Source organism: Cibotium barometz, chromosome 43 (assembly GCF_041138505.1).
Source record: "Cibotium barometz isolate CiBa-2024 chromosome 43, ASM4113850v1, whole genome shotgun sequence".
In the NCBI taxonomy this organism is placed as follows: Eukaryota; Viridiplantae; Streptophyta; class Polypodiopsida; order Cyatheales; family Cibotiaceae; genus Cibotium; species Cibotium barometz.
The window spans coordinates 21,670,274-21,797,368 of NC_141088.1; the positions used below are offsets into that span (position 1 = coordinate 21,670,274).

A 127,095-nucleotide genomic window follows, 5' to 3' on the forward strand; every position below is an offset into this window, starting at 1 on the left:
GGGTTGAAGGTGTAGATGCTTTATCGGAGTCGGTCGTTGTTTGACGCAGATGGCAGGTCATTGTGTAGAGGGGTTTTCGTGAAAGAGACTTGTAACTTTTTACATTCAGCATCATAGAAATCCATTAAAGTTGGATCCTCTTCCTTGCAGTATGGTATTGTCAACTTTGTGTCATTGATTATCATGATGACCCTATCATTGGCAAAGCACAGTGGTGCTTGGGTAGCAATAGTCCATTTACGCCCCAAGATCAAATCTGCTTCCAACACATACTCAACCACAAAAAACTTGCAAGTAAGGGGGTTGGTTTCAATATACATTTTATGTTCAAAAAGTACCCCAACCATGGCATGTTCAAGTCTTGTGTAAAGGGAATTCTTTCATGATGATCCGTGAGTGTTGGCCTAACAAATCCCATAACCCGAGGATCATAAGATTGTGTTCTCATGTTGGATAAAGTTGTGCTTGAGCTATGGTGATTTTATTGGAAAGTTCCAATCAAACCAGAATCCTAGGGATCTTTTCAATAAGATATGTTGGAAGTTCCATCTCCTCCAAGGTCTCTTCCTCCCCTTTAATAGAAATTATGCAATGCCTTGCAAAGGGAGTGTTCAAGGTGACTATTTGCATGGATTCATCAATTGAATACAATGAGTCACGTATCCAAGTTCCACCAAGGATGATATCATACTCAAGGGGATGTAGGGTAACATGGAATGTAGATTCCACATCTCCACCAATTTTTTGAGTAGCATAGCTAAGGTAACCCCAGGAACTTCAATGTTTTGTCCATTGGCTCCTCTTGCAAGACCATTGTCTATAGGGATGAGCTTAGATTGTCCCAATGACACCTAAGTGTCTATTGTCATGTGATGTTATGACTAGCTCGAGGGCTAATCAATGCGCATTTATGTTTAACATCATTGCCTGTAGCGAAATCTAACCATATCATGATAGAATCTTAAAGAGGAACCATGGATGTTTCAGTTTGTGTTTTAGCTTTAGATCCTGTTTCTGTTTTATATTTCCATTCACTTTCATCCTCTGTTTGGCTCTCAACTTTTTCAAGAGTACCCAATGTGTACAATGGCACACTTTGTCCTCTGATAATTCTAACGGAGTCACAGTCCTATTTTATGTAGCTCTCTGTTTGGAAACTTGTAGCTCTCTGTTTGGAAACTTGTGAATCCTCACAGTCCTATTTTATGTAGCTCTCTGTTTGGAAACTTGTGAATCCTCACAGTCCTATTTTATGTAGCTCTTTATGTCTTGGTATAACTCATGTTTAGCCTTTAAAGGTGCAAGTGCTAATGCTATGCTGGCTTCACCCCATGAGAGGGCCTTGGTGAAAATGTTAGCTACCTGCTTCTTTGTGCTGACATACAGGAGATTACCATCTCCTGCCAAGGCCTTCTCTCTGATGAAGTTATAATGGGCCTCTACATGTTTGGTATGCATATGAAACACTAGCCAACTGTATGCTACTAAGATTATAATAATAGATGACAACCTGTCTGTCCACATCCAGCCCTAAATCTCCAAGTGGCTTACGTAACCAAGCTACATCACATGCCATCGCAAACATGTGAGGTAGCTGCCATCGTAGCACCCCTGTACTCTAGCTCTATACTTGATAAGGCAATCGTCGGTTGCTTCTTGCTACTCCATGTAATAGCACCACTCCCAAAGGAAAACATAAACCCACTAGTATATCTTCTATTCAAGATGCTGCTAGCCTATGCAACTGTATATACCAGCCTTATAGAAAAAACCATAATCCACTTTGTACCTCACATAGCATAGTGTGTGCCTCACACTATCCAAATTCAGCTTCCGAGAAACTTGCATAAATTGACTCTCCAACCTAACTATATAGTTCATGTCTAGCCTAGTGATTGTCATGTAGATTAAGGTACCCATTATCTTCTTGTACATAGTGGCATTCTCCAAAATCTCGCCTGTATTTTCACTCAGTTTTTGCGATTCTAATCCAATGGTACAAAAATGGTCTTATAGCTAGCCATACTATATTTGGATAATGTCTAATGCATATTGTCTCTAATAGCCATATGACCTTAGGCGTCCTAATGACCTCAATGCCAAGAAAGTATATCAGCTCACCCAAATTCTTCATGTCAAACTTCTTCTTGAAGAGACCCTTTACATTCTCAACTTCCTTTTCATTGTTACCCCCAACAATCAATTCATCTATATAGATGGTGATGACCATAATCCCCTTATCACTCTTTTGCATATAGAGTGAATGATTAGCTTCTGCCATATGAAAGCTAATGGTGATAAGATACTGTGCAATCTTATCATGCCATGCTCTTGGTGCCTACTTCAAGCCATACAAGGCTTTATGTAATCTTCACACAAAATCTATGTGGCTCAAATCCTCATAACCAAGTTGTTGTTCCAAATATACTTCTTCTTATAATTCACCATACAAGTGTTATGGGTAAGAGGAAACTCAATGCATTCACCTTTGGAAAGAGCAATAGAACACAACTGTCATAGGATACTTACCAATGCTTCAAACTTGTGTCCCTTGAGGTCTCCAAGCTCACTTGAGAAGCTCCAATCCTCCAAGCTCCACCTCCATGTTGTTACTGTAGAGTCGCTCATTCACACCACCACACAAGGCAATCACTCTCTCTCACTCCTCAATACAAGCATACAACATACAAGTATAGAGAAAGCACAAGTGCTAGAATGCTCTCTCTCAATCTCTCTCTCAAGACAAAAGCAAGAACTCTCATAGCACAAAGGAAGATTGTTTCCATTCATTATGAGAAAATGTCTTATATATAATTGGCCCTTATTCACACTTTTGTGCTCAAAACTTACTGAACTAAGGCCTTGGGTGGCCAATATCTCATAATGTATAACTTTTATAGTGCCTTTGCATGACACTTATTAATGTCCTTAAATGGAGGAGCATATTTGTTAATCCAAAATGGGATTAACATCCCCCCTACCTGATGTAGGTTCTATCCTCAAAACCTGTTACCGAGGTCAAAAGACCTGGTCACCGAACTCATGAGTGACGATAGAAGTCCTGGTGCAACTGAAGCTTTTTCAGGGTTCTTCTGAATGCAGCGTGTGATCTCCAGTGTCGACCATATCCTCGAATGTGACATGCATATATGATGGTAGACACCTTAGGCGATGATAGTATAACATCATGCCTCTGTCACTTGGTCCTTGATTCATGTCAAACTACAGCTGATCATAGCACCATATCCATCATATCTTTCTTTGGGTTGATCTATCATGACCACAAGCAGTTTTAAGAATCGAACATTGGCTACAATTGTCGGGTCCAGATTACGGCACCATGCATGTATCCAATTCAGCATTTGCTTTCTTTGCTCTCCTATATCTGTAAATGTTGCTGGCATCATAAATACGGGGAAGTTATAGTAGACATGTGAATCCCTTTGCTTTGCCTCTTGAAACTCCAATGGTGTCCACCTTCTCTTCAGTGGCATGTACAAAGGGTCTACTCTCTGTGTTGGTGGTGCACACATATATTGATGGTTGTATTCTGGAATGGAAAGGTACTCTTTCCTTCAATCCGGCTGTACCAAAATCCTCTAGTTTGGGGTTGGCATCATCTCTGATAATCACTGTATAACCCCCCCTTGTGTGGACTAGATTAGCCTTTCTCCACCTTTGAAAGTAGTAACTGATCATAAATGTAACTTTGAGGACAAGGTTCCCCGTTTCTAGTTCCTTTTATTTTAAGTTATTGTCAAACCAACGTTTTCTTCGTAGTTTTTTGACCATAAGTCTATGTGAAGCAATTAGTTTGGTTTCATCAAGCTTCTCTAAATCTATTAGCCTTTCAGCTAATGCATTCTCCGTTAAATGTTCTTGCAATACAATTCTCAAGCTTGGAACTAGGTACTCCATATAGGCATTACTGCTTCAACACCATAAGCTAGACGGAAGGGAGTAGACGAAAAGGAGTATATCCCATCGCTACCTTATATGATGTTTGATATGCCCATAAGACTACTGTTAGCTTATGTTCCCAATCCGTTTGACTTGCTTCCAATGTTTTTGTTAAGATAGCACACAAAATCTTGTTTGTAGTCTCCGCTTGACCACTAGCCTATGGATAATATGGTGATGATCACTTATGGTGGACTACAAGGAATCCAACAACAAGTAAGTGATCAATCACCTCATTAATGAAATGTGAACCGCAATCACTGACTAACTCGAATCTTGAAATGATTTTCTCATATAAGAACTTAGCTGTTGTTCGTGCATCAGCTCGCTTAGAGGCTTTGGCTTCTAAACATTTTGTGAAATAGTCTGTGGGCCACAATCATATATAGCGGGCTTGTGGTGGTGGATGAGCAACTGGACTAATAGGTCCAACAAAATCAATTCCTCATTTCTGAAAGGTTGTCTTACAATAACAGGGGTGAGTGGCATCTTGTCTCTTTGTTGCAGGATAGCAAATCGCTGACATTCTTCTCATCTTTTGATAAACTCTATGGCGTCCTTGAACAATGTAGGCCACCGTAGTTCTACTTGAAGCACCTTGCAAGCCGTAATCTCTCCAGCAAAATGTCCTCCGGCTACCCCTGAGAATGTGCTTCATCCAATATCGTGATGAACTCATCTTTCCTCATGCATCTTCTTAGGACATTATCCTTGCTTAGCTTATATAGTTCTCCCGCAATTAATTGATAAGGTGCAGCAAGCTTAACAAGCCGTCACATTTTATCTTTGTTCAAGGGTCTTTCTTTTGCGAAAAACCATAAGCTAGATAATCGATATTTCCTCGCTCAATTCAGGCACCATGTCCAATTTGAATAAACAAGCATCAGGGAGGTCATCATCAACACCCATGCCAGTTCTCCATTTGGAATTCTCGACATATGATCGGCCAACACATGTTGTGTCCCCTTTCTCCTTGTAACCATGAAGTCAAATTCCAATAGTAACAACAACCAACGTGTGGTTCTTCCCATGGTGCAAGGCTTGTTCACCAAGTATAATAAGGCCTGATGGTCCACAAAGAACACAAATTTGTTGGCCAATAGGTAATGTCGATACTTCTTGACTGCATAGACCATGGCCAACCCTTCTCACCCTGTGGTAGTATAATTCACCTCTGCATCATTTAATTGGCGCATTTAATTGGCGACTAGCAAAGCAGATTGGGTAGTCCAATTTGAACTCACCAAGCTTTGCCAATACGTACCCAATAGCAAAGTTCGATGCATCGATATGCACATGGTGACAACCAATCCGTATGTTCTATCTCATAGATGAAGTCCACAACAATGAGTCTATCGATTTCCTCCTTTACAATTTTTACCTATTTAGGATTCATCTGGTATAGTTTTTGCCTAGTTGGTCTTGATCCGTCCATGATGGGGATCGTATGTTGCACCACCTCAAGTGGTTTATCCTTCATCTCTTTGTAGTTCCAGGCGAAACAATCCTTAAACTCTTTAAGGAGAGCGACAAGCTTTTTTTCTTCACCCTTGGGGATATAAACAGGTTTGGTTTCCTCCCTTGGTTTTGCAATATCAACTTCCTTAACTTCAACTTGGCCATCATATGATGTGGATAACCCATCTTCCTTAACCCTTTTTGCCATCAGTTGGACCACCTTTCATTCGTCAATTGTGTAGGTTTTGAAATGGTCTGGTGCTACTGAAAGCAAGTCTAGTTTATCCTCATTCTCACTTTTTATTTTAGCCATAACTTTCCTGGCCTCTCGCTAAACTTTTGCCAAAGGTTTATTTCATTTTTGGTGCCCAGCTTTTGTATAAGCTTAGGCGGTTTCGGTTCTCGAAGAATGACTTCCTCCCTTATGTTTTCATTTTTAGTGCCCAACTTTTGTATAAGCTTAGGCGGTTTCGGTTCTCGAAGAATGACTTCCTCCCTTATGTTTTCCTTCAAGGGATATCTTACTCAATTCCTCACCCTAATCCTTAGAAAACTCATCGTGTATCTTAGTAGCTTCAAGGTATCTTAGCCATTGGGCATCCATGGGTTTTTCTTCATAGTAGGGATTTTCGTAAGCGATATATCATTTTTGCTTTCACCATCGTCTAAGGCATTGGGCGGGCACTGGTATGGCCTTATGATCCAGTCCCTTCTATACTAGAGACCTCCTCTTCTAATTCCTCATCAATGGTTTGCCAATTGACCATACAGATAGAGGTAGTGGGAGCAGTTCCAGATTCCACATATTGGGTTCCTCGGGGTTGCATCACATCTATGGTAGCTAGCACATGCATCCAATTTTCATTGAAATCTGGAAGAGGAAGTGATGCATACATTTTTGTTTCCTCTTCCTCTTTAGAAATTTCCACCATGGGCTGGCATATTTGTACGGATGTAGTCCACTTGGTTTTGTGACCAAATCATTACTGAATAGTTGCCCTTCCATGGGGTGTGCTCTCCATGTTCTTGGATCTATCTTTAGAATTTGCGTATCCCTGCAAACATACACATGGTCTAATGCCCAATCATGCACCAGTTTGGATTCCCTCATGAAGGGTCTCCCCAATATTATGTCATATGAGTCTGGTTTGTAGGGAAACGTAAAGAGTTTGAGTCTCACATTCTCTAAAAGCCCAATGGGCCTTGAAGGTGTTCCGTCTGCCATTTTAACAATAAGATCTACTCTTTTCAAATCGGGTTTTTCCCAATTTTTCCAACATCATTTTGTGATGATGCTACTCCCTGTCCCACCATCCAGGATAGCCAATGCATGGTATCTGATGATGAATTGGGATCATAGCATTAGTGTCATCGCTTTCATAATAATGCCCCAATTGATTAACCGGTATCTTGACAACTCTCATTATTCTTTCCCTTGTGTGTTTTAAGGTTCTTTCTGCCATAGGTGATAGAACATCCTCTATAGTGTCGGTTGGCCTTAGTCCGCCCTCTACCCATTCCTTTATGTCTGCCCATAATGTTGGTGAATTGCGTAGCAGTTGTCCCAATGGCATTTGCATAGAAATAGACAGTATAGCCGGCGAGGCTGCCTATGTCTCTGGGTTCTCTGGCAATTGAGAGTTCCTTCCATGTGTGCATCTCATATCCATCCCTAGGGAATGAATGGATGGATTCATCATGTGCATCTTTCTCAAACATTCTTGACATCGTGTTTCCTTGAGATCCCTCTTCCGTCTCTTATGGAATTGGAGTAGGTATGTCCAATTCCCTTTCCCTTGTTGGTTCGTTTCTTGGATACATTGTATCTCTGACCCGGTTAGCCCGTAACTTGGCTTTGTGAAGTCGTTGACACTCTTTCACTAGGGCCCTCATGCTGGCTTCTTTGAGATTCCTTCTCCTCTTCAGTATTTAGGTACTCACTGACTCCTTTAGGAGTTGATGGTCTTTCCCCTTACATCTCTTGGTCAGTCTCATTTGGTTTGACCGCTTGATTCCTCTCTTCTCTTGATTAAGTGGCCGATGTCGATCGTATCTTCTTTAGATCCATCTTGAATTGCCACTTTTTTCACCCTCCTTCTCTTGCTAGTTTTGGAGGTGGTTGCATCTATTGGGTTCTTCCCTTTGTTCCCCAATTGGGCTTGGGCTTGTGTCAAGACATTGAGTGGCATGATGTTTCCAGGTTGCACACTTATGGTCTGAACGATGGCCAAGGTAGGAGTGGAAGTTAAACCACTTACGCGGTATGGACAATCTTTGATCAAATGATCAATCCCACATTTAGTACAAGTAAGTACTGGCATGTCATTGGGGGGTGCAGTGAATTGATGAGGTTGGTGCCTATGAACCACATTCTTGTTTGTACATTCAGTGATTTAATGCGGTCCACCACAACCAAAACATTGTAGGAGTCCTCTCCTCATATTTGAGTTTATTTCCTTACCCTTCCACTGTACCGTGGTTTGAAACACAGGTACTGGTGTGTTATTCTGTAAGACATAAAATTCTAGTGCAATCTCCACAGCTTCCTCATAGTACTCACCAACTAATTTCTACTTCATGCACCATATCCATATCTTCTGATGGCTCTTCAATCAATACTTGGTTGATTTTAGCCTGTGGTGGTTGTGGTGGTAGAATAGTTGGTGGAAGAGGTAAAGTGTCATGTACCTGAAACATCACCCTATGTAAATAGGAAGAGTTTGGTTGTCCTGCAAACCAGTAGCAGTGATTGGTGCTGGTAAGGCCAATGAAGCTCTAAGTGTCGACAAGTGTGCTCCTATTTGGAACCTTGGATATCTGCACATGGAGGTGTCATGATTCCCTAATTTTACACAGTGCACACAATAGAGTAATGGCCTTGGTCTTAACTGTGGGCATTCGGTGGTAGTGTGATTCAATCTGCACATAGAGCACCACACCAATTCTCTATGAGGGTAAAGATGGGTATGCCCATGCCCAAATGATTCTCTTCCATCCTTTACCTTCAATTTTTCTAGTATTGCATTACTGAGTTCACATCCACAGTCATGTTCCTTACTTGCTTACTCTGAGTTCCAATCTCTTGTGGTGACTCGAAACTCGCGAAGTCGTTGTTGTCGACGAAGATATTTTGACATCTTCTGGTTGTTTCAATATATTGTCTTCATATTCAATTGCCAATTTACAACATGCATCCAGAGTAGCCGGTCGAGCTAATACCAGATAATCATGCATCTTGTGGTCTCAGACTCCTCTTTAGAAGCAAGGCAATAATAACTGATCATCAGTTAGCCTCTACCGTAGTTTGCACCTTGAATTCAAGTGCTTTAACTGAGACACATAGTCTCGCATATCGACTCTATTTCTTTTTGTTTGATGTTATGCACCTGTGCTACACGACTCCATTTGTCTCACCACTTCTGACAAAGCTTGGCACAAACACATTCTTGAGCCACGTGAAATTAACCTTATCTTTGGGTTTGAGGATTCGGAACCATTGATGCACCTTTCCTTCTAGGGTCAGTGAGAAAGCATGAATCATGGTTACATCACTTACTGGTTCCACAGGTTTCGCATGTAGACTCAAAGATCTCTACATGTTAAATTGGATCCCCATCCCTAGAGAATTTTTGAATGAGCTTTAAAATGATATGTGGCTTCATTTGAGAGGGTCGGGATTCTAGAGCAGTGCCTAGTTCCCTGACTATTCCTCGGCCCATTTCCACAGGCATATTTAATAAATCCGTCCTTGTGGACACATTAAGATCTATGGTTGGATCCGCCCTTGGTTTTTGATGAGGAGCTACTCCCCCCCTACCTAGACCACGTCCTCTTCCTACGTTGGCTCTTCTAGGCATTTCTAGCCTACAGGACGGTCCGGCCACTTCATTATGGAATGGCTCGTCATTAGTCACCTTCGTACACCTTTGTAGAATTAAGAGCTCCATGTCTTGTAATAAGAACGTGGGATGATTGATCATCTGCTCGATATCCTTCTTGGTGTACATGCGGTCTTCCACTTCACCCGTTTCTCTTGGTAGATTATCCCCTTCATCTAGGGTTACAAACTCTTCTCCTCCACTCTTGGCTCTTCATTAATGGGTTCTAAGTAAATTTCTCCCTCACTCCTGCCCATGACTATTTTCGGCTCCTTGCCACATGATTGAAGTACGTTCACACTTCCCATCTCCTTTTGTTCGGCTCTCACCCTTCAAGTATCGAGCTCTTGTTTCCTTAAGCTTAGCTCTCGTAAGCTGTCGTTCTTCTTCAATCCTTTTCAGATCTAATTCTACTTCCTCTGAGGTGGGGAAGAATACTTGATTTGTCCTGGCTGCTGCGCTTTCCATGTCTCTTCTCATTTGAGGGGTGCTAGTGTTTGATAACCTCGAATTTGAAGGTTGAATAGGTACTTCGTGCCTTGGACCAAGTCTAGCACTAGTTGATGGACCCGTGCCCACAAATTGCGCCTCTTCATCATTGCTGGTTTGGAGACCAAAAAAATCCCCGAGCTATATCAATGATACCGCTGGATCTGGTAGGGGAGGGTGGTTTCTCCTCTTCCCCAAACCCAGAGTATCACAGCCCTTCTCTCCCTTCTTCCATGGATTCTTCACTACTAGTCTCGACGGTGGTTAGATTCCTTAAGACACTCAATAGCTTACTAAGTGGCCTGAACCCACACTCTTTTGATAGGAAGATCCTGGGTGATTTGATGCACTATCGTCAGGAGTGAGGTCGTCTTCGATGGGCTTTCCAGACCTTAAGTGCATGTGAATATGATTTGATAAGCTATTTTGCTACCCTAATTAAATTCTGGTAAGATACTTTCAACTTGTTTTCTGAGGCCATGAGATTGCAAAGAACAGTTCACGGCGTGAAATGTCAAAAAAATGTTCACGTTGTGAATAATTTTCTGCACTTTCATGTGTTCAAAATTTTTGCTTCGGACTTAGAAATCCATGTTACCTTGTTATAATTTTTACTCATCTCAAGAACTTCCTTAACCTTAATCCGACAATACCAAGTTCGTGAGTTAGATTTGATTAAGGCGTGAAACTACATAAGTAATTCACGTCGTGAAGTGAAAACGATTCACGTCATGAAGTGAAAATAGTTCACGCCTGAAATGCAAATGGTTCACGTCGTGCAATGCTTTGAATTAGTTCACATCGTGAATGTTTTCTCTGCTAATTCATGATTCTTAATTTTGATAGACCCGTGGTGTCAAAGGTGTCAGGATAAGGCTACCTATTTTTAGCAAGGTAATCTCGTGAATTGCGGCGCGATGATGCCGAGAGCATTTCATGCCGTGAAGTTGTAGAAAACATTTCACGTCGTGAAATGGTCTCCTATAGTTTCACATGGAAAATTCCCACAACAAAGGTATTTCCCTGGCAGCGGCGCCAAAAATGCTATGGGCTACCACACCTCCAAGAGGGAACTCAATGCATTCACCTTTAGAAAGACAAATAGAATACAACTGTTGTAGGGTACTTACTAATGCTTCAAACTTGTGTCCCTTAAGATCTCCAAGCTCACTTGAGAAGCTCCATTCCTCCAAGCTCCACCTCCACGTTGTCATCGTAGAGTTGCTCACACCACCATACAAGGCAATCACTCTCTCTCTCTCCTCAATACAAGCATGCAATATACAAGTATAGAGAAGGCACAAGTGCTAGAATGCTCTCTCTCAATCTCTATCTAGACAAAAGCAAGAACTCTCATAGCACAAAGGGGGATTGTGTCCATTCATTTATAAGAAAATGCCTTATATAAAATTGGCCCTTATTCACACTTGGGCGCCCAAAACTTACTTAACTAAGGCCTTAGGTAGCCAATATCTCATAATGTACAACTTTTATAGTGCCTTTGCATGACACTTATTAATATCCTCAAATAGAGAAGCATATTTGTTAATCCAAAATGGGATTAACAAACAACAAGAATGCATTCTTTACATTCATCTAAATGCAAAACCTAACCTTTTGATGTAGCCAATAAAATAATAGCTCTCCAATGATGTTGTCATTGTTTTTCCCATCTTATGTTTCAGTCTAGTAACATGAAATAGAGGATGCACTCTGAATCCTTCAGGTAAAGTTACCTTGTAAGTTACACTTTTAATTTTTTAAAGTATTGTATAAGGACCACAATACCTTGGACTTAAGCTTTGGAACTTTTTCACTCTTTAAAGTTTTTGACTTTTCAAAAACTTTTACATAGACTTAATCACCTTCCTCAAAATTAATTGGTCTTCTTTTATCTTTCTCATAACTAATAGAACGATCCTGCGCTCTTTTAACATTGCTTCTTACAACGTTTAACGTGTCTTGCCATGTCTTTGAAAAAGTCTTCCACACTCTGCAATTTTTCTTTTTGTAACCCAATAGCTATGGGTGCTCTAGGTTGAAATCCATACATTAGCATCATGAATGGACTAAAACCGGTAGCAGAATGTTTAGCACTATTATAAGCAAATTCTAATAATGGAAGATACTCATCACAATTGTTTTGCTTATGATTAACATATGCTCAAAGCATATCTTCTAGGACTTGATTAATCCTTTTTGTTTGTCCATCGCTTTGTGGATGTTTAGACATACTCGTACTAAGTTTGGTGTCCAACTTTTTAAAAACTTCTTTCCAAAAATGGCTTGTAATTTTTGTATCTCAGTCGGCTACTATATCTACTGTGGCAATCCATACAATCTGTATAGATGGTGGATAAACATCCTAGCCAATTTTGGTGTTTCTACTTCTTTTTTAGTTGATATAAATTGTACCAACTTGGTTAACCTATCCACTGCTACCTACACTAAATCATGTCCTCTACTTATTTAGAGTATTCCTACTATGAAATCCATAGAAATACTTTCCCACTTACCCTTAAGTATTTGTGGTGGTTGTAATATTCCACGTACTTTTAGGTGCTCAGCTTTAATTGACTTGGCACTTAGGGCATTTTATAACATAATTTTGGACGTCCTTCTTTAAACAACCTGCCGAATAAAATTGTCTTTTAACAAGTGCATAGGTCTTAGAAATTCCCGAGTGCCCCCCGCAGTTAGATTGTCATGACATTCTAGTAAAATATTCTCATGAATATTTTCTTCTTTAGGTACACAAATGCGACCTTTATATATCAAGTACCCATTATCGATGGAAAAAAATTCTAATAATCTTTTTCACTTATTGACCCTTCTTTAAGTGATTCCTTTAAACCACAAGCTTTTTTAACTGACATCCTTTTATCACTAGCAGCCAATAGCTGCATTTTCTTTACTCTCTATTTGAGAGTTATCTTTTTTAATCAAGTAATTCCAAACTACTTGATAGCTAGGATCATTAGCACATTTTTCTTTTAGGTGAGCACTTTTTAGTTGAGTAAAACTCAACTCATTTATCATGGGTGCTTGACTTAGAGCATTTGCCACCATGACATTAAATTTTCCTTTTCTATATCTGATTTGAAAATCAATCTCTTGTAGGATTAGCCTTCCTACCTTTTAATTCCTTTTGAGTACTTAACCATTTAAGACTTTCATGGTCAGGCATTTCTTCAAAATTGACACCATACAAATAATGATGCCACTTTTTAAGAGCACGCATAATTGCAAATAGTTCTTTTACATAAATTGAATAGTTACTTTGAGATTTGTCCAACTTTTTACTTTCGAATGCAACTGGGCTTCCCTTTTGCAATAATACTTCTCCTACATCAAAATTACTAGCATCTGTTTCCAATACAAATGGTTCATTTGGATCCACTATTTGCAAAATAGGAGCAGTAGCTATTGCTACTTTTTCAAAACTAGCTTGTTGATCATGAGTCCAACTAAATTTTTTTCCTTTTCCTTTAAGCCGATTCGTCATTGGAACAGCTATCTTAGATAAATTCCTTATAAACTTTTGATAGAACCCTGCAAGTCCTAAAAAGGTTTGTAACTCATCTATATTAGATGGGACCTTCCATCTCAATATAGCTTCAACTTTATCAAGATCCATACAAATCCTTTCCTGGACACTATTTGTCCAAGATATTGCACTTCTTTTTTGAAGAATTCATGTTGCGATGTCAAGGTCAAAGTGAGCTAGCACTCATTATGTGTCTTAGTGACCATTCCACATTTACACCCATTGACATGCTTGGTAGTTGATGCGAGATGGATCTTCACCAGTTATTCTATAGCTAGACTACCTCTACCTAGTCCAACTACGTTACGGCATACTTATCTTGCTATCTCACCTATTTAGCGTGTTCACATTATGGACTACTTGTACATAGTACTCTAGTACTTATGTTGGTTTCACTTATGTTTTGGAGCCTTCTTTTGAGAGTAAGAAGAAGAAGAAGATTTCAGCCTTCCATCTTTGTGTGTGTGTGTGTGTGTGTGTGTGTGTTATCCATCATTTGTGAGTGTGTGTGTGCGCTTGCAAGAGTTCAAGCTCTCTCTTCTTCCCCAATCTTTTTAGTGATGTCATTGTGCCTAGATAAGATATGGTTGAGACCATTGTGACCCCAGCAAGACGCATGGATGCATGGATTGGTGTTGGATTGGCTACAAGGTAGGATGGACTACTTAGGTCTATGTACATAAGTACATGTGGCAAAATGATGTGTGTGAAAAGGGTTAAATATATATCAAAGACTTGCAAGGGTCTATTTGTAAGTGAAAGCTGATGTTTTTTAGTGTTCTGTGTTTTTTTTTTATTTTCAAGTTTACAATCATTCTCGAGTATATGTGTATGTACATTTTATAGAAGGTCCTATGTTACATATATACAATGGGGTTTTAAGGTGTTGGCTTATTGTGTGGCCTCATTGGGCAAAGCCAGAGAATCACTTATCCATCCAGAATGAAAGCTTGGATGTTACTAGCATCAGCTTTGTTGGCATGCTTGATTGAACTTTGTCTTTCCAATTCTAACTAGTGAGTTAGTGTTATGGTGTGGCACATGTGGGTGCTATAGGATTCTTAGCGAGTTAGTGTTATGGTGTGGCACACGTGGGTGTTATCAGATCCTTGGTAGTCCTTCTAAGCCTTGGGGGTTTGCTCAACCATGCTAAGAGAGCATATGTGCAACTCTCTTTGGGGCTTGGCAACATGGGTGCCTCCTTTTTTATGGAAATAGGGCTAGATATGGATCCTTTTTTGTGGAAACAAGGCTAGATAGGGCCACTACATATGCACAAGGAACTGCTTCTTATTTCTTGGTGTCCATGGACTCTTTCAACTTCTCTAAAGGTGGTGTCAATACATGAGTTGAGGTGGAAGCCACTACTCTTCATTCCTTAATCTTTGGACCGAGGCACATCTTTGGGTTTCTTCTCCATCTTTGGTTTAGCTTTTGATTGCATGGTTATAGAGGCTTGTGGTGCTACAATTTTTCTTGACTTTAGAAACCTTGTGCTTCTAGAAGCTTGGTTGGAACCTATTGGATGTTGATAGCTTCTGGATATCATCATCCACAAAGGGCATGGTAACCATCTCATGGGGAAGCTTGAGTGTTACTATTCTTTTCTACCAACAATTGATTATATAATCAATTGTTGCTACAATCCATCCCCTCTTGAGTATGATACTATTTTTCATAATACCTTGGGAGTTAAATAAAACTTACAAGATATATGTTTAATCCCAATGTAAATTTTAGCTTCAGCACAACTAACAATCATGGATCAAGAATTGTTCACCGCGGTGATGGTAGCTACAGTAGATGTGGTGCAAGGGGTGCATGGCCTAACGAGGTACACATCTCCCAAGGTAAAACTTTATGGCTAGAGCCCCAACTACCATCACCGTAGTGATGGTAGTTGCAGTAGATGTGGTGCAAGGGGTGCATGGCCTAACGAGGTCCACATCTCCCAAGGTAAAACTTTGTGGCTAGAGCCCCAATGTTAAACAAGGTGGGCCACACAGCTAGGTGTTTTTTCTAGGGAAATTCTAGATCAAGGTGAGGCAGTTGCACCACTTGTTCTATTTCAAATGCATCAAACACAAATAGGAATGTGATTTCAACACCATCTAATCGTGTAAACCTTGTCCCAAGCTTTTGTGAAACTTGTTTTCATGAATCTGATCCTCAAAGCTGACAAGCTTTGATAGCTCCAAGAGGGGCTTATGTTCTTGGTCTTCATCTTCACCATCCAACATCTTGTTACAAGCTCTATAGATATCAATTGACGTGATGCGAGCTTTGCATTGTGCATGTTATCGTCTGAAGCAGTTCAACCAATTGTCTCAGACTTATTGGCGAGCATGTCTCAACCCATGGGATGGTAAGAATGTCTCGACCCATGACATGAGTCTTCCATGTCTTTTAGTATGTGCACATGATGCCCACATGATGCTTGCATAACCACCTGCATGTGTGTCCCCTAAAAAAATATTCTCCCATGCTTTTTTATTTAATTAATAAAAACCTCTTAAAGTTTATTTTTCCTTTTGTTTATAATGGGCCCTTACCTTAATTTTTCTAATTTGTAAAGTTTTGAAAAATCAATTATGTGGTCACGAAGTCCCATGGTTGTATGTCCACATGGTCAAGCCGCCCTACGTGGGGAGAGCTAGCCAAGGCTAAAGGCCCATGGCCTAAAGGGCAACGCCCTAGGCCAGCCATGGCCCTGGCCACACAAGGGTGCTCTCGTCTCCTAGCTCGAGGCGCACATAGGCCCCTGCCCTCTCCTCGGAATGGGCATGTAGGACAAGGAACCTCAATGTTTTCTATGTTAAGAACTCACCAAACGATGTCAGATGCCACAATGTTTCAAACATTTGTTGTCAATCTTGAGTTGGGCTTATCTTAAGCTAACCATGGCCAAGAAGCTCAACAATAACTATAGTTATGGTAATCAGGACATGTTTCTTTTGCTATACCATTAGGGAAAAGCATTCCACAAAACACCTAATAGCAAGCATAGATAGTGCAAGACGAAGTCCACTATCCATAAGAGGAGCCGCTTCTTCACCCATGAAACCAAGTTCTAATTCCTCTTTCTTCGGATGAGGAACGTGGAACACATGGAAGGGTAAAGTGTTGAGAATCATGGATCAAGCTCTCCTAATGATAAGACATCAACCTAATCATTATTAATCCTACACTAACACATCACTAATCTAAGGTGGATAGAAATGAAGAAAACTCATAATGAGTGTGTACTAATTAAGATGCACTCAAGTACAATTAGTCACCAAGATGAATTAGCGTAGATACATCAAGAGACTTGAGATAAGTGCAAGTGATATGTTTCCTTGCTTGAAATGGCCCCCTTTTATATGAGGTGAGTACACGTTGGCTTCTCTTGCTCATGTAGGATAACTTTGACTAGGTGACTTCACACTCTAGCAGCACTCATTTCGACACCCCCCTTGATGCTAGATTGGGTATAATTTTTAGGCATTCCATTCCTCTATTTAATCACTCCCTTTTGTGCACTTTGGCACCACTTTCTCAACACCCCCCTTGGTGCCAAATCTTTGGGCTACTCAAGGTGGTTAGATGTCGGTTAATTACAAAATGATTTTGACTTTTTACTTTCTACATTCCCTTGTGTACTATGAGCAACTTTGACCCATGTGCTACTTTGGAACTTCCCTCCTTAATGTTACCTTGGCTCTAAGTGAGGGATAGATTTATAGCTTGGGTACATCATCGGTCCCAGAGGTTGGTTACAAGTACTTTTTATAGGAAGTAGAATTTTCTTAACAACAAATTTTTGTTTAAGAGATGGGTAGTGAGAGGATTTTTGCTTGCATGCTCATTTGGCCACTTACAACATATTTGAGATTTTATTTTTGATGATGGGATGGCCAACACTTTTGGCTTGCATTGATTTTCTGAAGTCTATGAAAATTTTATTTTTGTTTGATGAGTTTGGTGTTGATCTTGCTAATGATTGCCACGATGAACATGTGCAAAAACTTTGTTTGATGATGATGATGCATATGGCGACATGCTGATGGCGGTCTTCAGACGATGTAGATGATAACATGTTGATGATGTCTTCAATGGTGTCCATGATGATGATGAACCGTGCCTTGCTTGATGATTTTTATGTAAAAATGAGATGCCTATGTGAACAACCTCTTAGAAAGGTAAGGTTTATTAAACATTAGAATTATTATTATTATTATTATTATTTAATTACTTAACCTTATCTTGAAGCGACGACCACCACAGCGACGATGATGGCATTGTGGGCTATGGATGTTCTTCTCTCTCTGCTCACACGGCAGTCACCTGTTGATCTTCACTTCTTGCCCCACAGGGTTGATTACGATGTTGCTTTCTCCCCCTTTCTTCGTTGATTTCTTGCTCGTTGACTTTGCTATATGAACTGCTGCTTGTCTCTGGTGCCCGTCAGCTTTGTTACTACTACTTCTCCTTCTGTTGTTATCTTGGTGAGAATAGTTATGCGATCTTTTCTTTCCTCCTCTCAACTATATTGGTCTTGTGAGCTGTGCAAGATGTTTGCTACGCGCATCGCTTTGACATGCTACCTATGGGTATTGATATCACCAATTGTTTGCTACGAGTACTGTGCCACCAAAGCCACCACTACTGTGTGTGAACTCAAGTGCCTTCTCTTGCGCTACTATGTGCAAAGGAGATGCTATTAGTGCACTTGTTCATGCTTTCCTGTGAGACAGTCTCAATGATTAGTATGAGCTGTGCATCCATAGCCTTCTATTCTTCCTTTTTCTTTGTGAGCATAGCTATCTCCTCCTCCTTATCTTCTTGCAACTAAAGCGCTTGTGCCTTTGCTTATCGGCGGCTATGTTGCTTGTCTCTTTGAAATTCTCTCTCACTAATGTTCCAATAGAGATAAGTAAAATGAACAAATCTGAAATAGAAAGCACTTAAGGAAGCTCTCTAATCTCAATGTGTGAGACCTAATTGAATGAGAAGAACCCCTAATGTTGCATGATGGAGTATCCATATGACTTCTTAATCACTTCTTAATTATGCATGAAAAAATGAGAAGTATTAATCTTTCTAAACCTAATCTTTTGCTAATGAGCTAAACCTAAACTAGGAAAGCTAGACCTAAGCTCTGATACCATGTTTAGAATCATGGATCAAGCTCTGATACCATGTTTAGAATCGTGGATCAAGCTCTCCTAATGATAAGACATTGACCTAATCATCTAAGAGGTTGTCTAAGTGGTTAGTGGACCTGCAAGAGTTCCACCTTGGCTGACATTTTAACATACAGACAGAATTGGATAGAAATGAAGAAAACTCATAATGAGTGTGTGCTAATTAAGATGCACTCAAATGTTGGCTTCTCTTGCTCATGTGGAATAACTTGGTGTATATGTGCACGTATAGATATTTACACCTACATGTGCAATGTGTGCATGTGCATGCGTGTGTATGTGCATACATTTGTGAGAGTGTGTGTGTGTGTGTGTGTGTGTGTGCACATGCGATTGTTTTAATTTTATGTTGTTTCTAGTTTTGTTTGGATTTTTTAAACCATTCTTGGTAGATGTATCTATATGATTGGTGGGGGTTATCATATAATATATATACAACAATGGTTACAGCTTACTATGTGGTCTTAATGAACGAAGGCAAAGAACCACTTACCCATCCATGATGAAAGCTTAGAGGCCGCCATCACTAGCTTAATTGGTATGCTTGTTTAAACAACTAGCATGTTGATGTTATGGTGTAGTGCATGAGTGTTGTGGGTCCATGGTAATCCCTTTAGGCCTTGGGGTTGCTGGGGGGTGGTGCCAAGTGAGTGTGTGCATATGGCTGTTTTAGGGTTTTGGCATTAGGTTTGGCTCTTTTATCATTTGAACTCATGGGGATACAAGCATGTGTATGTAAGCTTTGGGCTCGAGTTATTTGGTCAGTTCATAGTGTGAACCCAACTATATGAGTTAGCACTATTATCAAGCATAATCTCACCAACCGTGCCCATGGCATAAGTACAAAATCTATCATCCAGGCAGGTCATCAATGTTTGCACCACTAGTTGAGCTTAATATCTTAACACTCCCCCTCGAGCTCAGTTCCACACATTGTACTCCAAGTAAGCTCCTAAACTTGTGGAGCTTCTTTGTACCAAGTGTCTTCGTGAAGATGTTAGCCACACGATTTTCTGTGCTGACATATACCAAATCTACATCACTTGCTAGAACCTTCTCCCTCACAAAGTGATAATGCACCTTAATGTGTTTCATGTTGGGGGGCAGGGTATATTGGGTAATATATAGTATGCCAACACTCCAATAGTTGCATGGCAAAACCTAGTGAGGATGTTCCAGACAAACACAATGGCAAGAAAGTTGTAGCTAAATAAGAGTTGCATACATTGGGGAAGAAGAGCATGTCTATCAATAATTATATGCTAAAGATCAAGGGTATTGTTGAATCCCTTGGATCTATTAATGTCTCAGTGGAAGACGATGACTTCATGAGCATATATTTGAATGGGCTTTGCAAAGAACACAACCCATTCAAGACCTCTATTGCGATAAGAGAGAATGATCCCAACTTTCGGGATTTGATGTATATGTTAAATCATAGAAGAGAAGTCTTTGGGTAAAGACTCTTCCTCCCAAAGCAAGAACACTTCAGAATAAGCCTTACTCAAATTCAGGTAGAGGTAGAGGTCACGGTCAAGGCCAAGGTGGTGGCCGTTTTGGAAATCAGAATTATGGACACTAGAGCAGTCTAATGATTCATAACAGCACACAAATAGGTGGAAGAGACCAATCTCAAGGCAGAGGGAGCCAAATAGGCTGAGGCAATTGGCAAAGATAATAATCAAGATCAGGTTCAAACGATTACTTTTATTGTAGCAGCCAAGTCAATTTACCAAAATGTCGCAAGAAGCAAAGTGACATAAAAAGTGGCTAGTTGGTTGCAAAACAATTATGCATCTTCAAGCAAGTAGGCTGAAGTTAGATGTAAGAAATTGTTTGTTATAAAGAACATGTTGAATTCAGTGACTATAGATATATTCACAATGATGACGATGTATGGTATGTGGATTTCAGAGCCTCTAATCACATAACTTGCCATGGTGGGTGATTTAGAGATGGCAAAAATTATAAAAAAATAGATTATGTAGAGACAGGGGATGACATGGCTCATCCTATTGCTCACATTGGGAATGTGCCATTAGCTATGCAGGATGGCAAGATAAGGTACTAGACTGATATACTTCATGTACCTTGAGTAGGGTTTGTAGGTACGCTTTAACCCTGAGGGATACTATATTGAGGACTTCAAAAGCAAATGTCATTTGGTTTCAAAGGAAAAAAGAGTGGCTAGCATAGGTATTTTATCATTTTTAACATTTTGTTGCTTTGGTTGAAAATAAAACTGGCTTTAAAAGTCACTCTCTCCACTTAGACAAGGGGGGGGGGGGGAGAATATATGTCCAATACACTCCAATATTTTTTGGCACAAAAATGCATTAAACATCAATGTACAACTCCTTATACACCACAAAAAATGGTGTTGTTGAGAGACATAACAAGACTCTCATGGAAATAGTTAGATGTATGGTTAAAGGTCAGCAGGTTCCACACAAGTTTTAGATGGAAGTAGTTCTTTGTGCTACCTATGTGATGAACATGAGCCCCAACAAAGTACTCCTTATATGAGGCCTTATTCAATCAAAAACCTAAGGTTGAACACATGGGTTTTTGGTTATTTGTTGGCATAAGTGCCAATTTAAAGTAGAATTAAGCTTGATAATAAGGCAGTGAAATGCATTTTTATTGGTTATAGTGCTGAGCCAAGGTTATCATCTCTACAATATCTTGTCACTAAGAAGATTATTGTCAATACTAGGGATGTCATTTTTGTAGAGGATTGTGTATCTGATGATGGAATTCAATAAGCATGCATGTGTCAATTCTCTTGACATGTTTGATGGGTCGTTACCTCTGTCAGTTTTTGTTTATTCAATAGATTTTGCCTACCAATCCTTGTTTATTGCAAAGGGGGGAATGCTCAAGCAAGGAATTGATGCACCAACTTTATATTAGCTAGAAGATGTAGTAAATGCTGAAAGATCAATAATCAATGAATCTAGGGTTATGCCCAGATGGGTTCCAAGCACATGGCAAGATAGTAAATTGTATGTTCCTTTGTAAAACTAGATCCGATGCTCGAACCAATTCTTTAGCAGATATTATTGAGTGTGTATTTCTTAGTTCTCTATACGATTTAGATAAACTTGAGACATTTGAAGAGGCTTAAGAAGATCTAAAATTAGGTAAAAGCCACGCAAGATGAAATTCTTTACAGTCAAAAAAATGGTACTTGAAATCTAGTAGATCTACCACTTGGTAAGAAAGCTATTTGTACTAAGTGGGTTTTCAAAGTCAAGAGAAAGGTAGATGGATTAGTTGATAGATTCAAGGTCATACTTGATGCAAAAGGTTATGCTCAATAGAAAGAGATTGATTATGATGAAACTTTTGCTCCCACTTCCCACATGATCACTATTTGTTATTCCTTGGTAGTAGTCCATCATGATTGGAAAGTGTACCAGTTGGAGATCAAAACAACATTTTTGAATGGTGACTTTATAAGAGGAAGTTTATGTCACTCAACCGACTCTACTGATCAAGAATAGAAGGTATGGAAGCTTTATATAGCTTGAAATAAGCTCTCAGAGGGTACTAAAAGATTCTTACCTATTTGACTGGACATAGATTTCAAAATAGTCCTACAATAAAAGTTAATTTATATGTAAAAAAGCACTGGCAAGATTTGCTTGTTATCATGCTCTGTGTCAATAACATGCTAGTGTGACAGGCACCAATGAGGATTTCATTATAGCCTTCAAGATTGACCTTGCCTCAAATTTTGAGATGTTAGATCTTGGTCTTTTGCACTACTATTTGGGTATGCAATTTCTACAGCAAGATGAGCAATCAAAGTACATCAAGGCACTACTTCTTAAGAGGTTCAATATGAAAGTTGTAAACTTATCTCTACGCCAATGAAACCTTGTGTAAATCTTAGTCTATAGAAGCTATTGCATGCCTAATCTATTTGTGTAACTCATGGCGAAAGATCCAATATGATGTGTCACAACTTTCCAAATTAATGCATTGCCCCAACCATTAGGCATTGGTAGACAATTAAACGTATTTTTCGATACTTAGACTAAAAATAGATAATAATATATTATTTTTTAAATTTGACAAGGTAATGGTATACTAAATATAAGACAATAGTTTTTTAAAATCTGAAGTAAATCATTATCGCAAGGGTGATGGTGATAAATCTTTATTTCAAGCTAGGTAAGATACATTAGCAATTTATCAAATAAAAATAATAAATTATTTTTAAAATTAGAAAACAATTACTTTTGGTGATTTTTATGAAGGATAGAATTTTGGGCCAGTATAAGTGGCCATTCACACACCTAAGTATGCGTATTTTATAACGTGTATACTTACGAATGACGTTGCTCTAAGTGCCTGTCTGTAATACCATTCTATAGCGGAGTGTACTTACATGTAAAATTATCTTTTGATTCTCTGCTTTCTCAAGAATTCACTTAACTCATTGAAAAAATACTCTACTCTATAATCCAATCTTAGATATTTAATGTGCATACGTTATTCCTTCTTGACCAAAGCGTTAAATCTTTGAAATTAAGCAACAGTTCACTTTTCTTCTTCATGAAATAAACCCACACTTTCCTAGTATGATCATTAATGAATGTAACACAATACCTACAACTTGCAATTATAGCAATCTTGGTCAATAATCTTGCACTGACATGCTTTTCATGCAAGAAAGCTTGTTTGGTATGCTTTTACCAAGCTGGCATGCTTATACTTTATGCATATCATCAACCTTAAATTTTGATAAACTTATAATATTTGGGATCTGACATAACCAATGCACTTGTACCAAATGTCAATATCTACAATAACACTGTCCCATCATGCGCGTAGCCATTGGTTGTTTTGACCTCATGCATATTAACATCCAAAGTAACATCCTGCCATTTCTATTACCCTTTGTAACCAAATAGCATTGATTTTTAAAGTCTTCCATAAAATATCCTTGAGTATTGAACCTCACTTTTACAGACCTTGCTCAACCATGCCCAACAGGAACCAAGTGCTTTAATGATTGAAACATGAAGTACATCTGCCAAGTACTTTATTTTGCCATGCTACATAGATAATTGCACTTTACCAACATGTGCAATGAGGTGTGAAATATCATTAGCTATTTTTACATAACCTAATTTTTCCATTTTTTGTATCTCTAAATCACTTACCATGACTGGTCATGTGGTTAGAGGTGCAAGAATCCACATACAAAATATTTTCAGATTCTAATACGTCTTCGATCGTGGAACTCAGCATATACTGCATCACAAACAACTACTCACTTCTGTCATCACTCTGTTTACTTGATGATGTATAGTTGCCATACTGCAACTTTTCACTTTTGATATAGCTGTCCTTTGCTATGTGTCCTGGTTCACCATAGTAATAGCCTCTATGCTATTTGCATTTTGATTTCTTTGCTTCAATCATCTCAGCCCCTCTGGCTCTCCCTGCCTCTAGAGTGACATGTTCCATAGTAATCGCACTCTATGCTATTTGCATTTTGATTTCTTTACTTCAACCATTTGAGCCCCTCTGGCTCTCCCTACCTCTAGAGTAACATGTTCCATCTCTATCAAATATATTTTCTTGTTGTTATTGTTGCTTCTGGTTTTGATTTCCAAACCAACTACACCGCCTCGTCCTCTAGATGACAACATGCCTCTACCTCTACCTATATCTAAGTAGAAAGCATGTTCTTTTGTATTTCCAGAGGAAAAATCTTCCCCAATATTCATCTCTTAAGGAGATAAATTAATTCCTGAAAATCAAAAAAATTCTCTCGAACTCTAATGGAAGACTAAAACCGAGTATATTCTTTTCTAAGACCATTCAACGTCACGGGCATTATGTCATCATCATCTACTGTGGTGATCCATTAGAAGCAAGGGCATCTGTAAGTCCTTCCATTACTATGTAATCATTTATACTTAATTTTTCTTTGATCACATTGTGCAGCTCTTGCTTAAGCTACATCTTCTGAGCTTGGGTGTTAGCGATGTATATCTTCACCAAGCCCCCTTAAGCATTTATGCATCCTATATATGCACAATCGTAGAATCTATCACAATGACATACATAATTAATATAGCACCTTTTGGCTCTTTCATGCCATGCTTTATATTCTTGCACTTACTATGAGCGGTAGGATTTTTTTCACCAATATTTGGCTCCTTTTCATCACCTGTGTTGAACTTCCAATATCCATTTCCCATAAGAAAGTTTGTCACCCTTGAGGACCTCTATTATATAGGAGAGCTCTCGAGTGACTCTTAACTCTCCATTTCCAAAGTAACTCTTGTCTGCTGACACTAACCTCAACCCAAGGTTAGGCCTAACCCTAGTCCCACTAAAGCATGCTCCCATGCTCCTATGCCCACATGTCTAGGGTGGGTTAACTTCCACACTTGTAAGTTATTCTTGTCCAGCTTCTCACTCATAATAAGTGACAAGCTAAAAGACATCTTTACTTGTAGTAACTTACTAAACAGTGCTTGAAAAAAATATTTCACTTACAGCAAATCTATAATCTTCAATAGCAGTATTGTGTATAATGTCATTGTGTGTGAACCAGTCACATAAACATACATCCACCAACACCGTAACACTTAGATTCTCTGCACACATTGTCTTACAACCTAATTTTTGTTGTAAAAAGATCAGGTAATAAAGTTAACTACACATAATATGGTCTTCTTCCTTCACACGCAAGAGGATGCTTCAATCTGAGATAGTGACTTCTTTGTCTGCTTGCAACACCTTCAGTAGCTCCCATAGCTATCGAAGATGTTCCTCCAAAATCAAAGAGAAAAAGAGACGAAAATACCCCTACCCATGTATCGCTTACTTGCTTGCCTTGCTCATGTCTCTTTCTTACCTCCTTAGCTCTCATACCATAAAGAGAATGTAGAGAGAGGGAGAGCTTGAGTTCCTTATAAACAAACACACATAAGAGAGACCAAGACACACGAGAAAGATGGATGGCTAAATTTTCTTCTATCTTCTTTTCTTCTTTACAACCATAAACTAAAGAGATAAGAGTACATACTATATGCCAAAGTACTCTCCTATGATAACATACAATGGCCGGTCCAAGTGTAAACATGACTATATGAGTTGGCGCTAAAAATATGTCACTCTAGTAATCCAAATATGGTTGTCACACAACTTGTCATCCACTGGCGACGTATCAACCATAATCTCACCAAACGTGCTAGTGGATATAAGTATGAAATCTATCACCCAAATGGGTCATCAATGTGCGCAACACTAGTTGAGCTCGATATCTCAACAAAAAATACACATGAATCGCCTTGAAACACACAAAATATAGTTAACAAAGTTAACTGCACACGACAGGGTCTTCATTCTTCACCCACGAGGATACCTCAATCTAAGACAGTGACTTCCACATTTGCTTGTAGCTCTCATAACTACCTAAAGGTGCTACTCTAAAGTCAAAGAGAGAAAGGTATGAAAATATCCTTTCCCATGTACCACTTTCTTGCTTGCGTCTTGCTTGAGCTCTTTATACAAGCAAGGGATTTGGTACCATGAGAAGAATGCAAAGGAGCGGATGAGCTTGAGCTTCTTGCAGCAAACACACACACAAGAGTAGACAAGTACATAAGAGACATGGAAGCCTCAATTTTCTTCTCTTCTCTTATCTTCCGTACAATCATAACATAAAGAGATAAGAGTACATACTAAAAGGGAAAGTACTCTCCTACTATAACTTAACAAAGGTCAATCCATAGTGTGAACATGAGCTGGCCTATAACTATGCTATAACTCTAATACACCAAAGTGGATGTCACACAACCTATAAACCAATGGCGGCATATTATACATAATCTTACCAACCATGCTAAAGTGTGGAAGCTATCACCCAAGCAGGTCATCAATGCCTACACCATGAGTTGAGCTTGATATCTAAACCAGGCTCCCTCTGCCCACCCACACATACACACCACAAACATCCCAAGACAATTGATCTATCAAGGTAATTACTTTGGAAACACTTGACACCCCCTATGATACAATAAAGATACGCATTATAAATCAGTAATGTAGAAGTTGCATGTTCCACGAAAGAGAGACCATCCACATATATCATCAAATGCTAGTGGGAAGAGATCGACCCCTAGGTAGATGTATCTACTAAAGCTCACTTGGACTTGTACCCTGAATAGCACAAACAATCTCTCAAGAATGCGAAGATTTGGAAATAATTCATAGGAGCACCAAGAGAGCTGAGTGTTGATGGAATGTTTGTCACTTTGTTGTGGGTGGTCATGGAGCGACCACCGCTAACTAAATGAAGGTGATAGAAGCAGAAATCACAAGTACAAACATTGGAGACAGAGTCTGTATTCCCAGGATAACATTTGTGCCTTCTATGCTTCAATTACCGTTTGACATGAGAATGAGGCAATTTCCTGTCAGGTTAGCTTTTGGTATATCAATAAATAAGTCCCAAGAACAAACATTGAGTGTATTGGGACTTTATCTGACCATGCAAGTATTCACACATGGACAACTGTACGTCGCTATGTCACGTGTTAGATCATCCAATGCAGTGAAAGTGTGTGTAAAGCATATTGTGGAATATAAAAGTGGCACAACAGGTTCAAATGAACTCTTCACAACCAATGTTGTCTACAAGGAGGTTTTGCAAATGGCATGTCGAAGAATTTAAATGTAAATGGGAGTTTGCAAATGTAAGAGACTACATTTATACCTATCTTTGTGCAATGAAGGAAGCATTTGATTAAAGAATGTTTCTGAAGATGTGCAAGTGCAGTCTTTGTTTGCTTTTGGATTGCTTTTATATACAGTGTCCTTATATTGTGTGTGTATATACATACATACATACATACATACATACATACATACATACATACATACATACATACATACATATATATATATATATATATATATATATATATATATATATATATATATATATAGATAGATAGAGAGAGAGAGAGAGAGAGAGAGAGAGAGAGAGAGAGAGAGAGAGAGAGAGAGAGAGAGAGAGAGAGAGAGTTATATTTGATAGCAGGGATATATTGCTTAGGATAGATGTGGCAAGGAGATCATTTTCGTTCGTTTATGGTGATGGACAAGATATTGAAGGTAAATGTTTTAGACGTTTGCTATAATTTAGGTATTATTATTTTCAAGATTTAGGTATTTTATATATATATATATATATATATATATATATATATATATATATATATAGAGAGAGAGAGAGAGAGAGAGAGAGAGAGAGAGAGAGAGAGAGAGAGAGAGAGTTATATTTGATAGCAGGGATATATTGCTTAGGATAGATGTGGCAAGGAGATCATTTTCGTTCGTTTATGGTGATGGACAAGATATTGAAGGTAAATGTTTTAGACGTTTGCTATAATTTAGGTATTATAATATTCATGGCTGAATTGTAGACCCTCCATTTTGGGAAGGCCAAGCAACGGCTTCTCTAATTATCGAACTGTTAGAGAGCACTGGTGTTTTACGGTATATATACAAACTTTCTTTTTATGTAGCTTTTGTGTTTTGTTTGATTAATTTATATTTTTATGGAAACATTCATTTGCAGGGAATATATTTTTATGGAAACATTCATTTGCAGCGAATATCTTTACTTTTTAGAACCCAGATTATTGTTGGGTTTGTATGGTCGCTCGAGATAGTTTACGACGAGAATTTTGGGCTCCTAGGAATTTACAATCTACGATTGTGAAAGGTTGCATATCAACTTCACGTACGTGTAATGTTTGTGGATTATGAAAAGCCTGATAAGTTAGATTTTCGGTGCATAGGCACTGGACAATACGATTGTGAAAGGTTGCATATCAACTTCACGTACGTGTAATGTTTGTGGATTATGAAAAGCCTGATAAGTTAGATTTTCGGTGCATAGGCACTGGACAATACAGAATTTTTTGATTTGCTGTTTATAAGCCTATTCAAAATGCCGTTCACCTCAAATATTGATCCACCAAATGAGTTTTGTAAGCTTTTATCCTTATGCAACTTTTTTCTACGAGAGTTATATTTTCAATGCTAATATTTTATATGGCATACATTTTTCCAGATGGAGGCACGAGATATAGGCTACCAAGGAGAGATAATCTAGTTGTCCGAAGATTGTTTTGAGGTTGTGTTCATGTGTGTTAAGATACTCATCATTTTAATGGGTTTGTAATGCTAGAAGCTTCTATATGGATATATATGGCAATCACAATGTTTTTGTATATTAGTTTGGCAAGTTGAGGGCGATGTATACATATATGTATGAGTGTGACCAATATCTATGGATATTATGGGTGCGTGGGCATACACAGACACATATTTACATGTGTGTATGTGACATGCACACATACATTCATAGGCGCACACACACTTACACATATCTTCCAGTTGTGGCATGTATGGTTTTAATGGATTTCACGTACATGTACTCATACATACATGTACATACATACGTACATCTTTATGCGTGTTTGTGTGTAACTCGATGTGCCTAGCTTCTAAAAGGAAAGGAAGGGTGATTTTACACATATTTCTTTTGCATGTACCTAAATGCAAAATGCTTCTTGCCCATCGGAGACGGTTCGTGACACTAGTATAAAGAAGAGATAGAGATATAGAGATGTAGGAGTGACATGTGGCATGCCCAAGCTTGATCCAAAGCTTGTGAACCAAACCTAGGAGAAAATGCCCATGGCACTAAAATTTAATATATGGCATAGTGCATTTGCTAAGTTGCGTTTGTGAGTCTCTATGGTCGCGTTTTTCTACCCCTCTTTCTCATTGCACCTCTTAATTCTCTTTAAAATTCTTTTGACATGTGCCCCTTTTACCCCCTCCTTCATCCTCCTTTCTCTGTTCTCTTCCCCTTCTACATTGATCCCTCATGCTGGCCCCTTCCTGTTTGCGACCCTCCTTGCACCGACCTAGTAACGCCATAGCCGTAGCCAGTCCTCTTCACTCTTGGATCTCACACAGAAATCCATTTTATCGATCGGACCCAAATCAGGTATACTGTGCGTTTGATCCTGCATCAGATAGGGTTTTTGATGGTTCTGCGGATCACATAGTTAGGGGAAGAAGAAGAGGACGAGGAGAGTGCCATGGCGGGGCTACTGCAGCAGCAGCAGGAGTAGGCGAGAAGGCGAGAGGGGGGTTGTGCAAGGGCGGCCAGGTCTTTTATGGAAACTCGGAGCCGTAAGCGGGCGGAGGCCACAGGACAAAGGCCATCGCCCAACAACAACAACAACAACAGCAAAAGGGCTCGCCTTTCCGCCCCCCTCCCTCGCCCCCCCCTCCCCACCTGCAACCGACTACAGCCCATCGCCACTGTCTCCCGCTCCCAAGAGGTAAGCATGGATTCTCCCCCCCTCCCTTTTTCATCTTCTGCTTCCAAAACTGTGAAAAAAGAACTTGATAAAGACGACGATCAAGGCCGCAAACCCTCCTCCAGAATGGATAGAGAGAAGGAGACCGACAAAGGCAAGGAGAAAGAGCAGCGTGGTGGTGACCGAGAGAGACTGGCACCTGTCAGTGATGATGACCATAATGATGTAGAGGGCAACAGTAGCCTGCAGCATAATCTGGCCTCTGCCAGCAGTGCCCTCCATGGGCTCCTTAGGAAGCTTGGAGCAGGCCTGGATGATCTCCTCCCATCATCTAGCCCTCATCAGAGCAGCAAGCTTAAGAAAATCTTGTCCGGTTTGAGGGCAGATGGTGAAGAGGGGCGACAACTTGAGGCGCTCTCGCAGCTTTGCGAATTGCTCTCCATTGGAACGGAAGAATCCCTCAGTAGCTTCTCTGTTGATTCATTTGTACCAGTCCTGGTGGGCCTCTTAAACCACGAGTTCAACCCTGACATGATGCTACTAGCAGCACGGGCGCTTACACACCTTTGCGATGTGCTGCCGTCCTCATGTGCGGCTGTTGTACACTATGGTGCTGTGCCGTGCCTTTGTGCCCGCCTCCTGACTATTGAGTACATTGATCTGGCTGAGCAGGTATGAATAACCCTATGATAGTATATCCTGGTAGCTGATTGCCTGATGCTCATCTAAATCATGCTTTTCTAATGTCTTTGCAAGCTCTTTTATCAACAATTGCTCAGTTTTGATTAATAAATGTTTCTTTTCCTATTATAGTCTCTTCAAGCTCTTGATAAAATATCGCACGAGCATCCTACGGCGTGCCTACGAGCAGGAGCATTGCTTGCGGTTTTATCTTATCTTGACTTTTTCTCCACTGGAGTTCAGGTATAGAGCAAAGACACTAGCGTCGGCATTGCATGAAAAACACATTACAGAAAGGTTTGTTTGTTCCAATGCTTACATGCAGTACATGCCTTTTATTATGGAACTTTCATAGAGAGTTGCTGTCTCCACTGCGGCAAACATCTGCCGGCAATTGCCCTCGGATGCATCTGATTTTGTGATGGAGGCAGTCCCCATATTGACAAACCTTCTTCAGTACCAGGACTCGAAGGTGAGCTAAGGGATTTGCAGGTGGTATCAGCAATGCTTTATAACATGGCATATCCTTGAACATATTTTGTGATTTGGAACAGGTGGTCGAGCATGCATCAGTCTGTTTAACTCGCATAGCAGAGTCGTTTGCCTCCTCTTCAGAAAAGCTGGATATGCTCTGCTCGCATGGTCTGATTCCGCAAGCAGTACGCCTCGTCTCCGTGAGCACTTCCAGTGGTGGCATGGTCTCACAAACTTCTCTCAGCAGTTCAACATACACGGTATGTGACCACATACTCTTGAAACCTAATTAGATGAGAACTTTTGGTGGTCGTGTTTTTGGGTCGCTGTTTCCTCAGGGCTTCACTGATTCAGAAAAACAACTGTAGGGCTTGATACGACTGTTATCCACATGTGCAAGTGGTTCAGCAGTTGCTGCGGAGAGTCTTTTACTACTGAACATCAGCAGCATTCTTAAGGACATCCTGGCAGGATCTGGATTGGTTTCTAGCATTTCCATCTCACCTTCTTCTGTAAACAGGCCTCCAGAACAGGTAACTTAAAACTCCCTGGTCTTCAAGTTTCATCCTCTTCATAGGTCTTTATGGCTCTGCATTGCTCTATGCTGTTAAAAAATAACATGAGAAGTGTCCGTCTATTATAATCTTTTCTCTTAGTATGTCTCTATGTCTTTCCATGCCATTCAAATAGAGGCCTACACATCTTTCAATGACTCAGCGGAAAGGATCAGGTTTCTCTCATAATAAGCGAGTAGAATCTCATTGCACCATATGGCATGCTCCTTCAACTCTATGTAGTGCATATCACACTCCAATGCAAATGGGGGAGTGGCATCCTGCCATCTCTCCAAGTAGGAGCTCTCAACTAAAATCAAAGTTGGGCACAACATACATGGGAGATGAGGAGGAGGATGTGACATGGGGAAGCTGCAGATATGCCTATGTTTATTGGGGTTTCCCTTTTTGGAGTTGCCCTGTGCCTGCTGGGCTGGACAGGTGACTTTCATGCTGCTCTTAGGTCAAGTCCAGTTGCACTGCCAAGACATTTTTGGAACCACGCCTCTTATCAGCTCAAAGGTCATCCTTCAAGCCACGCACAAACTTCGAGTTGTTCTTGTCATCTACAACAAGAGTGCTACATCTCGAATTGGGCTGAGACCAGTGTTAATTTTGGGTTGGACGACCCAAGGTTAAGGTTAAGATGGTCCTGATCAGCTAGGCTGAGGGTTAAAAAGCTAAATCAAGATTAGGGTTAGGGGTATGCCAGGCATAGCTTTCTGGGGATGTCAGGTATGGCTGAGTTTGCCTTGCATCTCCGGAGGTTTGACAGAAACTCAATACGAAGGGCTTTGTGTGAATATATATGCTCTTATGTGTGTGTGTGGGGAGTGCGTGTGTGAGAGCATATCTTGATACAAAGTTCTACACCCACTATCGAACACTGATGACGTTAGTGGGAATGTCGTAGTATCTAGTCCATACTATGCATAATGGAGCTGATAGTTATATAGTCTTGTGTGTTGACTACCATGAGTATATAACATGTACATTCCTAACAGGTGAATTTGGGCATGTTCTTGGATTCATCTAGGTATGTGTATATATATGGCTTTCATAGGACCTTGCTGGTGTAATGTGGATGAGGTTTGGATTAGCTGTGGGTCAGGTTGAAAGTAGACCGGTGGCTAAAAAGGGAAATAAGCCCAAGTATAGGGTTGCAAAAATGATGGAGAGTTTGTGTGTAGAGAAGATGTCGATTCAGCTTGGAGAGAGGGAGGAAGAAGTCGGTGCATGCTCACCTAAGTGCCCACATCCACCCTTGCCTCTCGGGGAGGTCACCTCCCACTTACTGGGTGCCCATCCCACACTTCATGGCCACCAAGGTGCCCACCGGGTTGGTCCTTGGGCACTTTAATAAATTGTTCACCATAATTTTAATAAATTAAAACAAACTTTTGGGGCTTGTTTACATGCCACAAAGCATGTCACATTACAGGGCATTCACATAGTTCACAAGTAGGCATCCTAGGCCTGTGAACTAGACATTGGCAGCCACACGAAAATAGTTCACGTAAAACCAGCTTCAAACATGTGTGCATGTGCAACCTTGTTATGAACGAATCTCATGGTCATGGAACATGTAAAGCACTAGCATTTTTGGCACATTTCTCGCTCATCGGGAAGCATGGAATTGGGATCTTGGACACACGGATTATTACACTTTCCACGAAATGGGTACAAAAATTGGGATCCAGACACTCAGATCCACACATCGTTCTCAATATAGGTGGCATGAAGGTTGCTTGCCTTGCCCACCCCACCCCCTAGTAAAATGGCACGAGACATGAGAGAATCATTTGGGTGGCCAACTGGTGACATCCCCCTGGCTTCTAAATAGTCGTTTCCAACTAATAAAACATCGAGGTATACTTGAAGAAGTTGTGGATAGTTGGCAAAGTATTTTTCATCAATCCACTTTGCATGAGTATCAATAGGAAGACAGTTTTTGAATTTCACAAGGTATTGCTTGGAAAGCTTGTCGCCACCTAGCTTTCTCTTGTGAAATACTATCCTCTAGTTGAAGTATCTCTTCAAGCTCATCAATCTCTGGTGCTCTTCTGTGATAGGCTCTTGGGGATGTGGCCCCATGTACTTTCGCCAAATAAACTCACATGAAATGCATTGTGAATTCTCTAATTATTTGGTAATGTATACCTAAAAACAACTTCATTGATATGCTTGATCACCTTGAAGGGTCCATAATATTTGGTAGAAAGCTTATGGCATGCTCTCTCTTTCCTTGGCCTCTTGCGATGTCTTGCTTTCTCAAATTTTAGGAATACCCAATCATTCTTTTTAATGTCCATTTGCCTTCTATGCTTGTTGGCAACCTTTTTATGCTTACCTTCAGGCCTAGCAATGGCTGTCTGCACCTGTGCAAAGGCAACCGTAAGATCTCGAACATACACATCGGCATCAAATATCTCATCCTTGGTGCAGAGGATGGATGGCAAGATCACCTTGCCATAGACAATCTCAAACGGGGCCTTTCTAGTGGATGTGTGTACCGTGTTGTTGTAGGCAAACTCTACAATCAGTAGATACTTCTCCCATGCAGTCTTTTGATCTGCAACATAGCACTTGAGAAGATCTAACACAACTGAATTTGTAGCCTCAGTTTGGCTATCCGTTTGCAGGTAATAAGCCGATGAAAAATCCAATTTAGTACCCTCGTATCGAAGAGAGCTCTTCAAAAAAGGCTCGTAGTCTTGGGATCTCTATCCCCCACAATGGACTTCGGCATACCACGATGCTTAAACACTTGTGCAAGAAAGACCTTTACCATATGCTTGGGTTTAATGGTTTTCTTGACCGGCAGGAAATGGATTTGCTTGCTAAACTTGTCCACAATTGTCTATATAGCATCGTATTGATTCCTTGGCAAATCCATTATGAAGTCCGTAGTTATACTTTACCATGGTTGCGAGGAATAGGCAATGGTTGAAGCAAACCTAAAGCCTTTTGTCTATCAAATTTTACCCTAGACTTTGGTGGTTTGTTTTCCTTGTGAAATTAGCCCAAAGAAGGTAATGTTTCCAAATGTTTAAAGCATGAATTATAGCCAATAACTCTCTCTCATAAATGCCCAAAGAAATCTTGGCATCTTGCAAATGATGGCTCTTATAAGCTACGTCGTGTCCCTTTTGATTGAGGATAGTCCCAATACAATTTCCACATGCATCGCACTGCACACTAAAAAGTTTCCGGAATTATCAATGCCGATCCACTTATGGTAGCGTCCTTGAGATGGAAGAATGCATCCCTCTCATCTATTGTCTATTTGAACATTGCTTTCTTCTTTGTTAGCTCATGAAATGGCGAGGCGATCCAAGCAAAATGCCTTCTGAAATGCCAATATAGTATGAGCATAAACCAAGAAAGCACCACAATTCATGTATGGAAGTCAACTCTGGCCAAATACGAATTGCATCTACCTTGGTGGGATCCATCCTCATGCCATCTTTATATTCAATGTGTCCTAAGTAGTTTATCTCTGAAAGGAAGAACTCTCTTTTTGGCGTTTATGTAGGCATATGCTCACTTATGGTAGTGCTATGTGTGAACAAGGCTTAATCAAGGGCACTTTTTTCCATGTGGTTTTTTCCCTTGGACATCAAGTGTGAAAGGACACATAATTTTTTGTACTTCTATATTATATGGATGTGGCACACATGCAAGGGTTGACTTGCATTTTGTGGATACCACACTTTTGGCTCTCTCTCTCTCTCTCTCTCTCTCTCATTTCTCTGTGTGAGCTTCTCTACCCTGTACCTAACCCTAATGTGCAGGTTTGTGTGTGTGAGTGTGTGAGTCCAACAACCAATATTTAAGATCAGAGCTGGGAGCTGGCCCTGGAATAGTGCCTGTGGAGAATCTGCAGCAAACCCCACGAAAACCGTCCATTTCTGAGCTCTGGGGCGTTCACTGGTTTTCATCGCCCTGCTGTCGCCGCTGCCGCCCAGCTCCGCCGCCGCCTGTCCTCTGCTCGCTGTCATCGCCCAGCCGCGCTGACGTTTTTATTGCCCAGCGATCCACCGGCGCCCAGCCCAGTTGGCGCAGTCACTGCACAGAAGCCCGTCGCCGCCCAGCCCGGTCGGTTGCAATAGTGCGCAGGTCTCCGCCTCCGCCAGCTCTCCTGCGCGTCCTATGTTCCGTCGCCGCCGTCGGGCCCCTGGCGCCGCCCCGCCTCGTCAGCTGTGTGCACCCGTCTGCAGCTCTGCAGACCTCCTCGACACCTCCAGCTCTGCAGACCTCCGCCTGGCTGCCACGTGCATGCTGCAGCTCCAAGTGGTGCTTGAGCCTCGTATGGTGCTCTGTGCTCTGTGCTCCTCGACAATAGCTGCAGGCCTCTCGACTGTGTGCTCCACGCCCAGAACCTGCATCCTCACACGTGCTGCCAAAGGTATTCTTCCTGCACATTTTCTTCCAAATACAAATACAGATTTTGCAGCCATTCCAGTGCAGGTCATATGCAGATTTTGCAGACACTTCTATGCAATTCAAATTCAAAGGAAAATTACAGGTGCAATTTGGGGGATTTCTCAATTTAAGGCAAAATTGAAAATTGCAATTTGGGGGTTTTCAAAATGGAGGTCAAAATCAGCAAATTGAACCTCTTTCATTTGCAAAAATTTGGGGCTTTTGTGAAAATTGGCCAATTAGATGCACATTGAAGCGATTGGAGTGCATAAAAATTGGGGAGTTTCAGATTGAAGCATGTAATTGGGCATTACAGCTGCGATTTGTCGCGTATGTATACACATTGTGTGTAATTGGACAATTTGGTGTAGGTTTACACTTGCTTTAGTTTGCAGGCATACATTTGCACAGGACATTTGGTTGCCTGGCAGTGCACATTGGTGCTTGGTTTGCTTGCAAGTATATTTTGTTGACATGGCACAGTATGCTACAGGTGTATTTGGTGTGCTCACCGAGGAGGACAAGCTGGATGGATCTAACTACTCCCTCTGGAGTTTCATGATCCGTAATTTGCTGGTAGCCAAAGGCTTTGGGGCATCGTGTGTGGTGATGCACACGCCCACTTACCATACAGCCAGCCACGCCTCAAAGGGGAGGTGCTCAAAGAGCTCCTGATGTAGAACCTGCTCCCACACAAGAGCGCAGAAGAGATGGGACTCTAGAGATGCACAGGCCATGTCATTGATAGCCCTTTCAGTGAAAAGGACTATTATTCCGCACATTCATTCTTGCAAGACATCGAAGCTTGCATGGGACACATTGGAAGCAATGTATCAGGTACGCAACGAGGCAAGAGTTGCCTACTTGAAGAGGCAATTGGATCTTCTTTCTATGGATGAGGGTGACTCCATGGCAGATCATCTCACCAGAGTGAAAGATTTGCAGGAACAATTGCTCAACATTGATGAGGTTATCCCAGACATACAGTTGGTCACCAACACTCTTCATTCTTTACTGCCTTCCTACTTGGGCTTTCACACCTCTCTCAACCTCTCAATGAGAGGAGGTGCTGATCCCATCACTTTTGAAGAGCTCGTGGGTTTACTCTTGTAGGAAGAGCAAACAAGAGCAAACTTATCGAGCAACCGTGGTGGAGACAAGGCATTTACAGCCAAGGATAAGGGTAAAGCAAAGAGCTTTAGGCATGGGGGACAACAGTCTAGCAAGGCTGGTCATGGACAGCCCTCTTCTGGTGGTGAAAAGTCTGACAAAGGGGATGCAAACAAGCCCAAAAAGAAGGGAAAATGTCACTACTGCCATAAGCCTGGACACTACATCAGTGAATGTAGGAAGCGGATTGCAAAAGAGAAAAGGAAAGAAGCAAGCAATGCAGTAGCAGACTCTTCTGATGACAAAGCACAACAATCAGCTAATGTAATCCAGGAAGAGCACTTTTTTGGTCACATGCACTAGTGACACACCAAGTGCTTCAGACAGTGATATGTCTTGCATTGCATCTGACAGACAGAATGCATCATGGTATTTTGATAGTGTTGATTCAAGCCACATCACTTCATGCAAAGATGTATTTCAGCACTTGGTTTATGCTTCAAATGGTCGCACTGTATCATGTGCAGATCATACCACATATCCAGTAAAGGGAATTAGTAATGTTATATTTATTGCAGCCAATGGTGCCAATATATGTATGAAAAATGTATTGTATGTTCCAGGGATAAAGAAAAATCTACTCTCCGTCTCAGCCATAAACGACCAAGGTTTAAAGGTTGAATTTGAAGACGGGAAGTGTTTGGTAAAAGACCCATCAAAGGGTTATGAAATAGTCACTTCTGGAACACGATACAAAGGCTTGTATAAGCTGGACAGCTATGACAAGCGCACTTATGATGTAAATACAGTGGCTGCCCACACTCCTGCTATGCATGATGCAGAGCTATGGCATGCTCGTTTTGGGCATGTAAATTTTCAAAGTTTGATGCTTTTGCAGAAGCATCATATGGTTGATAATATGCTGCCTCTTGAGTCTCCACCAAGACATGTATGTGGGGTGTATTTTGGGAAAGATGCAACGAAAACCATTCCCCAAAGATGGAGCTGTTAGAGCTAAAAGTAAATTACAGCTCATACATAGTGATGTATGTGGTCCAATGCGGACACCATCCATAGGGGGGCATCTTTACTTAGTCACATTCATTGATGACTACTCTAGGTTTGCTTGGGCTTACCCCTTGAAAGCGAAAGCAGATGTGTTTACATGCTTTCGACACTTTGTAGCAATGGCTGAAAATATGTGTGGATGTAAAGTCCAAACACTCCGCTCAGATAGAGGTGGAGAATACATGTCAAATGCATTCAAGGATTATATGCTTCAAAAGGGCATCAAACACCAATGTACTGTGCCTTTTACATCGCAGCAGAATGGTGTAGCTGAAAGGAAAAATAGATCTCTCATGGAGATGGCAAGATGCATGGTGAAAGCACAAAAGTTGCCTCACAAATTTTGGATGGAAGCTATAATGTGTGCAACTCATGTGTTGAACAGGTGTCCAACAAAAGCTTTGAAAACCATAACACCATTTGAGGCTTGGTATAGCCGAAAGCCAACAGTGGATTATATGCGTACATTTGGGTGTTTGGCATTTGGATTATATGCACAACTCCGAACAAAGCTAGATGACAATGCAATTAAATGCATTTTTGTGGACTACAGCAATGAGAGCAAAGGATACCGTCTTTATAATCCAACTACACGAAGGATTTTTGTCAGTAGAGATGTGGTATTTGCTGAAAATTCAGAACAGCCCATGTACAGCTTGTATAAAAGCAATGATGTAGGCATACAGGACATGTTTGATGCACTTTTACCCATTGCAATTAGGCGGGATTCAGATCAGCCAGGCCCAACACAAGAAAATCCTCATGTAGAACATGTGGAACAACCAGCCATTCAGCCCCCTTCTATGGAAGAAGTGGAAGATCTTGTCAGGGAAGAGCACACAGCCATAGACACAGCCAAGTCAGTGCCAAGATGGTTGCTGAAAACTTTGCAAGAAAGCAAACTTACAGCTCCACAGGTAGACAAGGGCTAGTTCCAGCCATGCTTTGAATATACGTCGTGGGGAGTCTGCATTAGCAATGGGTGGTCTCTTTGATTCAGAAGAGCCTTCTTCTTATGAAGAAGCACATGAGAATGAGCATTGGTCGCAAGCTATGCAAGCTGAAATTTCTTCTATCATGAAGAACAATACATGGGATCTTGTGGAATTGCCTGAAGGCAAGCATGTCATTGGAACAAAGTGGGTGTACAAAGTCAAAAGAAAGTCTGATGGTACTATTGATAGGTACAAAGCAAGACTTGTGGCTAAAGGCTACTCCCAGAAAAAAGGAATAGATTATGAAGAGACTTTTGCTCCTACTTCGAGAATGGCCACAATAAGATCAATGATTGCATTGGTTGCACATAAAGGATGGAAAGTGCATCAATTGGACATCAAAACTGCATTCTTAAATGGGGATTTACAGGAGAAAGTATATGTCATGGCCCTGTGAAAATGGAACAGCACAAGTGTGGGCATGGTGGTTGCAGAGTCAGAATATTGAATGATTCACATGGGGGGTGCCCGGACAGAGTTAATGATGTGTGGACATCCCTAGGTGTGAAGGGGGGGAACTAGAACATTAAACTTTTAATGTTTATTAAAGTTTCCCCTAGGCCTTAGTGGCCCCTAGGGACTTTTAAAGTTTGGGGCCCTAGGATTATTATGGGGAGGAGGCCACTCCACTTTTGGAGTGTGTGCTTCTCTCTCCTCTCCTTCTCTCTAGCTTTTGGGAAAAAGAGTCGTGGAGCAAACTTGCTTGCTCTCATGCGTGGAAAAGCAGGAAGAGGAAGAGTCGATTGAGAAGGTGTGCTGTTGTTGATTTCTGTGTGCAAACCAGCCGTACAGCACTGTACGGACAGGCTGTTGCAGGTACATGTTTTGGTACAGGCGGCGCACAGGAACTGCTGCGTGTACATGTGCTGCTGCAGGCGGCTGTAGCAGGCGACTGTCACAGAGGCTGCTGGTTCATGTACAGGTCGTACAGTACTGTACGACTGCCGTACAGTGTACGGACAGGACTGACACAGGCTGCGCTGGACAGGTTTTGGACAGACTGACTGCGCAGGTTCAGGCGAGTACAGGTGCTGGCTGCAGGCGGCGTTTGCAAGGACAACTCCTGGCACGTATCCCGAGGTAGTACAGACGGGTACGGGGCTATTTTTCAAGACTGTACAATCAAAGACAACATAGAAGTGGACACAAGGAGGAGGGTACAGACAAGTACGTACATGCGTGTGAAGTAGGGTTGTGGAAACAAGTGCCTGCAAGTTCAGATTGGTACCGTTGCTTCCTCCAGTGCAAATACACGGGCTGATTTTGGTAAGCTCCGCATCTGTTCATCTATCTCTCTCTCTACTGCTTGATGTCTATTGCAGATTGGAGTTATCTAGCCCCTTGTGAGAGGAGGGGTATGGCAGATTGACAAGGGTTGAGACAGAGTTTGGACAGTACATGTATGTATGAGTTGAGATGTTGAATCATGTACTTGAGTTATGCCAGATGTATGCTCATGGCTGCCCTGCTTAGTGGTCTTGGCTGATCAGAGGGAGGCACAGTGTGTTATTTTGAGACACAGATCTGTGTGCATAGATCCTCTGTGCTAAGAGGTATTGTGGGCAATCAGATTGGACATACAGGTGTAATCTCTTGGTTGATTTTTGTTGTACTCAGCCATTCATATTTTTTTTGGAATTGAATAAAGAAATACCGCAAGGGGCGCCAAGCTTTGGGGCCAACAGGTGTCGCCTTGTTTTCAGATTTTTTGGCACTCTAGCCCCAATCTTTTCTGTTTTCATATCTAGACTACAAGTGGACGGGTGACTGCTAGTCTACCGCACTCGGGTTTCTATCAGAGGCCGGTTTCAAGGTTCCGTTGTTGCCGGGACCAATCATCAACTTTCTGAAGGGGGTGAGCTCGTGGTTGCTTTGAAGAAAGCCATCGCTGAAAATTCAGCAAACATGTCTGATACAAAGGATGAGTACTTCTATCATGAAGAGGAAGAGCAAGAGACTTCTCCTGAGAGAGAGGTATCTGAGGATATTCATGCAGGAGAACAGGCTGCAGATGTTGAGCCTTATGAGGATGTAACAGAGCCAGAAGATGTGCTTGGTAAAGAGGATGATGATGCTCGGTTCAAAGATCGCTTGGCTAGTGTTATGGATGTATTTACTTAATTGGCCAGCTTTGAGGACCGTGCATGATGTACGCAGTTTTCTAGGATTGTGTTCCTATTACAGGTGATACATACGGCACTTTGCTGAAATTGCTTCGCCTCTTCATGCTTTGACGAAGAAGGCAACTCCGTTTAGATGGGCTGATCGGGAAATTACAGCATTCAAAAAGCTCAAAGAAAAGCTTACTTCGGATCCACTATTGGAGTTACCGGACCTCCGAAAGGCTTTTGTTGTCTAGTGTGATGCATGTGGAAGTAGCATTGGTGCAGTTCTCATGCAAGAGGGACATGTCATAGCCTATGAGAGTAGAGTTCTGCAAGATGCTGAGAAGCATTTACAGGTTTATGAGAAAGAGATGTTGGCTGTAATTCACGCTCTTTCTACATGGAAACATTACTTGCTTGGGGTTGATTTCACTGTGCAGACAGATCATCAGACCTTGCGTTATTTCCTCACGCAAACTAAGCTTTCAGAGAAGCATATGCGTTGGGCAAACTTTTTGTCAATGTTTCACTTTGAGATTGTGCATGTGGAAGGCAAAAAGAATGTAGTGGCAGATGCTTTGTCACGCAAGCCACAGGTCTCTGCAGTTTCACTTGCTTATCATCATGAGCTTGATGAAATGAAAGACCAGTATGCCCATGATGAGGACTTTGAAAGGTTATATGATCAGATGTCTGAGGGTCAGCGGCATGAGCACTATACTCTCAGAGATGGGTTTTTATTGATGCATGGCAGACTGTGTGTTACCAGGCCATTGCGACTCAAGGTTATGATTGAAAGTCATGCTCCACCGTATGCAGGTCATAGAGGTATTGACGCCACGGTCAAAGCAGTGGAGACTTTCTTTTATTGGCCAACCTTGAGAAGAGATGTTGATGCCTTTGTGAGGCAATGCATCGTATGTCAGAAGGTAAAGTTTGACCGTCTAAAGACACCAGGGTTATTACAGCCTTTACCTATTCCAGATAGACCTTGGGAGAGCATTGCCATGGATTTTATATTTGATCTTCCACGGACACAAACGGGAAATGATGGCATCTGGACTATCATATGCAGGTTCAGTAAGCAGGCTCATTTCATTCCCGTGCGTAAGACGATCAAAGTGGATCATATGGTGAAGTTGTTCATGGCGAACGTCTTCAAGTATCATGGTTTGCCTACGTCTATCATTAGTGACCGTGATCCACGAATGACGAGTTTGTTCTGGAGAGGGTTGTTTGACAACATGGGTACAACTCTCAAGTTTTCATCGTCATTTCATCCACAGACAGATGGTCAGTCAGAAGAGGCTAACTCTACAGTGTTGGATCTTCTCAAGTGTTACGTGTCAGAGCACAAGCAACAATGGGAAAAGTATCTTGCTTTGGTGGAGTTTGCATATAACAACATTGTACATACCTCGACAGGCAAGGCGCCTTTTGAGATTGTGGAAGAAGGTACCACCCATTTTGCATACAAAGGATAAGATCTTTGAGGCTGATCAGTATGTGGAAAGTTTGGATGAAGCTTATCGGAGAGTTAAGTTGGCCCTCCAGAAAACTCAGCAGAAGCAAAAGAAAGCCGCAGACCGTCTCACAGACGTGATTTACAGTTTGCATTGGGTGATTGGGTTCTTTTGCGCTTTGAAAAGGCTAGACTCAAGAAGATGAAGGGTAAAGAGCGCTTATTCCCTAAGTTGAGCATGCGATATTATGGGCCTTTTCAGGTTTTGGAAAAGATTGGTGAGGTAACCTATCGTTTGAAGTTACCAGATCACTGGAGGATTCACAATGCTTTTCACGTGAGTCTCCTTAGACCTTTCCGTGGGGACGTGCCTGAGGATGTATCAGATGAGGCTCAGCCGGAAGTTGAGGAACTTGATGAGGTTCTGATTCCAGAGCAGATACTGGCACATAAAGAAAGGAAGGTACGAGGTAAAGTTTCCTGTCGCTATCTTGTGAAGTTCAAGAACTATTCACCGATGGATGCGAAGTGGATGGAGGAAGGTGACTTAACAGATTCACCTCAGGTTTCGCAGCTTTATCTCGATGCCTTTGAGTTAGAGCCGACTCTTGTTGTGGCTCATTCAGGTTCAGCAGAGCATGGGTCTGGAGCATTACCTGATGCTCAAGAGGGGGGTAGCACCTCCACTCCCTTGATACAGATAGGCTCAGATGACATCTAGAGGTCGCTTGGTGCAGTTTTTAATCTCACCCGAAGGTACTGAGGCTGACATTACATCTGTTTATGGGACTTCTATGATGTATGTGTACTAGTCACATCGAATTTTGTGGATATGTATGGTTCACAGTGGTATACAACTTGGACTATTACTACGCCATTGGTTTGCAGTGAGTGATGTTACATGTGCATGGCTTAGAGAGATTGGGACGCTGATCTTGCCATACTGTATATTTCACTTTGGATATTTTGCCGCATCACCAGAATGCAATCGAGGACGCTTGCCATTTTTCAAGAGGGGGGTATGTCATGGCTTTGTGAAAATGGAACAGCACAAGTGTGGGCATGGTGGTTGCAGAGTCAGAATATTGAATGATTCACATGGGGGGTGCCCGGACAGAGTTAATGATGTGTGGACATCCCTAGGTGTGAAGGGGGGGAACTAGAACATTAAACTTTTAATGTTTATTAAAGTTTCCCCTAGGCCTTAGTGGCCCCTAGGGACTTTTAAAGTTTGGGGCCCTAGGATTATTATGACTCCACTTTTGGAGTGTGTGCTTCTCTCTCCTCTCCCTCTCTCTAGCTTTTGGGAAAAAGAGTCGTGGAGCAAACTTGCTTGCTCTCATGCGTGGAAAAGCAGGAAGAGGAAGAGTCGATTGAGAAGGTGTGCTGTTGCTGATTTCTGTGTGCAAACCAACCGTATAGCACTGTACGGACAGGCTGTTGCAGGTACATGTTCTGGTACAGGCGGCGCACAGGAACTGCTGCGTGTTCATCTGCTGCTGCAGGCGGCTGTAGCAGCAGACTGTCACAGAGGCTGCTGGTTCAGGTACAGGTCGTACAGTATTGTACGACTGCCGTACAGTGTACGGACAGGACTGACACAGGCTGCGCTGGACAGGTTCTGGACAGACTGACTGCGCAAGTTCAGACGAGTACAGGTGCTGGCTGCAGGCGGCGTTTGCAAGGACAACTCTTGGCACGTATCCCGAGGTAGTACAGACGGGTACGGGGCTGTTTTTCAGGACTGTACAATTAAAGACAGCATAGAAGTGGACACAAGGGAGAGGGTACAGACAAGTACGTACATGCGTGTGAAGTAGGGTTGTGGAAACAAGTGCCTGCAAGTTCAGATTGGTACCGTTGCTTCCTCCAGTGCAAATACACGGGCTGATTTTGGTAAGCTCCGCATCTGTTCATCTATCTCTTTCTCTACTGCTTGATGTCTGTTGCAGATTGGAGTTATCTGGCCCCTTGTGAGAGGAGGGGTATGGCAGATTGACAAGGGTTGAGACAGAGTTTGGACAGTACATGTATGTATGAGCTGAGATGTTGAATCATGTACTTGAGTTATGCCAGATGTATGCTCATGGCTGCCCTGCTTAGTGGTCTTGGCTGATCAGAGGGAGGCACAGTGTGTTATTTTGAGACAGATCTGTGTGCATAGATCCTCTGTGCTAAGAGGTATTGTGGGCAATCAGATTGGACATACAGGTGTAATCTCTTGGCTGATTTTTGTTGTACTCAGCCATTCATATTTTTTTTGGAATTGAATAAAGAAATACCGCAAGGGGCGCCAAGCTTTGGGGCCAACAGGTGTCGCCTTGTTTTCAGATTTGGGCACTCTAGCCCCAATCTTTTCTATTTTCATATCTAGACTACAAGTGGACGGGTGACTGCTAGTCTACCGCACTCTGGTTTCTATCAGAGGCCGGTTTCAGTATATGTAAATCAGCCCATTGGTTTCGTAGTTCCTGGTGAGGAACATAAAGTATGCAGGTTACACAAAGCATGGGTTAAAGCAAGCTCCAACAGCGTGGTATGATAAGATACATGCTCATCTAACCAGCCAAGGTTATGAGAATAGTGCAGCTGAAAGCACATTGTATGTGAAGAAAACCGATGCCGATATTCTCATAGTCATCTTGTATGTAGATGATATGCTCATTACAGGTACCAGCAAAGCACAAATTTCATATTTGAAAGCTGATTTGAAAGCTGAATTTGATATGTCAGATTTGGGGCCTTTACACTACTATCTCGGCATACAGTTTTATGCATACAGATGATGGCATTGTTATGCAGCAAACTAAGTACATAAAAAGTTTGCTAAAAAGGTTTCACATGGATGAATGTAAGCCCATTTCTACTCCGGTAGAACCAGGTGTACGGCTTACTATGCATGATATTGGAGAACCTTTTGAGGCCGGCATTTACAGCCAGGCAGTGGGATGCCTCATTTACTTGTGTAACACGAGGCCAGACATATCTTTTGGGGTGTCTTTGTTGAGCAAATTCATGCACAGCCCAGGCACAAAGCATTGGCAAGCAGTCAAACGCATTTTTCGTTATCTTAAGGGTACCCTAGATCTTGGTTTGTTCTATCTCGGGGGGGGCAGTAAAACCGGTCTATGGACACATAAAGCGGTAATTCATTCACAAATAACCTGGACTTACTCAGACACACAATCACAGAATCCTCGCTCCCTCGCTCAACAACACATTGGCCCCGAAGTCCGGCGCCCCTTGCGGTATTTCTTTATTGTTAAAAGGTTGGAAATTACAAAGCACAAGTGCAACAAAGCACTCTACTTGCATCAGCTGAGTTTTACAAATTCTGGGAGAAATTTGCCAGCATAACTGCACTAAAACTGTTCCATAACATCTCAGAATGAGTCCCAACTGACAGGCTCACTTCCATAGGCATCAGACTACCCAATGGAGTCCAAAACATTACAATTCAGCTTGCTGTAATTTTCTGCACAGACCTGTTTTCAGCTCTGTTTTCAGCCCAAAATAACCCTTGTACTGTCCTGGAGGACTTTAGCAAAGTCCTACTGCATTTTGGCATCAATCGGGCAACATAACAGCCCAAAAACAGCACTTAAACAGTGCTGAAACAGCATTGTATTGAAGAGGTTATTACCCTCTTCCGTCCCTGCTTTGGTGTAGGAACTAACTACACCGGTTCCTGTTCAAGGAGGCAACTAGCCTTTGCATAAAAGCATGAAATTCACACAACTGTACCTGATTTTATCTGATGAGAGCATTTCCATAGTCTGCAAGAGAGAGAAAGAGAGAGAGAGGCTGTGGGGAGCAAGCTCAACCCTCAATTCATGAGTTGTAGGGCAAGGGAGTGCACCACAAATGCTGGTTTTCCTGCAACAAAACCACACGATGGCTGCAAATGAGTCTCCTTTTTCCAAATTCCCACGCTTCCCTCTTCTCTATGAGGAAAATGCACCAAAATTTGACGCTTGGCACATTTTTAAGCCTTTTCCACATGCAATCTTCCAGGCTAAAAATCTCCTGACTGATTCACATTCTCACAACAGTCCTTTGTCAGCTTTTGGTCCCCTTGACATTCCGCCAAACTGACGCGAGCACTTTTCAATTCCGACACTGCCAAAAATAAGCTGACCATCTTTGACCACTATGGTCACTTCAGAATTTGCTTAGAATTCAAGATACATTCACATTTCGGTGGTGGCCACTTACTAGTGTAAACCGGCCTATACCCTCATTCAGTGGCCATGTCCTGGACACTGTCATTCATCTTTTAGTGCAGTTCTCAGGCTTAGCCAACCACTGGTCCAAAGTCCCACTGGCTGACCCATTCTGACATTGCAATGGCCCAAGCCCTTCCAAGAGATCCCGGGGGAAAACAACAGCAACCAAAGAGAAAGAAAAGAAAACTATATATTTATAAAGAAATGTAAATAAAGAAAACAACTGCAAAAAGTTTCACCTCCTGGTGACATACCTCCCTCTTGAAAGAAGCAAGCGACCTCGATTGCAAGTCCACATGCAAACGGATAACACAGGACGATCACAAGATTCCCCAGGTGATTAGTGTCATCGCATGTATCTCCTGCCAACGGATGACACGGGGCGATGATAGGAATTCCCCACTACCATTTGTGCCATCGCAGGTTCAAGCCTTTCAAATACATGTTTCTGGATGCAACACAGGGCGATAGCATATATCTTGTACTATTAGTGTCACAACATGTAAATCATTCATTTGAAGCGTAACAGATACAGTTTCAAAGCACTGAAAGTTCATTCATTGATTAAGTCATTGACAACAAACGTCAAAACTGTACATTGCCAAACATATAATACAAATGTACAGGTCATTCAGAATTTAGGTTCAAAAAGCAGAAATAACTGGGACAGACTCTCCTTTCAGCTTCACATCCAGAACATGAGTCTTGTCCCTATGTACAATTGTGATTTTCCTGTTGAAAGCATCCAACACTGCATGTTTCCTATGACACCATGGAATTCCCAATAGGACATCACATCCTTCCAAGGGCATGATAAGAAACTCCTCTGTGTCGACATAACTCTGTATATGCATGTGAAGTTTGCCAAGTATGGGAGTGACAGGAACTGAATGCCCAGGGCATGCCAAATCAGCCTGTCCAACTGGTCCCATCTCTTCAGCACGAATTCCTAACTTGGCTGCCAATGCTGGTGAAATAAAGTTGGCTCGAGCACCAGGGTCAAAGAAAATCAGCACTGTAGCATCTCTGATTTTACCCCATGCTCTGCACAATTCTGTCGCATCATCACATGGCTGGTCACCAACCATGTCAGGTATCAATCCTGCACTCGGCATTGTCTTCTTCTTGGGTGGCCCTTGTTTATCCTCCGCATCTTTTGGTGGCTGTTGTGGACATTTTGCAGCCATATGCCCTTTCTGTTCACAGATGAAACATTTCCTAGCTTGCATCAATGCCTTTCTCTCTTCAAATGACTTGCCATATAGTGGCCTCTTCTGTCCTTTGTCTTGAGGTTCCTTCTTCACTGTGCTCTTAAAGCCACGTGAACCTCCCTGTAGCAATGCATTAGCCATGTTTGCATTCTCAATGAGCTGAATCATATTAGAAACATTGGTCTTAATGCAATAATTCCTGATTTCTTTGGGCAAACCACAGCAATACTTCTCTATTTGCTCTGACAATGGCACTGTCCTGTAGGAAGTTACTGGCAAGAGTGCATCCCAAAACTTCTTATTATACTCTTCCAAATTTACACAGTTGGCTGCATCAAGTTTGTGCCATGCTGTCATAACATCCACTTCAAAAGTATTTGTAAGCCAGGCAAAAGAGAACTGCTGCTTAAACTGAACCCATGTAGCAGGTGCTTGTCCTTGCATCAGCAGTGAGGTCCACCACTGCAATGCATTACCTTTTAAGAAAGTAGCAGCCTTCCGCACCTTAGAAGACTCTGTAAAGTTACCCCCAGTATATGCTGCATCAAACTGCTGAATGAAAGTCAGCGCTTTCAATTTGTCCCGCATCCCACTGAAAGTCTCAAACTTTATTGCTTGACCTCCTTCTTTATAATCCGTTTGCACCTTTTCTGCATCAGTCCTTACTGCTCTTTGTCCACTAGGTTGAGAAAATTCAGCCACACTGACAGGTGCTGCGGGCCCCAAAATTGGACTAATATAAGTTTGAAATCCGGGCTGCACACCTATATTGGCATAAAGAGGGTTCACAGCTTCCATAGGCATCATTCCTGGTGACCCTCTTGACATCAGTTCTAGCAAAACTGTAGGCGGCCTAGCCATGGCCTGGAAAACAGACCCACCACCAAAATAGCCAGGCTGGGAAGCAACGAATTGAGGAATGGTCGGCATGACCCTTTGCACATTACTGCCCTGGCCATTAAATGCCTGTACCTGTGCTTGGGTAACATGTTGCACTGGATCAGCTAGTATGACAGGTGCGTGCTCAACATGCTCTACCCTCATTTGCAACTGTTCTTGTGCCCTCTCTACTGCATGCTGGGATGCTTCAGCCTGGGAATCCCCTGTACGTGACTGCAAAAATTTCTTCATTCTGGGATTCTTAACTAGCTGCTGAAAAGTTCCAAGCATGCTAAGAAGCTGTGCCTGAAACAAATCCTCCTGTTCCTGTTCTTCCTCTAACAAGGCTGGTTGTACTACTGGCTCCGTCCGAGCAGAGGCTGACACCTGGGCACCTGTCTCTATACGCTGTCTGCGAGTAGAAGAGGAACTCTCTTCGGCAGGGAGCTTGCCTTTCCCTTTGTCTGTCATACTGTCAACTGAAAGTTTAAGGGAACCTGTATCCAAAGAAAGAGACCATACTCTTTCTCACCTGTAATCAGTTGTACCTCACTATGTGTGTCTCCTGTTCACCCAATCCAATCCGTGTCCGGGCTCTTGCAGAAAAGAGGACCCAATCCCGGCAATGGAACCATAAAACCGGTCTATGGACACATAAAGCGGTAATTCATTCACAAATAACCTGGACTTACTCAGACACACAATCACAGAATCCTCGCTCCCTCGCTCAACAACACATTGGCCCCGAAGTCCGGCGCCCCTTGCGGTATTTCTTTATTGTTAAAAGGTTGTAAATAACAAAGCACAAGTGCAACAAAGCACTCTACTTGCATCAACTGAGTTTTACAAATTCTGGGAGAAATTTGCCAGCATAACTGCACTAAAACTGTTCCATAACATCTCAGAATGAGTCCCAACTGACAGGCTCACTTCCATAGGCATCAGACTACTCCAATGGAGTCCAAAACATCACAATTCAGCTTGCTGTAGTGCACCACAAATGCTGGTTTTCCTGCAACAAAACCACACGATGGCTGCAAATGAGTCTCCTTTTTCCAAATTCCCACGCTTCCCTCTTCTCTATGAGGAAAATGCACCAAAATTTGACGCTTGGCACATTTTTAAGCCTTTTCCACATGCAATCTTCCAGGCTAAAAATCTCCTGACTGATTCACATTCTCACAACAGTCCTTTGTCAGCTTTTGGTCCCCTTGACATTCCGCCAAACTGACGCGAACACTTTTCAATTCCGACACTGCCAAAAATAGCAGTTTCCTAGATTTTAGGGATGATGTCATCTGCATTCCTTCTGGTCTCCTGACCATCTTTGACCACTATGGTCACTTCAGAATTTGCTTAGAATTCAAGATACATTCACATTTCGGTGGCGGCTACTTACTAGTGTAAACCGGCCTATACTCTCATTCAGTGGCCATGTCCTGGACACTGTCATTCATCTTTCAGTGCAGTTCTCAGGCTTAGCCAACCACTGGTCCAAAGTCCCACTGGCTGACCCATTCTGACATTGCAATGGCCCAAGCCCTTCCAAGAGATCCCGGGGAAAACAACAGCAACCAAAGAGAAAGAAAAGAAAACTATATATTTATAAAGAAATGTAAATAAAGAAAACAACTGCAAAAAGTTTCACCTCCTGGTGACAGGCAGCTTGCAGCTTTATGCATACCGTGATTCAGATTGGGCTGGTGATTATGATACCAGGCAATCCACCAGTGGGAATTGTTTTTTTCTTGGCAGTTCATGCATATCTTGGTTGAGTAAAAAGCAACCCATTGTTGCTACATCTACTTGTGAGGCTGAGTACAGGGCAGTCTTTACAGCTACAATAGATTGCGTATGGTTGAGGAGACTATTGGCTGATCTTCGTGAGTGTCAGTAGACACCGACCACCATTCTCACTAATAGCCAGAGTGCTATGGCCGTGGCACGAAATCCAGTATTTCATGCACGTACCAAGCACATAGAGATTCATTATCACTATGTCACAGAGAGGCTACATGCAGGGGAGATGAGTTTATCTTATTGCCCTACACAAGATAATGTTGCAGATCTATTCACAAAGACTTTACCTCAAGAAAAGTTTGAAGCTTTCCGCAAAGCTTTGGGCTTACTCTCATACAGAGAGTGATCTGCTACCTTGTACAGGTTCACACTTCCACTACAGGGGGGATTTGTAGGCATATGCTCACTTATGGTAGTGCTATGTGTGAACAGGGCTTAACCAAGGGCACTTTTTCCCATGTGGTTTTTCCCCTTGGACATCAAGTGTGAAAGGACACTTATAATATTTTGTACTTCTATATTATATGGATGTGGCACACATGCAAGGGTTGACTTGCATTTTGTGGATACCACACTTTTGGCTCTCTCTCTCTCTCTCTCTCATTTTTGTGTGTGAGCTTCTCTACCCTGCACCTAACCCTAATGTGCAGGTTTGTGTGTGTGTGAGTGTGTGAGTCCAACACCCAACAGTTTATAAAGAGCTTATGCAAGCTTTCTAAAAATGATCGCTAATGAGCCTTTTGCTCTTGTCCACTCTTGGAGAATACCAATATATTTTTAAACATGCCTATGAAGTTTCGATGCTCTTGGAAAATGCGATCCATCATTCAGTCGAATGTTGCCGGGGCATTTGTGAGACCAAACGGTATAATCAACTACTCATAAAGTCCAAATGTTGTACGGAACATCGTTTTATGTACATCTTGTGGTATCACATGTACTTCGTGATACCTACTCTTCAAATCTATGCGGCTAAAACATGTCTACCCATCAAGCTTATCAAGAATGTCATCCATGCGTGGAATCAGAAAATGATCTCGATAGTAAGCTTGTTCAATTCTCGATAATCAACATACATACGGAATGCCCCATCCTCCTTTTGTACGTGAGTACAGGAGAGCAAAATGTCATGTGCTCACACATGTACATGCTTCTCACAGAGGCTAACCCCAAGGAGGCAACAAGATAAAGAAGAGAAGATCAGAACAGAACCAGATTTTTGGAGCATTTTCTGTGGAGTATCTTGTGGAGGGACACATCATTGTGTGAATTATTTGTCCAGGAGCTGGCCGACCAGCAGTCCAGTCCATGGGATATTCTCCAACCTATAAAAGGCAAGTTTGCTCATTGTTTTAATCATTCAGCCCCTTGTTGGCTGGGTCATAGAACTAGGAGTTTGTTTAGGTATTTTACTACCTTTTCAAGGCAGTCCATGGCTGCAAGGATTTATGTACCTTTTTGTACCATATGAATATACTGAATTTTCAGCCATCTCTCTCTCTCTCTACTTTCTCTTCTGTCTGCGTTTTTGCATCAGCATGTTCTAAGTGGTGTTTAGGGCTGAAAGAAGACTCTCGGAGCTTCCGCATGTAACATTGGTATCAGAGCATCAGGCTCAGCAAGGCTAAATCCTGATTCAGTCCCATATGAAGGTGTACAGGTCCAAGGTACAGGAAAGTGCACAGGTACGAAGCCCAAGGCAAGGAACACAGGACCGAGAAGAGCTCCCAAGAGGTTGGTTGGTGGTGTTCCACATAGCCCAAAGGGGACATGTGTGATTTCTGTTAATGGCATCCATTTCTGCCTCCATTACAAGCCGCCACTTAGGAATTTGCAAGGCCTCCTTTGGTGTAGAAGGCTCCACATGATGCATGAAGGAAGTCATCAATGCAAAATTAATTGTAAGCATGCCAACACTCAGGGGTTGTAATCTGGCAGATCTCAATCCGGATAAAGCAATCCCAGGCTAATAAATGGTTGGAGAAGGGACTTGAGAATCCCACAATGTAGAGTGAAGCCACCGCAGAGGGACAGAGGTACTCGATAGAGGCGGAGGAGAGGTAAGAACCAATGGTAGAAGGAAGGCGAGGACTTCTCGGAGACATTTGCTCCCACCGCCAGGTATACCACCATTCGCACTATTCTCGCCATTCTTGCTCACTTCTCTTGGCCCATCTTTCAGATGGATGTCAAGTCCGTCTTCTCAACAGGGATCTTCAGGAGGAAATATATGTTGAACAACCTCCTTAGCTTCATTCGCGACGATCTTGAGGACCATGTCTATCTTCTGCGGAAAGCTCTTTATGGCTTTAAACAGGCTTCGAGGGCATGGTACCAAAAGATTGATGCTTTTTTTTTTCTCTCATTCCTTTGAGAGAACTCCTACGGACAGTAACCTTTACGTTTTGATAGAGGAGGATCACATTGTGATTATCATTTTGTAGGTCGATGATCTCATTCTCACCGGATCCGATCCCGACCGCATTATTATGATTATGGATCTTCCGAGTCATATCTTTGAGATGACCAATCTTGGTCTACCTCACTACTTCCTTTCTTGACATGGAGGTCTGGCAGTGCCCACAAGTGATATTTCTCTCTCAACAAAAGTAAGCTTCTCAGATTTTGGAGAGGTTTGGTATGAAGGACTGTCGCTCTTTATCTTGCCCTATGGACCCAAATTAGAAGTTTAGTAAAAACGATGACTCTTCACCCTACCATGATCCTACTTAATACAGAGAGCTTGTCGGCTCGCTTATTTATCTCACTATTACTAGGCTTGATCTTGCTTACAACGTTAGTATCCTAAGTCAGTTTCTTTCAGCACCACATACTTCTCATTGGGAGGCTGCTCAGATATATATAGGACACCTTGACACATGGGATTGCATATTGCTCTAGTCTTGATTTGGTTGGATATTCATATTCTGATTCGGCAGGTGTTCTAGATACCCGGAGGTCTACTATGGGCTATTGTTACTTACTTGGTACTAGACTCATTTCTTGGCAAATGAAGAAGCAACCTATAGTTGCCGGTTTTTCCACGATAGAAGCAGAGTATCATACTTACTTTGAAACAATCAAAGAGCTTTTGTGGCTTCATCAGTTGCTTGATCATCTTCATGTCCCTCCTCCGATGCCTACCGTTGTCTACTCCGATAATCAGAGTGCCATGGCTCTTGCATGGAACCCTGTCTTCCACTCAAAGTCCAAGCACATTGTTGTTCATTATCATATGGTTCGTGACTACTTGGCGCTCGGTACTTGAACACTGGAGTACTGTCCTACTAGGGTCAATGTGGCAGACATCTTCCCCAAGGCGCTTTCCTAACCAACTTTGGATCACTTACTTCCACGCGCCGGTATCGGTCCTCTTCCGTGGAGCTGAAGAGGAGGTGTTGGAGGGATCATCTCCACTGTTCTGGGTGCACTTTGGAGGACCTTCCCGAGCCTGGGAAATTTTTCCATATTTTTTGGGATTTTTTTTCACATTTGGCACCTTTTTTTGGCATGTTCTATTTTATACCCCAATCGATGTGCTTTATGTTGGCTGATTGGGCTCTCTAGGTGCGATTTAAGCATGGGCTTTGCCCTTAGTTGTATCCATAGTAACAAAAAAACCTGTTTCTAGCTCTCGAAACCTCGAAACTTCGAAATGGTTTTTAAAAACCTCGAAACCTCTGGAGTATGGAAGTTTCGCCCAAATTTTAGGTTTTGTTTTTTTTTTCCTCCTTGATTTTTTTGGGGATTTTTTTAGTTTTGTTTTTTTCAATATCCTCCTCATCACCTTCCTTCCCTCTTCTTCTCTTGAAATCCCTAACTGTTTGGTCTACCAAAACCCTTCCGCTTACCTTGGAGTTAATGGGCTTTGTTTAGCTTACATCACGACTTTAAATGCTTGTGTGATAGCTAGCTTTCTTGAAGTATTTGTCCTTCAATTCACAATGTTCCTTATGGTGCATTATGATTAAATAAACACAGTTGATAAATCCATGAATCGAATTGAGCAATTTAGTCTTGATTTTTTTTCTCTCTCTCTCTCTCTCAAAAGAAGGAGATCGCAACTCCGGCAAGAGTTACAAGAGGGTGGAAGCAACCAAGTCACTAATCGAACTCTAGGCTAAGGAAGGAGATCGACATCGCCTCCAATTGGGTGGAAGTGGTCAAGGAGGATCTCCAAATGGGTAGAGGTGTCAAAGAAGCAAAAACTGTCCCAACCCCTTCAAAACGCAATTGTGATGGCTATCTTTGAAGAATAATATCAGAGGCGAGTCGCTGGCCTCCCCGCTAAATACTCCCCAAGGAAGGTGGAGAGACCTTGTGCCTCCGTTTCTCTTCTTCTCCTCTCTTCTTTCCCCTTTTTCTTCCTTCAATGTCTTAAATCTTTCCCAATTTCTACCTTTTCTTCTTCAATTTCTTAAGAGTCCTTGATTGAACCACTTGTGACATCTAATCAAGCAAAATTGCCATAATGCCTCACCAAAATAAGGATGGTTCCTTGAGATGTGTGAGAAGAGACCCATTGTTCATCATTACACTATGTTTTTAGATGGCTACTAAAGTATTTATACTTTATGAAATTATAGATTTTTCGAAACCTCGCGGTTTCTTAGCCGAGAGACGGAACCTTTCGAAACAAAACCCCAAAAACCTCGAAACGTTTCTTGTGACTATGGTTGTATCATCTCATTTTTTGCATATTCTGGGATCTTGGCTGCATCTACGGTGTGACTTGTGCTGCCTACTTGAGCTTTGTAACCACCTTTTGGTATATATGATCTTCCTTTAGTTCTTCAGTTCTCTTTCATTGTTTGGCACTTTGTTATGGGCAGGAAAGCTTGGTGGAGGATTTTGGAGCCTATTGGCGAGTGCATGACGGGGTTGTGACCTGTCGGTTGCAGCAAGTGGACATGGACTTGTCCAGGACTTGGTTGACAGCAGGTCGGCCAGGCCATTGGGATTCCCAAGGCATTCCCAAGGCCAATATAAAGCACTTTTTGCTCATTGCTTGACTCATTTAGCCTCCCATGGGTTGATTCATAGATTAGACATTAGATTAGGTGTTTCCACCTTTTGATGGGGCATACAAAGGCTAGCCATGATTTGTACACCTTTTTGTACTATAGAATATACTGAAACTAGAGGAATTGAGAGCCAGGAGGAGACCTAGACAGACTGGATATAGAGCACCCCGACTCCGTCACCGAGAGATAGCAGCTATCCGAATGAGACACCAGATGGAGACACAGGAGAGGCTAGCTCGCTTTCATTCAGACTCAGGGTACATGTTCATGCCATTCACAGCCTCAGCATCGGCGATGTATGATATCTTATATCCCTCTTATGGCACTGGATGGAGTTAGACATAGATCTGCATAGCATGCTTGTACTACCCCTTCAGCATATAGAGATGCATCTTGCCTTAGCACTCCATCCACATCCCCACCCCCCTTATATTGTTTGTATATGGGCTCCACCGATCCATGATGATTCACAGTTGTATCCAGACACATGCACACTTTTTCTTTTGTTTATTTTCTTCCGATGACCGGAAGAACACAGTTGTATTATTATTATTATTTTGCCTCATAGGCCGACTTTGGCCTCTCGTAGACGTTAATATATCTTTCTTTCTTCTTTCTTTCTTTCTCTCTCTCTCTCTTGCTTGCGTTTTGCATCAAGTTGTTCCAGGATGGTGTTTAGGGTTGAAAGAAGACTCCTAGAGCTTCCGCATGTGACATTGGTATCAAAGCATCAGGTCGAGTAAGGCTAAACACTGATTCAGTCCGAGATGAAGGGGCACAGTCCAAGGAAAGGAACACAAGATATGGATGAAGTTCCGAGGAGGTTGGTTGGTGGAACTCGTATGCAAGCTCTTTTTCCATAGCCTTAAGGGTTGAACTTACTCGCATGCATGCTCTTCTTTATGCACAACAAGAAGAATTGAAGCTCTACCGTGAGAATCCATTGCTACATAATCGTTTGAAGGCCAAGAAAGCTTAATCTTTTATGTGGCAATGATTGCTCAAGAGTTAAACATGCAATCAAGGGATGCAACACGTGCATACTTGGCTCGTATCGAGGATGCCTATGCAGAAAAGGCAACCATTCCACATTTCTTGGTACAGGAACTTATGTCTAAGAGGATGAATCCTCATGTTATTAGAGAGGAACCATTGGTGACTTCCCACCATGTAGGTGTACCTTATGGCGCCTGCGAAAGATGCAATGTTTATTGCAGTGGTCAAAATGTATGTCAAATGCCATTGCCAACTAAAAATGTGCATAGACAACATATGCAATATGGGCTGCAATTTTCTGTTGTTGCAAGTATTCCGCGAATCTCTCATGTTACTCATGCTCTCGAGTGTGCTCGTGAGGGAGAAGCTATGGGTGAAAATGCACCAATGTGTGTTGAGGGGCTAGCCATGCCTCATGCTCACAGGGCACATGTATTTATGCCTAATGCATTACCTTTTGTTCCTAAAGTGATGCTAGTCATAGGGTTGTCGCAATGGACATACATGCAGGAAAACATGTTGAGATGCAAGCTAATGCATCAAAGTCTTGTGACTTCAAAGCTGGAGTCAAATCTGTGAAGTTGGATGCATATCATGAGGAATATGATGCATCAAAGACACTTGCTTTTTATTGCCCAGTTTGGTATTGCTTTTAGTGATGAGGATTTCATTGAGAAATCCATGATCCGGCATGTAAGCATGTTTATGAAAGGCACTGCTGCCCATTGGTGGCTCACGGAGAAGCTCTCACCAAATCCTATTAGATCATGGGAAGAGTTCAAGGAGAGATTCTATGCCCATTTTTTGCCTCCCAATGCGTTGAATGAGATAATGGTGAAGTGGGATTGGGTCAAGCAGAATGAGGGGGAAACGGTGAATGCATATGTACGAAAGTTTTGGAAAGTGCTTTTGGAGGTGTCTCCATTTGTGCATGTCATAGAGGCGGAAAGGAAGAGAAGGTTTCAATCGAGATTGCAACCCGTGTACAAAGTGGGACTACAAATGTATCTTGGTCACACCTTACACCGACTAATCGTAGCCGGCACTGCCGCAGAGCAATTGGAACTCAAGTTGAGGCGATCCAATAAGGCTAAACCCTCATTTCAAGGCAAAGAGAGGGCTGTCCAAAACCTGCAAAATAATGGACAGCCACCTAAAAAGGACCAAAACCAAGATAAAAATGGTCCAAAGGCTGAAAATCAGTCTACCAAGCAGCGTCCCTTTCAAGTGAGAGACTACGGTCTCACTCCGGAGCAGAAAAAGCAATATATGAGCAAGGAAAAATGCTTTACTTGTGGTAGCAGTGAGCATATTGCAAATGCATGCCCAAACAAGAAAAAGTGTGATAATGCGAATGCATCAAAGCCGAATGTGCATCTCCGGAGGTTTTACTGAAACTGAGCACGAAGAGCTTTGTGTGAATATATGCTCTTATGTGTGTGTGTGTGTGTGTGTGTGTGGAGTGCGTGTGTGAGGCATATCTTGATACAGAGTTCTACACCCACTATTGGGCTCCGATGACGTTTTGGGGATATCGTAGTATCTAGTCCATACTATGCATAATGGAGTTGATAGATATATAGTCTTGTGGGTTGACTACCATGAGTATATAATATGCACGTTCCTAAAAGGTGAATTTGGGCATGTTCCCGGATTCATCTAGGTATATATATATATATATATGGTTCCGCATATGCAGGGCAACAGTTCACATGATAGCAAAGACAGGATTGTATGTAAAGCTTGGGGACAACTCAAGGATCAGCACGATTTGTTCATGTTTCATGATTGTGTAATTGAGAACTTCATATCTACAGAGGTGGTAGCTGCTTTTGGTATTGAAGTGGAGGACATGGGTCCTCAAATTGAAGCAGGGGCTGCCTTTGTTGGTAGAGAAGTGCAGGTTATGCCTATTATTGGTAAGTTGCGCATATACATTCAAGGCTATGTGGATCATGAGGACTTTCCTGTAGAGCCTTTGAATGGTCGTGATGTATTACTTAGAAAGCCTTGGCACACACGCATTGATCTGCGCAAGGCTTACAAGACTAACAGGCTGGGATCACCTTCATGCATAAATGCCTAGAGCATGTGATTGATGCTGGTGCAGAGGGTGATACCATTTTCCTTGTATCTCATGTATAAATTAAGAAAGTAATGAAAAAGAGTGTTTTTGCGTACTTGATTTTTGTACGGGATCATGATGAAGAAAATAATGTGCATGTAAACACTGTTAGTAATGATAGGTTGAAATTCTTGCAAGAGTACAATGATTTTTTTGTTGATGAGTTACCAAATGAGTTGCTCCCCGTACGACCGGAAGATCATCGCATTGATCTTGTGCCGGGTAGCTCACCACCTAATAGGTTAGCCTATTGGGTAAGTGCATCCCAAAAAGAGGAAATCATGATGCAGGTAAATGAGCTTCTCGAGAAGGGTTTGGTTCAGCTAAGCTATTCCTCATATTGTTCACCTGTCCTCTTGGTTCAAAAGAAGGATGGATCTTTTCGTATGTGTGTGGATTATAGAGCTTTGAATAAGCTCACAATTAAAAATCGGTTTCCGATTCCACGCATAGACGACATCCTTGACAAATTGGATAGATCAGCATGTTAGCATATATCATCTCTTGTTGGTTACTTTTCTGGTGTTTATGGGGGGCATTTCTATGCTCATGCATTTCCCATATTTTCTCCCATTTTTCTCATATTTTTTCCTATTTTATGGGCCTTTGATGTGGGTTGCCCACCCATTTTATGGAGTATTTCACCTATTTTTCAGGTCGTGTAGGCCACTAGGAGGTAGTTGGTCAGCCCATGATGGCGTATATATATGGGCTGCCCTCTTCCTCATTTTATTGTCATTCCTTGATCATTCTTGGTGAGCACCTTCAGCCCTCTGCCTACAGAGTCCACTCCTCACCTACGGACTGGTTGTATCCACTCTTTTCTTGAGATTAGTGCATCAACGCTTTGCTGTCTTCTCTCATCTCTCTCTTGGAGCTTCAGCGTTTTTGTCATTCGTCTATATCTTTCTGTTGCCCTCCGACATGGTATCAGAGCTCAGAGATGTCTAGACTTGGAATCGCTGATTGGAGGCTGATTTTTGCGTTTTCATGCAATCTTGGTGGCTGTCCTCAGTGGTTCATACCTGCGTTTTCTTCTTCGGAGGGGCAAATCTGCGTTTTCTGTGTTTTTTTTCTCCTCTCCACTCTCTTTCTTTCTCGCCCACCCTCCCTACAATTGTAGAGAGTAGCTCTTGGGCTGTTTTGGTGGCTGCGTTTTTCAGAGAAGGAACATCATGGCTCTCATCCGACCTCGGGTTGTTCAGATACCCACTCTTCCGACTTTTCCCTCAAATGCCAAGTTGGTGGATTATGATCTTTTGGAGTGCATCACTCGGTCGGTCGGTCCTCTTGCCCAACCCGGACACCGCAGAGGATGAGGATACGAGGATGCCCCTACGCACGAAGCTGCTATATGGGATTGGCTTAATGCCGTGCTCGGTCATTCATTCTACTGAACTCTCAACCCTCAATCATCGCACGGGATACCCATGCACATATTGCTTGGAAGAGATTGTCCAACATCTATGACCGGAAGACACCCATGAAGAGAGTTTCCTTGGAGCTTCAAATGTCGAAGCTGTCACCCATTGATTCTACTTCTATGTGGAATTACATTAACAAACTGAAGTCGTTGCGATCTAAGTTTTCTGGGTGCGGAAAGGAGATTTCCTATGAGGATATGGCCATCCAGCTACTTGCTCAGTTGCCCCTGAAATATGAGAGTTTCTATTCTTCACTTCTTACCTCAAGACGAACGGAAACCATTACCTGGGATGAGTTGGTACCTATGGTCCTTGTTGGTCATGACCACTCCCGGCTAGTTCAGGTGTGAACACAGCTTACTGACGGGTACTTTTTCCCTGTGACTGGACATAGGTTTTTTCCCCGTGTGAACATACTTATGTGTGTTGGGCACTTTGCCCTAGGCCTTTTAGTACTCACTTGTACTTTTATTTTCATATCATTATTGAGTACAACTTTTCCAGCACTCTTGAGCTTCACTTGTTTTCTCTCTTGCAGTTGTGTGTGTGTAGGCTTCTCCCCCCATACCCAACTGGTATGAGAGCCTGTCAGTTAGGGTTTCCCCTATTGCCCTCTGCTCCTTGCCTAGAGCTCGCCTGAAGCCACTGCCCGTACAGGTGACCGCCGTACTACGCCCACCTTGTGTACCTGCCTATATTGCGCCGTCGACTGCTGTTGCTCCGTACACTCTGTTGCCGACTTGTACTGAGCCGGTGTGAACTCACACACCTGTAATTCATACTCCTCCTTGTTATATGCACACACACTAACGACAAACAAGAAAACAAAGTGTACACACACACGCGCACACTATGAAAAGCATTCATTATTTGTATCTAAAAAGATATAGTATAACATCAAAATATCATGTTCATAAAATCTCTAACTCTACAACTACGATCCTTAGATTGGAAATATATACACTGTTGATGAGCTTGAACACTCCAAGACCACTAAGCCACCACTGAGGAGCCCATATGTCTCACACCTAGTATTGATGTTGTGAATAGCCATACTGAGTCAGTTCTAACAACCTTATCACTTCCGAGGCATGAACGCTTGGACCAACCAACACACCAAAGTTTTTACAGCAACTGTCACTTGAATCAGTTCGCTGCGCCGCTTGTGCCGATATACCTGCGCTGCTTGTGCCTCTGCCGTCGCCTTGCACCTACGCTTGTGCCTCATATCTACGCCGCCGCCGATTGCACTAGCCACCCTTGCTTCACCCGACTGTGTCAGATGTGCCACGCCGGTACTCGCCGCCTTTGCTTTGCCTGATTGTACCAGCTACATCGTACAGCTGCCACCGCCACTTGTTGACTTCCCGAATGCCCTGTGCCAGCTGTGCCCAATGCAAACTCAGTAATTTTCTTACTGATTTTTTCTGCAATTTTTCAAAGATTCAAAAATTGCTAGAAAATTAGCAAATTAATTGCATTATTTTTGGGGCTTTTTACAATTGAGCCTGCAATTGCAAAATTGGCACACATTGGCATTGACTTCAGCAGATTTGGTGCATAATTTCACTAGAAATTTGGTGCATAATTGCACACATTGGCATTGACTTCAGCAGATTTGGTGCATAATTGCACTAGAAATTTGGGGATTTTGCAAAAATTGACTCGATTTTGCAAAAATTGCCACTATTTGCAGGCAATTTTGGGTATTACAGGCACATTTGGTTGGCATTGGAGCATTTCCCCCAAATTTTTTCGGAATTACAGCATTACTGCTTGTTTGAACACACTTGTGACCACCATGTCTGGGAATACTGGTGATTTATTTGGTATGCTTTCCGTTGAGGATAAGTTGGATGGCACCAACTATCCTATGTGGGCATACATGATGAAACATGTACTTGTTGCAAAGAATTTGTGGGTTTATGTATTAGGGGCTGATGTCAGGCCCATTGCTCCTGCACGAGCAGCAAGTACTTCAGGAACCATGGATGTAGGTGATGATGTATCTTTAGGTGGTGCTACATCTTCTGCACCTTTGCCACCCACTCCAGAACAGCTCAGATGGGATGCCAAGGATGCTCAGGCACATGCTTTGATTGCCCTCTCATGTAGAAGGCAAGTTATACCGCACATTCGTTCATGCACCTCTTCTAAGGGTGCATGGGATGTACTTGCTTCTTTGTATCAGGTTCGCAATGAGGCCCGTGTTGCCTATCTTCGCAAGAAGATTGAGTCTGAGCATATGGATGAGGGTGACTCAATGGACAAGTTCCTTACCCGCATCAAGGATTTGCGAGAGCAGCTCATCAATATTGATGAGGTCATTCCAGATGGTTCACTTGTATCTACAGTGCTTCAGGGTTTGCCAGAATCCTATCAGGGTTTTGCTACTACTCTTCGTTGTTGGGGTAAAGGCGTTATGCCCACCCTTATAGTGTGTACAAGCCCATAAGTTATAGTACATAGTACACTTAGTACTTTTAATGTACTAAGTGCACTATGTGTACTAGTGCAATATACATGTGTGATAGGGGAGTCACACACTCATGCCTCATGAGTTGACTTATCCCCACAACTCTCTCTCTCTCTCTCTCCCTTGCTTCTCTGTGTATGTCTCCCATGAATGAACTCTAACCCTAATTCTGTTTTCTCCCCATCAACTGGTATCAGAGCCCTTCAGGTCCCTCCCTCTTCTCCTTGATGATTTCTGCTTCCATCAACTGCTGGTCGTCTGCTTCCATCAACTGGTTACGTGGAGCAACCAAGGCGTGTGAGGCGTGTCAGATACGTAAGGCAGCATAACGAAGAGGAGCCAGTCGAACTCAGGCTAATCGGCTGCAAAGCGCATTAGCACTGGAGCCAAGCGAGCGAAGAAGATAGGCGAACGTCGAGCGTGGAGCACTGGCGGCGAAGGCTTTAGCCAACAACCGCTGGTCACCTAGCGAAACCACGCGAAGCGAAGGCGTTGGCGCTGGGCGTAGAAGGCACTAGGCGAAGGCCCTGCAGCGTGGCAAAAGTGTAGCGCGTAAGTGCGCTAGGCGAGCGAAGCGGGCCAGCTCTACACGGCGCAGGCAATCACGAAGCGCACAGCCGCCAGGCGAATACGTCAGGCGGGCGTTGAGCCATTGGCGAAGGCAGCAGCCCTAGGCGACCTGTAGCGTGGCTGAGGCAGCACACGTCCATACTCAGGCGGACACGGAGGCTGGTGAGCGAGTAGAACGAGCAGCGATCACCATGTCTAAGGCAAGACGAATCGCTTCTCTCTGTGCTGGGGACACAGAGACTGTTTGGGCCACCTGAAAACGCTCGCTTAGACTGGCACCAATACAATCTCAGAAGAAAGCACCAGCATTAGAAGTGCCCCCCCCCCACCTGCACAGAAGCCTGACGAGCAGCAGCATCAACAGCAAAATCGACGCCCTCCTTTCCTGCAACAAAAATCAGAAATTACAAGGTATTTGCCTCAATTTTTTTGGGATTTGCAATTGAGCAAGTACAATCAACAATTGAGCAGGTACAGGTGCCCAATTGCTCAATTTTTGAGCAAAATTGGCAAAATTGGGTGACATTGGTCACAATCAGGATAAATTTGCAGGAAATTGGTCAAATCAGGATCAATTTGCAAGAAATTGGATGTCGAAATTTGGGGCTTTTGATGTAATTGTGCAATTAAGCACTCATACATGCTGTATGATGTGAAAAATCGCACATTTGGGCAAAATTGCAGCAAATTGCAGTGCAAATCAAGGGGCTTTTGTGCCGATTTGGTTGATTTGCATGCAGGCAATCGCATTTGATGCTGTGGATAATGTGTTGATGCCTTACAAGCACTCAATGTGCCTGTAAATCAAGGGGCTTTCATGTATTGGATGTATATGTGGCCAGGGGGAAGCATCGTGAACACTCTGGATGCCTTCATGTGCGTCAATGTACCATGTATGATCAGAAATTGATCTCAAATCAAGGGGCTTTTCAAGTTTGTATGCTTGTTGAGCTTGGCAAAGCAGCAGGCAAGACATTTATGCCTTGAATCCTCAAAAATCAGCTTGCAGTCAAGGGGCTTTTGCCCAATTTCTGTTCGGGACTGTTTTATGCAGTGTACAGGACTGTAAAAGTCTGATTTTCACTCATTTGGACAGCCAGGAGAGCATTTATTGCTATTGTACCTGCTGGTACAGATTTGGCACAGCTTTGTGCATGTTTTGGCATGGCTGTACACTGTTTTGAGTGACCAAAAGGTTCAATTTCAGCTGCTGAACTTGCCGGTACAGGTTTGGTACATCATTGGTGAGCACTTGGTACTGCTGTACAGTACTTTGGAAGGGCAAAAGAGCACATTTGAGGTGCTGTCCAAAATCTGCAGCAACCAGATTTTGGTGTTTTCATCACATAAAGTGGGAGAAAAGTTGCATTCTTGCTTCCGCAGTGGGAGATAAAGCTTGGGAGAACATTTGTGAGCACTTTGTGTGCTTTGGGTGCAGTGTTTGCACATCTTTTGGTGCAGTGTTTGCACATTTGCAGGGAGTCAGGCATTGACAGGTTGCATATCGCTATGGCAACCACAGGTGAGAGCTCTTCATTGCTTCACATCAAGAAGCTTGAAGGCTCGCAGAATTATGATATTTGGCAAACCCAGTGCTACAATGTGTTGCTCCAGAAAAAGCAGCACAAGCCTATCAAAGAAAGGGGTGTGATGCCCGCTTCTCTTACAGCTGAAGAGTGGGAAGATATGGATGAGCTGGCAAGATCTACTATCATGTTGTCTGTGTCAGACTCATTACTTTTCAGCATTCGTGAAGAGAAGACAGCTTGGGGAATGTGGCAGAGATTGCAGGACTTGTATGCCCAACAAAGTGCCTCAAGCAAAGTGTATTGGTTGAAGAAACTCATAGGTCTTCAGATCTAGGAAGGGGCGTCTATGACAGCCCATCTCAATGAGTTTAATGGTATTGTCAGTCAAGTTATAAATCAAAAGTTGGCAATGGACGATGAGTTCAAAGCCACTTTTTTGTTATGCACTTTGCCAGAGAGTTGGGACACATTCAGGACAGCCACGAGCAATTCGAATGCTATGCTGTCATATGCAGATGTTGAGGGTGCTCTTCTTCAAGAAGAGATGAACAGGAAAAACAACTCTGTTGGAAAGTCCAATGCAATGAATGCACGTGGGAGATCCCAGCAAAGGGGGAAAAGCCAAGAAAGGGGAAGGAGCAAGTCTCGCTCCAAAAAGGATTTGGAATGCCATTATTGTGGCAAGAAGGGACACATCAAAAAGCAATGCTACAAATGGAAAAATGATCAAAAGGAAAAGGGAAAAGGCAAAGACAAAGAGAAGGATGAAGCCAAAGATGTAAAGCCAAAGGGCAAAAGTGGAGTCAAGATCGAAGAAATCAATGTGTCACATGCAGGTGGCAGTGAGGATGAGGTCCTCTTTACGTCTTCACTTGATGCCCATTCACTTCTTACAGGTGGTCATGGTATGCACTCATGGATCATTGATTCAGGTGCCTCCTTTCATGTCACAGGTTGCAGAGACTTGTTTGTCAGGTACACTGCTGGCAATGAAGGAGTGGTTTATTTGGGTGATAACCATGCATGCAAGATACTTGGCAGAGGTGATGTGAGGCTTGTATTTTCAGATGGCTCACAGCTTATGCTCCATGATGTCAGGCATGTGCCTGAGATCAAGAAGAATCTGCTTTCTACTGGACAGCTTGATGATGCTGATTATGTTACCACATTTGGTAGTGGAAAGTGGAAAATTAGTAAGGGCTCACTGGTTGTTGCCAGAGGCTCTAAGGTGGACACTCTTTATTTCATGCATGCAGGTGTTTGTCACCATGCTAATGTAAATGCAACCGAGCTGCCGGAAATCTCTATGTGGCATAGCCGGTTGGGACACATGAGTGTCAAGGGAATGGAGCAATTGTCTCGTTTGGGTTACTTGCCTTCTCTAAAGTTTTCAAGTTTTCAGTTTTGTGAGCATTGTATATATGGCAGGCAACTGCAGTGCCCCCACAAGAAAGCTCTTGGACAGAAAGATGCTCAGTTAGAGCTTGTGCATACAGATGTATGTGAGATGCCTCAGCTTTCTTTGGGAGGGGCAAAATATTTTGTGTCTTTTATTGATGATGCCACACGCAAGGTGTGGGTCTATCCTCTTCGTTTGAAGAGTGATACATTCTCAGTGTTTCAGAAGTTTGTTGCTCTTGTTGAGAATCAAACTGGCAAAACACTGAAGGCTTTGCGTTCCGACAATGGTGGAGAGTATATGTCCAAACAGTTTCAGGACTTTTGTGATGCTAAAGGCATCAAGAGGGAGCTCTCTACTCCTTATGATCCTCCACAAAACGGGACAGCAGAGAGGATGAACAGGACCATACAGGAGAAGGTCCGTTCTATGTTGTCACATGCTGCATTACCTCATGGTTTTTGGGCTGAAGCTGTTATGACAGCCGTTCACCTTATAAACAGGTCACCTAACACGAGGCTTGGTGGAAAAGTGCCAGAAGAAGTATGGACAGGGAAGCCTCCGTCATACAAGCACTTGAGAGTGTTTGGTTGCGTTGCGTACGTGCACATACGCAGGGAAATACGCACCAAACTTGATCCTAAGTCTCATAAATGCATATTCCTAGGATATGGTGACAGAGGTGAAATGGGGTATAGACTTTGGGATCCCATGAATAGAAAGATCATACGCAGCAATGATGTCATTTTTGATGAAACATGCATGTATAAGGAGCCTGCAAGGCAACAGGAGCCTGGCAGAGTCATCTTTGATGATGATGGACATCATGGACAACAACAAAGGGCTGTAAATCAGCCATTACAGCAGGAAAACCAGCCCTTAAATGGTGCTGAAAATGGTCCAAATGGACAGCCAGAGATGGCAGAAGATATCCCTATGGATATACCACAGTTGGAGGAGATACCGGGCATGATTTTTCAGCCTTATGGCATGGAACAGGAGCCACCAATGGGTGATATGCAAGCTGGACAGCAACCTGCAAATGATGGTCATTGGGTACGGAGGTCCACTAGACCCTCCAGAGTCCCTGACAGGTTTGTTCCAGGGGTTGACTATTTGATGCTTACTGACTGTGGGGAGCCCTCATGTTATAAAGAGGCTTTACAGAGGGCAGACAAGGCTCTTTGGGAGCGTGCCATGAAGTCAGAGATGGATTCTCTGCATAAAAATGGAACTTGGAAGTTGGTGCATTTGCCTGCAGGCAAGAAGGTTTTGCCATGCAAGTGGGTATACAGGCTCAAAGTTGCATCAGATGCAAAGCCAAGATACAAAGCCAGGTTAGTGGCTAAGGGCTTTAAGCAGGAATATGGTGTGGACTTTGATGAGATCTTCTCTCCAGTGGTCAAAATGACCACACTTAGAGCTGTGTTAGCTTTGGTTGCGCATGATGATCTGGACTTGATTCAGATGGATGTGAAAACTGCTTTTCTTCACGGTGATCTCCATGAGGAGATATATATGCAGCAGCCAGAGGGTTATGCAGTAAGTGGAAAGGAGAAGCTTGTATGCAAGCTGAAAAAGAGTCTTTATGGGCTCAAACAGGCACCAAGAGAATGGTATCATAAATTTGATACATTCATGAAATCACAGAAATTCAGGAGAAGTGACATAGATCACTGCTTGTACACCAAGAAAGCTTTGGATGGCAGTCTCTTGATTCTCATTTTGTATGTTGATGATATGTTGATTGCCGGGAAATCTCGTAAAGAGATGGATGCCTTGAAGCAGAGGCTGCATGAAACCTTTGATATGAAGGATTTGGGTGATGCAAATCACATCTTGGGTATGCGGATACTTCGGGACAGAAATCAGCATGTGTTGTATTTGTCTCAGAAGGAATACATTGGCAAAGTCTTGCAGAGGTTCAATATGGACGGGGGGAAGAAAGCTAGTACTCCTTTGCCTCCATATGTGAAACTCAGTGCTATGGACAGCCCACAGTCAGATAGAGACAGGGCTGATATGGCCAAAATTCCGTATGCTTCAGCTTGTGGCAGTCTCATGTATGCCATGGTTGCTACTAGGCCGGACATTGCATTTGCAGTGGGAGTGGTTTCTAGATACATGGCCAACCCTGGCAAGAAGCATTGGGAAGCAGTGAAAGGTGTCATGAGATACCTGAAGGGCACACAGGATTTGTGCATTTGCTTTGGCAAACAGGATGCATTAGTGCATGGTTACACGGATTCGGATTATGCCGGTCATCCAGATAACCGGAAGTCTACTACCGGTTATGTATTTACATTCACAGGAGGTGCTGTGTCATGGATATCCAGGATGCAGAAGTGCACAGCCTTATCTACTACAGAGGCCGAGTATATTGCAGCCACAGAGGCTTGCAAGGAGGCATTATGGCTATCTCGGTTAGTGGTTGATTTGGGCTATACAGGGGATATTCCATTGTTGCATTGTGACAGTCAGAGTGCCATTCAGTTGGCAAAGAACCCTGTCTTTCATGCAAAGACGAAGCATGTGGATGTGAAGTATCACTTCATCAGAGAGGTGATAGAGAACAAGCAAATTCAGCTTGTTAAGATTCACACGGATGACAACCCGGCTGATCTGTTGACAAAGAGTTTGCCTCCGGAGCGGTTTGCTCATTGCAGACACTTGATGGGCATTGGATGAGGCCATTTTCAGCCTTGATATGGCCTTGTATATTATCATGTACATGCTGATTTTTTTTCTCCTTCATTTAAGGGCACTTTGCCTTTAAGTGGGAGGTTGTTGGGGTAAAGGCGTTATGCCCACCCTTATAGTGTGTACAAGCCCATAAGTTATAGTACATAGTACACTTAGTACTTTTAATGTACTAAGTGCACTATGTGTACTAGTGCAATATACATGTGTGATAGGGGAGTCACACACTCATGCCTCATGAGTTGACTTATCCCCACAACTCTCTCTCTCTCTCTCTCTCCCTTGCTTCTCTGTGTATGTCTCCCATGAATGAACTCTAACCCTAATTCTGTTTTCTCCCCATCATTCGTCTACTCATGAAGGATAATCCAAACTTATATACCTTTGATGAGTTGGTGACTCTCTTACTGCAGGAGGAGCAGTCTCGTTCTAATAGGACCACTATGCTTTCTGCTGATCAAGCATTTGGTGCCTTTGATCGAAAACAAAGGTAAATCTGGGGCTTCATCTAGTGGTAAACCTAAGGGCAAACCAGCCCATTCAGATTCTACCTCGTCTAAAGACGGTGACAACAAGAAAAAGAAGAGATGCGACTATTGTAGAAAACTTGGCCATCTTATTGAGGAATGTAGAAAGCGCATTGAAAGTGAAAAGAAAAAGAAGCAGCAAGGTTTGGTTGCTATTGTGGACACTAAAGAAGAGGCAAACTTTGCTCACGAGGGATATGCATTAGTGGTTACATGCAGTTTGCTTGCTTCTTGTATGTCTATCTCAGCTGGAGATTGATACTTTGACAGTGGTGCTTCTAAGCACATCACTTCTTGCAGAGATCTCTTTGCCAATTTGCAGGATTCACCTCCAGGTGGCATAGTTATGTGTGCCAATGATGCCTCTTACTCCATTAAAGGCATTGGCAATGTGGAGCTAACAGCATGTGATGGGGATAGCTTTCTTTATATGTACTAGGCATTAAGAAGAATCTCATTTCTGTTTCAGCCCTTGCATTATCTGGGTTTAAGGTTCAGACTTCAGTTTTCTGATCATTGTTGCTCAGGACAGCAGAGAGTCAGCTTCTCTTTTATGCAGTGGCTTGTATAAGCTTGATATGTATGACAAGAGTACTTATTCTCATGATGCTATGATTGCCTCCACATCTCGTGTGATGAGTGACACCGAGTTATGGCATGCTCAGTTTGGTCACTTGAACTTCCCATCTCTTGTACGCTTGCAGAAGCAAGTATGGTGCATGAGCTTCCTCCTATGCAGGTTCCCTTCAAGCATGTATGTGAGGGATGCATCCTTGGAAAGATGCACAGGAATTCCTTTCCTAAAGATGGGGCTATGAGGGCTGTCCGACCATTATAGCTTGTTCATAGTGATCTTTGTGGCCCCATGAGGGCTCCATCTTTTGGAGGACACTTGTACTTCATCACGTTCATTGATGACTACACTCGGTTTTGTTGGGTGTATGGTTTAAAAATGAAGTCAGGTGCCTTTGCAGCTTTCAGAGACTTCCGTCCCATGGCTGAAAATGCTTGCGGACACAAGCTTGTCACATTGCGTGCAGATCGAGGGGGGGAATATTTGTCAAATGAGTTCACAGCTTACATGCAGTTACATGGTATTTCTCATCAGTGTACTACCCCCTATACTCCTCAGCAAAATGGAGTTGCAGAGAGACGTAATCGTACACTCATGGAGATGGCACGTTGCATGCTCAAAAGCAAGGATCTACCCAGTAAGTTTTGGTTGAGGCGGTTATGTGTGCCAATTATGTGCTTAACCGTTGCCCCATTAAAGCCTTGAAATCTAAGACTGCCTATGAAGCATGGAATGGCAAGATTCCAGTGGTGACTCATATGAGAGTCTTTGGGTGTTTGGCATATATGCATGTGCCCACACAACAAAGACACAAGCTTGATGCAAAGGCAATCAAATGCATTTTCATTGGTTATAGTACTGAGAGTAAAGGATACAGACTCTATGTGCCTAATACAGGCAAGATCATTGTGTCAAGAGATGTTATCTTTGACGAATATGCATCTCAATCACTTGTCTCATGTACCAAACAGCCGTCTATTGGGCCGGAAGATGTCTTTGATACTTTGGTACCTTTATTCAATTCAAATGTGGACAATGTAGAGCCAGTTTCAGCTCATTTACAGCCACCTATGCCTGCTGAAAACCAGCAAATTCAGCAGCTGAACTTGCCCCAAATTGATCCTGAAATGCCTCAGATTGATCAAGATACCTTGGGTGATGCATTGGCAGAGGAAGATGCAGATACTAGGAAGTAAAAAATTGTTCCTAGATGGCTGGTTGACACTTTGCATGATAGCAAATAGTCTACATTTATGCTAGGTCGTTCACGTGCTGCTTCTCGCCATGCATCTTCACATTATGTGGATACAGCTCTTGTTTCCACCGCTTGTAATGAGGAACCCATTTCTCATGTTGATGCATTGGAGGATGACCATTGGGTCGGATGGGGGTGAAAATGTTTTAGTGGGTCCATGGGGCTGGGTCCCCTCCAATTTGCGTTCGGAGTTAGACTCCATTGACAAAAACGGTTCTTGGGAGTTATGTGACTTGCCCCCGGGTTTTCAAACTTAAGCGTAAACCTGATGGTTCAGTTGATCGCCATAAGGCTCGCTTGGTTGCCAAAGGGTATGCCCAACGTGAGGGCATTGACTATGAGGAGACCTTTGCTCCCACTTCACGTATGACTACCATACGTACTGTTATTGCATTGGCTGCCCACAAGCAGTGGCATGTACATCAGCTGGATGTTAAAACTGCTTTTTTGAATGGCGATTTGCAGGAGGAAGTTTATAAAGTATGCCGTTTACATAAAGCATTGTATGGTCTTAAACAGGCCCCTCGTGCTTGGTACCACAAAATTCATACATACTTGACTGTCGAAGGGTTTCAAAATAGTTCAGCTGAGAGTACACTCTATGTACGCCACATTGGGAACAATGTTCTCATCCTTATTCTTTATGTGGATGGCATGCTCGTCACTGGCCCTGAAGAGGGTGATATTTCAGCTTTTAAAGCTGATTTGCTGCATGCATTTGATGTCACAGACATGGCGCATTTACATTACTATTTGGGCATACAGTTTATACCTCATGAGGGTGGTATGATGTTATCTCAGTGGAGATATGTTGAGCAGCTCCTTGAGCGTTTTCACATGACAGATTATAAACTTGTTTCTACTCCTATGGAATCAGGTCTAAAAACTATCACTTGAGCATGCTGGTGAGCCTTTTGATGTTGCCACCTATCAGCAAGCTGTGGGATATGCCTTATTTACTTATGCTCTACTCGTTTGGACATACAGTATGCTGTTTCCCAGTTGAGCAGATTCATACATTGTTCGAGCACTATGCATTGGCAAGCGTGTAAGCGTGTCTTTCGCTATCTCCAAGGCACTGCAAAGTTTGCCTTGTTTTATGGCAGTTCTTCTACACTATGCTTGCTTGCATTTACAGATAGTGATTGGGCAAGTTGCTATGACACGCAAGTGTCAACCAGTGGTAACTGTTTTCTTCTTGGTGACTCATGCATCTCATGACTCAGTAAGAAGCAGCCTACAGTGGCCACTTCTAGTTGTGATGTTGAATACAGGGCAGCCTTTATAGCTACTGTGGAATGTGTTTGGCTACGACGCCTTCTAGCCAATCTTGGTGTTGGACAGCAGTCTCCTACCACCATTTACACTGACAGTCAGAGTGCTTCGGCAGTTGCACGAAACCCAGTATTTCATACCCGCACAAAGCATATTGAGGTTCACTATCACTATGTTAGGGAAAGGCTCCATGCAAGAGAGATTGACTTGGCTTATGTATCTACACATGCCAATATAGCAGATGGGTTTACAAATCGGCTTTCGAGGGAAAAGTTTGAAGCTTTCTGCGCAGCTTTAAGCTTACAGCCTCTTCCAGGGTAGTCTGCCACACCCTATCCCCGTTCACACCATTCACTTGAGGGGGGTTTGTTGGTCATGACCACTCCCGGCTAGTTCAGGTGTGAACACAGCTTACTCACGGGCACTTTTTCCCTGTGACTGGACACAGGTTTTTTCCCCGTGTGAACACACTTATGTGTGTTGGGCACTTTGTCCTAGGCCTTTTAGTACTCACTTGTACTTTTATTTTCATATCATTATTGAGTACATCTTTTCCAGCACTCTTGAGCTTCACTCGTTTTCTCTCTCTTGCAGCTGTGTGTGTGTGTGTGTGTGTGTCTGTGTGTAGGCTTCTCCCCCCATACCCAACAGTCCTTGATCAGGAGAGTAGATTTAGGGATTCTTCTTCAAACAAAGGTACCCAAGCTTTTATTGGACAGAGAGGGGGACAGCCTAACAGAGGCAAAGGTGGAGTACCTCCTTCTAAGGATTCTAAGGACTCCAAAGATACCAAGGATGCAAAGCCGAAGGGGTCTTTAACTTGTTATTCTTTTGGTAACTAGAAGGTTTGTGATTATTGTTCCAAATAGGAGCAGTTATGGCGACAATGCTGGAGTCGCATGTGGAATTTGGAAGGGAAGTCGGCAAATTCATCCGCCAAAGTTGTGGAGTCGTCAGCTTTCGTCACCTTGATTGATCTCGAGTCTGATACTCCTCCTCTTGTGGTTGAGCAAGTTCTTCCTTCTTGTTCCCACTCTCCTCAGTGGATTTTGGATAGCGGTGCCACACTATACATGACTTATCGCAAGGATTGGCTTGATGAACTGAAGCAATGCCGTGACAGAGTTGCTATTGGAGATAACTCTACTATCCCCATTCATGGCGAAGGGACAATGCCCCTCATTCCGGAGCAGCTGGTGGATGGATTACTAGCTGTTGGTACACGTGAGAGCCCTTGTCACTCTTGCCTCAAAGGGAAACAACATTGGGAGGCCTTTTCAAAGAAGGCTACATGGCGAGCTACGGCACCTCCATGCAGATTTGTGCGGCCCGATGCGCACTCCATCTCTTGGTTCTGCCAGTTATGTTTTTCTCTTGGTTGATGATTTTAGTCGGTATACATGGGCCTATTTTCTCAAGTCCAAAGATGAAACTTTCGACAGATTCCAAACATGGAGAACCTTGGTGGAGAAACAGTCGAGACACACTGTCTTGACATTTCGAGCCGACAATGTCGACGAGTTTACTTCTCGTCAATTTACCAGTATTGTGAGCTACATGGCATTCAAAGGGAGTTGGCCAACACAGGTACTCCTTCAGAGAACGACATAGTGGAGCGGAAGAACCGAACGGTGATTGAGATGGCTCAGACTATGTTGGAATGTTTTAGTCTTTCTCAAAAACTTTGGGAGGAGGCAGTTACTACTGTTGTTTATATTCTTAATCGGTCCCCTTCTACTACTATTCCAAGACAGACTCCTTCAGGCCTACCTCGGTAGAAAACCCATAGTTTCTCATTTTTCGGGTTTTTGGGTCTGATGCATTTGTTCATGTACTTGATGGTGACAGGGGGAAGCTGGATGCTACGTCCTAGCATCATATTTTGGTTGGTTACAGCTTAGAATCTAAAGGTTATCGGCTCTACAATCCTGCAACCACAAAGATCATCGTTAGTAAAGATGTGGTGGTTGATGAGAATTCATCTTCCGTTGCAGAGGGGGCTTCTTCATCTTCAGGGGCTGATTCGACTTAGCCTCTCCTTAGTTCCTCATCGGACCCTCCAGTTCCTCTTCCTCGACTTGTGTCAAATCCCCATAGGATCTCCTTGTAGAACGGTCCTGGTTTGAGACTCAAAACCTGCAAACAAACAAATAAACAAGAAGGGGGTGCAGGCCTGACTCACCTCCCAACCATGACAGCAGTGGGCAAGCTTACAGTCTTGGCTGTCCCCACCAAGCCACGAGCTGAGCTAACTAGGTTGACGTACCGACCAATCTCCACCTCGCGACGTCCCATACTGCCACGAAGCTACCCTCGCGGGCCTCGAGATTGTTGCCGGCCTCGACTGCGTAAAGCAGGTGCACGTCTGCACTAGATCTAGCCTCCAGACCATAGAGCTCTCACAAATCACGCGAGACTATATATAACTAATGACTAACCTTGGCCACCCTTTTATAGGCTCTTGGCTGGTCATTGGGCTTCCACACTTGGGCGCCCGCCCGTCCATACTTGGATGCCCGCCCGTTAGTCTATCCCTAACTTAGCTCGCCAATCAGCTTGCCTAGCTCCAAGCTTTTCCAAACCTCGAAGCTAGTCTTGTGTGCGTGTAGCACACGGTAGATACACACTGTGCACATGACATACTCCCCTTCCTCTAAGAGCTCACTCCTAAGCTCACTAAAAAGCTAGGGTAATCTCTCTGAAGAGTAGTCAATGTCTCCTATGTAGCGTCCTCCTCAACACGATTCTTCCACTTGATGTTGTATTCCGTGATAAGCGTATTACGCAATCTTCTTTCACGAAATCCAAGAATCCTTTCAGGTTCGTGTGGAGCAAATGTCATGTCCTTGACATCTATGATTTCTTGAGGAGTAACTAACTGGTCTGTTCCACCCAGTACTTCCGTAAGTCTACTGACATGAAATACAGGATGAACTTTCACGTGAGAAGACAAATCTAGTTCATATGCAACTGAACCAATCCTTCGTGTAATACGAAATGGTCCACAGTATCTAGGGGATAATTTCGGAGATCGACCTGTCCGTAAAGTCTCGGAATCTTTCGGAACTCTCAAATACACCATCGTTCCTTTAGAGAACTCCCTGGGTGAACGATGTCTATTAGAAAAAAATCTGTCTCGGTCTTGAGCACTTCTAATAGATTCCTTTACAACTTGTAACATTTCTTGCATATCTTGTAAAAAATTACGTGCTGCATCATGCTCAAGTCTTGAGAATCCTACTGTAACAGGTGATCTAGGTTGAAAACCATACATAAGCATGAAAGGACTAAAACCTGTACTCGCGAAGCATATCCTCCAAAATCTGATTTACTCTTTCTGTCTGGCCATCAGATTGAGAATGATCTGAGGAACTCAAATTCAAAGTTGTTTTCAACTTCTCAAAAACAAGCTTCCAAAAATCACTCGCAAACTTAGAGTCCCTATCACTGACTATGTCCTGCGGTAACCCGTACAGTCTAAACAATTGCTCGATAAACTGCCCTGCTAATTGCATAGCTGTAATAGTCTTCCGGATCGGTAAAAAACTAGCCATTTTTGTCAAGCGATCTACCACAACCCAAATAGAATCGTGGCCTTGATGTGTTCTTGGCAATCTGGTAATAAAATCCATGGAAATACTTTCCCATTTATTACGTGGGATTTGCAAAGGATGCAACAATCCAGCCTGTCTAAAGCGTTTAGCTTTATTTGCTTGACAAATTTGACACTGGAGAACATAATCTTCTACATATCCTTTCATCTTTGCCCAATAAAAAGTGTGTTTCACTAATGATAGTGTCCTGTGTACCCCAGGGTGTCCAGCAGAAGGGGTGTCGTGACACTCCTTGTGAATCTTGGACCTAATGTGCGGGATCTGTGGTACACAATTATTGTCATTACGGAATAGTAAACCATTCCGAATCATCCACTGGCCTCCTACAGCGTGAATGGTAGGTTGTTCAGTCATCGAGTCTTGGTCAATCAATGAGCTCCTGTCTTGGATCTTCTGCCAAAATGGACCAAAATAACTATCAGTCCTGCAAAGCCCTCTCAATGACCCAAATAAGTCAGTAGAAATCACGGTGAACGACAAAGTATTCACCTCTCTAATTCGACTAAGCGCATCTGTGACACTATTCATGGACCTTTCCGATAACAGATCTCAAAATCAAAATCTTGCATTAACTCAGCCCAACGAGCTTTCCTTCCTCTCAAATCATCCGCATCACACACATACTTGATTGACTGATGATCAGTCAATACCACAAACTTGGAGCCATATAAATAATGTTTCCAAACCTTGAGAGCATGAATCACAGCATAAAGCTCCTTCTCAAGGGTTGGCCAACGAGATTGAGTGTCGTCTAGCTTTTTATTTTCAAAAGCAACAGGTCTACCATCTTGAAATAGAGTAGCCCTGATGGCATAGTCACTGGCATCAGTTGAGAACATAAGGCCGACTAGGATCGGGTAATGCTAAGATAGGTGTTTCCTTGACTTTATCTTTCAAAAGTCTGAAGGCCATATCCAAATCGTTATTCCAAGTGATAGGCTGATTTGACTTACGTCCATAATCTTTCAACAAGTTGGTCATCAGTAGTGTGAGCTGAGAGTACTCCCGGATAGATTTCTGAAGAAAAACAACAAAACCGAGAAAAGAACGAAGTTGTTTCACTGTTCGCGGTATAGGCCAGTCCAGAACCTTCTGAACTCGGTCATAGTCAATGCTCAATCTATCTCTAGTGATCTTGTGTCCCAAGTAGATGATGTCTCTCATAAAAAACTCACATTTACTTAATTTAGCATATAGTCGATTCTGTCTTAAAATAGATAAGACAATCGTGAGGTGTCCTCAAGAGTACGACTATATCAAAATATCATCCAGGAATACCACCACAAATTTTCCCAAATGTTCACGAAAAAGATCGTTCATCATTTGCTGGAAAGTGGCTGGAGCATTGGTTAACCCAAAAAGTAATACGAGAAACTCGTAATGGCCATACCTAGTCCGAAAGGCGGTTCTTTCGACATGCCTTTCATGAATACGTATCTGGGGATAGCCAGTACGTAAATCTATCTTCGTGAAATATTTCGCTCTTGCTAACCGGTCAATCAGGTCATTGATCTAGGGAGAGGATAACGGTTCTTAATGGTCAGCTTGTTCAATCTCTTGTAATCTATACACATTCTCCAGGTGTTGTCCTTCTTTCTTCTAAGTAACACAGGTGCACTCCAAGGTGATTTACTTGGACGGATCTGGCCCATTCTCAAATAATCTTCGAGTTGTTTAGCCAACTCATCTTCCTAAGCTTGGCTCATCATGTAAGGTGGAATACTGACAGGATGAGCACCAGGGATCAAGTCAATACGATGATTTACTGCCCTTTAAGGTGGTAAACCCGATGGCAGTTCCTTAGGAAATACATCTCGAAACGAGTCAAGTATCTTTTGTAATTCTTTGCTTTCAAACACACTTAATTCATTGACATCCATGGAAGGTATGAGAAATGAAGAAAGTGGAATCAATACACAATGGAAAGCGGTATACAAAGAAGAACTATTTCCAAAATCAACTGTATTTACAAGAGGTCCCTGAGAGGGATGCATACAATCACCTAAAATACTATACTGGGTGTTCCCATGCTGAAAAGAAAAATATGACTAGACCAATCTATCTGGACTTGAAGAGTCTTAAACCACTCAATTCCTAATAACAAGTCTACATTTTCTAGATGCATAACATAGCATTCCAGAGTATCTTTGTAGTCCTGAATCCGGATTGGTAGCATCTCCACCTTTCGATCCCATACTTGCCTTCTCGGAGGTAGGCGTACCTCATAGGTATGATCGCTGGGTGTCGTATCAAGACTAAATTTCTGCACAAGTTTGTAGTTAACAAAATTGTGTGAGCTGCCAGGGTCTAGAAGAATGTGGATTCTATGGCCATTTGCTTCTCCATAAACTCGGAGAAGATCATGTAAGCCAAAAACTTTAGAGTTGAACAAACAATCAGAACATGCACCAGGGTGAGAAAGTGTAGTAACCGACGTACCTGTCAAAGACAACTGGTTAGTTGCCTTCGGCTTGGGTCCTGTGTTGGTCTTTGCACCCTTTTACTTCGGGCACTTGTTACGCATGTATTCTTTTTTTTCGCAGATAAAACAACGGCCCTCTTTCTTGAGCTTTAAAGCCTTAAGGAGTCGTTTCTTCTTCGCTGGAGTCGAACTTGGATTCTTCGAAGGTTGGTTCGAAGACTTTCCTTCTGTCGTATTAGCCATAGGTGCGGAGAACTTTCTTTTATGCTTGTTCCCCTGCTCGGTTAGACTTGGAAGAGACCATTGTATCATCATAGATATGAGCTGAATGAATGGCCTCGTCCAATGTTTTGCATTTGTTATTTTTAACGTGTAAACGGTATGAGTCTGGTAAACCAGCTACGAAGAACCCCAAAAGAGTAGTGGGATCCATCTTTGTAGCTTTCATTTGCAAGTCCCTAAACTTCTGGAGGTAGACCTCATAAGTGAGGTACTGCGAGGTCATGGTCAAAGCTGTAAACCGAGCAACAACATCATAATCATCCTCTTTCTTGAGGAATTTCTTCTTGAAGACGTCTTCAAATTGTGCCCAAGTTGTTGGCTTAGGGTTGAGTTCCTTCCACCAAAGCAAAGCTTTGCCTGAGAGGAAACCTGCTGCTAACTGGATCTTTTTTCCATCATCATATGGATGAAACTAAAAATGGACCTACCACTTATGTAGCCAAGTGTCCACGATCTCCTTGGTACGCTGCTTTTGCTCACCCCCGAACTGTTCCAGAGTAATGTTGGAGCCTAAAGCAGAGGCCAAGGTATCCATACCCGAAATAGTAGATAGGGTAGTGGTCAAGAGAGAGATGGAGTTTTGCAAAGCTTGCATCTGGGCAGCGATTTGTGTCTGACGTTCCGAAGAAGAAGCTTCGAGAGCTACTTTGAACTCTTGGAAATCAGATTTTGATACATAATCGTCAAAAAGATCGACATCGGTATCCTCCGTAGCCGGCAAGCTTTCGCGTTCGACAAGGGGCTCCAACTCTGATTCTTGGGTTGACATCGTGAAGAGGGCAAGTAAAGAGAAATTTTGATCTTTGCACAATAAAAGTGCTAGAGTACTTGAGAGCTTGAAAACTTGAGAGATGTGTGGCAAGAAGCCCACTTACGGGGTTTATATAACCTTCCCCAAAAGCAACTTGAGCTTTTGCTTTGGTGTTTATATATATATATATATATATATATATATATATATATATATATATATATATATATATATATATATATATATATATATATATATATATATATTGTGCTTTCCTAAAAAAAACACACCTTTAAACCTTAGAGGGGTCTTTAAACTTTTTTTTAAATAAAAAAGTTTAATAATAATAAAAAAGAAATAGCCCAAATTGGCGTTTCAATGCTTTTTTGGTTTTTTTTTCTTTTTCCTCTTGGATTTATCGCTGCCGGCCCGCGTTGCTGCCGTCATCCACCTGGTTGCCTTCGCCAGCTTTCCTGCCGATGCCGCCTATGCTCAGGTATGCGTGGCTGTCTGCTGCCGTCGTCGACTGTGGCTGCCGGTGCTTTCGCTTCAGCCTGCGCCTGCGCCAGCTTCGCGTAGGCCTAGCCACAAGCCGGCGTAGGCCTGGCCACAAGTCGGCGTAGGCCTAGGCGCTTGCCAGCCTGGCCTAGGCGCCTGCCTATCTAGGCTTGGGCGCCTGCTGGCTTGGCCTAGGCGCCTGCCTACGTAGGCCTGGCCTTCTTCATGCGTGCGCCTTCAACAGCATACGACCAGCACGCGACTGCCCTCCAACAGCACACGACCAGCACGCGACCACATCTCATGCTTTCTCTCTCGTTCAAACAAAAAACGAATATGCTTTTTTGTTTTTTTTTTCTGTTTTCTCTCACGACTTGTTCATGCGACTGCACAAACATCTTCAGCCTTCTTCTTGCAAAGCAAACAACCCTACCATCTACCTACACTCTCATCACGGGTTTCTTTGATGGAAAAAGCAACATACTATCTGAAAAAACAGCAGCATGCATAACAAAACAACAAGCTTCTTGAACACATACCTTTCTTCGACCTCATCTTCTCTACCTACCGACTTGCTCGTTCACGAGGCACGCTCTGATACCACTCTCAAATCCCCATAGGATCTCCTTGTAGAATGCTCCTGGTTTGAGACTTGAAACCTGCAAACAAAGAAATAAACAAGAAGGGGGTGGAGGCTTGACTCACCTCCCAACCATGACAGCCATGGGCAAGCCCACAGTCTTGGCTGTCCCCACCGAGCCACGAGCTGAGTTAACTAGGCTGACGTACCGACCAATCTCCACCTTGCGACGTCCCATACCGCCACGAAGCTACCCTCGAGGGCCTCGAGATTGTTGCCAGCCTCGGTTGCGTAAAGCAGGTGCACGTCTGCACTAGATCCAAGCTCCAGACCATAGAGCTCTCACAAATCACACGAGACTCTCTATGACTAATGACTAACCTTGGCCACCCTTTTATAGGCTCTTGGCCGGTCATCGAGCGTCCACACGTGGGCGCCCGCCCGTCCATACTTGTATGCCCGCCCGTTAGTTATCCCTAACTCAGCTCGCCACAGCCTGCCTAGCTCCAAGCTTCCCCAAACCTCGAAGCTAGTCTTGTGTGTGTGTAGCACACAATAGATACACACTATGCACATGACAACTTGACCCGACACGCACCTCAGGCAGAGGAATCATCCGACATTGATCAAGAGGAGGAGATTTTGGTGGATGCTCCACGACAGGCGTCATCTCATGAGCAAGGTTCGACTTTTGAGAGGGGATCTCGGATTCCCAATTAGTTGTATCGGACTTTGCAAGACTTGGGGCTTCACCTTCAACAGGGGGCCACCATCGATTAGAGCGGTTGCATACCACATCATCATCTTAGGAGAACCTGTGCGTCAATTATGCACTGATGTCACGCATCCAAAAGGAAATATTGGGGAGGCGCTTTCCAAACCGACTTGGAAGCGGGCCATGGAAGCGGGGCGCGACTCTATTGAGCGGAATCAGACTTGGGAGCTAGTTCCTAGACTGGCAAAGCGGAAGGTGATTGGTGTCAAGTGGGTCTATAAGACCACGTACAAATCGGATGGGACTCTGGATAAGCACAAGGCCAAGCTTGTGGCCAAAGGCTATTCTTAGAAAGTTGGCGTGGATTTTGATTATACCTTTGCAGTGACTGCTTGGATGGTGGCCATACGGACTGTTCTTGCTCTTGTTGCACACTCTTATTGGTCCATCTTTCAGATGGATGTCAAGTCGGCATTCCTCATCAGGGAGCTAAAAGAGGAAGTTTATGTGGAACAGCCCTTGAGATTTCAGGTTCCTGGCTCCAAAGACATGGTCTCCAGGCTGAAAAAGGCTTTATATGGTTTGAAACAAGCCCCCAAGGCTTGGTATGAGAAGATTTATGCCTTCTTTCAACAGAAGGGTTTCAAGCGGTCGGCGGCTGATCCAAATCTCTACATTTATCACGAGAAAGGGTTGTATACTCTCATCATTCTCTCTATGTGGACGATTGGATCATCACAGGAAGCCATGCAGCACACATTGCTCAGATAAAGGTTGCCCTTAGTCAGGAATTTGAGATGACGGATTTTGGGTTGCTTCACTTCTTTCTTGGATTGGAGATTTTTTAGTGCTCAGATGGCATATTCATCTCACAACAGCGGTATATTACAAAGCTGTTGGAGGCTTTCAAGATGACACATTTTAAGCCCATCACTTCCCATGGACCCTGGTATCAAACTTTCCTCTTCTGGATCCGATCCACTTGCAGATACACTTCTGTAGAGAAAATTGGTTGCTTCCTTGATTTGGTTGCTCAACACACCACCCGTTTGTGCATTTGTGGTGGGAACTCTCAGTGCTTTCATGCAGGCACCATTGGACACTCGTTGGCAGGCAACACTCCGTGTGTTGTGGTACTTGAAAAGTACCAAGGATTTGGCATTTTCTATGGAGAGGGGGGGCTGCTTTATGTGGTTGGAGCGACTCCGACTGAGCTGAAGATGCGGATTCCCAATGATCCACTATAGGGTATTGCTTTACTCTTGGATCTAGAGCCATTTCATTAGCCTACAAAGGTGCTTTCATCGATTGAGGCGGAGTATCGAGTGGCTTGTTCGGTTGCTTGTGAGGTGATTTGGTTGCGGGGCAGGTACTTGAGGAGATCGGTTTTCGATAGCAGTAGCCTACCCTCATCTCCTGCGACAACCAGAGTTGCTTGGCTATTGCTAAGAATCCGGTATTTCATGCACGGACCAAGCATATAGCGATCTAATACCATTGTGTGGGAGCGGATCTTGGAGGGAGACATTATCTTTGAATATTGTTCTACCCGGGACAACGTTGCAGACATATTCACCAAAGGATTATCTCAGTCATCTATCGGCGTTCATGGCAGCTCCTTGGGTCTTGGGCCACCCCCAAGACCTGAGAGGGGGTGTTAGCATATATCATCTCCTGTTGGTGGTTTTTCTGGTGTTTATGGGGGCCATTTCTATGCTCATGCATTCCCCATGTTTTCCCCCATTTTTCCATATTTTTTCCTATTTTATGGTGATACCAACTCTTGAGATCAATTCAGCTAAAGCATGCCTGTTAGAGGGCAGCGGAAAGATGTAGACGAATGACAAAAACGCTGAAGCTCCAAGAGAGAGATGAGAGAAAACAACAAAATGCTAATGCACTAATCTCAAGAAAAGAGTGGATACAACCAATCCGTGGGCGAGGAGTGGATTCCGTAGGGAGAAGGCTGAAGGTGCTCGCCAAGAATGATCAAGGAATAATAATAAAATAAGGATCAGGACAACCCATATATATACTCCATCATGGGCTGGCCGACTACCTCCTAGTGGCCTACACGACCTGAAAATAGGTGAAATACTCCATAAAATGGGTGGGCAACCCATATCAAAGGCTCAAGAGCGTGTGGTGTCTGAGGATGTACATAAAACTGCTTTCAGGACGACATTTGGGCTTAGTATCTTGTTATGCATTTTGGTCTTACAAATGTCCCGGCATCATTCAATAGAATGATGGATTGCATATTCTGTGGATACAAGAAATTTACAGATGTAAGTCCAACGGAGCGTGTAGTGAGATTCAATCATGTGTCCAAGAGATATAGATAGAGAGAGAGAAGGGGGAGAGAGAGGGGTATAGGGGTTTACACAGTACACCACGCTGCCCCCTTTTCAGGAATTTATTGATGTCGAGGCACAAGATCTTTGGTGCCGAGCTCACCATGAGGATGACCCACAAGAGTCTCTACATCGGGCTAGTACCAATATCCAATGTTGGAATCAAGTCTGATGCTTACAAATACCCACAAGAGTCTCTACATCGGGCTAGTACCAATATCCAATGTTGGAATCAAGTCTGATGCTTACAAATACCCACAAGTGTTTCTACACCAAAACTAGACAAAGAGAATTCCCAAGAGGTATACTCCCAGATGGTAGCTATAGCTCTGGACAGGAATTTAGCTCAAGGCGGTGGCTCTTCTCTTGGGTTGGTGCAGAGGTTGTAGGAGGAGCAGCAGCAATGATTTTCTTGATGGTGGCACAGGCGGTGCTGGAGGTTCTACACAAGGGTAGCAGGTGGTGCTTGCTACTAGCATGACTAGTGTTGCTAGTTGGGTTGCACTGCTGGTGGGCGGCACACAACTGAGAGAAAAAGAGGCAATAATGGGTGCTGATAGGAGGCGGTGGCGGCGACGGAAATCTGGCAAAACAGTCAGATTTGGGCAGTGGAAAACGTCGGCGGAAGGCGGCTCTGGGCGGCGGAGGTGGTGGAATCGGGCTCTGGGCAGTGGAGGTGTTGGCGGAGATGAGCTTTGGGCGGCGGCGATGCTGGTGGTTTAGCCGACAGAGGTGGCGCTTGTAGTCAAGGCAGAGGCTGAGGGTGGAGAGGGAGATTTTGATGATCAAATCTTCAAATATGGTGCTCTCAAAAATTTGATGATTCTTCAAGAGGGTGTAAGCTTCTTTATATACTTGAAAAGGGGTCCTTGCTTTTGCCTTGCTTTGCTTGAATTTTATCTACTTGCTTTTGCTTTTTCTCATTTAAATATTTATAATAGCCAAAGTTCTTGATTTGTGCTTTTATAGCTTCAAGGCCTTGCTTTTTGGCCTTGGAGCCACTTTTTGGAAAAGTTTTAGCTTTTTGATCTAGTTCGATGTCCACTTTTAAATGGCGTCCTCAACTTTTGGTCAACATAGTTTAACTTTTTGTTTTTTTCTTGCTTTTTGACCAATACTGGTGCTTTTTCTTGTGCCAACCAAAGGATCCCTATTCCCATGTGTCCATTAACCTGTCCAAGTGTCCAAGCATGAGTTCCATCATGTGAAAAGAGCTTGGAGGGCCAAATAGTCACATGTGTCTTCTTTGATGACATCCTAGTCTTCTTGAAGACCGAAGAAGAGCATAGAGCTCATTTGGCTATTGTTTTTGAAGACCGCTGTAAGCATAAACTCTTCATAAATGGAAAGAAAAGTGAGTTTTTCTTGTCAAAGATGCATTATCCAAAGATGGAGTGCGGATGGATCTTGTAAAGATTGATGCAATTCGGAATTGGCCCGAATGGAGATCGGTCCATGAGATTTGTAGTTTTCTTGGATTATGCTCTTACTACTGTAGGTTCATTTGGCACTTTGAATGGATTGCTTCTCCTTTGCATGATTTGACAACGAGGGTGGCAATATTCAAATGGAGTGATTTCCTCAAATTGAAAGATGTAACTGGTCCAGTGTTGAGTAGTGTTGATCATTCTGGATTTGCAAATGCCATTTAGTGTGGAATGTGATACATCTAGAAATTGCATAGGAGCTGTCCAAAATGCCGTGGCTTATGAGAGCCGTAGATTGCATGATGCCGTGGCTGTAATTCATGTACTTACCATATGGAAACATTACCTTCTTGGTGCTGATTTCACTGTGAAAACAAATCCTCAGAGTTTGAGGTATTTTCTTACCCAAACTAAATTGTCAGAGAAGCATATGAGGATGGCGAATTTCCTCTCTATGTTTCATTTTCAGATCTTACACACCCCAGGAAAGAAGAATGTAGTGGTAGATACATTGTCATGAAAGCCGTATGTAGAAGCTATCTCGGTTGCCTCTCATGGGGACTTGTCCGCCATGTGATTTGTATCATATAGATGCAGATTTTGCCACTATTTGGGCTGATTTGATGGTTGGTCATGCACATGCCTCGTCTGTGATCAAAGAGGGTTATCTTATGAAAGATAATTGCCTATTTGTGGTGTCTGACATGAGGCACAAGGTTAGTGCCATGCTCCTCCATATGCTGATGTCACCATTTGGTCCCTCACCCGTCTCGACCAGTGTTTTATACACTAGGTGGAACCAAGGTGTGAATGGAGATCTTTCCACAAAAGAAAGCGGGAGCATTAATTGGCAAGGTTTGGGCTTGGAAGATGGCATCTGGACAAAGGTGGCATGGGATTTTCATCATTAAAGCGATGAGTTAGTGTTCTCATACACTATTAGAAAAAAGTCAATAAAAGCCAGGCGCCTACCTTTTATGAGGTATTTTTATAATCTGGACTCTATAGATGGCAAGTTTGGTCATTTATAGAGTGATTGGCTATATAAAGCACAAATTTGGATATTTTTATGAGGGAAGGCCACTTTTAGTGAAGGGAAAAGCAAGCACATGCTGAAAATAGAGGAGGTCGACTCTATGAAAAGGGGGAGAGGGATGCGCCTCTTGGATGAGCAGTTGGGCTGATACATCTCTCTCTCTCTCTCTCTCTCTCTCGTGGCCGTACAGGTGCAGCAGTCGGGCAGCCTGTTCCCTTCTTTTTGCGCTGGCTGTACAGTGCCATACAAAGAAATATCAGCCATTCAGTGCTCCAGTCCTTTCATACGATGAAGATAACGGCTTGTTTGCTGATCAAGTGTACGGCCAGCACTGTGGAGAGGAGGACAAGGTACTGTACGGACTGATGGGGAGAAACCTGTCAATTAGGGTTTAGAGTTCATTCATGGGAGACATACACAGAGAAGCAAGGGAGAGAGAGAGAGAGAGTTGTGGGGATAAGTCAACTCATGAAAAGCATGAGTGTGTGACTCCCCTATCACACATGTATATTGCACTAGTACACATAGTGCACTTAGTACATTAAAAGTACTAAGTGTACTATGTACTATAACTTATGGGCTTGTACACACTATAAGGGTGGGCATAACGCCGATCAGCCGGGTTGTCATCCGTATGAATCTTAACAAGCTGAATTTGCTTGTTCTCTATCACCTCTCTGATGAAGTGATACTTCACATCCACATGCTTCGTCTTTGCATGAAAAACAGGGTTCTTTGCCAACTGGATGGCACTCTGACTGTCACAATGCAACAATGGAATATCCCCTGTATAACCCAAATCAACCACTAACCGAGATAGCCATAATGCCTCCTTGCAAGCCTCTGTGGCTGCAATATACTCGGCCTCTGTAGTAGATAAGGCAGTGCACTTCTGCATCCTGGATATCCATGACACAGCACCTCCTGTGAATGTAAATACATAACCGGTAGTAGACTTCCGGTTATCTGGATGACCGGCATAATCCGAATCCGTGTAACCATGCACTAATGCATCCTGTTTGCCAAAGCAAATGCACAAATCCTGTGTGCCCTTCAGGTATCTCATGACACCTTTCACTGCTTCCCAATGCTTCTTGCCAGGGTTGGCCATGTATCTAGAAACCACTCCCACTGCAAATGCAATGTCCGGCCTAGTAGCAACCATGGCATACATGAGACTGCCACAAGCTGAAGCATACGGAATCTTGGCCATATCAGCCCTGTCTCTATCTGACTGTGGGCTGTCCATAGCACTGAGTTTCACATATGGAGGCAAAGGAGTACTAGCTTTCTTCCCCCCGTCCATATTGAACCTCTGCAAGACTTTGCCAATGTATTCCTTCTGAGACAAATACAACACATGCTGATTTCTGTCCCGAAGTATCCGCATACCCAAAATGTGATTTGCATCACCCAAATCCTTCATATCAAAGGTTTCATGCAGCCTCTTTTTCAAAGCATCCATCTCTTTACGAGATTTCCCGGCAATCAACATATCATCAACATACAAAATGAGAATCAATAGACTGCCATCCAAAGCTTTCTTGGTGTACAAGCAGTGATCTATGTCACTTCTCCTGAATTTCTGAGATTTCATGAATGTATCAAATTTGTGATACCATTCCCTTGGTGCCTGTTTGAGCCCATAAAGACTCTTTTTCAGCTTGCATACAAGCTTCTCCTTTCCATTTACTGCATAACCCTCTGGCTGCTGCATATATATCTCCTCATGGAGATCACCGTGAAGAAAAGCAGTCTTCACATCCATCTGAATCAAGTCCAGATCATCATGTGCAACCAAAGCTAACACAGCTCTAAGTGTGGTCATTTTGACCACTGGAGAGAAGATCTCATCAAAGTCCACACCATATTCCTGCTTGAAGCCCTTAGCCACTAACCTGGCTTTGTATCTTGGCTTAGCATCTGATGCAACTTTGAGCCTGTATACCCACTTGCATGGCAAAACCTTCTTGCCTGCAGGCAAAGGCACCAACTTCCAAGTTCCATTTTTATGCAGAGAATCCATCTCTGATTTCATGGCACGCTCCCAAAGAGCCTTGTCTGCCCTCTGTAAAGCCTCTTTGTAACATGAGGGCTCCCCACAGTCAGTGAGCATCAAATAGTCAACCCCTGGAACAAACCTGTCAGGGGCTCTGGAGGGTCTAGTGGACCTCCGTACCCAATGACCATCATTTGCAGGTTGCTGTCCAGCCTGCATATCACCCATTGGTGGCTCCTGTTCCATGCCATAAGGCTGAAAAATCATGCCCGGTATCTCCTCTAACTGTGGTATATCCATAGGGATATCTTCTGCCATCTCTGGCTGTCCATTTGGACCATTTTCAGCACCATTTAAGGGCTGGTTTTCCTGCTGTAATGGCTGATTTACAGCCCTTTGTTGTTGTCCATGATGTCCATCATCATCAAAGATGACTCTGCCAGGCTCCTGTTGCCTTGCAGGCTCCTTATACATGCATGTTTCATCAAAAATGACATCATTGCTGCGTATGATCTTTCTATTTATGGGATCCCAAAGTCTATACCCCATTTCACCTCTGTCACCATATCCTAGGAATATGCATTTGTGAGACTTAGGATCAAGTTTGGTGCGCATTTCCCTGCGTATGTGCACGTACGCAACGCAACCAAACACTCTCAAGTGCTTGTATGACGGAGGCTTCCCTGTCCATACTTCTTCTGGCACTTTCCCACCAAGCCTCGTGTTAGGTGACCTGTTTATAAGGTGAACGGCTGTCATAACAGCTTCAGCCCAAAAACCATGAGGTAATGCAGCATGTGACAACATAGAACGGACCTTCTCCTGTATGGTCCTGTTCATCCTCTCTGCTGTCCCGTTTTGTGGAGGATCATAAGGAGTAGAGAGCTCCCTCTTGATGCCTTTAGCATCACAAAAGTCCTGAAACTGTTTGGACGTATACTCTCCACCATTGTCGGAACGCAAAGCCTTCAGTGTTTTGCCAGTTTGATTCTCAACAAGAGCAACAAACTTCTCAAACACTGAGAATGTATCACTCTTCAAACGAAGAGGATAAACCCACACCTTGCGTGTGGCATCATCAATAAAAGACACAAAATATTTTGCCCCTCCCAAAGAAAGCTGAGGCATCTCACATACATCTGTATGCACAAGCTCTAACTGAGCATCTTTCTGTCCAAGAGCTTTCTTGTGGGGGCACTGTAGTTGCCTACCATATATACAATGCTCACAAAATTGAAAACTTGAAAACTTTAGAGAAGGCAAGTAACCCAAACGAGACAATTGCTCCATTCCTTTGACACTCATGTGTCCCAACCGGCTATGCCACATAGAAATTTCCGGCAGCTCGGTTGCATTTACATTAGCATGGTGACAAACACCTGCATGCATGAAATAAAGAGTGTCCACCTTAGAGCCTCTGGCAACAACCAGTGAGCCCTTACTAATCTTCCACTTTCCACTACCAAATGTGGTAACATAATCAGCATCATCAAGCTGTCCAGTAGAAAGCAGATTCTTCTTGATCTCAGGCACATGCCTGACATCATGGAGCATAAGCTGTGAGCCATCTGAAAATACAAGCCTCACATCACCTCTGCCAAGAATTTTGCATGCATGGTTATCACCCAAATAAACCACTCCTTCATTGCCAGCAGTGTACCTGACAAACAAGTCTCTGCAACCTGTGACGTGAAAGGAGGCACCTGAATCAATGATCCATGAGTGCATACCATGACCACCTGTAAGAAGTGAATGGGCATCAAGTGAAGACGTAAATAGGACCTCATCCTCACTGCCACCTGCATGTGACACATTGATTTCTTCGATCTTGACTCCACTTTTGCCCTTTGGCTTTACATCTTTGGCTTCATCCTTCTCTTTGTCTTTGCCTTTTCCCTTTTCTTTTTGATCATTTTTCCATTTGTAGCATTGCTTTTTGATGTGTCCCTTTTTGCCACAATAATGGCACTCCAAATCCTTTTTGGAGCGAGACTTGCTCCTTCCCCTTTCTTGGCTTTTCCCCCTTTGCTGGGATCTCCCACGTGCATTCATTGCATTAGACTTGCCAACAGAGTTGTTTTTCCTGTTCATCTCTTCTTGAAGAAGAGCACCCTCAACATCTGCATATGACAGCATAGCATTCGAATTGCTAGTGGCTGTCCTAAATGTGTCCCAACTCTCTGGCAAAGTGCATAACAAAAAGGTGGCTTTGAACTCATCGTCCATCGCCAACTTTTGATTGATGACCTGGCTGACAATACCATTAAACTCATTGAGATGGGCTGTCATAGAAGCCCCTTCCTTCATCTGAAGACCTATGAGTTTCTTCAACCAATACACTTTGCTTGAGGCACTTTGTTGGGCATACAAGTCCTGCAATCTCTGCCACATTCCCCAAGCTGTCTTCTCTTCACGAATGCTGAAAAGTAATGAGTCTGACACAGACAACATGATAGTAGATCTTGCCAGCTCATCCATATCTTCCCACTCTTCAGCTGTAAGAGAAGCGGGCATCACACCCCTTTCTTTGATAGGTTTGTGCTGCTTTTTCTGAAGCAACACATTGTAGCACTGGGTTTGCCAAATATCATAGTTATGCGAGCCTTCAAGCTTCTTGATGTGAAGCAATGAAGAGCTCTCACCTGTGGTTGCCATAGCAAAATGCAACCTGTAATGCCTGACTCCCTGCAAATGTGCAAACACTGCACCCAAAAGATGTGCAAACACTGCACCCAAAGCACACAAAGTGCTAACAAATGTTCTCCCAAGCTTTATCTCCCACTGCGGAAGCAAGAATGCAACTTTTCTCCCACTTTTTGTGATGAAAACACCAAAATCTGGTTGCTGCAGATTTTGGACAGCACCTTGAATGTGCTCTTTTGCCCTTCCAAAGTACTGTACAGCAGTACTAAGTGCTTACAAATGATGTACCAAACCTGTACCGGCAATTTCAGCAGCTGAATTTGAACCTTTTGATCACTCAAAACAATGTACAGCCATGCCAAAACTTGCACAAAGCTGTGCCAAATCTGTACCAGCAGGTACAATAGCAATAAATGCTCTCCTGGCTGTCCAAATGAGTGAAAATCAGATTTTTACAGTCACGAACACTGCATAAAACAGTCCCGAACAGAAGTTGGGCAAAAGCCCCTTGACTGCAAGCTGATTTCTGAGGATTCAAGGCATAAATGTCTTGCGTGCTGCTTTGCCAAGCTCAACAAGCATTAAAACTTGAAAAAGCCCCTTGATTTGAGATCAATTTCTGATCATGCATGGTACATTTGCGCACATGAAGGCATCCAGAGTGTTCACGATGCTTCCCCCTGGCCACATATACATCAAATACATGAAAGCCCCTTGATTTACAGGCACATTGAGTGCTTGTAAGGCATCAGCACATTATTCACAGCATCAAATGCGATTGCCTGCATGCAAATCAACCAAATCGGCACAAAAGCCCCTTGATTTGCACTGCAATTTGCTGCAATTTGCTGCGATTTTGCCCAAATGTGCGATTTTTCACATCATACAGCATGTATGAGTGCTTAATTGCACAATTACATCAAAAGCCCCAAATTTCGACATCCAATTTCCTGCAAATTGATCCTGATTTGACCAATTGTCACCCAATTTTGCCAATTTTGCTCAAAATTGAGCAATTTGGGCACCTGTACCTGCTCAATTGCTTGAATTGATATAAAAAATTCTTGAAATTGAAGCAAAGTACCTCTAATTTGGACTGAATTTGAGGGGCAATTCTGATTTGAGTGCTGATTTTTTTTTTGATTGCAGATGCTGTTGCAGGAGAGGGGGCCAATCAATGCGATATTCCTGCTTACCCCTCTTGTTGGAACCTACTTGTTTTCCCTTAGCGTCAAGGTTGCAAGAACAACAATGTTTGTCTGATCGACTTCTGCAGAGGGCCGCAAGGTGGCGATCGAATGCCAACACTGAGGGCAGATCACCGAATGCACAGCCGGCCGTAATGGTCTGCCGGATCTTCTTCTTCTTCTACTTCCTCTGCCAGACCGGTGCCTTCGCATCAGAATAAAGGCACGGAATTTCTTCAAGCAATGGGACTCCGACAATGGCGACCTGAGAACCGTTCGTGCGCTGCGTCATCGGACGGATGCACCAACAGCATCCGACGGACGGCATTCGCCAATATTTCGCCTAGCGCCACCCGGCGCCCAGCGCTTGGTATTGCTACGTCGACGCCCAGCGCTTGGTATTGCTACGTCGCCTTCTTCTCCACCTGCGCCTAGACTGTCCAGCGCTTATGTTCGCTCCAACGCCCGCCACTTCTGTTTCGGCTCACCTGCCTGCACTTCACGCCAGGTGCTATAGTCTGAGTATAGACCCAGCAGCCTTCGCTTCCACCAAACGCTCAGCCAGACAGCACACGCCTGTTGTTGGTGCGCTTCGTTCACATCCACAAAGCTGAGAAGAGAAGAACTACGTGCCTGATTGCTGCCTGTTGCACCTGACTCCTTGCTCTGATACCAGTTGATGGGGAGAAACCTGTCAATTAGGGTTTAGAGTTCATTCATGGGAGACATACACAGAGAAGCAAGGGAGAGAGAGAGAGAGAGTTGTGGGGATAAGTCAACTCATGAAAAGCATGAGTGTGTGACTCCCCTATCACACATGTATATTGCACTAGTACACATAGTGCACTTAGTACATTAAAAGTACTAAGTGTACTATGTACTATAACTTATGGGCTTGTACACACTATAAGGGTGGGCATAACGCCTTTACCCCAACACGGACAGATCAAAGAGACAAAAACCACCGCTGTACCACTGTATGGCCAGTAGAGAGAGGAAAACCAGCTGCTGTCCTCTGTTCGGCCTGCTGAAGAGAGAGATAAAAGGTGCTGCTGTACGGTCAGATGAGGGATCTGCTGATGTAGGCCAGCACTCCAAGGAAAGAGAGAACGTACTGCTGCCCAATGATCTGTACGTCCAGCAAATTGGGAAGCGAAAGAGGGAACACCGTCTGCAGCTGAAGGTCCTGTATGGCCAGCGAATGCAGAGAAAAGCATTGCTGTCCCCCTTCCCCTGTGTGTATGCGCATCACTTCTCCCCTCCTTCATAGAGTCGACCCCCTCTATTTCAAGCCTATGCTTGCTTTTCTCATCCCTAAAAATGGCAGCCCCTCCAAAAATACCATAAAACTCCTCTTTTTGGGAGTCGAAAACAACTGCCATATATATTTATATGTATAAAAGCTTGCAAGACCCATGCAAAGCTGGGCGCCTACTTGAAGTGTTCACACATGGTTTAAAAGATCAGGTCCACCACATATATATATTCCTTGACCAAATCCCCAAGCTTACAGCCTCTACCAGGGTAGTTTGCTACACCTTGTCTCCGTTCACACCATTCACTTGAGGGGGGTCTGTTGGTCATGTCCGCCCGGCCACACCTTGCTAGTTTAGGTGTGAACCCAGGATACTCACGGGCATTTTTTCCCTGTGATTGGACACAATTTTTTTCTCCATGTGAACACGCTTATGTGTTGGGCACCTTACCCTAGGCTTTTATGTACTCCTTGTACTTTGTACAACATTATTATGAGTGAGTACTTTTTCCAACCATACGCTTCTCTCTCTCTCTCTCTCTCTCTCTCTCTCTCTCTCTCTCTCTCGTTCACTGTACGCTTGAGCTTCTTGTTATGTTCGTGTGCATGTTTGCCCCCAAGCCCAACAGTAGCCAAGCAAAGTTCCTTGCTGTTCGTGGTGGCATTTTGTTTCGAGGAAGCAGGTGGGTTGGTGCTCTCTCCGAGGTGATTCCAGTATTCACGGTGCTGGAGGGTCCATGGTTGTATCTTCATCAACTTATCTTCTTCATATTCTTGCACACTATGAGCTGCAGAGGGGGTGTTAGAATTTGGTGCATCTCAGTGTATTTTGGACAAAGCCTATTTATGGGCATTTATGTATTTTTCTCCATGTTTAGTTGGTCTGGAGTAGTCGGCTAGTTCTAGGGGATACTGACTAGTTCCCAGAGTCGCTATAAAAGGGCCTTGTCAAATCCCCACGGATCCCCTCGTGATCGATCTTGGTTCGAAACTCGAATCCTGCAAACAAACGAACAAACAAACAAGCAAGGGGATGCAGGCCTGACTCACCTCCCAACCATGACAGCCGTGGGCAAGCCCACAATCTTGGCTGTCCCCACCGAGCCACGAGCTGAGCTAACTAGGTTGACGTACCGACCAATCTCCTCCTCGCGACGTCCCATACGCCACGAAGCTGCCCTCGCGGGCCTCAAGACTGCTGTCGGCCTCGGCTGCATAAAGCAGGTGCACGTCTGCACTAGATCCAGGCTCCAAGACCATAGAGCTCTCACAAACTCGCGAGACTCTCTATAGTACAATAACTAACCTTGGCCACCCTTTTATAGGCTCTTGGCCGGTCATCGAGCGTCCACACTTGGCTCCCCGCTCGTCCATACTTGGGTGCCCGCCCGTTAGTATTTCCCTAACTCAGCTCGTCATTCAGCCTGCCTAGTTCCAAGCTTCCCCAAGCCTCGAAACTAGTCTTGCATGCGTGTAGCACACGGTAGATACACACTGTGCACATGACATACTCCCCTTCCTCTAAGAGCTCACTCCTGAGCTCACTAAAAAGCCAGGGTAATCTCTTTGAAGAGTAGTCAATGTCTCCCATGTAGCCTCCTCAACACGATCCTTCCACTTGATCTTGTATTCCGTGATAAGCGTGCTCCACCCAGTACTTCCTTAAGTCTACTAACATGAAATACAAGATGAACTTTCACATGAGAAGGCAAATTCAATTCATATGCAACTGAACCGATCCGTCGTGTAACACGAAATGGTCCACAGTATCTAGGGGATAATTTCGAAGATCTACCTATCCGTAAAGTCTCAGAATCTTTCGGAACTTGCAAATACACCATCGTTCCTTCAGAGAACTCTCTAGGTGAACGATGTCTATTAGAATAAAACCTTTCTCGATCTTAAGCACTTCTAATAGATTCCTTCGCAACTTGTAACATTTCCTGCATATCTTGCAAAAAATTACGTGCTGCATCATGCTGAAGTCCTGAGAATCCTACTGTAACAGGTGATCTTGGTTGAAAACCATACATAAGCATGAAAGGACTAAACCCTGTACTCGTATGCTTAGTACTGTTATATGCAAATTCTAACATAGGAAGATAATCCTCCCATGAACTCTGTCTTTTGGATACATTTGCTCGAAGCATATCCTCCAAAATCTGATTCACTCTTTCAGTCTGGCCATCAGATGAGGATGATCAGAGGAACTCAAATTCAAAGTTGTTTCCAACTTCTCAAAAACAAGTTTCTAAAAATCACTCGTAAACTTAGAGTCCCTATCACTGACTATGTCCTGCGGTAACCCGTACAGTCTAAACAATTGCTCGATAAACTGCCGTGCTAATTGCGTAGCTGTAATAATCTTCCAGGTCGGTAAAATTCTAGCCATTTTTGTCAAGCGATCTACCACAACCCAAATAGAATCGTGGCCTTGATCTTGGCAATCCGGTAATAAAATCCATGGAAATACTTTCCCAATTATTACCTGGGATTTGCAAAGGATGCAACAACCCAGCCTGTCTAAAGCGTTCAGCTTTATTTGCCTGACAAATTTGACACTTGAGAACATAATCTTCTACATACCCTTTCATCTTTGGCCAATAAAAAGTGTGTTTCACTAATGATAGTGTCCAGGGTGTCCAGCAGAAGGGACGTCGTCACACTCCTTAAGAATCTTGGACCTAATGTCCGGGATCTGTGGTACACAAATTTTGTCATTATGGAACAGTAAACCATTCCAAATCATCCACCGGCCTCTTGCAGCCTGAATGGTAGACTGCTCAGTCATCGAGTCTTGGTCAATCAATGAGCTCCCATCCTAGATCTTCTGCCAAAATGGACCAAAATAACTATCAGTCCTGCAAAGCCCTCTCAATGACTGAAATAAGTCAGTAGAAATCTCGGTGCACGACAAAGAATTCATCTCTCTAATCCGACTAAGCGCATCTGCAATACTATTCATGGACCCTTTTCGATAACGGATCTCAAAATCAAAATCTTGCATTAACTCTGCCCAACGAGCTTTCCTGCCTCTCAAATCATCTGCATCACACACATACTTGATTGACTGATGATCAGTCAATACCACAAACTTAGAGCCATATAAATAATGTCTCCAAACCTTGAGAGCATGAATCACACCATAAAGCTCCTTCTCAAGGGTTGGCCAACGAGATTGAGTGTCGTCTAGCTTTTTACTTTCAAAAGCAACTGGTCTACCATCTTGAAATAAAGCAGCCCCGATAGCATAGTCACTGGCATCAGTTTCAAGACCATAAGGCCGACTAGGATCAGGCAATGCTAAGATAGGTGCTTCCTTGACTTTATCTTTCAAAAGTCTGAAGGCCATATCCAAATCGTTATTCCAAGTGATAGGCTGATTTGACTTACGTCCACGACCTTTCAATAAGTTGGTCATCGGTAGTGTGAGCTGAGAGTACTCCCGTACAGATTTTCGAAGAAAAACAACAAAACCGAGAAAAGAACGAAGTTGTTTCACTGTTTGTGGTATAGGCCAGTCCAAAACCTTCTAAACTCGGTCATAGTCAATGCTCAATCCATCTCTAGTGATCTTGTGTCCCAAGTAAATGATGTCTGTCATAAAGAACTCACATTTACTCTACTTAGCATATAGTCGATTCTGTCTTAAAATAGATAAGACAATCGTGAGGTGTCTGACATGATCCTCAAGAGTACGACTATATATCAAAATATCATCCAGGAACACCACCACAAATTTTTCCAAATGTTCACGAAAAAGATCGTTCATCATTTGCTGGAAAGTGGCTGGAGCATTGGTTAACCCAAAAGGTAATACGAGAAACTCGTAATGGCCATACCTAGTCCGAAAGGCGGTTCTTTCGACATGCCTTTCATGAATACGTATCTGGGGATAGCCAGTACGTAAATCTATCTTCGTGAAATATTTCGCTCCTGCTAACCGGTCAATCAGGTCATCGATCTAGGGAGAGGATAACGGTTCTTAATGGTCATCTTGTTCAATCTCTTGTAATCTATACACATTCTCCAAGTATTGTTCTTCTTTCTCCTAAGCAACACAGGTGCACCCCAAGGTGATTTACTTGGACGGATCTGGCCCATCCTCAAATAATCTTCGAGTTGTTTAGCCAACTCATCTTCCTCGGCTTGGCTCATCCTATAAGGTGGAATACTGACAGGATGAGCACCAGGGATCAAGTCAATACGATCTACTGCCCGTTCAAGTGGTAAACCCGATGGTAGTTCCTTAGGAAATACGTTTTGAAACGAATCAAGTATCTTCTGTAATTCTTTGCTTTCAAACACACTTAATTCATTCACATCCAAGGAAGGGATGAGAAAAGAAGAAAGTGGAATCAATACACAATGGAAAGCGGTGTACAAAGAAGAATTCATTATATTTCCAAAATCAATTGTATTTACAAGAGGTCCTTGAGAGGGATGGATACAATCACCTAAAATACTATACTTGGTGTCCCTATGCTGAAAAGAAAAAATATGACTAGACCAATCTATCTGGATGTCAAGAGTCTTAAACCACTCAATCCCTAATAACAAGTCTACATTTTCCAGATGCATAATATAGCATTCCAGTGTGTCTTTGTAGTCCTGAATCTGGATTGGAAGCATCTCCACCTTGCGATCCCAAACTTGCCTTTCCGCAGGTAGGCGTATCTCATAGGTATGGTCGCTGAGTGTCGTATCAAGACTCAATTTCTGCACAAGTTTGTAGTTAACAAAGTTATGCGAACTGCCAGGGTCTAAAAGAATGTGACCTTATGGCCATTCACTTCTCCATAAACTCGGAGAAGATCATGCATGCCAAATACTTTAGAGTTGAACAGATAATCAGAACAAGTACTAGGGCGAGAAAGTACAGTAATTGACTTACCAGTCAAAGACAACTGGTTAGCTGCCTTTGGCTTGGGTCCTGCGTTTGACTTGGTATCCTTTTGCTTTGGACATTCATTACGCATGTGTCCTTTTTCTTCGCAGATAAAACAACGTCCTTCCTTCTTGAGCTTTAAAGCCCTAAGGAGTCGTTTCTTCTTCGTTGGTGTCGAATTTGAGTTCTTCGAAGGTTGGTCCGAAGACTTTTCTTCTGTCGTATTAGCCATAGGTGTGGAGAACTTTCTTTTATGCTTGTTCCCCTCCTCGGTAACGGGTTTCGACTTGAAACCGGGCAACAACATCTTAATCATCCTCTTTCTTGAGGAATTCTTTCTTGAAAACGTCTTCGAATTGTGCCCAAGTCGTTGGCTTAGGGTTGAGTTCCTTCCACCAAAGCAAAGCTTTGCCGGACAAGAAACCTGCTGCTAATTGGATCTTCTTTCCATCATCATATGGATGAAAGTGAAAGTGAACTTGCCACTTATGTAGCCACGTGTCCACGATCTCCTCAGTTCGCTGCTTTTGCTCGCCCCCGAACGGTTCCGGAGTAATGTTGGGGCCTAAAGCTGAAGCCAAGGTATCCATACCCGAGAAAGTAGAGAGGGTAGTGGTCAATAGAGCAATGGAGTTCTGCAAAGATTTGTGCCTGACGTTCCGTCGAAGAAGCTTCGAGAGCTACTTTGAACTCTTGGAAATCGGATTTTGACACAAAATCGTCAAAAAGATCGGCATCGGTACCTTCCGTAGCCGGCAAGCCTTGCATTCCACGAGGAGCTCCAACTCCGATTCTTGGGTCGACATCTTGAAGAGGGTACGTGGAGAGACAACAAAAGTGCGAGTGAACTTGAGAGCTTGAGAGCTTGAAAACTTGAGAACTTGAGAGATGTGTGGCAAGAAGCCCACTTGAGAGGTTTATAAAGGTTTCCCAAAAGCCAAAAAATCTCCAAAAGCTAGGCTTAGCTTTTGCTTTGCTTTTGTGTTTTTTTTTCTTGAATATATATATATATATATGGATATATATATTCTATTTTCTTAAAAAAAAGAAAACACCTTTGAAACCTTGGAGAGGGATCTTTTAAAACTTAAAGAAATTTTAAATTAAAAAAAAATGAAAGCTAAAAAAAACGTAAGCTTTCCTAGTGTTTTTTTTTCTTTTCCCCTGGATTCGCCCGTCGGCATGCTGGCTGCCACTGTTGACGTTGCTGGAGTTGTTGCCGTCGCCTGCGCCATCACCTCATAGGCTTGGCCAGGGGGCCACGTGGATCGAGCGCCGGTCGTGCTAGGCTTGGGCTGGCTACGCAAGCTTGGCCTGGCCTGGCTACGCAAGCCTGGCCGGCCTGGGTTGCTGCGCAAGCCGCCTGGCTTAGCAGGCTTGGCCGCCCGGCTGCCTACAGGCCTAGGCCGCCTGGTTACGCACCTGCCCGCCTGCAACGTACCTGCCCGCCTGCCACGTCAACAAAATTCGGCCAGCAACCCACTCGCCAGCACTTCTCTCGCTCTCTCTCTCATGCGCCAAAAAACAATGAAAAGCAAACATGCATTTTTTTTTTCTGTTTCTCTCCCCGCAGTTCATGCGTATGCACAACAAACATGCCTCTTCTTTGCAAAAGCAGTCAACCCTACTAAAACTACCATCTCCCATCAACATGGGTCTCTTTGATGAAGAAAAAACACATACTATTCTGAAATCTGCAGTATACACAGAAAAAACAGCAAGCTTTTTAACACATACCGTTCTTCGACCTCTTCTTCTCTACCTACCGACTTGCTCGTTCACGAGGTATGCTCTGATACCACTGTCAAATCTCCACGGATCCCCTCGTGATCGATCTTGGTTCGAAACTCGAATCCTGCAAACAAACGAACAAACAAACAAGCAAGGGGGTGCAGTCCTGACTCACCTCCCAACCATGATAGTCGTGGGCAAGCCCATAGTCTTGGCTGTCCCCACCGAGCCACGAGTTGAGCTAACTAGGTTGACGTACCGACCAATCTCCTCCTCGCGACGTCCCATACCGCCACGAAGCTGCCCTCGCGGGCCTTGAGACTGCTGTCGGCCTCGGCTGCATAAAGCAGGTGCACGTCTACACTAGATCCAGGCTCCAAGACCATAGAGCTCTCACAAACTCGCGAGACTCTCTATAATACAATAACTAGCCTTGGCCACCCTTTTATAGGCTCTTGGCCGTTTATCGGGTGTCCACATTTGGGTGCCCACCCATCCATACTTGGGTGTCCGCCCGTTAGTATTTCCCTAACTCAGCTCGTCAATCAGCCTGCCTAGTTCCAAGCTTCCCCAAGCCTCGAAACTAGTCTTGCATGCGTGTAGCACATGTTAGATACACACTGTGCACATGACAGGCCTCCCCATTATTCACTTTATCATTCAATCCCTTGTACAAGTTCTTCACAATCTTGCTGATTAATTGTCGTTGTAAAGCCTATTGCTAATATAAAAGGTGATCTTGTTCTATTGCTAATATAAAAGGTGATCTTGTCCACAAGCTCTCTCTACTCTCTCTCTTGTTTAATTTATGCTTCCGCCTGTGCATTCTCCAACAACATGTACGTGCATGTATCACTTGTCAAACGGTGAAATTTGATTGGCAAAAGGCACCAGGTTGCTTTAGCCATTGCCTATTCCCACGCAGCCATGGGAAAGTATTACAATGGATTTCATTATGGACTTGCCATGGACCCAACATGGTAATGATGCTATTTGGACAATTGTGGACATGTTTAGCAAGCAAGCTCACTTCTTGCTGGTCAAGAAGATATCAAAGCTGAGGATATGGTAAAAATATATCTTGCACAAGTGTTCAAGCATCATGGAATGCCGAAGTCCATTGTGGGGGATAGAGATCCCAGGACTACAAGTGTCTTTTGGGGCGGGCCTTATTTGATAATATGGGCACCAAATTGGACTTCTTATCAACTTATCACCCTCAAACGGATGGGTAAAGTGAGGCTGCACATTCAGTCATCTTGGATCTCTTGAAATGCTATGTGGCGGATTAGAAGTATTCTTGGGAGAAGTACTTGTTGCTTGTGGAATTTGCATACAACAACATGGTGCATGCATCTACAGGAAAGGTCCCGTTTGAGATTGTTTATGGTAAGGTGGTTTTGCCACCCATCCTTCGCACAAAGGATGAAATATTTGTAGCTGATGAGTATGTAAGAGACTTGGGTATTGCTTTTACTCAGGTGCGGACAACCATTGCAAGGTCACAAGACAAGCATAAAAAGGCTGCCGACAAGCATTGAAGGCAATTTGATGTTAAAGAGAATGATTGGGTATTGTTGAAATTTGAGAAAGCAAGACTTGCAAAGTGGCAAAGAGGGTGCATAGCCTAAGCTTGCAACCAGGTACTATAGGTCTTTTCGAGTGATTGAGAAGATCAATGAAGTGGCTTTCAGGTTAGCATTGCCTAGTCATTGGCACATACACAATGCTTTTCATGTGAGTCTCCTTTGCAAGTATGTAGGGCCGGAGTCCAATGAACCGGTCATTGAGGATCCTCCAGAAGTGGATGAGCTTGAGGAGATTTTGTAGGCACAACAGATTGTGTATCACAAGGAACACAAGCTTGCTGGAGGCAAAGTCGTCAAGTATTACCTTGTGAAGTTCAAGAACTATCTTCCCATTGATGCTAAATGGGTAGATAAAGAGTTCCATAAAGATTGCCCGCATTTGTTTCAGACGTATTTGGATGTTTCTCAGTTGTGGACGACTGTTTAGAAGTCAGGGGGATGTCACCAACAGTAGGTCGGCCAACTCACTGTTCCTTCAAAGGCCTATAAAAGGCGACGCTTGGCTCCTAGTAGGTTATTTGATACCTTCATAGTGTTGGGTCTCAGTAGCACATTCCACCTTTTTGGGGCATGCCTAGGGCTGCCAAGAGATGTGTCCTTTTTGTACTTTATTATGAATGTATTGAAAATACAGTTCTCTCTGTCTCCATCTCTTCTTTGTGTTTTGCATCAAGATGTTCCTATGAAAGGTGTTTAGGGCTGAAAGAAGACATAGAGCTTCCTTGCATGTGACAACTTTCCTTTTTATATGCTGAATTTCAGCCTTTAATGCACTAGGCTTATCTTTTTGCATGATCTCTTTGCCTTTGCACGGCATTCAACCTTTGCATGATCCCTTTGCCTTTGGACGGCATTCGCGTGATGTAGGTGCATATTTGTCATGCATAGGATTATGAAACGCCCTGGGAGCCCTAGATGAGTCACTGGAAGTACCTGTATCACTGTCTTGTGTTGTGTCTTTGTCCTAGTGTAGCAGGGGCCGACAAGTAGCAAACCTTGGGAGCAGCTTGGGATCCCCGCAAGAAAGAGAGGGTAGATGCAGCTTTTGCCGGAAGCTATGGTATGGTAAGCTCGACAGGGTTTGTTGTGGTAGATTGTATTTGTAAAACAGGGAAGTAGAGTGAAATTCAATGTTGCTAGGTTTCCATATTTTATTGAAATGATCCAGGAGATTGCACGTATGGTCCAACATACAAGCCTCCTTCCTGTTGGGCATTACGCACCACCTTGTTGCAAAAAGAGAAAGCTGCAATTGAATGTGCTTTAGAATCTGTGCATGAAAGTTGGCAAAGAATGGTGTGTCACTTATTGCAGATGGTTGGAGAGACACTCGAAAAAGGTCCATTCATGGCATGGTTGCTTATTCTCGAGAAAGAATGCAATTCATTGCCTCACATGATGCTTTTGGGACTGGAAAAACTGCAAATCGGCTTGTGGAAGAGTGGGCTCAAGGTATTGAGAAAGTTGGCCCATAGAATGTTATTCAGTTCTTGACTGATGGTGAGGCAACAAATAGTGCAGCTGGTCTAAAGCTTGAAGGCAGGTATCCACATATCACATTTCTTCCATGCTTTGCTCATTGTTTGAGCAACTTACTGAAGGATATTGGTAGCTTGCCATGGGTTGATCCACACATTCAAAAAGGCAAGGAAATAATAAGCTTCATTCAAAACCATCAGTTTATTTTGAATGAATTCTGCAAGAGATCGCCTAGAAAGGATCTCTTGAAGTACTCCAAGACAAGCTTTGGTTATAACTTTCTCATGATGAAGATATGATCCAAAGTGAACTTGCCTTTGAAGCAGTTGGTTGTATGCAATGAGTGGATGGGATGAGCTCCTTCTCGGTCAAGAGACGGCATAGAGGTTGCCAGAGAACCATACAAGACTTCACATTTTGGGATGAAGTCAACACTATCAATGCTGTGATGAAGCTGATCATGCGCTTGATGCGAATTGTAGATTTGTAATGGTCCGCACAAGCATGGAGTGCGCCTTTGAATCACGATCCTCCCTAATCTTGTAATTCCGCAAGGAATTCATCATCTTGAACCTGGGTCCACCTCCTCGAGTTTTGAGGATGCTTGGGCTTCTTCCCATTGCCCTAAACAGTCTCCCACAAACCCTTGTGGGTGAACCAGATCTGTAGATTCAGCTTCCAATGGGCATAGTTAGTTCCATCCAACTTGTCCTCCTTGTTCGTAAAGGGGGGGTGGGGGGGTCGGGAGCCATATCCACAGCAACAAAGTATGCCAACCACAAATCTCAGCAGTCCAAGACTCCTCTCGAGCACTTTCCAATGAAGCGAAGCACGAGGATCAATCAGCCCCCTCTCAAATCTGAGAGAGAAAGAGGCTGGACAGCAGCAAAACAGTCCACCAAAACACATTGGAAACACCCAACCGGGGGGAGGGGAAGCTAGGGAAGAAGAGGATCAAAAAGAGCCGCTTGTCGGGCACCTCCACACGTGAACAAAACTTCTTCAGCTGCTGTCCAAGACTTCCCGTAACTGTGCGTGACTGCTGAAAAACTGCACTTTGAAGCTTTCCTTTGACGCTCAGTATAAAGCACAACAGCAGAGGCAGCCAACAAGCAAAAAACGCAGATGAAGAGGGGTTGATGGAGCAGAAAACACAGCCACCTTGTAGAAAATGCAGGCGCAGATCGAGCTCCAAAAACGCCAGCAAAGAAGGGAAGCAGGTCGCCTAGAGGTGGAGAGCTGGGATCTCAACGTGTGATAGCGTATTGGAGTACTCAGTATGCACAGGCGGAAGCATAGACAAGGGAAGAGAGAGAGAGCAAAGGAGAGAGCTCGTTGACAAGATCACCTTTTATTATAGCATGAGGCCTTTACAATGGCAATAGCCAGCAAAAAAGTGTCGTACAATGTGCTAGAAATGGATGATAGAAGTGAATATGGGAAGGCTCCTTATATAGTGATGCAGGGAGCTGGCCGACTGCCCCTAGGAGTTGACCGACTACTCCACGACCCACTAAAAGGAGAATAAATGGATAAAACCAATAAATAGACATGGCCCCAATACACTAAGATGCACAATATTCCAACACTGTGTGTGAACCCGTGTGTGTGTGTGTGAGAGAGAGAGAGAGAGAGAGAGAGAACAACCTCCTTAGCGATGGCGACTTCGATGAGGCCACCGATGTGTCCTCTTCTCATGAGGATGATTTCAGTGAGAGCTATGATAGTGATGCCTTTGTCTAGTCTAGCGCGCATCGCACCTCTATGCATATGTACTTTTGTTTTTCACTTCAAACTTGTTTTTAATGAATTTTTGGTTTGAAACTACTTCTCTGGAGTCTACCCTTCCAAATTGAAAATATATAAGTTCGGAAGTGTTAAAAAAACGTATTTTATCGTACGGTATCCCAAAATTTCATCTCACACCAAAAATTCTCGTACGGTATCGTATTTTTGTACTGTTACAATTATGTCTATACCTAGTTTTACCATTAACCCTTCAAGTTATTTGGAAAGCCACTAGGTGGCAAGTGGCAAGCACTCTTGTCGGAAGTTGGCATAACCCAAGACGAGATGCCAAGTTAGGCAGTCTTGTAGTCTTGTGGTGATGGTCATAATCCAAGATGCCTAGGTTGAGGTTTCCAGATGGCTTATAGACAACCAGTTGTGCAACGGAAGCCAGGGAGAAGGATTCGAGTGTGAACATGGTGGTATCTTTCATCCTTGACTTTGCATGGATTAGGTTGACCCTCCTGTTGCTGAGGTTTGACTTAGGTGTTTAGAGAGGAATTCGGTTGCTTGAAGGCTTGGTTGGGGGGGGGGAGTTGGCCTTTCCACCTATGATTATGCTTAACGGGGGTTTTATGTGGTGTGTGCTGTGGTGGTATGGGACTTCGGAGTATATTGCTATGTAGGATCTCTTGAGGCTTGATGAGTTTCTTGTCTTGGACACTCTATGCTTTGGCATAGTTAACCTTTGGTAACTGTGAGGAGCAGTGCTAGTCTGTGAGTGACAACAAGATAGGGGACCTTCTTGGTTGTTTGAGCATTGACATGCCACTCGTAGGGTGACAAGCTCTATGATTGATCACTCTTCTCTCTCGTGATGGGATGCATATTGATGCTTGAGGTAACCTCGGAATTGTACATGAGAGAGATGAGGAGTTTGGAACTTCTCGGTCTTAGATTGAATTTTTAGACCACATGAAGGTTGTACCGTTTGATACACTTACGTAGTTCCATGGGGTTATTCTGATTCCAAGACTGTGGAGTCATATGGACTTACACTTGTTCGATAGGGTGTAACCCATGGACATGTTAGTGATCGAATATGTTGTAAGTTGTAACCATTGTCCTTTAGGATCTGTGTGGACCTTTTGTAACCTTTGGTGGGGTGAAAAATAGCTCGAAGGCATATGTTGTCTTCAAGTTGTTCGAGGACATGGGACACAGAGAAATCGATGGGGAGTTTTATGCTTGTCCTAAAAGCAGATGTGAGTATCTATACTAGTTATGTGTGAAAACACAATCTCTGTTTAGTCTTAGATGAGGATTGGACATGGGAGATCTTGTGGTTGGAATATTGTACTACATGGCACTAGGACTATTTGGCCTCCCTAGCTCTATTCACATGATGGAACCCTTGCTTGGACATTCGACAGGTAGAAGAAGGCATGGGGACACAGACCATAAGGTCTGCACATGGAAAAGCGCCAGTTCTTTTGTACTTTGCTTTTCCAGCTTTAGGGCTTGCTCTAGGGCCAAAAAGCAAGCCCTAAAGCTGGAAAAGCAAAGTACAAAAGAACTTTGAAAAGCTGGTCTTATTTGAGTAATAAATAATCTATTGTAAAAAGTAAAAAGAGGAAAGCAAAGTGAAAAAGTCTAAAAGCATGGGCAGCTTTCTGGCAAAAAGCAGGATTTTCTCCTCAAGTATAAAAGAAACATGAGCCTCTCTTGGGCATCATCAACAAGATCAGTCAAAGTTCGGAGCTTATCATTGCCATCATCAAAGCGTGGAAATTCTGTATCACTGCCGTACGACTGCCGTACCACTTGACCGCTGCCGTCTGTACTGCTACCGCCATTTGAAATTCTGCTGGCGCTTGCTGTACTCACCATCATCCGCTGTCTGTACTTTCGCCGCGTGGCTGATCTGGGCGCTGTCCATCAGCGCTGCCTGCGACTGGAGCTGCCGCTTGAGCTCTGCTGTGCGCCGCCTGTGCTGTACAAGCACCGCTTGCACCTGCCTGGCTGCCGCCGTTTGAACCGCCTGCCGCCACCTGCACCAGCCAGTACCGCTTCTATCTGAACCGCCTGGGCTGCGCCACCTGAACCACCACCATCAGCAAACAGATGGCCTCGAGCACCGCCGCCTGTTGTTGCTACCGTACGACTTGCTGTCAACTGCTGACGCCACCTGATACCTACGCTATACGCCTGCTGATTTGGCTGCCTGTGTCTTACTGCCACGTGTACTTGATCCTAACCGTACACCCTTGTGCGTCCTTTTTGAGGGCTGTTTCTGCTCCGGTTTTGGCAACAAGCTTACAGTTGAACACCATAAGCTTTGTCATCTACACGTAATACTTGTGTACCTTGTTTACGAGCTTGGGAGTTCGTTGGATTTAGATTTGGACTCGGACTTGGATTTGGATTTGGATTTGGATCTGTTACTAGCCCGATGAGAGATCTTGTGGGTCATCCCCGTGGTGTGCTCGGCCTCAAGATCTCGTGCCTTGACATCGACATCGACTTCGACTTGGATTTCTGCATCGGCGTATTTGTTTGCTTTTGTATTCATTGATGTATTGATCATGGTTTGCTAAAGCCCGTGGATTGTTCTTGAATAAATTCTTGAAAGGGGATGGGGCTTGTTCCCCGCTCAGTGTGTCTTGTGCAAAGTTCCCTAAACCCTTCTCTCTCTCCCTCTATCTTCTCTCTCTATATTTCTGTCTCTTGGATACATGGTGGAGTGCCCCGCTGGGCTTACAACTTGTTTGTGCATTGAGTGGACTAGTGTTTGCCGACAATTAATGCAAGATCTTCCCATGTAGAAGGCTGCTTGGTGTTCTTCAAAGGGTGAGCTTTCTACAAGTGTCTCGCATTGGGAGTTCACTTCAGTGCTTAGGCACATATGGTTTCGTATGTTCATGTCTGCTGATCTTTGAGTTGTTATGCTGCTCCACCCACAAGTAGGGTTTGTGGAAAGTCCATGTTATGAGATGAAGAAATGAGATAATTGAATTGGACATCAACTGAGGGTTGTTAGAAAAGTCCTAATCAGCAGTAGGATGGCAATATTTAGAGCATTACTTAGGCTGATTTTTGTTTTCTAAATGTTGGTTTATTGTTTTACAGCTCTATGAAATAGTTACTCTTGTCAACGAACTACTCCCGCCCATGCCACAACCTGCCATCCCACCAAATGGTGTTATCTTATCACGAAATGCATCCAGGAAGCAACCCAGTAGCAGCAACTCCACCAAAACCGATGAAAACGCTCATGTCTCTGCTCGGGAAAAGCTACTGCAGGACCGTCCAGACTTGCTGATTCAGTTTGGAACTGACTTGTTTCCAGTCTTAATACAGGTGCACATAGAGTATACCTTTTTTTGCTTGTATTTACCACATTACTTGTAATCTTGACATTTTTTGGGTCCTTCTACAACAGGTATATGGTTCAAGTGTGAACCCGCCCGTTCGACATAAATGCCTAGCTGCAATGAGTAAGCTTGTGCATTTCAGCACGGCTGAGATGCTGCGCTTTCTATTCAAAGATTTGAACATTTCAAGGTAAAAATCTGGGGACGTTTGGTTCTGCTGGATACCCTAGAGGACAGGCATGAACCAAGGGTGGGTTGACTGACAGTATTGTTTTGTCTGCTGCTGCTGCAGCTTCTTGGCTGGAGTATTGGCTTTGAAAGATTCTTCTATACTACTTACTGCTCTGCAAATAGCAGAGATGCTGATGCTGAAGCTTCCGGATGTCTTCACCAAGCTTTTTGTGAAAGAGGGAGTGGTCCATGCTATTGACAACTTGATTGTTGGTGATCAAGGGAATGCATCTCTGCATCCAGCTTCATCTTTTGGAAGGATGGGGGATGGCTTGGGAGGGGTTCATGATGGTACTCCACCTGTCAGACCTCGACGTGGAACACGTCGTCGGGGGTCTGGTGGTTCAACTAGTGAGACTGTGCCTGAAGATCTTAAAATTTTGAGTTCTGTGCCTGTGGGTTCACCCCCGTCAGGTGGTGCCGATGCTTCCTTACTGACATCGAGGAGTGGGCTGCGGTCTCTGGCTATCTCAGCTGCGAAGCATTTCAAAGAGACTCACTTTCCTGCTGATTTGGGCATTGCAGATGTTGCAGTGACAGAGAGTCTCAGCAAGCTGAAGGCTTTATGCTTGAAGCTGAATGGTGAGAATGTGCCTGGGTGTAAGGGTAAATGGAAAGGCAAAGGCAAACTGGTAGGGTCATCCTCAGCTGCAAGTGATGAAGTGATGCTTGCAGCCATAGCTGATATACTGGCTGAACTTGGCAGGGGGGACGGTGTTTCGACTTTTGAGTTTGTGGGGTCTGGAATTGTTGGGTCTCTGCTGAGCTTCTTTTCAGGTGGAAGTCAGTGTAGAGAGAACTTGTCAGATGCCAGGCTCCGCCAGCAGGCCTTGGACAGATTGAAGCAGTTCATTACCCTTGCCATTCCTCCTGGTATTGAAGGAAGGGAGCCACCTGTGACTGTTCTTGTACGAAAGCTTCAGAATGCTTTGGCATCTCTTGAGCGATTTCCCGTCATTTTGAGTCATGCACCACGGTCAGGAACTGGCAATGCAAGTGTCGCTGCAGGATTGAGTGCCCTGGCTCAGCCCTTTAAGCTGCGTCTCTGTAGGGCACCAGGGGAGAGGGGTCTGCGGGATTACCCCTCAAATTTTGTCCTCATTGATCCTTTGGCTACGTTGTCCTCTATTGAAGAGTTCCTGTGGCCCCGTGTGCAACGGACAGATGCATCACATAAGGCCTCTGCAGTAAGCACTTCAGAAGGTGCTGGTGCACCAATTGCAACCTCCCCATTTTCTTCAGCTCCTGCCACCAGGCCCTCAACAAGATCCAGGTCATCTGCAGCTGTGGCAGCTGAGGCGCCTGCTGTGGCTGGCAAGGATTTTGACAGTGCTACCAATGCTAGTTCGTCAAAAGGAAAAGGGAAGATGGGTGCCCAGAGTCCAGACGAGGTCAGGGGTCCCGAGACAAGAAATGCTGCGGCAAGGAGACGGGCTGCTGCTGCTGCCAGTGCTCCAGCACCAAAGCAGTCACAAGGGGATTCTGGAGCTCCTATTGGAAGTGAGGTAGCTGCTAATGGTTTTACATGAAGGCCATCAAAAAATTGCAGTGCAAGTATACATCTTTATCATAGGGCTAAGATCTCATGTTGTGTGATTGGGCAGGATGAGGATGTGGAGGTTTCTCCTGTTGAGCTAGATGAGGCAGTGGCCATGGATGAGGACGACCTTTCCGAAGAGGAAGAGGATGAGGAAGAGCATGAGGAGGTACGATTGGTGAGTTATTAGGTTAACAGCTCATAAGCTTCGGTCACATCAGTGCAGTCTGCTGCATGTTTTTTTAATAGCCACTCATGATTCTGTTTTTGGTCCTGAAGGTTTTTGGGGAAGAGCCTGCTTCAGTTTGTGTGGGTGAACGGGTGCATGCAGTACGGCTGGGAGATGGTGGGGCGGCTGGTAATGGGGCTTCTACGAGTGGAACCACAGGTGACACTTTGTCCAGGCCATCTGGCTTTAGCTCTGGTGTTGCAGGTATCCACCTTGGCAGTAGGGCAGCGATATTGACAGGGGGTCTTGACGCAAACGAGTTGAGGATAGGAGCTCCTATGGCATCAAGGAACTCTTTATCTTTTGCTGCTGCAGCTATGGCTGGACTAGCATCAGCAAGTGGCAAAGGTTTAAGAGCTGGCAGAGATCGTCGATCATTAGCTTCAGCAGCATCATCCTGTACTGCACCAGCAAGACTTGCTTTCTCTTTAGCAGGAAAGCCACTCAATAGGTCTTGGACAATTTTTCAGGCAATCCAGCGTCAGGCCATTGCAGATGAGGATGATGATGAGAGGCTTACTGGCCCAGACTATTCCTCAGGGGAAGGTAAAAGGCTATGGGATGAAGTCTACACCATAAGCTATCAGAGGGCTGAATGTGCTTCTGAAAAGCGATGTACAGGAGCTTCAAGTAGCAGTTCATCTCCAAAGCCTGCAGCAGTAGTTCCAAGCGATGCGGCTGCTGTTGATGGGAGTACCATTAGCCGTGGGACAGATGGCTTGTGGCAACAGGCTTCCTTGCTGGACAGCATTTTGCAAGGAGAGCTTCCTTGTGATTTGGACAAGGCTAACTCAACGTACAGCATTCTTCTTTTGCTTCGTGTGCTGGATGGACTGAATCGACTTGCTCCTCGCTTACATTCCCAAGCTGTTTCTGATGCTTATGCAGAGGGAAGGATTGCACACATGAATGAGATGAGGATGCTAGGACCTCTTGTTCCTCAGGAAGAGTTTTTGAGTAGTAAGTTGACCCCGAAGCTGGCTCGTCAAATGCAAGACGCCCTTGCTTTATGCAGTGGTGGGCTGCCTGCATGGTGCTACCAGTTGACCAAAGCCTGCCCTTTCCTCTTCCCCTTTGAGACAAGAAGACAGTATTTCTACTCCACAGCGTTTGGTTTATCCCGTGCACTACAACGACTACAACAGCAGCAAAGTGCAGATAATCCAACTGCTTCGAATGATAGGGAGCTACGGATTGGTAGATTGCAACGACAGAAGGTTCGAGTTTCGAGAAACCGGATCTTAGATTCTGCTGCCAAGGTCATGGAGCTGTATTCTGGTCATAAAGCTGTGCTTGAGGTGGAGTACTTTGGTGAAGTGGGCACTGGTCTGGGGCCAACATTGGAGTTTTACACTCTTTTGAGTCGTGATCTGCAGAAGGTTTCATTGGAAATGTGGCGGACAAGCTCAACTGCAAGTAGCATGGATGATACGGTATCAGGTGGTGATGTTGACATGCAAGATGCTGGCTCTGAATCCTTAGATGAGAGCACTGTTATGCCTCAGGGAGGTGAACTGAACAATGGATCCCTTCTCGAAGAAGACAGAAATTATGTGCATGCTCCACACGGGCTGTTTCCACGCCCATGGCTACCTAGTTCAGAAGGTTCCATCGATACCAAGTATGGCAAAGTGGTTGAGCATTTTCGTTTGCTAGGCCGGGCGATGGGGAAAGCTCTTCAAGATGGCCGTCTTTTGGACTTACCGTTATCAACTGCCTTCTACAAGCTCATGCTTGGACAGGTATTTTCTACACTTCAAAAGGAAGAACCCTATATACCCTCATGCATTTCCTTGCTTGCACATACCATCCAATGGTTTGTTCCTGGTGTCTTGCAGGAACTTGATCTTCATGATATCAAGTTTGTGGATCCAGAACTGGGAGCCACTTTGCAAGAGATGCAAAACCTTGTTCGCAGAAAGCAGTTTTTAGAGTTGTCTGCAGGGGGCAGCAAGCAAGTTTTGCAGGCCTTGCACTTCCGGGATGTGAAGATTGAAGACCTCTGCCTTGACTTCACACTTCCAGGATACCCAGACTATGTGCTGAAGCCGGAGGGACAAAACATCGGGGTATAGGAAAATTAAGAGACTGCTTCATTGTGTATGCATTTACTGAATGTGCACGTGTTACATGTCTTGGGTTTTTCTGGCAGGTCAATCTGGAGAACCTTGAAGAGTATGTAGCACTTGTAGTGGATGGTACTGTAAAGTCTGGAGTTGCTCCTCAGATGGAGGCCTTTCGATCTGGATTTAATCAGGTGCTTAGCAGTTTGCCACTATTTAGTGTATCTTGCCAAATGCTAACGGGGGTAAGGAAATTGTTGTGATCTTTGCACTACCTGCTAGCTTGTCCTGCCCATGTGCCTGATGTTGCTTTGTCTCTTGGTACCGCTCTTGTAACAACTCAATAGGCAGTCGTGAGCTGTGATACAGCCAGTTGGCCAATCATCTGCTGAAACAACTGATAGATTATCTTGGCCCACCACCCGACATTGACCTTCTGTACGTTAAGAGGGACAAGAGTTCACCCTTGACAAGGTCAAAACTGCAGCCTTGTGCATAGACCTTTGCATTACCTGCTAGCTTGTCCTGCCCATATATCGGATGCTTAGATAATGTACTCTGGTTCTGTGTCTCTGTACCGCTCTAGTACAACAACTGAACAGGCGGTTGTGAGCTGTGGTACAGCCAGTGTGCCAATTATCTGCTGATGCTTCTGATATACTATCTTGGTCCGCTACTCGACATTGACCTTCTGTACGTCTTGAAGGTAGAGAAACGAGAGTTTAGCCTTGACAAGGACAAAACTGCAGCCTCTTTTCACCAGTCTATTCTGTGGGCTTCAATTATCAACTCCATCAAGCATACCATGAAGTCACCAGTCTATTCTGTGGGTTTCAATTATCAACTCCATCAAGCATACCATGAAGTCACCAGTTCACAAGAGTATATGCAGGTTTATGCATAAAATCTGTCCTTTAAAAACAGCTTGTGTGCATGTGACATCTCCTCAACATTTATCTGATTTGTGAAAGGTACATGGCCTCATTATAGTTGGCCAACAAAGCCAGAAAGATTCTTGTCCAGTGACATGTCCTTTGTTTTGATAGCATGGATGATGTTTAGTCTTTGAAACAAAAATCCCTACCTGACAATTATCTCCACATGGTCTTCAACCAGATTGGAATTTGGTTGTGGTCTTGGATTCATTCAAGGCAGGGTTATTAGTGGTCTTGTGCATCTTGGCTTGTGCTTCACAGTTATCCATTGCATTGTCATCAGCTTGGCTGATGGAGTAGTGTTGTGCATTTTGGCTTGTGCTTCATGGTTATCCATTACCCAAACCTCCAAGGAGCATGTGAGAAGAGGTTTGATACCTTAACCAAAGCGAGAAAGCTTTTTGAAAGATAACGGCTCCTTATGCATCATGGAGGGACATGTAGCATTGTGGTTGCGTGACTAGTTATAAACACATAGGCGTTGGGTCCAAACCCCAGTTTTGACAAGTTTGCTTTTAAAGATGATCGCAAGGTCTAGTTGTGGTTTTAGACGTTTATTCTAAAACCTAGACCTTAAAAGAATTAGGGGGCCTTGGCGAAGCTTGATCAATTAACAGGAGAAATTTAGGCCATTTACTAGGAGGCCTTAGATAAAACAAATTTGTGTCTTTCAAGAATTGTTGCTCTGGTTGTTAGAACTGCAGTAGGGGTCTTAGACCTTCAACCTAAAGTTTTGACCATAGAAGAGCCAGCCTTGCGAGGCTTCATTCATTGATACATCAGATATTACAAAATTTGTAGCGTTCAAATGCTACTGCCTTAATGGCCTTGTGGAATGCAGGTGTTTCAAATCTCATCGCTTCAGATCTTCAATGAAGAGGAGCTCGACTACTTACTGTGTGGTTGCCGTGAAGTGTGGGTGGTGAGTAACTTTAATAGTGTGTGTCTTGTCGTATGTTTTGATGGGCTCCCACTTGTTCCAATGCCCTGACTTGCTGCCATTTCAGGCAGAGACTCTTGTGGAGCATATGAAGTTTGACCATGGCTATACAGCTGCTAGTCTACCAATTCGGAATGTGAGTTCCCAAAACATATGCAAGTACCAAGCAGCTGTAGGATCTTTTGAGGAAAGATGAAGGTGATGTATGGGTCTTTGCATAGCCGTGTTTAACAGCAATTTTCTCCTGTTTCAGCTTCTTGAAATTATGGGGGAGTTTACCCCGAACCAACAACGAGCATTTCTACGGTTTGTGACTGGAGCTCCACGGCTTCCATCTGGAGGACTTGCTGCACTCAACCCAAAGCTCACCATAGTTCGGAAGGTAAGCTGTGGACTTTGCCTATGGGTAAGCCATGCAGGTAGATGATAGTTGATAAAGGTGAAGTCTTATCATTGCAGCATCCAACTGGAATGAGTGGAGCAGCAGCTGTTCTCAGCTCCACTCCCCCAGGAGCGTCTGCACTTGGGACACCTTTGGCAGATGGAGACTTGCCTAGTGTAATGACCTGTGCAAACTACCTGAAGCTGCCTCCATACTCTTGCAAGGTTAGTTCAATGTGATGAGGGGGTTGCAGTACATTGTCTTTAAACATTTTGCACTTTAATATGGAGTTGGTGTATGCCTGCCGATTAACGGATACATATTTGGCATTGCAGGAGGTTATGCGGAAACGGCTGCTGTTTGCTATATCTGAAGGACAAGGTTCTTTTGACTTGTCTTGAAGGTTGGCCTCTCCTCATCAAGGAGTTGTGGAAGTGTACAGGGTGGCTTGGGTACCATTAATGACCACTTTTTTCTCCTGCTTGCTGACCATGCCTCTAATCCGTCCCCTATACAAGTTTTGCCAGTGAGGTCTTCTATTGCGTTGTTGGTTTGGAGGTGGATTGTGAATACTACGTGTACAGAAGAGGTGCATTTGCATGTGGGGTAATTTGGATCATCTGATTTGCTCAGGAGGATACCATCGCCTGCTTGATAAAAACTATACCATAACCTCTCACATTCTTTAAGAACCATTTGGCACATGGATGCTCTCTAGCCATCTTTGTAAAGAGGAGTTTATGGACCTGCCTTTCTAGAACTCTCTGCCTTCAGAAGTGACTGCTGTATCAAATGCGGGATACGACGCATATATTGATACCAAAGATGCTTAAGATTTGGCTTTGCAGAATCAGCCACTTTGCTCTATAAGTCATATAGATCCAAGTTTTGGCCTGGAGATAGAGCAAAGCTGAATGGATTGCTCTACCGTTCTTACATTTTAGTAAGTTTCACTTCCATGCATCGAATGAATTCTGGGTATAAGGTGGTAGTACACTGCTTTTCTGTCCTATAATGATGCAATTTCTAGTAGTGAGAGGTGGGGGGTGAGGAGAGGGAAGAGGGAGGTGTGGATGGGGAATAAGAGGGGGAGATGTGGATGAGGAATAAAAGAGGGAGGTTGTGGCTGCTAGAGAAAAGAGATTCTTGCCTGTGACGGTCAATGCCTTAGTAGAACAGTGTGCACACACTATTTCAAGTACATGTGGAGGAAGAAAGAAAGAAATAAAATTTTTATCTTCGTCTATCAAAAACCCAATGGGTCTATGAGCATTACAAGTGTGCCGAATATGCCTTGTTGCTATACTGTTGATGATCTCCCACCTTTTGAGAGGGGCCTGTGGTCCTCCTCCTTGCTGGGGCTGCTGATAGTGGGGCTGTCATGATATAGTGCTTTTAAGAAACCATGGTGCCAGGCCTAGGAGGGAGTGAGAGTAGAAGGAAGAGATGGAGAGATCAAGGCATGGTGTGTGGGAGCATAGACATGGATGAGAGAAAGAAAGAAAGCTGTATTAACGTCTACTAGAGGCCGAACTCGACTTATGAGACAAATCAATGTACAACTGTCAATGTCTTCTGGATGTCCAGGAAAAAAGAAAAGGACAAAATGAACATGAAATAAACTATGAAAGTATTGAGCTAGTGGGGGGGGGGTGATGGATGGAGCACTACTACTAGAGGCTCAGTATGCAACCTATATGCGCAGGGTATACAAGAATGCAATGTAGATCTGTCTAGCTCCAACTAGTACCATAATGGGGGTGTAATATGTGATACATAGGCGATGGCGAGGCAAAAATACCTCGGAGCATGATCTCCAACAAGAATGCAATGTAGATCTGCCTAGCTCCAACTAGTACCATAATGGGGGTGTAATATGTGACACATAGGCGATGGCGATGGCGAGGCAAAAATACCTCGGAGCATGATCTCCAAGTATGAGTGTAAGCGAGCTAGCCGCTCGTGGATATGGTGCTGATGTCGAGCCCGTATCTCTGTGATCTCTCTCTCATGTAGTCTGGGAGTTTGGTAGCTTGGTGCTCTCGGTCTCCGTCTGGCTCGGGGGTCCGCAATGTGCTAAAGTGTAACCCCCTCCTGTGTCAGGATAGGCACTGAGATAGATCTCTGGAAGAAATCAGTGAGTTTGAGCTGTCCCCCACCTCTCTCTGTGGTATGAGTCTGAAGCAGTGTGTCGTAGGATTGGTAATAACAATAGTGATACATTCAACCTTAGCCATGACATGGTTTGAAGAGCTACAATAATGCTCGTATATCATTTTGTGTTTTTCGTGTTTTCGTTCAGCTGTACTCAACTAGTTGTACTTGATGTGAGATGATGTGATATACTGGATTTAGAATTACTATTAAGTTTTTTTTTTATTTCCAATATTCTAACCTTATGTTAGTGTATATTCTTATACTTAGTGTATAATGATCATAATGAGAAAAAATTTGTTCTGTGTGCATATATCATGTGGCTTTAAGCATGAGCATGCATGTGCGTGTGAGGTGGAGATGCTATTTTATACGACTATTTTTTCGAGAAAAAATTGACGCATGGTGTGTAGTGATCAAAATGGGTTGAAATTTGTTCTATGCATAGATCCTACAGCTTACATAGCCTTGTCCGAAGGCTCGCGTGTGGAGGCTTGCTTTTTAAAAAAGAAGGCCTCGATATGTGAGCCTTTGGATAGGAGCCCTACAAGCCTTTGATGGGGCTGAGTTTTTTTAGGAGGTGGTATATGATACATCCGTGCGCACATAAAGTTTAAGCTCATTTTGACTAGGGAAATAATTTTTAATAATTAAAAATTGTTAAATTTATGTATTAGGCCAATTCTTGAAAAAAACAATTCTCATCTATAAGTATGGAAGGTGTATCTCTCTCTAATGACACTATATGCTGTGCATTTGCATACATAATGTTCCTCACTCTCAACTTCCTCTTGGCATAGTTTGCATATCCTCTATGCTGTGGGGATTCGTGTTGCCCTACCTTCCTCAATCTCAAGCTGGTGTGATGACACTTTGAGCTGGCCAATCACCACTCGGGCACTGTGAGGCATGTACACATCCATGTATCCAGGTCTCTGTATGAATCCATCTGTTGAGATACGCATAAACTGATCTCTGTAGTATAGCATCTTCGGCGGTAGAGGCTGACTGGGTGTAATCCAAGTCTCTTGAGTGTCTCGTTGCAATAAATCCTGCCGAAGGACTCTGCTCCTCTCACTGTGAGAGAGCTGGATGTGTGGTGCATGTATATCATACTGGAAAGGTGGCAGGTGATCTATGTCAAGACCATGCTAAGTGAGCCACTGTATCATCTATGAATACCATGATCTCCTATCTCCACTCTTTGCAAGCTCACTGGACACCTCAAAATCTCTATGTGAGAGTCGATCTGATGGCATATCTCTAATCCTCTGTATGAAGCAGATCGTCTGGAAGAGGGCCTCTACTACCATAGGAGGTGCAGCAAACTCCGTCCGGACAATGTCATGTGGGACAGAGGGTTTGCTGCGGATCATCCGTGAGAGCATGAGAATCTGAGGCCTCTCTATCTGAGACCATGTGGAGGTGGCAAGCCCAAGTGCCCATACTGCTGCAGCATACATCAAAGCAGGGGTGACCAGTGTGTCAAACAACCACCCCTTCGTGCGGGGCTCGTGGAAGTGTGCCTGGTGACACTGTCTCTCTAGCATGGCCAGAGCTGCATACCCTCGTGTGAGTCTATCCCTGGCTGCTTGTGCCATAGTAAATATTCCTGGTGGAGTCGTAAATGTAATCCCCAGGTACACATATGAGTCTACCACCTCTACTTGTCCTCCTGCTAGTGTGAAGATTGCCTGTCGTCGAACTGGCCCTGAGGTGGAAAATCATGGCCTTGGTTTTCCCAAGGTTCACTGTAAGCCCCCTTTGTGTGCAGAAGTCATCGAGTGCATGGAGATGGTGCTATAGTCCCATCCGCGACTCAGAGACCAGAATAATATCATCTGCATATAGCATAATGTGGACTGTGGTACCTGAGATGTCTACCCCATCCCCACCACCGTGACCAATGAAGTCAACCACCTCATCGATGTATAGCCCAAACAGTGTAGGAGAGAGTGGGCATCCTTGCTTCACACCTATCGTGCTAGCAATAACGTTAGATAGCCCCCCAAGGCATCATATGCGCCCGAAGACCTTCTCATATAAAGCATAGATGCCCCAAACCATCTCTGATGGGATCCCCAATGACTGTAGGCGCTAGAAGAGTCTCTCTCGTGGCACCGTGTCAAATGCTTTGCGGAAATCCACAAAGCAGCAGTATAATCTCTTCTCCCGCGCCCTAGCTTGGTCAATCAGACATCTCAGAGTGAATATATGGTCAATAGTGGAGAAAGCTCGTCGGAGTCCAGCCTGCCCTTGTGCTCGTAGTCCCTCCTCCTTTGCATATGAGCTCAACTCTGCCTCGAGCACTGCGCCATAAAGTTTGGCCAATGTATGACCAATCATGATAGTCCTTTAGTTGCTGGGGTCTAGCATGTCTCCTGCTTTGTGGAGAGGCACGATGGTGTGCATAGTCCACTCAGCTGGTAGGCCCTCCACTAGTGCCCTATTAAAGAGGTGAGCAGCAAAGGGTCCCAGTGTGTCAGCTGCATAAATAAGATGCTCACTTTGTATACTTGTGTGGTCAGCCGATCTCCCATGCTGTAACCGGCAGATAGCTCTCTCTACCATCGAGGCGGTAAAGAAAGTATAGGTGGTAGGGCGGGATTCCTATGGCTGTGGTATGGGCGGCTGCTGAGGGATATGGTAGAGGCTCTTTGCATATGTGTGCCATGTGTGTGGATTCTCAATCAGGGTATGAGGGCGAGGCTCTCTCATCCTACGCCATGCAGTGGCTGCATCTCTACTGGCTTAGTGGGTCATGGACATGGCTCTGAGGTTCATAAAGCATGGCTCAATGCAAAGGACTCATAGGTCAAGTCTTGACTGGGAAACGACAGCCTACCTTAGCACCCCCCCCCCCCCCCCCCCGCGCGGCGGGGTGCCTAAAGCAGGGGCAAAAAAGGGAGTAATGGAGAGGAGCCTTTTATAGAAAACAAAGCGTTACAAAATCCAAAAGGATCCAAAAATATATAACTTAGATTTTGGGGGACTACCCAGGCAGAGATTCCAAGACTACAAAATATAAAAGGACTAGAAGTTGAGGAAGAAGAGCCCCCCCGCCCCCTGTGATGCCGATAAAGATCCTTCTGTGTCGTCGTTTCCAAGCCAACTTGACTTGGGCCCCATGCATAGTTTTCGAGGAAGATAACATCTATGAAGCCTATGATCTTGAAGAAAATCCCAAAGTTGTAACAATGGGTGCTGTAGTGCCGTGGATCACATATGTGGTGTCGAAGATCCCACAAGTCATGCATTTGAAGGTGTCTGATGAAGACCGCACAACAGGTGCTTTAACCAACGTTGCTCCGACAACCACATGGGCCACATCTTATGCTTCCTTCATGAAGCAATTCGCTTGGCTTGTGCCTCCTCTTTGAAGGAAGCAAAAGAATGAAAAAGCTTTTCATCCATTGAAGTTCTTACCAGAGGATCGGACAAATAATGCACATGATGTTGATGGCTTGTGTTTTACTGATTTGCAAGTTCTCCATGGGTATGCTGCTCTTGTATGCCTCCATGCTGCAGATTTCTGTAGAAAGCCCTCTATTGATGAGGATTTAGAAGGCAGCCATATGTATGTGTGAAAAACGCATGGCTGAATGGACTGTTATGGCTGCAAGTTTATGGCATCTTGTGCAAGCATAGGAGAGGGCAATGTATGGGGCATCATGTAGGTGATGTTAAAAAAACGCACACCTGAATGGGGGCTGTTTTCCAGCAGATCAGATGAGAGGAGAACGCAGCATGAGATGCAGCTGAAAGTGCTGCCTTACAGGGCTGAAAAATGCAGCATATGTGGTGGATTTAGAGTTGAAAACGCATCAGAGGTGTTGCTGCTGGCAGTCCATTAGAAAAATGCAGAAACCCCAAAAACGCACATGTGGTTCAGCCTAGCTCTGATACCATGTAAGAAAGCATGGTGCCACGCAGGAGGGTGTGTGGGTGGAAGGAAGAGAGAGAGAGATCAAGCCATGGTGTTTTGGAGCATAGACATGGGTGGAGAGAGAGAGAGAGAGAGAGAGAGAGAGAGAGAAATGAAATGATATATTAACGTCTTCAAAAGGCCAAAATGACCTATGAGACCAAAAAGGTTACAACAATTGGTGGATCTAATACAATGTCTGTGTAAGAAAAGCTAAAACAACTAAACAACTAACTGAAACTGAAACAACAACTACGAGGAAAAGTAAGGTACTAGGAGCTCCTAATGGATAACATCTGGGAAGGAAAACTCCAGCAACAAAGGTAAGCATCATATACATCACTATCCAAAGATGTCTCTCACATCGGTCGATGGTGGATATCCTCAATGTCCTCCATGGTGAGTACTCTGATTGGACGTCTCCCATGCCGTGCTAGTATGGTCCTGATCCTCTGTTGTAGTCTCCGTTGGTTGGTGTCGAGATGGGCCTCTCATCTTGAGGCGCCTAGACCGCCCCAGCTCTGTACCTCTGGTGTGGCTATACTCTTGGGCTAGCTACAATGCCTGTTGGCCTGACTGCTCAATCTCTATCGAAAGAAGTTTGTAATCTGCCTCTGTAGGTGTCTCTCCCTCTCTGATCCCCTCCCTCTCAAGAGACCCTCTCTATGTCTACGCAGCTCCATCAAGTATAATCCGAGGCATCTCTGATCTTGGTATCTCTCGAAAGTGGTCTGAAACCCTCTCTGAACAGGCAGTGAAAACGGCCTCGTATCTCATAATATACCCGACAGTGATATATGTAATGTAACTCTGTCTCTGGCTCCATCCGGCACAACTGACAAATCCTGGCCTCAGTTGGTACTCCTCTAAATCTGCTAGTCTCAATCTCTAGCTGGTGTGAGGATGTGCGCATCTGACCAATAGCACACCGTACCCCATGAGAAAGATGAGTATGCATGTAGCTGGGTCTAATCACAAACCCATCCTCCGTGAGCTGGAGAAGATGATCTCTATAGAAAGCCATCTTCCTACCAAGCTCGTGTGTCGGCTGTATCCATGTCCTCCTAGTGTCCAGCTGAGTCAAGTCCTGCCTGATAAGTCTGGTAATCTTTGCCCATGTGAGAGAGAGGGAGGGTGCATCTAGGGAGTATTGAAATGGAGGTAGCCTGTCCATACTAAAGCCATGCAGTTGGAACCAAGCTGTCATCTGTGCATATACCAACATGATCCGTCTCTCTGTGATGCCAACTGTCGTGAAGACTCCAGGGCTAAGCGAGCATATCTGTCTCTAGGGAGAGCCCAAGTGCTATGTATAAAGGAGACTGATCGAGTGAGTGCCTCTACTACCAATGGGGGGGCAGCCATCTCTGCACGGGTAATATCATGTGGTATGGAGAGCTTGGCCCTAATCATCCGGGAAATCATAGAAACCAAGGGTCTCTCCATACATCTCCATCTATCAGTGCTACCAGCTCGGCTATGGTGATCCATTGAGGGTTCTCCATATCTCCACTCCATACAGCATGGCTGAAGTGACCAAAGTGTCAAAGAGCCAGAGCTTTGTTCAAGGTTCTTGAAACTGAACCTGCGAACACATCCTCTCTAGTCTCCCCATGCTGCATAAGCTCTGATCAATCTGGTCTCCGCTGCTCTCCTCAAGGAAAATAGTGGACCACTAAAAACCACACCAAGGTAAGTATATGCATCTGTATACTCCACTGTCTCCTGACCATATGTAAAGGTGGTGCTGATCTAACCCATTGTGCTGTGGTGTTAAACACCATCACCTTGGTTTTACCAAGATTAACAGACAATCCACTATCTTGTGCAAACGTGTGCAATTCATCCAAATGATGCTGCATCCCCTTTGGAGAATCTGAGATCAACACAATATCATTAGCATACAATAACAGCGGAATCCATGTCCCTGCTAACTGTGCTCCTCTGTCACCCTCCCGCTCTACATAGTCCGAAACCTCATCCACATACATCCCAAGTAAGGTGGGAAAGGGGGCAGCCCTGTTTGTCTTAGATATACCCTGAGTAGTACGTACCTCCCCCACAACTGTCCTGTATAAAGCCATGATTTCCCAAATCAGCTCTGTGGGCACTCCCATCTCTTGTAGTCTGTGCATCAGTCTGGCTCTCGGTACTGTGTCAAAAGCTTTGGGGAAATCCACAAAGCAACAATAAATCCTCCTGTCATATGATCTGCCCTCCTCAATAATAGCTCTGAGTGTCAAGATATTGTCAAGAGTGGAGAAACCTCTCCTGAACCCTACTTGCCCCTAATGCACGTATGCCCTCTCTCTCTGCCCATCTACTCAACTCCTGCTCAAGAATAGATGCATATAATCTAGCCAATGTGTGACCAATCATGATGGTACGATAATTCCCAGGAAGCATGGGATCCCCTGACTTGAAGATAGGCACAATCGTGGACATATTCCAAGTCTGAGGAAAACCCTCACACATGGCTCGGTTAAACATCATAGCAATAAGCTGTGCAAGCATACCTCTGGCATGAATAAAGTGCTGTGCTACCAAACCATCATGATCATATGCTCTCCCAGTCCTCATCCTATCAATAGCTTTCCTTACCATCTCAGCAATAAAGAAAGCACATGTCTCTGGGCATGGCTCCGATGGGTTTGGCAGGGGTGGCTATCCTGGTGCCGTGTATAGGGATGCTGCATACTCACCCCAAATCTCTGTGGAGGTAATGGCTGGTGATGGTGAATGCTCATGGAATAGTCTCCACGCCTCGCATGAGTCCTGACTCATAAATAACTGATACAAATCCCTCTCTAATTGAGCAAGATAAGCCCTCTTCTTCTATCGCACTAGGCGTCGGAAGGTAATCCGTGACTGTCTGTGAGTGGTAACATCCATGAGCACCTCTCTCTATAATCTGATCCTCATCTCTTTGCAGTCCTCATTATACCAGCTTTTCTGGGGCATGTTCCCAGATCGTCTCCGTGTAGGCTGACTATGGGGATATGTCTCTGATGCTGCAGAGCATGAAGCGTCTCTATCAATATCTAAGTGAGCTCATCTAATGGCCGTCCCGACTCCTCGGCACATAAGCGTCCGTATATCTCATCCGTGTACACGGTGTCAGTCTCCCTCGTAAAGGTATAACGAGTGTGTGTGGAGACCTGTCCCAATGGAGCTGTGCTGAAGTGAAATGTGAGAGTGAAGGACAAGACAGCATGATCCACTGCTGCTCCAACTGGTCTAGTGCCTACCATAAAATCCTGAAAAGAGGGAATGAGACTGGGCTGAGCCAGAACATAGTCCACTGTACTAGCACCATGCCGATGTGGACGCTGTCGGGAATCTCTGTAGGCCATTCAGGATGGCCATTCCATGTGCAGTCCCCATGTCTATCAAATACCGCCCATACTCAGTGTGTTCCTCATCCTGTGAGAGTCTAGATAGGCCCATATCCCTAACATCAAGCTCCCTCAACATCTCCTCTGAGGTATCATAAAATACTGTCTGGTTATGGGCGGTCCTGGCATTGAAGTCCCCAAGGAGAATGATGTCACCATCCCTGGAGAACTCCCAAATGTCATCATCCAAAATAGAAAAGGGAGACTACCCTCTAGGTGATGCATACACTGATGTACTAGGAGCAAAATAGCATATAGCAATGTAGAGATATCCGCCCGTCTCCTCTCTGTCTAACCAACATGTACCTTGGTTGCTCATCTCTGCGGACTATATGTATCAGTGGCTGCAGCTCCTCTCTAAACAATATTGCCACTCCTCCTGAGCCCCGTCCTCTATGCTCTGAACGAGTCTCCTGTCTACAAGAAGCTGTCTCCCATGGGTATCCACTAACATGTGGCATGGACTGTCCAGGAGCCTGATGCGTCTCAAAGTAGAAGATGATGTTCCTCCCAGTGAAACTATCCTCAAAAGCCCCTACATCAAGGCGTAGAGATCCATTACAATTCCAAGTAGCAACTTTCAGTGTAGTCCCATAGGCCTCGCGCCATCATGAAGAGCGCCTCTCCATAATCACCACTCTACCATCTCTATAGAAGGCCACTTTCCCTTTCTCTTGGACTGCCCTTATCTTGGGCATAACTTCTTTCATGTGGGCAAGCTGCGAGAGTGTGAGGTCATCTCCAAGAAATAATCCCGTCTTCTTGAGTGTAGGACGTCTCTTCAAGAAGTCCTTCTTTGTACCATGGAGGGGAAACGAATGATAAGTGCTCTCTCCTTAGAAGATTCGCCTCTACCTTCTCTCTTCTTTCCCACTCTCCATGCCTTTGTGTGCGTGGCTTCAATGCCCATCATAGAGAAGAGCTCCTTGGTTTCCCCTTCCGCATCATCACGGTCTTTTAGACCGGACACTCATACATGTAAGGCCCAGGTATTCCTCCTTTGCTCCTCTTCAAGGATCATGTTGATGATGGTGGGAGTGGGGATGGGTGGCGATTCTTTACCTTTCCCTTTCTTGGCGACCTCGATCCATTTCTCCGCCTCGTCCATCTTCTTTTGTATCTTTGTGATCACCTCCACCCATGAAGATGTCTTCTCTTTATGTTGCTCCTCCTCCTCTCGAATGATTCTCATTTGTTCCTTGATGGTACTCAGCTCTTCAATCAAGGAGGGCTGAAATTTTCCATCCACAAGCTTGCCTTGTGAAGTGGCTTCCAACTCCTTTTTGAGGGCTGAGATTTCAGCCGCTTGACTTTTAGCATGCAATTTGGCCTCCACTAGTTCCTCCTTTAGGGCTGAAATCTCAGCCTCTTGCCTGGATGTTCTCTCTTCGAGCTCTTGGATTTTGTGAAATCCCTTCTCAAGTTTGGAGAGGCGGTTTATTATTGCGCTAACGGAAGAGTCGACCATCTTCTTGTTTTCTTTGATAATTGTGCTGAGCTTCTTCTCCACCTTCACGAGCTCCTCTTTAACTCCGGTCTTGGCCATGACTTTTTGTCGTACTTCCCGCAGCCAATGAATTGAGAGAGAGAGAGAGAGAGAGAGAGAGAGAGAGAGAGTGTGTCAAATCCCCATAGGATCTCCTCGTAGAAAGTTCCTGGTTCGAGACTCGAAACCTGCAAACAAACAAATAAACAAGAAGGGGGTGTAGGCCTGATTCACCTCCCAATCAAAATCTTGCATTAACTCAGCCCAACGAGCTTTCCTTCCTCTCAAATCATCCGCATCACACACATACTTGATTGTCTGATGATCAGTCAATACCACAAACTTGGGCCATATAAATAACGTCTCCAAACCTTGAGAGCATGAATCACAGCATAAAGCTCCTTCTCAAGGGTTGGCCAATAAGATTGAGTGTCGTCAAGCTTTCTACTTTCAAAAGCAACAGGTCTATCATCTTGAAATAGAGCAGCCCCGATGGCATCAGTTTCAAGAACAAAAGGCCGACTAGGATCGGGTAATTCTAAGATAGGTGCTTCCTTGACTTTATTTTTCAAAAGTCTGAAGGCCATATCCAAATCGTTATTCCAAGTGATAGGTTGATTTGACTTACGTCCACACCTTTCAACAAGTCGGTCATCGGTATTGTGAGCTGAGAGCACTTGATCTTTTAGAGAGTCTATGTGTTCTTTACACTGCCCATTACATCCACGTAGACATTTCCAATTTCAGATTGCATGTTCTCCATGAAAGAGATCATGCCTAGTTGGTTTGCCTCCATGCGACCACTACTGTCATGGACATGATGGAGATGATAAGTCAGAGTGCAGTCGCATGTATCCGCAATAGTTTGAAGACGTTTAGAGCTTGTTTGTCCAAATGGAGACCTTGACCGACGAGCAAGGTGCTTTGAAGCTTGAACATTCATCAACTCAGATGGCGTAGACAAAGCTACTTCTTCATTGCAAGAATCATCCACAACTACTACACCTTTGGAGCAGTTATTATCATTTTGAAGCTCCATTTTGCTGAAATCCAAAATTAAAATCTTAAAGATCTACAATTATCTCTATGTATCTTTACCAACATAAACCCAACCCTAGTATCCTATATGTATACCGCAACAGAAAGAAGTACACAGTGATACATATATTTGTCTATGAAAAAGTTTTTTTTTCTTTTTTAAGTATCTTAATGTACACAATCCTCTCTCTCTCTCTCTCTCTCTCTCTCTCTCTCTCTCTCTATGCATCTCTTTTCAACACAAAAATCGAGAGAGACAGTGATAGCATCAAAAGAACTAACCTCAAGTTGAAGACATAATTATACTCGAAAGCACAAACTTTGATTCAATCGCCCTTGTGCTTGCTTCTACACATACACATACAAAGATACATAAAATAACAAATTTATGATCTCTCTATTTTTTTCACCCTCCTAACTATATTTCATACCAAATAAAAGTACAGCGGATAATAAGCATTGGTTTAGAGA

The 127,095-nt window shown here is 43.7% G+C and overlaps 1 protein-coding gene across 6 annotated transcripts; it reads left to right on the top strand.

Annotated features, from left to right (window-relative positions):
* The first annotated feature begins 29,302 nt into the window (after window positions 1-29,302).
* Window positions 29,303-115,594, top strand: LOC147613690 (E3 ubiquitin-protein ligase UPL3-like). 6 transcript variants are annotated; one of them, XM_086781658.1, is made up of 18 exons: window positions 29,303-29,914; window positions 30,000-30,565; window positions 30,707-30,817; window positions 30,930-31,046; window positions 31,129-31,308; window positions 31,417-31,581; window positions 108,065-108,295; window positions 108,378-108,499; window positions 108,602-110,045; window positions 110,145-110,255; window positions 110,357-112,048; window positions 112,145-112,375; window positions 112,459-112,563; window positions 114,146-114,226; window positions 114,312-114,380; window positions 114,498-114,626; window positions 114,704-114,850; window positions 114,962-115,594. In XM_086781658.1, exons 2-18 carry the CDS (start codon window positions 30,020-30,022, stop codon window positions 115,025-115,027), a joined length of 5,547 nt encoding a protein of 1,848 aa, XP_086637784.1. In that variant the 5' UTR covers window positions 29,303-29,914; window positions 30,000-30,019; the 3' UTR covers window positions 115,028-115,594. The 6 variants fall into 6 exon arrangements, with proteins under 6 accessions (XP_086637784.1, XP_086637781.1, XP_086637782.1 ...); XM_086781660.1 differs by having other exon boundaries at window positions 29,306-29,914; window positions 110,145-110,246; XM_086781659.1 differs by having other exon boundaries at window positions 29,396-29,914; window positions 30,019-30,565; window positions 110,145-110,246.
* The last annotated feature ends 11,501 nt before the right edge of the window (window positions 115,595-127,095 follow it).

Bases quoted from the DNA above. Each gene is read 5' to 3' on its own strand.
- LOC147613690 (XM_086781655.1), top strand. From the start codon at position 29,747: ATGGAAACTCGGAGCCGTAAGCGGGCGGAGGCCACAGGACAAAGGCCA. The intron at 110,256-110,356 runs GTGAGTTATTAG...TTGGTCCTGAAG, and splicing joins AGCATGAGGAGGTACGATTG to GTTTTTGGGGAAGAGCCTGC. The intron at 114,627-114,703 runs GTAAGCTGTGGA...TTATCATTGCAG, and splicing joins AGCTCACCATAGTTCGGAAG to CATCCAACTGGAATGAGTGG.